This window comes from Nelusetta ayraudi, unplaced genomic scaffold (assembly GCF_046127955.1).
Source record: "Nelusetta ayraudi isolate G7.1 ecotype Tasmania unplaced genomic scaffold, CSIRO-AGI_Nayr_v1 ptg000068l, whole genome shotgun sequence".
NCBI lineage: Eukaryota > Metazoa > Chordata > Actinopteri > Tetraodontiformes > Monacanthidae > Nelusetta > Nelusetta ayraudi.
Genome location: NW_027466118.1, coordinates 458,597 through 602,775, shown reverse-complemented (window position 1 = coordinate 602,775; position 144,179 = coordinate 458,597). Strand labels below are relative to the sequence as shown.

At 44.4% G+C, this 144,179-nt stretch overlaps 3 protein-coding genes across 3 annotated transcripts; 2 read left to right on the top strand and 1 right to left on the bottom strand.

Annotated features, from left to right (window-relative positions):
- Window positions 1-43,157: 43,157 nt before the first annotated feature.
- ctnna1 (catenin (cadherin-associated protein), alpha 1) lies at window positions 43,158-95,298 on the bottom strand. The gene is made up of 18 exons (XM_076041495.1): window positions 95,016-95,298; window positions 93,502-93,619; window positions 92,838-93,033; window positions 89,617-89,783; window positions 88,432-88,551; window positions 86,757-87,026; window positions 83,049-83,252; window positions 72,699-72,779; window positions 72,430-72,582; window positions 68,808-68,900; window positions 67,748-67,904; window positions 66,814-67,014; window positions 65,443-65,594; window positions 62,476-62,586; window positions 61,509-61,690; window positions 57,013-57,118; window positions 45,992-46,126; window positions 43,158-44,958 (listed from the first exon to the last, which is right to left on the bottom strand). The coding sequence occupies exons 2-18, from the start codon at window positions 93,604-93,606 to the stop codon at window positions 44,668-44,670; spliced, it is 2,724 nt and encodes a 907-aa protein (XP_075897610.1). The 5' UTR covers window positions 93,607-93,619; window positions 95,016-95,298; the 3' UTR covers window positions 43,158-44,667.
- lrrtm2 (leucine rich repeat transmembrane neuronal 2) lies at window positions 75,825-78,134 on the top strand. The gene is made up of 2 exons (XM_076041571.1): window positions 75,825-75,949; window positions 76,495-78,134. The coding sequence occupies exons 1-2, from the start codon at window positions 75,946-75,948 to the stop codon at window positions 78,132-78,134; spliced, it is 1,644 nt and encodes a 547-aa protein (XP_075897686.1). The 5' UTR covers window positions 75,825-75,945.
- A 38,093-nt stretch (window positions 95,299-133,391) lies between the features above and the next one.
- Window positions 133,392-138,367, top strand: mchr2b (melanin concentrating hormone receptor 2b). The gene is made up of 2 exons (XM_076041577.1): window positions 133,392-134,106; window positions 136,788-138,367. The coding sequence occupies exons 1-2, from the start codon at window positions 133,700-133,702 to the stop codon at window positions 137,425-137,427; spliced, it is 1,047 nt and encodes a 348-aa protein (XP_075897692.1). The 5' UTR covers window positions 133,392-133,699; the 3' UTR covers window positions 137,428-138,367.
- The last annotated feature ends 5,812 nt before the right edge of the window (window positions 138,368-144,179 follow it).

Genomic DNA, 144,179 nt, shown 5'->3' with positions numbered 1-144,179 from the left:
CTCAGTTTCAGTTCCCATGCAGTGGTGGAAGGAGGCAGACAGTAATCTTCTTTCATAATGCAAGCCTCATAAGTCCCAAATTGAATTTGGGATGCATTTTGCACTTACACAGACTGTATTTATTGAATTACATACCTGCTTTAGATTCATTATTTGCACTAAGCACATGGATCCATCATGAGCTGTGTTTTTTTTCCCAAGTATCTTTAAGTACTGAGGACTTTTTATGCGCCAGCCATTAAGCCCGTATGGACTCCATAACATATTGTAAGTGTCAAGCGCCCAAGGAGAGAGTGAGAGATGTGCCAAGGCCTGTATAGGAGTGTTTCTTAGTAAGCGGTCTGTTCCAACTTCAGAGGGTTGGCATATTGGCAGCCCTTGACTGTGCAGGAGCCTTTTCAATGAGGCATGGGCCAATTGATTGTGATATAAACACATTCTAATGAGAAGGACGATCAGTGAGATTTCAAGCTAATGTGATTGAGTATCACAACAAAACGTAGCTACAGTCAATTTTAGAGACGCTCCACATCAGTCATCATGTCATCCAAACTTTTTGCACTTCTTCTGCTGTCCTCTTAAAATTAAAGTATTTGATTTCGTGACAACGTTACAAATCTTTGAACATCAAATATCAGCAAACCGATCTTACACTCCAGAATCCAGCCAGAAAGATAAGAGACAAACAATATAATCTTTACCATTAGAACTATTTGACAGAATCCAAGCCAAAGCAGGATCACTTTATCTATTTGTCCAAGTTTGTTTATCCAAATTAGCCAAACCATAGATAGTAGTTAGGTTATGGGTTGTGTCCCTTTGAAAATTAGACTGGCTGTGTGGAGACACTGGCACGAGTGCAAAACCCAGAAAGAACAGTGGGAGAGTACAAATTAGTTTTGAGGGATTAACATCAATAAAAAAGATTAAACGTGGTGTAAGCCAAGTTTTTTTATTATTATTATTATTATTATTAAGCATGAGTTTTGTTTTTGTGCCAGACTATAATCCTGAAGACTGAAAACTCACAGGGGACTTTGGATTCTGCAGCGGTGGTGACACACACAAGATAAAATGCAAACATATTGTCGAATCTTGATCCTCATCAGAGGCAGTATTGCTTAAGCAGCCCTGTGCACCGCACCAGCCACGATGGAATTATCTGAAGGCTGTCCATCATTTGGACATGAAACCAATGAGAGAAATAAAAAGGCATAAAAATATATATATTGTGTTTGAACATGTTTGGGGTGGGTGGCAATGGAAACGCTTTGTATTTAAATGCATTGAGACATTTATCAAACGTATCATAAGCATTGAGTTTCTGCATGTACTGTGATGCTCTCACACCCCTGACATTTTACACCATCTCCAATATTATCATGACATTTGTGGGGGATTTATTTTTGCACTTTTCAAAAGATGTGGCTGCAGACAGACACAAATACATTTTTATAATCATTTTTTTTTTTTTTTTATCATTAACAAGGAAATACATTTAACCTGGATGAAACAGTACGCATGCAGAAGCCTTAATGTGGGCGAGTGAACTAAAAGTAATTGCACTTGGAAACTTAAAGAGTGATTCTTAGAGACGTATATTACAATTGCATGGGACTTTTCCACCCTTGTATAGTGACCAACCATTTCCCGTACGTATCCTCTCTGTTCCTTGCAATTCTCACCATTTTAAACTATTTTAGTCCAAATGTTTTGCTATTTTGCTTTACTGTTCAATCCATATTTAAAAAGCCGGAGCAGGACATGGTCACATGCACCATAATCAGGTGGTCAAGGTCTCCAAGGTCAAATGTTTGAATCAGTGTTTCGGAAGGTAAAATGTCAGTCAACATGACCTAAAGCAGTGTTTTGTACACTAACAGAGCTGAAAGCAAATGAGATTTGGGAAATGTGATTCATGCCTTTTCATCTTTCAACATGCCACATTGTTGTGATAAATGTCTGGCAGACAAAAGTAATCCTGTCCCGTCCCATCACGGGCGACCTTGACACGACCCCACGTCTCACTACTCAGCTGCAGACAGCACACTGAGGAGCTACTAACAGGAATCCTTCCAGGACGTTATTGGTCAGGACATGTGGTTTCTGCCCTTGTCTCAGGTCTCAGCAACCTTCCATTTAAAGGGTTAGATCAACATTTTTGGCAAATTCCCTACTGCCACAACCCCTGAAAGAGGTACATGGGTACATCCCCTTTTAATCATCAGTGCCAGTTGTTTTGAGATCGGGTTGGGGGGATTTCGAAAACACAGGACATGATGTTAGACGATCCAAAGTGCCTGGGGACTCTGAATGGCAGGAGCGTCCTACTCCCTGAGCCAAGTTTGCGCTTGACAGCATACATACAAACTTGAAGACTTGAGCGCTGTGAAGTTTGAGACAGCTGGACAGACACTTCACAGGGGCTTTCAAGTGGGTCCCTACTTTTACCTACGTTTTGCTGATTTAACCCCACAACGTCTCCAGTAGGCTCAGCAGCTTATTCTGGCGTCCCAGAAACACCCCCCTCTGCATCTGCCCAACAGCATTATTTGGGAGACCAGCTGGGATCTTTCCTTTTCAGCCAAAGCCACTTGCTATTACAGCTCCTTGATAGCCTGGCGTAGGACTTGTATGCTGATTCCCAGGTCTTTCATCAGCCTCACAGTTGACGTTGCCACAAAGCCCCGACTTCCAACTTCTGCTGGACAGACCTTTGCTCTACCGGCCTCTCTGTTCTGCCTGTTTCTTCAGTTTGAAGGCTTCCTCTACCGCATTGTCCAAGGGGACCGTGAGCTCCACAAAGCACAGTCTGCGTTGTGAGTTGGACCACAGGACTAGGTCAGGCCTCAGGTTGGTGATGGCTATCTCTGGTGGAACTGTGAGCAGTTGGCCCACATCAGCAGGGTTGCTTTTCCCCGAGCTCTATGTCACCTCTTCCTTGATAGACTTGGCCAACAATGTCGCTGTGGGGAGAGCAGATTTTGCTTGATGTACTGCATCTTAGCCGTCCACTTCTTTCTTGTTGCCAAGGTTGGGGCAACAGCCTGGATTGCAGTGTCATTTGATTCCATCAGGGTCATCTCCAGCCTCACTTTCATGCATTTAAACTCCTCTGTGAGACTAGAGAGGGGCAGCTGGAGTAACCCCTGCCCATTCAGGGCTAAGCTACTTAGGCATCGGAGACCCCAACCACTTTCTCACATGAGATTTTATCATCCTCTCCATCTTCTCAACTCTTGTGAATGTGAGGTAATACATTTAGTGGCCACATAAAGCGAGGCAGCACCAGATTTTCAACTTGCCGGGCAACATGGATTTGTCATTGACCTCCAGGCCTTTGGTGAGGTCTGCCTGATCAGAGTCCTTCAGCTTTGAATCATACCATCTGACCCTTTTAATTCGCTTCTCTGTGGCTGCTGGGATAGGTCCTTGGTCGATGAAGAACCTTTGTTCCCCCAATTTGCCTTTAACTATTGAAATGCTTCTTGATTTGGATGGCTTGAATTTCATTCTGGCCCCAATGAAATCAGGGGGGTACTGATATTTAAAGGGAATGAACCTACTCCTACGACTATAAGAATTATTGCAATGGGCCAATTTGCCAACATGTTCATATTCAGTTGTTAATAACAGATCACATGATGAATTCATAACAGAGAAAATGCAATAATGGGATAATTAAAAGCAAAAATCAGCAACAATGTTATTGGAAATTAACACACAATGCCCTGATGCTAAAGTCATGGAAGATCCTCACTTTGGTTTGTTGAAATGTCCCCATTAAGAAAGAAGAGGAAGAAAAAGAAGAAGAAACAAGTGTGAGGTGGATGGGAAATGCGGCGCGCCGTACTGCTTTTTTTTTTTTTTTTTTTTAAAGCTGACTTAATATTTATAGAGGTTTTCATGGCAGCCCTCAACTATAGCAAGTTTACAGAAGCAGCGCAAAAAAAAACATGGCCGCTGCCTTTCGTTCCATCAAAGGAAACCAGCTGAAGGCAATCTCTGACCGGGCGCTTCCTCCCTCTGGAGGTCTTCTAGGCACAGCCAACTGGGAGGAGACCCCGCGGTAGAACCCACTGGAGGGATTATGCTGCGCATTCCATCTGTCCCCAGAAGGCCACGGGATAAGCGGATGGATGATTGGGTGGACTGATGAAGGGATGAACGGACGGACAGGCAGAAACTGTGGGTTTCATGTCGAAAAACAATATTCTCCAAGTGACTGTGTTGCTGTGGGCATCAGTTTGAAACCATTCTTCATGGTCACTGTGAGAACAAAAAAATTTAAATCATTAAGGTGTTTTACCCTGAATGGCACCATCCATTTCCATTTGTTTGGAGATTCAGCAGGGACCTGTAGTTTTGCCGCATCTTGGTTTAATTGAAATCGGCGTGGCTGAGAAGGCGGCGTCACAGGTGGACGGAAAGCCAGCTGGGAAACGCCCACTACAAGCTAACTGGAGCTAACTGGCTGCTTTCAGCACCATGCGGTTGACATGTAGACCTTCAGGTACTTATGACTGTCGATAAAATCTAATTCCATGGCGATAATGGGAATGCTAACGTCCACGCTGGGGCCTCCAAAAGCACCACAGGTCATTTCGAATGAAAATGGTAATATAGCTGTTTTTGAGTGAAGTGTCAGTGTCATTAAAATGGAGCAAAGCCATAATGTTTTTTTTTTCTTTCATTTTTTTTTTTTTTTTTTCACAGGGAAAGTGCACAGGAAGTTGACCCTAAACAGCTTGGCTGGAAGCGGGTCAAGAGCGCGAGGAGGCAACTTCGCCCAGATAATTGCAACGCTGATTGCATCTTCTGTCATCATATCGTGGGATGACACTTTAGGGGGAGGGAGGTTCACGGTCGCCGACGTTCCGCAGCCTATAGTTCACACGACTGGCTGGCACAAGAAGCGACCGGGACGCTCCCCCCCCAAAAAAAATGATTTTCATTTTGACATCCAACATGAACATCTTTTGTTGCTGCGTTTTTCCTCTTCAGCGGGCAAAATTGCTGCTTCCTTTAATTGCTTTGTTTACTCCGTGAAAAGCCCCGTTGTCGGGATTGTCAGCCGAGGTTGGAGTAGCAACCGCCGTGTGCGAAAATGGAGCCAGTGACAAAAGGGAGGAGTGTGTAGAAAAGACTAAGGCATTGTGTTTTTTGGGTTGTTTTTTTTTTTTAAAGGAGGAACAAATGGAACAGTTGAATAGGAACGAAGAAAGATCTCCCTCCTCTTTTATATTTGGTCTTGTATGAAAGTGAAATACACTCAAGTGACTGGGGGATATTCAAAGAGTCGCAGCGTCAACTTTGAGACTCGGTCGTGTCATGCAGGCAAATACAATCATTGCTAGGGCAAAAAAAAACTAAGTAAATAAATAAATAAATAAAATTGTCCAGTGCATTGGAGTTGTTTCACAGCAGCGGTAAAAGGCAGCCAGGGAAACAACAGTTTTCACACGTGGTTGAGCGTGTGTGCCGTCAGACTGGGAGCAGCCGAGTGCGCGGCGGCGAGAAGAGGATGTTCTGCAGCCGCCTGTGGAGCTGCATGAGGTGACAAAGACCTGGTAGAGGGCCAGTAACCCCCTACGCACCTCCCACCGCTCCCCCTGCGCACAACCGCGGGTCATGGTTGGGCGTCCTGCCGGAGCGCTCGCTGGGGTTTCGTGTTAACAGGCTCCATGCGATCCCTCCAACCCGCAGGAGCTTCGCAGCACATGAAGCCACTCATTCAGACTCCGTCAGGGGCCACGACGTGCGCCTGCCCAAAGAGCACTATCGTGTTCTCCGCTCTGCCATTCACAGTGATGCACACATACACACGAGACCGAGCGTGCACCAGACGGGCTAAGATCACACACAGTTAAAGGCCAAAAAGCTCTTCCTGCTTTAACGTCCCAACAAGTCTGCTAAAATGGTTCCGCTGTGAAATGTGGCTGTTACAGTACGACCGGACAAATCACATCAGCGGGGCCAGGCAGTTCAGTTCCAATGAAGTTGTACCGCAACCAGTCCCAGTCATGTGGACGTTAAGCTTTAAGGCGTGCAGAACCCAGAACCACAGAAATGTAAGCTCCTTTAAATAAATCGAGCTCCACAGACCGACCGACCGACCGACCGCAGCTACGTTATAGAATTTATGCGCTGCAGCCGGTACAGCCAGTCAGCTACGCATTGCTTTAATTAAATTAAGACTCGCGTTGCTTTTAATAAGTTGACTAAGAACCTTTTGATGCCGCTCGTTAATAAATTACGTCCACAGCAAAACCTGCATCCACATGGTGTAGGATCGCTGTCAAAAATACATATTTATTACTTAATTCATATTGGTAGTTATTAATTACTTGTTAATTTGACTACACGTTCTCAACTATGAATACAATTCAACGTTTGTGTCAAAAATCATATGGACAACATCACTGGAGTCACTGACAGGTTGATCGCTAACAGTATTTCCAAGTTTAACCATTCAAATTCGTAGCTTTTACTCCTTTGTGTAAATATTATTTTAGCCAGTAGTGCTATGATTTTTTTTTTTTCCCATCAAGAATCTGTACAAATCCAGGCGCGTAACTCCGTGACTCCGTCACACCCAGTGAGACCTTAAGTAAACATCTGGCCACTTTGCTTTAAAAAGCTGTGACTTGCGGTTACAGTACGTGTTCCTCACCAGAGGCGCAGGAGAGTCTCGACGTGGCCTGATTTCACAGCCCACCTTTAATGTACAGCGCGTTCCCCCGGATGCGCTTCCCTATGCATGAGCTGCTGATGCAAATCACATTTGGATTTCCAACACTCTTCAATAAATTAAGCGTGTGTTGAGAGGAAAATGTGTAAATGCGTGTTCTTAACGTAATAAGGCAGGCTGCGAAACACTCGGGGTAAACCGCTGGTTAATTAAACAGCGACACTTTTTCCAGCCACAGCGGTTTGATTTGTGGTTACCGCTTTCATTACCGGATAGTGACAACCTCCAGTTGGGCAGAACCTCTCAAGGCCCATTTGTAAAAACAAATTACATGGGTCAGTGTGCATGTAAACGCATCTCATCTTTTTTTTTCTTTTTTTTTTTCATCTCAGTTGTGCATCATGGCATGTTGCTACAGAAGACGGGAGCGACTGTGGGCGACTGCCCCTAAAACATTTTCCATGATGGAATCTCATGATTTTAAAATGAGTTGCTATTTGCATTATAAAGCTTATTGTCTCAACATATCATTATTGATGTGCCAGTGGGCTTTGTGTTTGATCAATAGTTCCTGCAAGGTGTCATTTCAAGCCACTTACATGGCACCGGACAGAGCCGTTCGTTAACCTCTCGTCATCCATCTTAAACCTCCAATAAAAACAGTTCCAGTCAGCCTTAAAGTTCCATTAGATGCGTTCTTAAACAAGCTTCCATCACAGATGAAGAGTCGGAAGGCACCCAAGGGGGTTAAGCTGCGATCAAAGCGAAAAGAAAGAGCTCCGAGCTGCCGTGGAAAGAACCAGGAAGTAGGATGCAATTACCAATATGGAAACAATGCCGGGGAAATTAGTGCGGATGCTGCACTTGTGGGCGGCTGTATATCCGCACGCGTGAAAAGGAGAACAAACTGTGCTGAGTGTTTTTCTCAGTGGACGGCGTGTTTCTGCTTTATTCCCCACTGGTTTTTGGAGGGAGTTTAGTTAAACACATGCTGCGCTCCGTGGCCGCCCAATACACCAGAAAGCCTTTGAGCTGCGGCGACCTTGGAAGAATCTGAACCAGAACGTGATAGACAGACAGAAACTCTGTCCAATCAGCATCTGGGACGCCTCCTCCTTCCCGTTATTCCCTCCTCACATGACTTCACATTGATTTCTCCAGCAGATAACGGGCCGCGCCTGAGACGATAAGATGATTATTTTGCGATGATTAGATAACGGTATGAAATAAGACGCTAGCATACGCAGCCCTCCTGGCTACATTAGAAGCCGCGTTATGGCAGTTGTGTAAGCCTTTTTTTTTCTCATTTGTCAGTGAAACAAAGTAAATACTAAAACGTCCCGCAGCAGTTTGTGACGCTAGATTTAGTTGTAAATAAGTAAGCAGACAACAAGACCATTAGAACTGATTATGAAGGGACTGGGTGCTCTTTCCGAATTGTGCACGACAGGGTTGATTCGACTGTTTTGAAGAGACAAGTTCAAACTTATAAAACCAGCCATGTTAGCAGGTAACACACCCATGTAAACCAGGGTGGAGGCCTCACAGAAATATCACATTTGTTTTGGTATTTATTTGTTTTTTGGGGTTTTTTTTTCTTACACCGATGGCGTGCTGGGATTTTGACATTTAAAATGCCTTTCATTTGAAAATAATCATTACTTTATGTTCACTCTGTGGAAAATATCGATGCCCGACTCTTAAATTAGCTTTTGGTTTTTTTCTTTTAATTTTTTTGGCACCTTTTGTCGTTTGCGCTTCTTTTCTGAATGAGTTTAATTTTCCAAAGCAATTTGACTTTAAAAGCACAGCTCCGATATTTCCGCTCCTTTAAGCAAACACAATGTCTCTCTCTCTCTCTATCTATCTCTCTCTCACTCTCTCTGTCTCTCTCTCTCTCCCCGCCGATTGTTAAGCACCACGAGGAAAACATGAAGATTGTAAAGGGTTCCGTACATACCGGACAGAGAGGGAAGCTTTTTCATGAAAGGTGGTGAGAGCGACAGGGAGCAAATTTGCACGGCACTCTGGGGACCCGGCGCAGCTCAATGTGCTGACATTAAAATCACTGTTGCCTCAGTGGGTTGTTTATAGATACATAACAGAGAGAGTGAGAGCCCTTTAATGCCTGAAACATGGCTGGCGAAATTTGAATTTCAAATGAGTATTCTTTGAAGATGAACAAAAGAAATCTCCCCTTACATCAGAGAGGAGCGAATGTGTCCCAGCAGGGACCGATTGGACAGCGGCGGCCCTCGGCTCAGGCAGGAGGAGGATCGTTACGGGGTCGGAGGGGAACATGGGAGGACGGCGGCCAATCAACAGCGAGGTGGATGCGTTTGATTGAAGAGTCGGGAAGGGGCTCGGATCAGCTGACAGGAAGGCAGCAGACTTCCTGAACTCCGCCCTGCCAGACTAAATATTTTCTTTGCAGAAATGTCTGAATATTTTTTTACCCGGTGGAACCGCAGCACTGAGGTCAATCTGTGTTCACCTGCCTGCCAATGTTTTTTGGCTGGCAGGTCTCTGACAAGTTCATGAAAACAGAAGATTTGGTTTAGTACAGCTGGAAGTTGTATTTATATGACTAGCTTTTGGAAAAGAAATCTTCCAGAACCCAAATCTGACTATATTCTTTTTATTTTTTTTCATGTATTTGTTTATTTATTCATTTATTGTATTAAATATGTTTTCTTTCTCTTTATTTAACGTTATTTTCGCAACTTTATTCATAGGTGTAAAATGTGTTTATTGGAAAACGCTAATTATATCAGAGAGGTGCAGTCAGATCAGGCGTAATTGTTCTTACAACTTTTTTTTTTTAAAATGACTGAAATATTAACTTTAACAATTCCCATCTGAGTTTCTAAATTGCAAGTCTGCCGATACAAAGCAACCACACAATTCAGGATGACTATGTCACAGAAGCCCCGCCCCCTTCGCCACCTTCAAGACACAGGGAACGTAATTGGCCGCTGAAGGGCAATGCTGAGGCAGAGCAGCAGCTGCCTTCATCCCGCCGAGCAGCACGACTTGTGTACAGGTGCACAAAGCTGCAAACAGTAGAAGGGTCAGAGACAAAACAGCGGAGGGGGGGGGGGGTGATCCCTTCCCGGCTCCTGGACGTCGCTCCTCCCCAGAGGATTGACAGCCTCCCTGGCTCCCAGGGGGCTTCAGTCGGCAGGAGGACAGACTGGGCCTCGTGTCCTCTGGGGACGCCGCCGCAGCAGCAGTTACAGCAGCAGCAGCAGCAGCAGCAGCAGCAGCAGCAGCAGCAGCAGCAGCAGCCGCTCCGTCAGCTCACCCAGTTACAGTCTGACCCTCACTGAGCAGCTGCTCTGAAAACCCACATGGCATCGCGTCTCTCCGCACATCTGCACCGCGTCGCCCGTTTGGGTGTCGTCACCCATTTGACCACATTGCCATCACTGAATTGGGGCGGCAGGTCCAGTTCCTGCTTGCCTCGCTGCTGTGTTCCACCAATAACGCAACCCGTGTGCGCAGCGTCGGAGTGGGTTGCCAGTCGTCCAGGTCGCCGACTGTGACACCATTTGTGACACCGTCGCACATTAACGAGAAGAGCGTGAACCTCTCAGAGGCGAAACCATAAACCTTTTCACAGCTTTTGGCCCATTTTCATCTTCGTCCCCGCCATATGTTCAGAATCACAGCCATTTATTCAGTTAACCCAACAACCTGGAGCCGCCCTCCCCTCCGATTCTGAGCTCAGCAACAGCACATGCACCGGAACAACGTGCGCTGTAGACGACATAATGAAGCTATATAAGTCGTTCCTCACAGACAATATTGTCTTAGTTCACAAGCAACATAAAATAGTTGTGTGTTGGTTTTATTAGCTTCTCGTTGGCAGCGCAAGTTGATGACATCATCGCGAGCCAACAGGGATAAGCTGCCGCTTCATTAGCATGCATTTATTGAATCTGTTAGCTGTAATTATCAGCGAGTCAATTTAGAAATTTAGAAGATGACAGACAAATGTGTGACCTTATCGACCATCTTTTCATTCTTTCGGTATTTTTGGCAACAGCATTGCACGAAATCACGGAATCATTGGTTTTCAGCAGCGGGCGTCGTTCATCAAAAATGGAAGACTGAATGTACTCATTCATGAACTTGGTTTTTCTTTTTTCTTTTTTCTCCAGTTTACACAAAACACTGTGACATGTCTGCCAAACTGCCTGAATGTAAATATTACGAAAATTGCGAATCCAATACCATTTTTAGCAGCACCTTCAATGATCTCACAACTATGACGTGTAATTTTTGTGAAAAGGTTTGTTTAGAAACATTGGTTTTAATTCTGCATGTTTCCAAAAGTCATTTTCTTCAAACAATGAGACGTCACTCTGGTCAAACAGTCGATAAAACATTTGTATTTGTTTTGGACCAGCTGTGAGAGTTTTCTGGAAAGAGAAGAAGAAGAAGAAGAAGAAGAAGAAGAAGAAGAAGAAGAAGATGTACAGCTTCAGGGCCTCGCTCAACTTTTCCTGAATTATGCGCTGCAGTCAGATCTCTTGTAGCAGCCTCTACATCAGAGAGTCCGATCCTGCTGAAAAACACGCTATCTCCAAGTGTCGCCACTGAAGTTTTGAAAAATATGTTTTTCAAATTGACTAAAAAAAAAAGAAAGAAAAAGATCTCCTGGCGCAAGGGATATTTTCATGAGGAATATTTCCCGTCCAGCGCTCAGTGGAAACGCATCTTTTCCAGGCTCGATGTCGCCCAGTCCTGAGCGATGCACAGCTCAGCAGAATAAATAGCGCGCAGACGGGTTTCCTCACGGAGCTCTTATGATTGGGACCCTCCAGGGGCTTATTCGGTTAAGACAGCACTTGTGAGGTTAAGCCTTGTGCATCGTGAGGGGAGCACAGGGCCCTGTTTGTGAACATTGTGCACGTTGGGAGGAAGGAAAGGAAAGAAAATCTGTTTCATTTCAGAGACGCAGTCGGCCAATCAGTGCAGAGGAAATCACTTTAGCTATTTGCTGCCACTTGTTGAGTGAGGCCGAACCAGCCTCCTCACTGTGCTGCAAATAAACCTGGAGGAAAATCTGCGTCGACGGTGAGTGACAGAAATATCCGTGTTTGCGTTGAACGTTTGTGTCAGTGTGTGTTTTCACAAGAGGAAGAAGATGTTGACGGTGGTGCCCTGGGAGGGTGGAGGGAGGGGAAGGGGGAGGCGAAGGTCGGTGGGCGGGGGTCGCACACCTCGCCTGGCGAACATGCAGCGGCGCCATCAAGGCCACACACACAAACACACGCACACACACATACAGAGAGAGAGTGCAGAGGGCAGCAACGAGATGAAGCCTGATATTGCTCGCCGCCGCCGCCGCCGCCGCTCCTACTGCGCGCCCCACCGCCACCGCCACTGCCCACCACCTTCGAAGAAACATGGCCGAGCGTGTTTATCTGCAAAATTCATCCCCAAAGGTTAAAATGTCACTGTCAATTTTAAATGAAACGGAGTGGGATGAATACTGCAGCGGCAGCCCGACCAGGGTTCCACCAGACGCCTTTATCACCGGCATCGGCTGTCGCCATCAGGAGGAGCTGCACTCCGTCTCCCTGCACACACCGAGCGGCTGCAGCGGCAGGCACTCAGCCATGTTTTTTCATGCCGTTGACTGCACCGCTTTAGCTCAGAATTGAAGTCAAACGTGGGCTCTTACTCTTCCACAGGGATGCAAAACAAAAGTGGTGCATTTAAAGCAAACGTTTGCTTGAAGGACGTAGCAAAGGCGACTTTTCTGCGGGGGTAATGAAATGACGTCATTACTGGAGGGAGTCGGCAGAACTGGCAGAGGAACGGAGAGGATTTGAGAATGAGGCTGAATGAGGCGTCCTTGTCCGTGCGCACAGATCTGTTGCCGCCTCCCACACTGGTCACGGAAACATCCAGGAAGTCGTCAGGTCACATGAGCCCACTGTTCACTAGGTCAGACTTAATCCAGCAAATCCGCATCCATTAAACATTTTTTTTTTGCAAATTTGCTTCCAGCCAGGCCAGTGCACAAGCAGCAGGAGGGTAAAACCCCGCACGCCGCAAAAGGCTGAATGTGATGTCACTTCCTACTGTAGACGGAACGAGTCCTTCTGGCAGCGAGCCTTGCCAGTCTGCAGCTATCTTGGGGGGAAGCCAACGAAATTCCCCCAGGAGACCAGAGCCCTGTTTTCAATGGATGGGGGCGTGGCCAAACCCTCCCTCTGACCTGACAATCCTGCACAAAAAAAACATCGACACGTGACGGAAAAACATCGACGTTGCAACAGAACCGTGCAGGACATTGCACGTATTTCACATCTCTAGTTGACCGGTATTTGTCTCTGGTTTGGCTCCAACACCACAGGTGATTGGCTGTTGGGAGAAGGGGGCGGGGCACGCATCACGTCTGCTGCTCCAGATCTCTCCATTCAAGATCTGTGTGCTCCGTCTCTTTGTAGAAGCTCTCTGATGATGCTTCTTTCCACTACAGAGCTGTTATTTTTTTTCCATGAATCTAATGATTGTGTCTCGCATTAACTGTTGCACACACCACCTCAGTCGTACTCTCAAGCTAACTCAACAGCTCATAGAGTCACGTAAAAGCATAAGCAGCTAAAAAAAATATAGAAGCATCAGAAGCTAAAAAAATATATAAAAAATGAATCTGCTGCGTATATTCAAGCGTTACGCACGTGCATAAGCAGCTGCTTTTTTAAAAGCACGTGCCGTCTTGCCCCAACTCTCACCCTCTCTCTCTCTCTCTCTCTCCCTCACCCCCCTCGCCCTCTCCATGCACTCCGTGTTCTGTTCCGCTCGCTCACTTCGGAGATGCTGATGGAAGAGGTAGATAGATGTAGTATTTTTCAAAGAGCACAATTTAATCCGCTTTAAATGGCATTGGTTGTCGAGAAGTTTCTTCTCTCTTTCTTTTCTTTTCCTCTCAGGACATATTGTATTATATCTTCACTGGAGAAAGTGGAAAAGTGCAGTTGTACTTTTTTTTTTGTAACGCAGTGATACTTTACACACAAAAAATAAAGTTTTCCGCAAAACAAATGTTCAGGTTAAAGGTCAGACGGCTTCTTCTCGAGTGTGTATTAAAACCAGAGACCCAAGAGACTCAAACTCTGTAGGCAACCAAAAGAAACAGATTCCAAGAGATCAGACCTTTTTTTTTAGCGTTGAGACATCAACAGACCATTCTTCACATCACAGCCAATGTTAAACTGCTCTGATACTGTGGTTAAACTGCACTTTTATGGCAATAAGCTCAAAGGGTGTGCGAGCCATTGTTGTGAACAGCCTGAGGGATGAAAAGCCTTGTGCTGCGTTTTCAACAAATGGATCAGGGTTGGGTTCCGCTGGTTTTGATTTTAAAAATTTGCCAGGGAAAAAAAAAGAGCAGCAGCAGCCTGAAGGGTGATAAAAAAAATAAATAAAAAAAAAAGAAACGCGCAGAACCTCGCTGTGATTCAGCCTCGGACGGAGCTGCGACGATCAAGGACTCGCGCTCCTCAATCACAGTCCCACTCGGCATTCACGTCCACTCGCCGGCTCCGTCCTCCCCTCCATCCCTGACCTTTCCTGACCTCCTGAACCAGAGCCGGAGAGGGACGTGCTCGTGGACCCGTGCACGGCTCAGCGGACTGTGGGGCTGGTCGAGACACGTGCACGTACGCACACGCCCGCGCGCACGGCACCTTCGCTGGCGTTTGCTCCAAATTGACAAAGCGAGTCGAAGTGACAGGACGAGTCACAAACTACATTTAGTGGGATCCGTGTCGGGATGTCGGGATGTCGGGCTCCTCTCCTCTCCTCTCCTCTCCTCTCCTCCTCCTCCTCCTCCTCTCTTTTCTCCTCGTCCCCTCTCGTCGTCCCTCAGCGCCGCGCAACAATGAGATCATTGCTCAATTTGAGCCAATATGATTTATATTCGGCCGAGAACCCGCTCGTTGAGTCAAGATGGAAGAGGAGGAGGAGGAGGAGGAGGAGGAGGAGGAGGCGGGTGGTGTCTGCCGGCGACGGTGTGGGGAGAGTGGGGCTGGGACGGGGGGGTGGGGCATGTAGATGCGGCGTTCGAGGCACAACGGCGCAATTTTCTGTCCTGTCATTGACGGATGCGGCGTCACCGGGGCGACTGCGGCTCTGAGCCGCTTCCCACCGCCGCTCATGTTTCCATCAGTGTCTTCGGAGGCCGTTTGTGGCTGTCAGGTACATCCTTTCACTTCTCTTTCTTTTTTTTCTTTTTTTGTTCTTCCCTTGTCTCCCAATATTGGAGTGCCGGGTGACGGCGGCACGTCGCGGGGAGACCGAAGGCATCGGAGGTGGAAACAGGTAGACGGTCATGTGACCAGTCGCGCCGCCTGATTCATTGTGCTGCGATAATTGTCACTCCCTCAGGGAGCTCGTAACAGGGCCAGGTATTGATCTAAATATTGACAGCATTGATACCATGGTGAGTTTTGGTATCGGATCGATACCTACGTGACGAGATTGCAGACTTTTGAGAGTGGTTGCAGTTTCTCGCGTTGTTGACAGTGTTAGGTTTATATTTTGTTCCATGGTTGCTTTTTCGGGAGTCTGCGCCAGTGACTTTTTTCTTAAACAATTGTGTGTCGTAAAATGGGAATTATTTTTATCATTTTTAGATTGTTACATTGTTTTGTAGTAAGTCCAAAAAAAGGTTTATTTGCGTAAAATCTTTGTTTCACCACCATCATAATCAACTAACTGAAGGCAAAAATCCCAGTCTTATTCAATGCTCGTTGACATTTCAAACATCAGTACTGGCTTGTATTTACTTGGTGTCACACAGATACCAAACAACCCCACTACCTCCCCCCTCCAGCTCATAAAACCCCCAACGGCGCGGCTTCAATTCACGGTTCTGTTCCTGCAGGACAGTCTGTCTCGCTGCGGCCTGGGCTCCAGTAACTGGCCTGGGCGAGCGACAGAGACAGAGAGAGAGAGAGGGAGAGAGAGTGAGAGAGAAAGAGAGTGAGAGAGAAAGAGAGACCTCTGTGCAAAGATGAAACGTATCAACGCCGCTGCCTCCCTCCCTCCCCTCCTCTAATTTCTCGGCCGCCACACTAGAGTAGATTGAAGAGAGGCGCCGTGAAGCATGAAGCCCCGGCTGAGCGCCGGGTCATCGAACAATCCCGCAGCCGCAGACACAATGTCCCGGGTTTGGAAAAGTGCCTTGGTGACTCGTCTCCAGCAAAACGGAGGTGAAATGTAATTAAAAACACTGAACTGAGTCTCTCTCGCGACGCCGGACTTTCTCCACCGACGGTTCCGGCCGCAGCGGCCGTCGTGCGGCTGGATCTCCTCAGCCAATCGCTCCCTCCCTTTCACAGAAGTACCAATCCGGCCGCCGCCCCGTTGGTGTGGATTACCTGCCCCGCAGGCAAATCCCAAATCTTTGGGTTAACAGCGGCTGATTGGCGCCGCCGTTGCAGCAGTTGGCGTCCATTCCATTTAGTGGCGACAAAAACCGGAGCGCCGCCGTCCACTGGCACTCACAAAAGCGGCGAGCGTTTGCGGCGTTAACGTCGCTCTGGCAGCTAAACAAATAACGGCGCGAAGCACGCGGACCAGCACATTAGCACGGCTCTGAGACAAAAGGAGCTGTTTCCATTTCGCAGGACTCGGACTCTGCCAGCAGCCACAGGGGTGAAGTAACATTTGGCTCCTCAATTAATTTTGCAGGTTTTCCCTTTACTTTTTTCTTTTCTTTCTTTCTTTCTTTTTTTTTTTTTTTTTACTATTAAGTGTAGAAGTACCCAGCAGCAATTACACCCTCAACCCTGCTCTTTCTTGTTGCTCTTTGATATTTTTCGATGCAACAGCAAAAAAAAAAAAAAAAAAAAAATGTATTTTAATCTCCGCCATTAATACGCTGGAGGAGACTGTCTGGCTATCACTTATGCAAAGCTGCATTTTTTTTTTTTTTTTTTTTACATTCCGGTGTTTAATATTTTGTTCCGAGCGCTGAGGCAGGTGGAGGAGAAGGTGAGGGGCATGAAAGCAGATGGCCACAGGTGCTTCCCTGATTACTGATTATTGTCAATAAAGTGAACTTTAACCACACACAGGTCAGACGGTCGAGGCGAGTCGGTTCGATTGGAGATGAAGGGACAAAAAACAGATCAGCCAAATCAATTTCTAACTTTGCTGAGCTCTTTTTTTTTTTTTTTGTTAGATTTCTTGGATTAATAACCCTGCAATTACGATAAGAGTCTGACCTAAACATTTTGACCTAAAGGAAATCAAAGGGAGGTGAGATGATGCATGACACCTCGCATGTGCGTGCTTATCACACGTGCATTTATTGCAAAAACATCATTTCATTTTATAACACAGTAAACATCAATACCAATTTCCCAACGTACAACACTTCCTGCTGTCTCAGCTGGTTTTCCCACACACAGATGCCACATTCATCATATTACAATATTGTTTTTGTTGACTTTTTGTTTTACTTATATATTTCATATTTACTTCATATCTGACACGCTAACAAAGCCGCTACTGCTAGTCAGTATCACAGACGGAAGGCGGCAGAATGAGATCTGGGACAAAAATGGAACTGATAAGAGTTTGTGTTGGTGACCTTGGTATCAAATATGTGGGGAGTCAGTCGCTCATGGAGTGGTGGAGAAAAAAAAACATTCTTGGCATTTCTTGCATTTCAGCTAAATCTCAAGTTCAATTTTATTCCACTCCAGTCACCCGCATGTGCTCTGTTCTGCACGTGCACTGCTCTGTCCAGTAGATAATCCAGCGCAACTATTTTCCTTGTCATCCAAACCAGTTACAAGGATTTAGTTATATTTTTGTTTTGTTGTGTTATTGTTAACCATTAAACCGGAAAAAAAAAAAAAAAAAAAAAGTTTGTCATCTCATGCAGCCAACGTGTGTGCCTCAAATGTTTTTCACCAATAGTGTAGTTGACTCGACTTCAACGGTGTTACTTTTTTCAGGCATTTCCTGTGTTCATTATTTGTGCAAATATCTTATTTACCTGTGTCGAGACCTTCCTGTTTCCTCTCAAGACTGTAAATATTTCAACAGTGTTAACGCGCAACTTCAAACAGGGCCGGCAGGCTCCGCCGCCTCTCGGCACAGCTGACACCGGGGCTAAATAATTTCAGACGCACGGCGCTGCAAATGAGCTTATGGGCGGCTTTAAGGTTCTGCGTACGTCAGCGCACATCAAAGTTTCATGCCTCTGACCTCACAGTGGAAAAAAAAAAAACACACTGTGTTTTATAAGTGCTGCTAGGAGACTGCGGTTCACTAACAGCACATGTGGGGATCTTAAAAAAAAATCTTATATTATTCAGGTTGCTATTGTTACGATGTGCAGGAGGGACCCTGCTGCAACCCGAAACCAGGAGCTTTTGGCGGCGGCACCTTTCATCACCCAACCTTGTTGTTAGACGACTCCAGTGCTTTTTTTTTTTTTTAACAGCAGACTCTGCGCGCGAGTTGTTTTCTCAGATTTTTGTCTCCTGTGTGGAAGCGAACACGATGCTGATTCATACCTGTCTCCAAGAAGTGTGACAGCTGCGTGACAGGATTGCAAGGCTGATTTGATTCCGCCGAGGCTTGTTTATTGGCAGCCGTTTAGCCCAGCGCGCCTCCAAAAACCCTTCCACAGAATAATTTAGCAGTTTTGCAGGACGGAGACTCGCCTTCTCGCGCTACAGCAGCGGCTGCGACGCCGGCAGGGGAGACACGAGGTGAGCCGACCGTGAATCCGCACTGGGAATTCTGGGAAATGCGAGAAAGTCCAAATTTATTTTCTGGCGTGGGCCTGCTATCAGTGGCGAGGTGAAGCTGCAATCAATTCACTAGCTAATTCAAAATATGTGACTACTCTTACAATTTATCTCTCCACCCCGGCCCCCACCCCACTACTTTCCCTCCTTAGTAAAGATATCACAGTTCATTAGATACAACCCGGCCTCTTAATCCAGACAACAAAGCCACATAATGGGAAATGGCCCGTGTCAAGTGCTCCGACATAAAGGGAAAGATTAAGGATAAATCCGGCTTTTTGATGTGATATTGGCACCATTTGTCGGCTTGTGAGTCTTCTTAGAACCAGATTAAGATGGAAAACCAGTCGTGGCTCTGCGGGGAGGAAATGCGTCCACGTTTCGCCCGCACAAAGTTCATCCCAGTGTGGATTTCAAAGTGACGCTCTACAATATGACAATGTCAGATCGTTTTCTATGAAGAAGTGATGACAATCAAGCTGTAAAGCACTCTGAGGGTTCCCTCTGCACACAAATCACTAAGCGGTCGGAGCCTTTGGAGCCACACTTAACACTTTGTTTGCTTTTAAATAGGACGCGTAGGGGCCATCTCCAATTGTAAATAAGTTTTATAAAAAAAGGGTGGTCTACTTCCATCACAAAAGAAGATTTGTTTTCCCCAAGTAACCATACACGCCTTTTTGCAAATCAAGCCTTTCTCCCATTCAGCTTCAACAGGCTGAAGCCTTTCTTTTATTTTTATTTGCTGTAAGTTGTTTATAATTGCAACATCAAAAAAACAACGGCAAAGTAAAAATTCAATTTCTCACTTCTATCAGTTTGTGTTGTCACACAGCGGCAAATCATTCGCGATGACTCATCCACCGAGCGACAAGGTGCCCAGCACCACCAATTGATCGCAGACCTTCGTTTCATCACTTGTTGTTCAAAAAAAGGACCGCCTGCAAAGTTTTCTTCAAACTCGCCGTCCCCTCATGAATCATGGATGGCGACGCTGGACTGGGAAAAAAAAAAAAAAAAAAAAGATGCGTGTTGTGCCGTGTGGTCCGTCCACCCCCGGCTGCTGCCTCACCTCTGAGCACTCACGTCAGCCCTGCCCACTCCCGCGTCATTTGCATACTTAATGCGCATCTTGTGCGCAGTGGGGGGATGGGAAGCAGTGCACTTCCCCATTATATAACGTGTCAGTTCTCCAGAAAACTTCACAACACATCACATGTGAGCACACATCACCAACGACAGCCCGTCTATTTGCAGACGTTCGCTCCGCCCGGCCGTAGCCCGTGGCGCACAAACAACAGCATGGATCTGATCGCGTTTGGAACAGGGGTAAGAAAAAAGCGAGAGAAAAATAATTAGAATAATAATTGCAAGTGAAGTGAACTACCGAGTTTTTCCATCTTGGGTTTTTCATGCCGCTGCCTGTGCCTGGGGCTTGGTGTCCGGCCTCAGGGGAGGCCCCGGCAATCCCTCCACTCTCTCCGGAGACCAGCAGAGAGGAATGTGCAGCGGAATGGAAATCACAACACTCTCAGGCCTCCCAGATTGCTATTGAAAGCATTTACAGTACACTGGTTAAGATACCCAACCAAGCATTGATAATGAGCTAGCGCCAAGAGAGAGAGAGAGAGAGAGAGAGAGGAAGACAGAGAGACAGAGAGTGTGACTGGAGCAACATTTGCAGGCACGGAAAAAAAAAAAGTGAGTCAACCGCTTTATTCAACCCCTCAAGTGGGCCTGGAGATCAGCACAGCGGCCCTTTGATGGCACATTGGCCACCTTAGCAATGGCCGTCACGGGGCCGGTGAGGGAACAGGTCATGTGACAGGTGTGGCTGGTGTGGTAGCGTGCAGGAGCTCCAGGGGACGGTACACCCGTATCAGCGCCTTCACCTGAAGAGTGCAAGAAGCCACAGCCTGGGATGTAGGTCAAGGAGTATCGATCTAAATATCGATAGCGTCGATACCAGGACGAGTATCATATCGGGTTGATTCCTGCGTGATGATTGGATCGATACAAAATCCCCAGAACCACCCCACCCCTACTGAGATGGAGAACCAAACTGTGGGACGCAGGAGGAGAGAAAGCCAGAGTCGACCACAGAATGATTATCATAGTCAGGCAGCGACGTGATACCTCGTAGGGCTGATGGTCTCTGCCCAGCGCCGCTAACAGAGGGGTTTCAGAGGGACGGCGCTGCAGATGACTCCATTATTTATAGATGAAAGCGGATCTAAAACAGCGCGATCAATGCACAGCTGAGACAAGAAGCGACTCCGACAGCCAGCAGCGGGCTGAGCTGCTGAGCGCCCGAGCTGCAGAGCAGGCAGGTGCAGGAGGGGGGGAAGGGATCCCCTCTACCCCCCCCCCCCCCCACCCAACCCCTTAAAAGTAACCTGCTGCTAAGCAGCACCAGCGGCTTCTGTCAGGGGCAGAAGCCCCGTCCCGGTGCTCATTAGAGCAGGTTTGGAGCAGCCAGGAACACTCGGATCGGCTCCATCCATCAGGCCAGTTTGGCATACATGTTTCCACGTCACAGGGAACAGCACCCCCTCCCCCACTCCTGCCTCTTTTGTTGTCTAACCCCCAAAGTCACCTGAAGCCCCCAGTGAGGCCACCACACCACCTGCACACACACATGCACACACTCTCACACACAGACAGGCCGAGCCAGAGAGACACAAGGGGGGATGAGAAGTGGCACCGCAGAGAGTACATTAACCTGCACCGATCTGCCAAATACAGCAGCAATTTCACGGCCGAGCAGCCAAAGACATGACCATTCATTTTTGCCGGTGACAGCGGAAACCTGCCGGCTTAAATTGTGTATGAGACATGTGTTCCCCATCATTTAAGGCAGCGGGAGCCGTTCATTCCGCCATAATCACCTATTATTTCCCCCTAAATTATTCCGCTCAGGAGCGTATTTCGCTTTTTCGACGCTTAAAGGAACAGTCTGCGTAATACGGAAATATCACCCGGTAATGACTCTCCCTGGTAATGTCGACAGAGGCTCTGGTGACATTTTCAAATAAACATAAATGTTGTGGAGTTGCGTAAAAGGGAGACAATACCTCCCTAATCTCCAGTCTGGACTAGTGATTCAGAAATGTCAGTGAGAACTAAAACAGGAAGGAGTGCAGTGTGCACTTGAGCAACACAGTAAAATGAATGGTGTGCTCATATGGGCTGCTAGCACCATCATTAGCTTGTACAGGCTGATAGCACTAGCACCGAGTGCTCATACAGGCCAGGAGCTCATAAGGGCGGCTAGTGTTAGCACTAGATGCTCAACCAGGCAGCTAACGCCAGAGCTAGTAGCCAAGTGCTACCAGCAAAATTGTCAAAACATCGTAATATTGGCTGTCTGTGTGACGATGACTTAAAGGTGTGTAAAATGGGTGTAATTACAAGAACCTCGTAATTTGGTGGAGAGCTTGATGTGCTTTTAATTTGCAAAGACCACCATAGCTTGCTAGCTAGCTTACTGGCTAGCTTGAGTTCACACAAACGCTCTCCCTTAAAATCACAACCGAAGAGGCCGTCTTGTGATGTTGTGGGTCATGTTTCAGAGTGTGGTAGAAGGCAGCAAGAGCTTTCATGCTATTGTACACGCAGCATACCTTACTTACTTAGCTGAAAGAGTAGGTGGAATATCAGCTACCACTCAGTGTGTATATAAACGTATACGTGTGTATTTTGTCCATTTGCATCTGTAAACAGGATGTTGATCTATTAATTGTGACCTCACTTGCCTGAGATGATTCAGTTACAGAAGAGCTTGTTGCCTTTTCTTGAGAGAACATTGTCTTTAATTGCGCAATGCAGCAGTCAGCGATCGTGAGGCAGAAAGATCTTAAGGGCACGTTTGAAATCTTACAGGAATAACAATAACTGACACGTTTGTTTTGTTGTTGTTGTTGTTGCTGGGGTTTTATTCCCCGCCAGTATGTTTAGAGAAAATCCCTAAATGTCTGTGAACGCATCAGATCGCTTTCAAATGCAAATTTCCCTCCTTCCATTAAAAAATTTACGGCGGACTGTTGTCTTCGCGGAGCCGCTACCGTTTGATTCTTAAACCGAGACGGCAAACGTTTTTCAGCATCATGCGTCTGAGGGGCCGGTCTCAGCGGGATGTATGAATAATGCCGTCTGCCGAGGATAACAAAGCCGGCTGCCTCCAATTTGGCACTTTTCTTTCGATTCTTTCCTTTCCTTCTCCTATTTTTTTTTTTTTTTTTTTAAGGCAGCGCCTACCAGGACCTCTGTGGTCTGAACTCCAAGTTGACACCGCAGGAAAGGAGATTTTTTTTCCGAGGCTTTGATGTGTGATTTCGAGTGAACAAGGGCGAATGTGATGTACATGCGAGAAAAGACACCAATTAAGGGAGGCGGCCCACTCCCAGGGAAGTCACACCATTATTTCTTTGAGACCTACTCAAACTCTGACAAAGGGCATGAATCAAACCGAAACCCTTAGGCGAGGGCAGGAGAGAGGAAGAGCGCGCACTTGTTTGTGTTAGCGGCTCTGTGTGTATGTGCGTGCGCGTGTGTGTGCGTGCGTATCTGGCACAGTGGACCTCAAAGACTCGGCAGTAGCAAACAAGATAAGACAGCCAGTGAGCGATAATAAAAAGAAGAGGGGACTGACTTTTTTCTGGGAAAGGAGAAGGAAGCCGGAGCATTGCGAGGAGTGAGGTCATCCTCCCAGCCAGAAGGAGTCGAGCCGTCTTCTCGTTCCACACTTTCATGCCCGTCTTTTCCTAAATCCTGGAGAGGTCGTCCGTCTTATTGAAGCCGGTGTCGAAGGTGTCAGCTGTTTTTTATACATGCGTACCAAGGAATTGTTGCTCGATTATATTATTGTTTTTTTTATGCCTGGAATTCTTATCTCTTGCGGTGCTTTCTGAGCGGCAGTGGGAGCGTGGACCAAAATAAACTGTCAGCACAAAAACATTTTAGTGTCAAGGTAGACACAGAAGTTGGTTTGAACCCTGGAGAGGCTAAAAATACAAGATCCACCATTGAAAAGAGCTCAGAGTGGAATTCAACTGAAGTTTTCTTTTGGGGGGGGAAGAAAAACAGTGATTTAACCACAATAGACCCCGACAGTGATGTTCTGACATCCCACCAGCTGGAACTTGGAGCTACTGTTTGACTGGTGCTGGTTCTAAAAAGGGCCGAAAAAGAAAAGCACATTGACTCATTGAGTTGTGCAAGATCCAGCTGCCAGTTAGAGGGCGATAGAGCACAGCTGTTATTGATGATTCATGATAGAGATTTTACAATGAAATTCATTAACTCAAATAAAACAATATTAATCCTACTGAAAAAAATTGTATATCCTAGTCTCCGTTTTTCACAGTGAACAAGATGATTATGTTGTGAATTGAGAAAAATACTTTTTCCCCTCCCCTTCAACATAAGTGAGGTCTCTCACACCTGTTTCATCCACTACTGGTCCACTGCCACCTCTTTAACTACAAGGTCTGTGTTTCGCTCTCGTTTTCACAAATAGTAGCGTGGCCAGTGATGTTGCCTTTGGTACATAGATGCATCACCAGACCCTGAACTGTAACGAGCTCATTCTTATGGGCTCATCAAAGACCGGTTGCCATTCTAGAATCACTTTGCCTGGCCAAGGTCAGGTTCTTTATCTGCCAGAAAAGAAAAAAAAAAAAAAAAAAAAAAGATTAAATTAGGCCTCGCTCCCAGACCTGCCCTAGAGAACTACCCCGACGGAAATGGCATATGACGGGTCTCCAAAAGAGGTTTCATTTCAAGCACAGGCAGAGATCCTCAAAGGAAAAAGTGCAGTGCCTTTACAGGCCTAAATACAAAACTGGCCTAATATCACTGGACATAGTATAGATGGTTTCAAAAAAAAAAAAAAAAGGTATGATCTCTCATGCAACAACTTTTCCCTTGAACTTTGTAATTGGACTGTTGACTGGTGACACGACGAGGCTCTCAAGTCAGAATAGAACAATGAAACACTGACGTAGATGGGAAAACAGTCAGTCAGTGATTAAAAAAGACAGCGTTATGGCACCACACACTGTATTTCAAGATAGATAGATAGATAGATAGATAGATAGATAGATATTTTCTCGACTGTCAGCTCATAATTGACATGGTTTCAGGTGTCTCTGCGGCAGTCACTGGTTGAATGTTGCATATCGTCGTCTGGTCAACTCAGTGAGGCCGAACCGCTTCATTGACACACTGCTGTGACTCCCAGGACCTTTATCTACCAACTTAAAGGCTAAAGTGACAGAATCACTGCCCTCACCCGCCTGTTTGTTTTCCCACCGGTCGGCCACCTTTCTGACTTAAAGATCAACGTCGTTGCGATTCACCCGTGTCCAGGTTTGCGATGAGCGCCTCACGCAGCGACTGCCCATCGATAACCAGCCTGCTGCAGCTGCCGGGTGCTGCTGTCTGTGCCAGTCAGTCCCACACTGGAGGGTGTGAGAAATAACACAGCCACCTGCGCAAAGTCTCATGGCGAGCGCAGGAGATGTGCAGCTGTGTAAAATGAGTCAATTCCACTTTTTTTCCGCACCACCACCTGAAATGAAGGTTGTTTAAATTTTTTATTTTTTACTTTTTCTGATGTACCCCTGCGACTGTCATTACAGGTCTGGGTGTGTTAAACATCTTCCTGATGGCAAACTTGAAAAACAGGTGGGGTGGGGTGTGGACTCGTAGTCATGCACACACACACACAAAAAACAAATTCTTGAAAGAACAGCGTCAAACTCTGTCTTTCTCTCTCCGGGTCGTCGTGACTCTTTCCAACCTTATTTTCACTCTTCCCGAGACTCCAACCACGACAATGCCGTCGTGACTGACACAGCTCTGCTGCTCTGAAATCTATTAACAACAGCTTGTTTTGAATGACTTGTTCCATCTTGCAATGAATATATTACCATATTTCTTTCCTCTATTTTTTTGGATTATTATGATTTCAAGTGGGATTAGCAGTTGTTTCCCGTCAACACCATCGAAAACGCAGGACCGAAAAGGGCCTCACCAGTTGTCAGAGAGCCCAGAATCCACCGCGGACATTAGCATAACTCCAGCATGCTACATCTTCACAGGCACCCACCAAATGAAGAGATGTGCATTTTAGATGAAATTGAATTAATTATTAGACACCACTTATCACCGCAAGACTGTTAATCAAGAAAGTTGTAGCTGAGGGCTTCACTGAGACGTGTAGAGCGAGGAGGAATGCATAGCAATGCCGAGGGCCACGCTTCATACTGTGGTGAGTTTTGGAGAATAAAGTCGGGGGGAAAGAAAGAATAATGACATTTTTCAAAAAGCTCTCAAATGGAAGAGGTTTACCAATTGCTAAGTTACGGTTGCTATGGTACAGGATGATTTGACTGCATGCACATGGGGTTGTGACTCAGCACAATCGGTGGAGAAATGCGAGCTTGTGAATAAACATTAAATAGTGGTGGTGTTGGTGGAGGTGGTAGAGTGGGGGTATCATCGTTTATGCAGCTGCTGCCTCCGTCGAGTGAGTCTCCCATGCCGACATCTCAATTCTTTCCCTCTTCCTCAAAACTGTCCAAGGAGGAGGGAGGTAAAAGAAAAAAAAAAGAAAGAAAAAAAGAAAAAAAATGAGCCGAAACCAGCTTTTATGAAGCCTTATATAAATGCAGATGAGGAGTTCAAAGTGCTTAAACGTGTGCGGGGGGGCGGGGAGAAAAAAGTGCGCGCTGCACCGCGATAAGATGCGGCGGTTTTGCGCTTTGAGCGCCGCCGCGTTGCCGTTCTGCACTCGCCTCGCCAATAAATTTAGCCGAGATTAAAGGGCCATGTGATGCAACAGCGGCACAAATGCTTGAAAGATGCAACTCTCTGTTTGGAGACGACGTGCCGTTTCGCCTCACGTGGGGGGTCGGTGGTGGTGGTGGTGGTGGTGGTGGCGGCGGTGGTGGTGGCGGCGGTGGTGGGGTTCTGAGGAGGAGGTGGGATGCGGCGTTAAAAAAAGACGACTTATCCGGCTCCTCATCGTCCGGTGCTCCGTCCGTCCTCGCCTCTCTATTCTGCACTTCAGAAGCACCGTCGGGCCTCCGCTTGCAGTGGGGAAAAGAACTATTTTCTGACACAAAACATAATCATCTCTGAGCCGAGTCGCGCTCTTCACCCCTGAGCAGCAGCTCCGCCCCCTGGGGCGGGCGGGCGGTGAAGATTCCCCACTGAGCAGATCCAAAATCCTCTGCTCACTGTGATATCGCTGCAGTGTCTGTGCGTCTGCAATCCTCCTGATGTTATTGTGACGGTACAGGAGCCTTTTCTGTGTGAAGTTTGCATGCCATGGCATCTCCAGCGTTGTCTGTAGTGCAAAAGTGCACGTGTTTGTGAGTGGAGATGCTTCTTTGTGTCTCTATGTGGCCCTGCGGTTAAACTCGCACTCACCCCTATACGACTGCAACAGGCTCCAGCACTGCAATTGTGAGTATATATAAGAGTAGATAAGCGGTGAATGCACTGTGTGGTCGGATGGATGATAACACAATGGCCATTTGCAATAGAATGGATGTAGGTGTCTGCTGTTTTAAAAGGTGTTTGGATGCATATACAGTTGGGGTTTATTTGTTTTTGTTGTTGTTGTTTTTTTTATGCCATTTTTATGATGCAGCGCTGCAAAGTCGAAAGCAAATTCCTCACCGGCACGATAAAAGCTCTGTCCCATAACAGCCACAGACTCCTCTTTCTCTTCTGAGATTGAGCACCGGCTGCACACACAGCGGGGAGTTTGCTCCTTGCTGTGCGTATGTGGGTTTCCCCCAGCGTTTTCTCCGATCAAAATCACAGACGATCACAAAGCATGTATGGCCGACTGAACGTCGACATCGTTTGACGTTCAGTGGGTCAAAGCTGACCAAATATGTGAATGAACGGTGAAACTGCAGCGAAGTAGCTTGATTGTGTCTCGTCTTTTGTACACAATGAACTATTTGCCTCTTCAGCAGCATCATAACCGCACTTTTAGAAAGCAGTTCCAGTGCTACTGGCCCTTTGTGGCAAACTTGCAACAAAAGCGACTTGACCATTGCCACGTGAGTCCCTGCATCACTGTTTTCTCTCAGCTCAATGAGGATAAACCTGTGTTAGCATTATAAAGATATAAATAACCTTTTTAGCATTTTATGTGATCCAAACGCAAACCCCCCTCCCACCCGCCCACTCTGAGGTTTGTTACCTGCAAATCCTCGGGGTCAGCCCAGAGAAAAAAGCATGATGTACTTTAGTCGAGGCAAATGGAGATCTACTGGTGCATGACCCGATCAATACCAGACACGGACTCGAGGTTGGGGTGTTTCGGATTTCTTTCTATTTATCTATCCAATTCTGCCGGCAGCAACCGATGCATCACTGCTCTGTCTGCAAAATGGGACGTCTGCAGAAGAGGGAGCCGCCAGTTCCAGGTCACACCAGAGGCCGGACTTCACACGGCTCTCCGAGCAGGCACAGACAGGACTGCCAGAGGCAGTGAAGGTGCAGAACCTTGGATTACACACTGGCGGAGGAGATAATTGGCCTGCAGTGTGTTTTAAGTCTCGTCTGCTCATGATTTAACTCCTTCATTAATTGGCGCTTGCCTGCTGCCTGCTCTCTGGAGTCACTGGAAACTGTCTATGAAAATAATGCACTTAGCCACAATGGGCCTCATTTGTGAAACACTCATTTAGCACGGTGCATGGCACAGCGGGGTGGTGGTGGTGGGGAAGGAGGTGAGGGCGACTTTGCTCTACAGTGTTTGTTGATTTGAACGGAAGTGTGTCAAGACCACCATATGCAAACAGGAAGAATAATAAGTGTGTCATTCCCTGGAAGCTTTGAGGATCAAATCTTGTGGGAAATTTGAATCCTTAAAATGTAGCCGGAGCGACGGAACAAGCGGCCTTCAGCTTGGTGAGACAATTTAACGAGGGTTTCAGGTCCAGTTATTGACTGAACAGATGTTCTGTTCCATCTCAGGGTGCCGTCGCCATGTCAACGGGGAAGAAAACTAAAGAAGACCAACATTTCCTGCGGAACGGAGGGATGCAGACACTTTTGGGACAGGGGTTTGAGGGAGGGTGGTCATCCTGGAAAAGGTCGTGAACAAGTTGGACGCAAACAAAAACAAAGTTGGGGTACAAAGCACTCAAGAGCCGGTCTGATTGTGTTTGACGAAGCAGGAAGGCAGAGATGGGCTGCCGCCCACAATCACTGCGGGTCAATTAACCCCGGCTTGGCATTCTTTCTTCCTTTTCTTTGGTTGTGTTTTTTTTTATCCCCCAGTCATGGCCACTGAGCTGGTCACCACATCAGCCGTGATGCGTGGTGACGTCTTCCCAGCGGTGGCGGAGGTGCAGTTCAGGGTGGTCAGCGGCGGGCGGAGCGACACCGTCGCATCACCGCCGTTCACTTTCAGGTTTAGAAGCCCAACAAAAACAAAACACACAACAGGGCACGAGACCAAGGCCGATCATCTCCAAAGATGGGAAGGAAAAAAGTGCACGCTTATGCAGATGATCACGTTGTGTAACGTTCAATTCCAACGGGTGCCTCTGCCCTCCCATCGCATATTCATAGAGCCATTCAGCGTCCCATGAAGTATTTAGATGTGGACCTTTTGTAAAGCATTTGACACGGCGGAGCACTTCAGAGTGAGCTGCATTGCTCGGGGGCGAGAGAGAAAGTGAGAGATGGAGAGAACGAGAGAGAGAGAGAGAGAGAGCGGAATCAGGAGACCCAGTGCAAGATGCCACAGATTGGCTGATTACCAAAGTCTGACAAGAGAGGGGGAAAAAAGGAAAGAAACACACAAAAAAAGAAAATCACCGCCATCGCCGGGAACTCGGCGCCGCCACATTTCGCACCCTTTCCGCCGACACTCTGTCTGCCCGGGCGCAAGATGTATAGGGCAACAAAAAATTACCTCCACGCACATGTTTCAGTGTTTCAGTGTTTCCGCCAAGCGTTTAAGGCTTGATGTATGCCGTTATAAAGGCGCAGCGACGTCGGCTGCACTGTCAGCACTCTGCGGGCCCGGCTGACTGATGCGGGGCGGCCTGGGAGGCCGTTTGCAGCGAGCGAGTGAGCGAGCGACCGCCCAGCTGCGGAAGTGACAAGATAAAGAATATTAAATTACACACTTTGCACAATAATTGCGTTTTAATTCATGCGTCTACGCATTGGAGGGGGTATTGATGAATCTTTAATGAGTTGTTGGGGACAAGTTAAAGTCCTTTTTTCACTCTCTCGACACAGTAATTACAGCAGCTACTTCTATTCTATTTTGTTTTTTGCAGCGGATGATCGACAAAATAAAAACAATCCATTATTTTTTTTTTTTCACTTAATGCACTCAGTGGCCGCAAAGCGCCGCGTGCGCCGACGGACCCGTTGCGTGTTTACCGCCGTCCCGTCGGCCGCCTGGAATTGACAATATGTCGGCTGGCCGGACGAGTCGTTTTTAATGAGGCTGAATCATCTCGTAATATACGAGCTCACCCACAGACTATTTCTGCAGCCTGGAATCAATCTCTGGGGAAACCAGGCTGCGACTTGGCACGCGCCTGACAACAGAACCCGCTCGACCTCTGGACAAAGTGACGTCGCCGCTCCGGTCTCACTGCGACTGTGTGTGACTGTTACTCCTCCATGTCTCCGTGGTGAGATTCCAAAAAGGAGCGGCCTCTTGTTCCCTGTTGCCCTCCGTGCGTTTAGCCTGAAATGCAGAAGGACGACGGTCATTATTTAAACAGCCGGTGCTGCTTTTACCTAGCGGGGAATAACTGCGGCTCCTCGAGCGTGCACGACGGCTGAAATCAGGCGTGGCGAGCGCAGCGGCGGGTCGCACTTGCAGGGCCGAGCCGAGTTCGCGGCACCGGTGCCACAGAGAAATTATTTAACATCACTTTTAATTAAGTCGGCACGCGCACAGCAAGCCATTACAACCGCGGGTTGATTTACTCTGTGTGTTTCAAGCTCAATTCACTCCAGCAGGTTTTTATGTCCTTGTCCATTAGGCAGGGGTGCAAAAAAACCACCAGGGGAGAGAGGAGGGAAAGCGGTGGGGGGGAAAGGGGTCGCGTGGATACAAACCAACTCCGCTGGACTGTGGGGGTGCCCTGACGCGAAGCTTTAAAAAGCGAATTAATTGGTGATTTGGACTCTGTGGGTAGAGGAGAGAGCTGCTGCTTGTGTTTTGTAATGGTAGATGTTAAATCAGGGCACTTAGATGGAACGCAATCAGCAGAGCTCCAGGAGGGTCCACACACTGTAAGGCAACACATAGCTGCAGTGTGACTGAAAAATTGTGTTTTGAGTTTGCACCAAAAAAATAAATTTTTTAAATCACAGCCTCGAGGGGGCGCTCTTTGGGTGTCCACCCCTAGCAGACGTCAGGAGGGTATTTGACATTAATAAACTGTTGCAAAACTGACAAACCGCTGAAGGGAACAGCTGAAGAGATTGGCTACGGCTATGTTTCTATGAACATCCAGTTTTCACAAAACACCAGTGTTGCTAGCCAGAACCCTGTAGCTTAAATACTGGCCTGCAGGCATAAATATCCTAGCTTCCGGTCTGTTTAGAAAGCAGAAGAATATGTATTTGGACATTAGAGCCTTTTTCTCTTTGTGTCCGCAATCTACACCAACAAAAACCAATTTGTCAAGAAATGTGTAAAATGTGTATGTTGATGTGTGTTGATATAAAGGGATCTATATAGATATTCATAAGTCATTGATATAATCAGTTGTCTGAGGATTTCTTTTTTTTTTAAATAGGAGAAACAAACTTCACAACCCGATCGCAGAAAACCACGGGAAGTAATTATCAGCATGAAAATGTTTGAGAGAAATGTAACAGTGCTGTGGATTCAATTCATGAATTAGCATTTCCTAATAATAAGATTACAAACAGCCATTCAGTCGGGCAAAGAGAGAGTGGAGTGGAGAGTTTCTGCCTCAAAATGATTTTAAAAAAAAAAACAAAAAACAAAATAAATAAAAGGTGGCAATAAAATACACAGGACGTGCTTAGAAGAGCTGACGTATTTGTGCTCTGGATGCAGTTGTTATTGAGCCGGTTTTTGGGGAGATGTCGATTACTTTATTTTGAAATATTTTGAATATAGCTGATGTGTCAAGCAGCTTCTACAGCCACCCAGAACATCACACTGCCTGTTAGACGACTGGGCCATCATTCAGCGGAGAACCTTATCCAGCCAACAGTTGGGTGCCTCATAAATGTCAAGTTGGAGCTGCATGCATATTTTAGAGTGCCCTTTAATTTTGATTGGTCCAGCACACCTGTGCAGTCACCATTGTGTTCAGTCAGCGTCCTAATATATCACACGTGTCGTGTGATGGATCATCTCGCAGAAGGGGTTTTCCATGAAACCTCATCACGTCTGCCAAAGGTGTCACATTTGAGATAAATTCTGTTCCGTCCTCGCTTCATGCTACGGTTGATGCTAACATTAGCACAAGCTCACTTAGGACCGCAGGCATTGTGCACTGAGCCAACCTCAGCTTGGTTGACTAGCCAGATGATATTATATTGATCGCACTAAAATGTCAAGATTCTAACAAGAATTATATTTAGCTCAGTTCTGTCACTGGCCTACATTTTCGGCGCTAAGAATGAGCCTATTCACAAACACCAAAAAAAAGCTTTAACAAATCTCAGAATGGCACAAATGTCAAAGTCCACACATCTTGAATCGCTCATTGAATACACTACACACGCAACCTGTCCCACTTAATCCAACTGCTTTTTAGGATCGCTGGTTTTAAAACTGCTGTTGTCAAACAAGACAAGAGGAGAGACACAGATAATTAGCTCGTCAGCTACCGTTGATGCTGTGGGAGAGGAACGTGCCGCCCTCAATGAACAGCCGCTGTGATTGGTTGACGCTGTAGTTCGCAGTGTGCGAGGAGCTTTGTTCTCTTCCTTGCAGTCTTATTTCCAGTGACACCTTACCTTCTGCACAGCTGCTGGAGATGTCCTGCATATTTTATCATTATTATTTATTTTATTATTTATTATTTACAGCAGCGAGCCCACAGGTGCCCGCCAGGAGCTGGAAGCCAGGTGGTTGGACTCCCAGCTCAGGGTGGAGATGAAGCACCTCCCACTGTCTGTGAGTGATTGATTGAGTTGGAGGCGTGAGGTGCCGCGGCGTGAACACCTTGTACTTGACAGAATTGCTGCTCTGCATGTTTCTGATGTGGCTCAGCTTCCGGACGGCTGGCTTTAACTGTGAGCCCTTCATCTAAAGCCAGCCTGTTGGAGCCGAGGCGCACCTCAAAGCACAGCGCAGTGGCAAAAACAACAAGCGTTTAACTTTATATCCCATTGTTCCCGAGTCGCATGCGCGATATCACACCAGGTAAAATTTCTCTTTTCGCACACCCTTTTCAAGCTGCCTTTTATTGTTATTGGTTATGTGATAACAGTTTTACCTCCACTGTGTTTCATCAAGCTCTACAGTGGAACAGTTGCCCGTGCGCCGCTCTCAAGCCCCATAATTTTAATTAATTCCGTTTGATCTTGCCTTTACTTCATGTATTATTTTGTTTTTTTTATTACTATTATTATTATTTGTGTAATTATGATCTCTGCTTCATTTTAATGGGGTTCTGTGAAGTATTTGTTTTTTTTAAAAGAGACTGCAAAAAAATAACATTCTATTCTTCATGACCATCACCTTCTAAAGACCATTTGTGCTTTAAAAAAGGTCTTTAATCTGAGAAAAGAAAAACAGAATAACCTACGCTCCCCTTCTCTGCCGTTTTTTCCTCTGTTCAGGTTTTCGCTCTGAACCTCAGTTTCCCACCTCCTCCCGGTTGCCAACAGCTCCCGCCGAAATAACACATGCATCCAATAAAATAAATTACCCATCCAATTTGTGTCGTTCTGACAAATCCAATTTACGGAGACATCCCCTACATGCAATTCTTCGTGTGCGGGAACTCATTTATATCTCAACCTGTTTCCGACGACGGTTATGACGAGTTCCTGGGAATCGTTGGCATTTGGCTCATTAAACGTTGAAATATGCATCGCGTGTTTAACTCCCCACCTGAGGGCTGGTTTGGCCGACGCAGCAAAATGGCCGTTTTGCGTCCCTGGCAGAGGACAGCGTCTTGGTGGAATGGGGGGGGGGGACAATGGCGGCGATGGGCGCAGAGGGAGCGCTCTGCGGCAGACGGATGATGACGAGGGATTATTAGCCCGGCCACCCGGCTCTCTGAGCCCATCGGCGCAGGTCTCGGGTTAATCCTCATTAGACACCTGCGTTCGCCGGCACCATTCAGAACCAAACAGACCAATGAGCAATAATAAACGACTCGCCCCATTATCCATGAATGGAATGATCGGTTGCTGCTGTTTCTGGGTGACTCTCGCAGGTTTTCTCCCCCCCCCTAGCGGCAATGGCAGCAAGAAACGTCTCCATCGGTGGAGAAACGTTTCACTGCCTGCAGTTTTATTTTTTTTCCTTTCCGTCTGCAGCCTCGGCTCGGTTAGATATTGCCTCGTAAAAAGTGCGGCGGCCCCTCGGTGCATTGTGGTCTTCTTTAACCGCCGGACAACACTCCACGCCAGAGCACACGCTCAACCACCCCGCCCCCCTCATAATTAGCCACAAATCACTGCGGTGTGTTTAAAATCATTGCTGACCTTGCCAATAAAAAAATTAATAAAATAAAAAAAGCGCCAATAAAAATGAGCGGGACTCTGATTGGAGCCTTTTAAAAGCGCATGCAGTCAAAGCAGTGGGAGAGTTCCTTAAGTGATTGTGCTGATGGCGCACAAACACTCACACTATACTTCTTTTCCTCCTCCTCTATAAATTACAACATGCATTACTGAGATCTTGAAAACAACTCTCAAGGAAAGGTGTTTTGTTTTGTTTTTAATTATATTCTCAGTACTAAATTTTTTGCAACCATTTTTGGTGATCCCTGCTGGCCGAATGACAAAATGTATTACTTTTTTGAAACCGGAAGCTCAGTCCATCTTAATATATTGTCATTGAGCAGAACACACAGATGTCAATAAAACTGGAATTTTTAAGCAACATTACCTGCAAACCCTGCATCCTCGTGCAGATCAACAATTTGCATGGATTTTTGTGGGGATTTTCCTTTTGTTTTAATTTCTATTAATTTCTATCAAGTATTGGTTTATTTTTTACACCACATGCCTGGACACTAAGTAGAAATCAAAACTAATTACGGCGGTATCAATGTAATTTTGTTCACTTAGCACCATCCTCTTAAATAATCTGAACGCTGGCTTCCTTGCGGTGTTCTCGAAAATCCCCTTGATGTGTCGAATCAGTGTACAGAAAATTGCCAACTAATGCATAGATAACGGTTCCGCTCCGCCGGCCCGCTGTGGCACATACGTTTGGCCCGATCTTCAAATACAATGTGTCTGCCTGTTTCATTAATCCTGCAGCTGGGAGCCAGCTCTAATTGTAAAACGCAGGATAAACAGCGACTTGGAGGAGGGAGGCGAGTGCAAATCAGAGCACTCCCCGGAGTGCCGCGGAAGGAAATTGCTTCAAAAAGATGAGACGCCGGCTTGCGTACCAATGTGGGGCCCTGTCAGACGTCCCTCGCCTGGATCGTCTCACCTTTCCCCACCCCGGCTGCGACACCTTTGATTTAAATTTTCACAAAAATTGAGAATGTGTCCCTGCTTCCCCCGCCAGCGCCGTATTAGCAATGCTTGTCCAGCCGGCACAAAGTCAGATCCTTGGGTGTGATTGTTACCGATGACTCGATATAAATCACACCTGAGATGTAGCCCCCGAGGTGTTGGCCATTAAAATACAGTTTCGCAGCACCTGGAATACTTATGAGATGACTGGAAGTCAGCGGTGCCGCGGTGACACAACTGGATTACTTATTACAAAAAGGCGTTGATCTGAATTTGTAATGCGTGGGCCTGTTTGAATAGCTGTCAGGATGTATCGCAGGCCGAGCGGCTCAGAGTCTATAGGTAGCGGGAATAGCAGGAAGTTGGGAACTTTGTGTTTTGTCAATCATATCGCTGTCATCTATTCATCATTGGCATTGAATCTGGTGTCATTGGGAGGCTGGTTCATTTCCAGCAACGTCCCATCTGCAAGAGTCCGACATCCGTCAGGATCCTGAACCCAGAGAAGTGGGTTTGGTCACGAGGAAGGAGTGCCAAACTTTGCAGTTTCTACCACTGCTGGTCTTGCAACTGAGGTTCTTGGGCGTACTGGAGCAAACTTATAGTCTGGACAAGTTGTCAGTTTGCTTGCAAATGAGCCTTGGTATGGTTCATGTCATTGTGACGGAAAACTGACTATCCAGCAGACCGAACAGGAAAGTGAAAGGAGAGTTGATGGAGCGTGAAAGATAACTACAGAATACACAGCCACAAAAACACAGTGATTTAAATTTTACCACAGTGAAACAGATCCCCAAGGGAACAACATGGATTAATGCCAAAAAAAACAGCACCAAAGGAGGACAACATCACGGTCGATTGTGAATCATAATTTGAGTTGTGAACAAGCTGACCGAGCAAATGATTACAAGAACTTTCTTCTTCTTCTTCTTCTTCTTTTTCTTCTTCTTCTTCTTCTTCATGCTTTTTTCTGTCTGTTCAGTGCTACTTCCAGTTCACACTGTCCCCAAATGAGCAGCTGTGTGACTCTGTGTGACTCAAGTCATCCCACACATGCACGGGACGTCATTAGACAGGGTGATGGACTATTCACCAACGCTATCAGATTCAGTCCCGACGACAAAATCTGTTTCACCCAACGGCGAGTTCCCAACCGTGTATGTCGCAGGCATTGCTTTTTTTTCTTTTTTACAGCGGTTCTTCCTCGGGGCCATAAAAAATCCCTTCAGCCGAAGAGCTGATCGAACGCGTCCGACTCAGGGAACTGGATTTAGGTGTTTGCAAATAATCCACCGGCCTTGACTGAACGCAGGAACCACGATGGGGGGAGGGGGCGGGGGGGCTGATCGCCGCAAATCAGCCTCGGCCAAAAGTCAATGAAAGAGCCAGCTAAAAAGCATTTTACATCTAATTACATCACGCAGGTAGTCCTGAACAGCGCACACGTGTTCAACACAGCCATTTATTTGCAACACAAAAGACAGCGGCCCTCGCTGCCAGGCTTACAGAATTAAGCCGTTTTTTTCCTCTCGAGCCCGTGTTGTGAAAAGAGTTTTTAACATAATTACTTATGGCCGTGCCACCACTCATTCTATTAGTTCTTCGCTGTCTTTTTTTGTGATTCCTTGAGAGCTGATTATAAGTGGCTCTAAATGAAAAGATCATTTTTTTTTTTTTTTTATTTATCTTTTTTTTTTGAAGGCTGGCACCATTCCTCAGGATTACGGAGCATTCGGCTCAACAATGTGCTCAAACCTGCTTCACCCTGGGATTGCACTCACATTAGAGAAAGGTGGGTGTTTTCTTTTCTCGGATATAGATTCAATCTCACTGGTGTTCGGGGGGGCAGGCCCTGGCAGCAGGGTAGGTATGAAATTGTGTTTAGTGAGACTTCTCAGTGTGGCGCCTTGTACTGTGGGAACAGTAATGGATTTAACGGCAAGATTAGAAGTCGCTCAGCTTCAATTTACAATTTACAATTATTTATTTATTTTGAAAAAAAAATATATATAATAATAATGATTCCAGCCTGGAACTGGTGATCACTGGCTGAGCTTCAATATAGCCTTCGCAATTCTTTGGTCAATTTAAGAGTTATGACTTTTTTTTCATCATCATTTAAATTGTTTCGTAAGCCCATGCAAGGGAAGTGAGTGAGTTTATTCATAGGGAAGTCTTGTTTATATGAAGTTGAATACAAATCCATGGAGGAAACAGCTATGATTTACAGAAGTAGTCGGTTATTAAATGCTTTTTGAGTTAAGTGGAATTTAAGTGATACAATTAATCCAGTAATGTCACATAAATTACCTTGGGGATTTAAAGCTTTTTAAATGTTGTCCCATTTCATTAAATATGCAGGTTTTTTTTTAATATATATATATATATATATATATATATATATATATATATATATATATATATATATATATATATATATATGTATATATATATATATATATATACATATATATATATATATATATTTTTTTTTTTTTCTTTAGAAAAAGTATATTGAAGGAATTCATGCAATCAGCAGACAAACCACACAATATAGCATAGTAGCATAGCACAATATATAGCATAACACAGCATAGCAGCATAGCACAACATAGAGTAGCATAACATAGCATAGCATTGCATAGCATGTGAATCAAATCTACAGTGTGTACACAGAGGCAAATAAATTATGAGGTTGTCCCACCAATTTCATTTCCCTCAGCAGTCAGTCGACCACAGAGCTGCAGCCGCACTGCTGACCTGAACCTCTTGTCACGCCGCTCATTGGCAGACTGGAGGCCCATAAAAAGACTGGACCTCGGACTCAGCAGTCCTAATAAAAACCCCTCCAGCCAACGTGCAGCCACTTTATGAGATGAACAGTGGTCAGACAGAAGGCCCCGTCAATGATTACACGTGCAGCGCAAAAAGGAGCTAAATGGCAACATTTTCTATTAAAACGGTACATTTGGGTCACCGTGTGACCATAAATCTGCAAGCAGAAAGGGAACCTATACAAGTCAGTGGCTTGCAGCTGATGCAATTCCTCCCGCAGGCCCTCGGGTTATTGCCATTCTGCAGAATTCCCAGCACTCGGCCCGGAGCTGCGTCTCCAGGGTGGTGTGGAACCTTTTGCCTCCAGACCGCCACTGGTGACAAAAGAGGAAATAATAATTTAAAGATGTGGGTATCAACAGACCACTGGAAAGGTTAACCTCATTCTCACACGTCCCCAACGTTTTAAAGTTTTCCAATCATTCCATTTCACTCTATGTGTGCAGATTGCATCGCCTCTACCTTTGGGTACATTTGTGTATGTGTGACAGTGGCGGTCCTGTCACTATGCCTCCAATTGATCATGCGCCCTGGCTACTTGGCCTAAGGGATATTCCTTTGGCCGAATGGTAAAGCGCGCATGGCTATTACCCGGGAGTCTGGGGTTCGAAGCCCACCCGGGCTCTCTGCGCCTTGCCACATATGGTTCAACTATTATATCAATACTCGTCAAACCCATCATTTTGTTTCACTTATGGCTTTTACATCTATTGATGTTTTTCACTTTCAGTGACGTTTTGCACAAACTGTGACCCTCGACTCTTTATGTGATTTTTTAAGTGCTCGATTTGCAGTTTATGTAATATGTTTATGTCTGCATGTTCATTAAAAATTGAGACCTAACTTCTATGTTTCTGCTCGACCTGCGCTTCAGTGGTCTTGGACTTTGCTGCCTCTGCTGCTGCCGAGGTCAACTGCCAAGTACCCCGCTGCAAAGACGACTCCAGGAAGCAGCTACCTTAAATACAGGAAGTGCTAATTAGGAACGTACCATATGGCCTCCGCTGCGGGGGCAGCTGGGATCGGTTCGTCTTGTGCCTTTTTCATGAAGACTTGGCCCGCGCCTCGCTTGAGGATTTTTTTTTAATGTTGGTTTCCAACTTCACGCTTGAATGTCAATGTTTTATTTATTTATTTTTTGCTTAGCTGTCTGTGGTTATTAGAGCTTTTCATGCCATCTCCCTGAGTGTTGTGACGCTGCCTCAGCAGCAAGTGTTTACGTTCTCTCGATGACTGTTTGAGAAGCAAATGAGGTATGGACTTCATTAGTGCCGCGCATGACCGTCCATAAAAAAAACCCAGAAGAGGAGGAGGAAGACGTTGCAGGAGCTCTTTCAGGTGTTTTTTTCCTGCTCATTTTGCTGTTTGCTCTCCTAACTTGTTAATTAGAAAACAGATTGAGCACAATTCGGTTTTACTGACCTTCTCCAAGGGCCAAGAGCTTAATTACTTTTATTCTAAATTGGGGTTTTGTGCCTGCGTGCGGGCATGAGGTTGGTTTTTGATTTGAGCAAAGTGACTAACACTGATTCTTGCTCGTCTACCTCCTCAGCCTGCCACGAAAAATAATAAAGACTGAAGAAAATACCTGGTATTTCCGTTCCCGACTGTCGTTTCAAAATATAACCAACCAACATAGCTCAGCACCTGCATCATTTTTCTGCATCTCCTCCTCTTCCTCCTCTCCCTCCGCGTCTGCTCCCCCCAACAGAGCGGTGTAATTTTTAAAATGACGGGAATCTCTGGGATAAGTTACTTTATTGATTAAACCGTCAAACTCGACCAGCGTGATTGATAAAACTTCATTCAAACATGTCATGCGATGACAGCCGTTGGACTGACATCCCAAACACAAGAAAGTGTGTGTGTGTGTGTGTGTGGAGGCAGGCTAGGCTGGAAGGCCGGGTGTGACACGAGGGGCTGTTCTGTGCTGTCACACTCACGTCATATCTCCATTCAGACGCCTCACACAGCCACACGGAATGATTTTACTTTCAAAGCTGTGGGAAATTTAGGTCTCTGTCACCTTCTTGTTTGTTTTTTTTCGTTTTTTTTTACTTTATTTATTTCCTTCGTCAGGGCTGAGCTTGTGCTTGTCTTTTTCTATCTTTTTTTCCCCTTTCAAAACTTGGCTATACTCTCTGAAGACCAAGCTGAGAGGGAACAAGAGTGGAGAGGAGGAGGAGGAGGAGGAGTTGGGAGTGGGGATGAGGGGTTCTGGCTCCGATTTGAGGACTGGCTGGAAATCTGTGGCATGAAACACTGACATGTCACACTTGGATGTTAGTGCTGTTTTACATGATGGCCATTTTGCTGTCATGGCTGGGATTCGTGCCTAATACAGCGTGGATCATCTGCCCTGAGAACGAGTGTCCCGATTTAACCAGCGACTGACTGTGGCACTGGAGGCTGCGCACATTTGTTCATTCCACCGGCTTGTATTGCAAAAATATTCCTTCAATGTACTAAAGTGCTGGTAGAAAGCTCCCACACTTCAGCAAAGCTTTCTCACAACAACAACGTGGCTGTAGCTTGTGAAAAGATTCTCCAGAATTGAGAGAAGTGCTTCTTTTACCCCCTTTTTTTTTTCTTCCCATTTATTGATCTGTGTTGGCTTGTTCCACTTTTCAGAGAGTATGTTGTGAAAACGCACCATCCTGGAAATGCCTTCTGATCCAGTTAGAGTGCTGGGTCAAAACTAACCGCTGCATAATGGTAGTTATCCATGATTCCAATCCAGAACACTAGAAAAACATTCAGGTTAACTATGACAGCAATCGATCAATCAATCAATCAATCAATCAATCAATCAACTTTCATTCAGAGAGCGCAAAGGCTCTTGAAAGCGCTTTGCACAATCAAAGAGAGAACCAGCTGATCTCCCCAGTGAGAAGACACCTCGAGAAGACCCCGACTCCAGGGGGCGGAGCCAACTGCTGCGACCTGCTGGGGTGAAAAGGAAACGCGCGAGCACAAAAAAGAAACAGCCCTAGAGAGGACATGATGTCTAACACCTGGAAACAATGTGAAAAATAATGTCATTAGCATTTCTGAGCTGAGGCCCGTCCTGCTTTTCACAACATGGGTTGCACTTAAAATAATTTCCCACGCAAATAAACAACGACCCTCTCTGGAGCTAATGGCTTCTCGGGGCCGGCGCCCCCTGCCTCTCCTGGCTTTAGTAACACTTGGCCTCATCAACCTCGCCTCCCTCAACCCCTCCCCCACTCGTTGTCTTAGGAGCTGGTCCTGCTGCTGCTGATGCAGCTGATGATGCCGATGATGACGCATTCGAATGATTGATTAATTAGTGCTCTTAACTCCTGACGAGGGGATAGTGGATCACTTCATTTCCCGCTGCGTGTCAGATTGTATCTGGCCAACTGGAGCGCACCGCGGCCCGGGTTAGCAGCAGAGGTTCGGCCCTTCCGGCCCCGCAGAGCCAGGCGCTGCAGAGACGACCGATCAGCTCCGCTCGGTGATGTGAGCGGCGCTGCAAGGAGTCAAAGAGAGGGAACAGCATGTAGAGCAGATCATGAGAGAGTATTTATGCTCCACAACTCCTCCTTCCCCCCCACCCCAACTGGAAAATAGTCACCAAGGAGACGAGCGGGGCGATTTTATATTCCAGAATTCTATTCGTGATCGTGAATTATAGCTAATGGCGAGTGGGTCATTATGCGGCTCAGTCTGAGCGTTTAGAGGACATGCCTAAATTCCACGGAGGATAAAAATTATAGCACCATGCTGAGCTGGCTTTTTATTTTATTTTATATCCTTTAGTCCCCCTTTTCAGCCTCGGCAGAGGACTTCACTGGGAACACCACTGCCTGGAGACTAGTGAAGTCATAAGGAAGAGCAACGTAGCATTTTGAAATCTGATGATATGAGTGAAGAAATGACCACATCATCATGGCACACATCACACCAATGCAAGGACAGCAGCAGTCAGTTGATATTTACCGAGCACAAATGCCTAGATGCATGCGCAGGAACCTATTATCAACATTATTATTATCATTATAAGTATTATACTGTAAGTGTAGTAGTCATCACTAGCCATCAAAGGCTCATATTGTGCTTCAAATCAACCTTCAGACTTGATCGAGGAGCAGTTTGATAGGGGAACCTTTTCCACACGCTATTACTGTCCAACAATACTGCAGGACATTGTGTGTACAAGTGAGTGGAGATTTTGTGAGTTTAGTTGTTCACTGTCTTCACCCAAAAATGAAAAAGAAATGTTCTCAAAAACTTTTTCTTCTTTAACTTTCTAAAAGTTGTTGTTGCGGTTGTGGTTTGTAAGTTGAAAATGCTTCACGTATAAATTCTTTATTTTGCAGATTGTCGCATAACATTTTACCACTTTTGATCACAGGAATGGTTCAGGCCCGGAAATTCTAAGCTGATTGTGCAACGCTTTCCCCGAGAGACCGTTATTGTGCTACATCAAACCATGTGGAAAATAATATCTCAAACTGCACTATAACTCACACTCTTTTAGTCAGAATTTTGGTTGCTTTCCACCTCCGGCTTTGTAAAAGTCTGCCTTTATAATTCATGGAGGGGTTTTCGTCTGATTGGGCTGAATCATCTCCAAGTCTTGTAAAAACAACGGGAGCATCAGACCGTGACATAAACATTACAAAAATAAATAATGGAGACGAGAGCTCTCCTTCTCTCATTACCGCTCTCTGCCCCTGATAAATCTTATCAGCCAATAGATATTTATGAGGTGGCACTGAACTACAATTGACCATCGCATTTAATCATTAAGACAAGGCCAAAACATGAATTCGAATTCTGTATCCGTGGAGATGTAAAAAGTGCACTTTCATCTTGGCTTCATCAAATCTTTGGCTCCACATTGACCAACTCCAGCTGAAGAGCATCTAAGCATCTGCAGGTCTGCAGAACGTGCAGTCATTTTAGAAAGCAAATAACCAAAATGTAGAGCAGCCAATTAACAAATGTTGTTATTGACCCTCAAGCTTAAAATACACACAGTACGTATACATGATAGTTAATTATGCACACAGGCTAATGTGCGTGAATCTTTTACATTTGTGATCAAAAACGACTCCTTCTGGCTTCTTGGAACGCCAACTTCAAAAGTAGTGTAAGGCACGACTGAGGGGGGGGAAAAAACAACACCAATTACAGTCTTATTGTTTATTAAGATATAAAGCAGGCACATGATCACAAGAAACATGTGCTTTTAATAAGTCGGCTCTCAAAAAAAGAAAAAAAAGAAAAAAAAAGAAAAAAAGAAAAACAGCAAAGTCGATTGATCTCAGCTAAGATTCAAATCCAAACTCAAATACAGCAAAAGTTGTAAGGAGACAAACAAAACCTGGGATTGAAGAAACGATACCTGCCTGCTGACCGTACACGGACACCCTGGTACAGTTTAGAAGACAGACAGGCGAGACAAAGATTCAGGTCCAACAGCAGGGTTTCAGTGCCCTGCTTGTATATCAATGCACCACCAGGCTGGAGTTAAAATGAAATAAGTAATAAAAAAAACAACAACTTCCTGTTTAATTTTAAAGCTCCAAGCACCTCAGAGCAGGGCCTGGCATCAAATCTTGATTAGTGTTCAAATTTAGGATTAAGGAATACATACATAAAGAAAGAATTAAAAAAAAAAGAGCAAACATTTATATATAAATTCCATCCCTGCACGGTCTGAAGCAAAGAGGAGAAAACATATTGATCCCTCTGTTTGGAAACATTCTTAAATCGTTGCGTTTGGTCTCGAGACAGTAAATGAAGGACCGTCAGGCGACCTGCTCCCAGTTCAGCCTCCAGTCCAAGGCCAATTCACACAATCTGTGTTGTAGAATCAAACATACTTCCAATACTTTTATGTTTTGTAGCAGCCCGACTGCTATTAGTCAGTTGTGATGACCTTTGGTTTGCTGCATCAAGTGAACACGGAAGGAACAGACATGATGAAAAATCTAATTGGAGTCATAAATAGGATGGCAGAGATCCACCACTGGTCCAAATTTTAAAACGGGGAACCAAGTCAGTACTGAGATTGATGTTTAATACTTCAAAGCATTTGATTGGCTTATAGTGGCATTTAAAAAATGTATAGTATAAGGATATAGAAATACAGGCACAAATGGAAAAAATATGTTCAAACCAGTTCTGCCATCGCATCCAAATCACCTACAGTTATTGCTGAAGTTACCAGGCAGGTTGCATAGGTGATGCTTGCAATACACATTTGAACTTCACTAGAAGTACACAATATAGTGGAAACAGCCAAAGACCAAACAGTATTAAAGTCAAACCGTTAGAACAAACGATGCTGGAATACACTCGTAAAATAACTGAAAACCACCTGATCAGATGGGGAGTGTACAAATCAAGAACAGTTTTAGTCCAGTTGATTCCCCCTTTCACTTATTTCACCACAGACTTAACAGTTAAACTCTACAAAAAAACAAAAAAAAAACAAACACAAACTGATGGAATACAGACCAAAGTGTTGGAATATGATTGATTAACAGAAGAGATGTCTATGCAACAGCTGGAACAAATATGATAAAACCTTTCCTCTCCCCAGAATAACAAGCTCTACCTATATATTAACTCATTGGTCGACGTTTTATGCTCTATGAAATGGAAGGGTGGCGGCGGTGGCGGCGCCCTCTAGATGCTATCCATGGCCTTGAACTCGCTGAGGGCCTGCACGGGGTTGACGTGCTTCTTGTGGGACGACCTCTTGACCCGGTTGGTCTGGCCGTCGTCCTGCTTCTCGCGCTTCACCAGCGGCTTCTTCTCGGGCGCCTTCATCTTCCAGGAGATGGCCGGCATGTTGAGCGCCTCCATGCCCTTGTTCTTCTGGTACCTGGTGGACGCCACGTACGAGGCCTTCACCGTGGACACCACGGCGTTCATCAGGTTCTTGGCCGCCTGGATGAGGGACATGGCGCTGTCCAGCTACACGGTGGCGCGGGGGGATGGGCGAGGGAAGAGGGGCGAGAAGGTCAGATTCAGTTTTTTTTTTTTTTCCTTTCCCGCGGCCAACGAGGCCGTTTCAGAGGGCGAGCCAAAATTTAAGTGATTTTAGGGAAGAATTAATGATCTTGTGGAATCTGCCTGGCATTCTAACAGATGTGTGAGATTGCGGCGCAGAGGAAAAAGGTCGCACTAATTTAATCTCCCCGCCACCGATGACACTTGGCAGCGGAACGTTGGAGGCTTTTTTTCGCGGCGCGAGGGGAAGGAGAAATTAATTTCTCCCTGCACACAGGCGCTGTTTGAATGAATTCCACTGGCAAACAAGTGGTTAATGAAAGCTGAGAACGGTTCTGTAAACATTTGCGTAGCACTGTTATCTATTGTCGAGGAATGATTAGAACACATTTGAATGACATTAGTCTTTTCAAGCACAGAGGAGGCGATTACGCCCGGGCCTCTATCTGATGGAAAAATGTAAGACGCAAATTACCCGACAGAAACGAATCGGAAACCAATCGCGACCAGCAGCCGCCGCCGCCAGTATGATTTTAATTTACTTGGGGCAACAGCGGATAATAAAAACATTACAAAGCAACAGATGCCGCCTATTGGTTTAATTATCCTTTCCCCCCTCGGAACCAGTAGCCGTACAACTGGTAACCAGCAGTGATTTTTATTGTGGAAGCCGGTTTAATAGCAGAGCAGACTGGATTAATTCTAAAGAGTTTGGGGGGGAAAATTAATTCCTCCATCAGTTACCACCTACCCACAAAATGAATTTGGCGCCGGTGGAAACTTTAGAACAAAAAAAGAGTGCAAATACCAGGTTAAAGTTCCACAATAGTGTGATTTTTTTCATAACGTTCTTGCTGCACTTGCTTCTTTCTTTCTTTCGTGTGAATGTCGCTGTTGCTGTTTGCACTGACTCTCGTAAGCATCGGCACGTCTGTCATTTCGCTGCAGGACGAGCATGAGCACGGGACAAATGAAGTTCTTGTCTCTTGAAACTTACCCCGGAGACGACCAGCTCTCCCCCGAGGTTCTGAACCTCAGCCTTGACTTTGCTGCAGATGTTGAGCTGGTGGCAGTAGAGGGCGATGCGCTGCAGGTAGGCCAGCAGGTCGGTCTTGCAGGAGGAGTCGGGGCACTGCGACGGGGAGAGAGAGAGAGAGAGAGAGAGAGAGAGAGAGAGAGACGGAGAGACGCCGTTACTCATTAATTATGGACATCGCTTGGTTTCATGAACATAAACGCGTCTGTTTTGAACACGAACCACTTGCGGGTAAGACAATAAATCTTTTCCCCCTCCTCTCCTTCGTCAGTTTGCCGACGCGTAATCTGAATATTTATGCGATTCCAGGAGAGACGCGATGATCTCACGGAGGGGCCGGATGAGTTAGTGGCGGCGTGACGGGCGAGGGAGACGCCCACGCGGGACTCCGCGAGAGTCAACGTGACAGACGCGCAACCCACGGCGTCCTGGTGGACCGATTGCTCATCTTCGCAAGGTCAAAGAAGGACTGAGTTTAGGGCAAACAAGGACGTGTCAATCGCTCGCTTTGGGTTTCCTGTTACAATCTCACCAGCAACGACAGCTTGTTGGCCAAAAACCCAGCAGAGAAAAAAAAAAAGATCTTGCTTGAGTTTTTTTCCCCTAGTTTTTTCAGTTTGAGAGATAAATATGAGTTGCTGTGTGACTTAAAGGTCCAGTGTGTAAAATTTGGCATGATTTAGGATTTTTACATTGGTAAAGGCGTAACATACTGCCCCGAAATACATTAAGAAATGTATGTACTCGCAGTACAATGAAAGTAATTTGGTTTTCCTACCCTCAGAACGATTCTCATGTATATAAGCATATACAGAGAGCAATGAGGGTCTTGCTCCTAGTTAGCTGCCATCTTGCGCCGCTATTTTTTTAAGAAGCCTGGCGCTTAAATCTGACAGTGACATAATTAAAAACACGCTGTCAGGCTGGCTACCTTAAAAACTGTTCACACTGGACCTTTAGCTACTCGAGAGAGACACTAGAATAACATATAACAAACTGTGACTATGAAATGATGGGGGTGGTGGTGGTGGTGGTGGGTGGGGTCAACACACTGTCACATTACACACACGTCTTGTTTGGCAGAGCGACTCTTTCCCAACGCCGTCTTCAATCATTCGCCTTGATTGCTAAACGAGCCCCACCCCCCCGCCAGCGCGGCAAGTGGAGCCAGCGCTCCCCGCTTAACGTGGCTGCTCGCTAAAGGGGAAACGCGTGACGACCCCGCGCAGACTGCCGACCTCAGCGGAAAAAACACTCCGGGCGGCGGCGGAGGCGGCGTGTCACCAACGCTCAAAGACGGCCGCTGTTTAGCGTCACCTAGGAAACTACATCTAACGGGGGTTGGGTGGAAGTGCTGAGGTGAGTGGGTGAACGACTGAGGCGGGGTGGAGGGGAGGAGCAGTGGCTGGCCGTGCCTGGGTGCTCCGAGTCAGAAGCAGCAGGAGGGCGAGCGGGAGGCAACGGCGGCCAATATTTTAATTGACGGGTTTCTCGGCAGGTCAGGCCGGCAGTTGAACTGTTGCCGTTCAGGCACGCAACAGCGTTCCCACTGCAGTCGGTGATTCTCCACTGGTGGAGTCTTTTTTTTTTTTAGTTTTTTTTTTTCCTCGAGTCGCGACCCAAATTTATTCCAGAGCGCTCAAATCTACTCCACAAAAATAGAAAAATAGTGCAACAAGACGGGATGCCTTCAGCCAGTCAACATCATCATATAAAATGAATTGAACTGTACAGCCTGCAAAATAAAATGTCCAACACTTTATCTATAAATATAGATATTTAAAAAAGAAAAAAAAAAAACTTTCTTCAAAATAAGGGCCATGAAGCCGTGAGCCAATCAAAACAGCTCCCAGACCCAAAAGTGGGTCGTGACCCGTCAGTTGAGAAATGCTGGACTAAATATTCAGGTAAAGCAAAGTCCCTGGACAACTGACATCGTAACTGTTGGGGGGAAAAAAAGACAATCACATTTTTATTAGATAAAAATAAAAGAATGCACGCTTGGCGCATCACATTTTCCCACTTTCCCTGCAGCTTTCCTGCTGCTGCAGAACGCTCAGTTGAGATTGTGAGGTGGGAAGCCAAAGACAACGAGAAAAAGGAACCTCCCGCCACGGCAAGCCCAAATTAACACACCTGAGCTCTCATTTCTATGTTGCCTATTCGATGACATTAAGCATTCTACATCGCTGAGATCCAGACGTGGGTGTGTGTGTGTGTGTGTGTGTGTGTGCCAGAGTTGACATTCAATTAATGAAAAGTACGGGAGAGGAGATGAGGAGGAGCGCGCCGCGAGAGGTGATCATCTTACAGGAGGAGTTTATATATGTCTCAGAGGCTGGAGGGGGGAAAAAGGGAGATAGAAAGAAAAATGGGGGGACTGGCAGAAATGAGTAGTAGAAGAAAAAGACGAGGCTGAAAGAAGAGCCGGAGGGAGGGAGGGAGGAAGGAGGTGGTGGTTGTGGGAGGGGGGGGGGGGGGGGGAATCCCAGTGGGGGGAGGGGGGGTGGAATCCAAGTGGGGGAAGCGGGACAGAGACGGAGGGAATCAACTGTAGCTGGGAGCGACTGAGCGAGGGATTCGGCCGGCCAGAGGGGGCAGCGTGCGCGTCTACAAACGCACACATGCTAAAGCAAAGAGAGCCTGGGCAGGCCGGGGCAGGGCCGGACGCCGCCGCCATGCTAATGAGGTGCGGGGGAAGCGCTCAGACGGGCGCCGGGCGCCGTGAAAGCATCGCTTGTGCTCAGCTCAGCTCAGCTGTCGCCTTCGCTCGGCGCTTCAGGAAACTCGGCGGCTCCTCCGACCGTCACACGTGAATGCATAAGTCGCGTGCGAGGAGAGGCACGAGCGCTGGATGATGCTTATGTTTTGTTTTTTTTTTTGGGGGGGGGGGGAAGTTTGGCATTAGCAAAGGGGTGCCTGGCTTGGGATCGACTTGGACGGCGGCGGTAAATTGCTCGCCAGCCGAAGCGGCCGTGTAACTGCCTTTGTGTCGTACCACGAATGTTTCCAGGCAGCCGAGGTCTCCGCTTCTGAGCAGCGCCATGAATAATTGAAACGGTGCAGGTATATCTGTTCAACTTCTAGTTGGAGTTTCTGCAGGTCATGCAAACACCACAAAGCCGCAGTCACGTGGAGAGTGAATTCTACACTCACCCGTTTCTGTCAAAAATATCAAAAAAACTAATTTTACTTGTGTGTGTGTGTGTGTGTGTGTGTGTGTGTGTGTGTGTGTGTGTGTGTGTGTGTGAGGAAAAAAGGGAACGACAATCACCTGAATTGCGGAGTCTGACATTACAGCCAATAATTTTCATTACTTTTCTTTCTGACGTTCATTTGGTGGTGAGAGCGGCTATAAAAGGTTCATTTTTGCTCGCCAACGACTGCTGAGAAATGCCAAAGTAGGATAAAGGCCACGGGGGTCTCCTCTGCACGGCACTTGATACGGTTTGAAGAGAGAATAATAAAATCACCTGCCATCACGAGGGGATCAGCGCAGGAATGTCAATGGTTCATGTCAAGTTGTTCTGGCCTCTTAACTGGCTTTTGAGGGACTACTCAATTTTGGTACTCCAAGTCAGTCCAGTCGGTGTGTTGGTCAGCGGGCAGCAAGGCTCCCAAAAACTGGTAGGATTTAACAGTGTGACTGCGTAGTCATTAAATCTATCTAAAAACTAAGTGAGAACAAGTTACAATAAGAAAAGGTTACCAGAAATAGAAATATTTAGTTTAGAACATTGGATTTTTATGTTTACTAAAGTCAATGTTATGGTTGAATCCAAACCATTGAACGACAGAAACAAACGGAATGGTTCAATTGGGAGCAAGTCTTATTTATTTATTTTCTCTCTCTGCAGCCCATAAACGCCTCATATGCAGATCAAATGGTCCTCCAAGTTGTCCTAGAAACACCTTTTTCTTTTGGCAATGTTTAAGTGGTTACCAGGTTGTCAGGTTTGCCTGTTGTGACAAACCATAGCGGTACAATAGCTTGGCTCACTGCATCAGAACTCACACTGCTTCTCCAGACCCCAGGTGACCTCTTCGCTGACGCACACTGAGCTTAGTTCCTCAATTCAAGATCGACTCAAATGTCACCGCTCTCGTCAGTGCTTCTCAAAAATGTAAAAGGTTGCTTGAAATCACTTTCTAAGTGACACTTTCCGCACACTGTGCTTGTTTAGTTGTGTAATTATGTACAAGGCTCTTGCTTTGTTTCACAAAAGGCCCTCATTTAGGTTTCTACAGAGGCTAAAAATAGTGTTGACTGTTTATAGTTGACAGCTGACTTGCTGATGAGACTGACGGAGCAGGGTGTTGCACAAAGGGACTTCACGTAGCTCTGTGTCGAGCTCCGGCCCGCGATACAAATGGTGATCAGGAAGGTCAGATCCCGTAATTTAAAATGCCACGCAGTTAAACAGAATTCTATTATACAGAGCAGATACGAGCCACCGTGCTACTCGCTGCAGACCGGCACTGACCTTTCAGGATGCATTACCCAGAGGAAAAGCCAATTTCCAATATTCACTGACACGGCAGCATTCTAATGCGAGGCAAGCGGGCAAACTTTTGGGGATTGCCAAAGGGAGGCGAGCGTGGGCTGTTTGTGATGTGTTGATACTTGGGTTGTGCTCAGACGCCAGAGTCGCTTTGCCACTTTCGATTCTTTCTTTGTTTAATCAAAGTATATTGATAAATAAAAACTTTGAGTTTATGAGAGCCAACTGAAAGCCCAACTTTCTCACCATTGCGCTTAAGAGAGTAACACCGATATCTCGATTAAGGTGAGCTGTATGTACCGCAGACCACAATGAGTGTGGTGTCAATCGACCGAAAAGTTCAGGTTTGTGTGGCGGGGTGGAAAAAACCATGGATAATTAACAGCTCCCACTCTAAGAAAGGACCTTAAGGACCAAAACCCGCAAGAAAGCCTGTCCACACGGGAATGTTACCGTTTTTTGTTTTTTTTTCCCCGGGGTCGAAAAAAGTCGCGTCCACGCGCTGGCAGATGAAAACGGAACGGTGGGTGAAAACGATGTGATGCGTGTGCCACACCGAAACGTGGCGCTGTTAACAGACTCTGACACAGCCACCGGACCCACGATTTAGAAAGAGGGCATTTCCGCGACACACTAAACACACAGAAAACAAAAATGGCGAGTAGCGGGGGAAAAGTGAGTCTGAGGTTCTGTGAAGTTTTGTAGTAATATTGCCAACAAATCTTGAAGCGCCTGCGATACAAAGACAACTCCGCTCACCGCCGTTGTTGTTGTTTTTTCCGGTCACATGACAAGTGACGGTGCGATGACGTCATTGTTTTACAAGGAAAAGCCGTTTTCACTGTCCAGACGGCAACGATGTGACAACGACAAAACGTTGTTGTCAGATTTTCCCACTCTGGGACCCGTTTTCAAAAAATACCGTTTCGGGGGACCCAAAACGCCATTGCCATATGGAGAAACGCCGTAACGGTTAAATACTTAAACCGTTTCCACCACAAAACGTTCCCGTGTGGACAGGACCTAATCCTTTCAAGTGCCCGAGGAAAGAGTGAGATGTATGTGTTGACTGCCACTGGGAAAAACAGTGTGACTGAGATCCATGGAGTGGTTTGGAGAGATGAACGAAACAAAGCACTGGATAGAGCATTCTGTTGCTTTGCAGCAGACATTGATAGAGGAGGTTGAGTTTCGCAGGGTGAGCAAGTGAGTGAGTTTGTCTGAGGAGGGTTTTTTCTTTTTTTTGTTTATGCGAACGGGAAAAAAATGTCTATGCAACAGACCTTTAAAGCCAAGATGCAGCAGTGGTTTCAGCAGTGTTTTACTACAGAACAAAATCATATTTTTAGAGAGCTGCAGGCCGCTGGGAAAACTTAAAGCGCTCATTTACGCTTCTCTGATAAACTTAAAAACATAAACATCTTCTCTGCATAGAAATGCTTGCGTTTATGTACTTTTAAATGGAAAATAAAGTTTTAGCCATTTAATGGCACGTACCATCAAGCAATCAGGATCTATAACTATGAATAAATGGCGAGATCTTCCCCTGCTTCCTCGCTAAAACTGCTAAAAAAGATGGTCCATATTAAGTAAGGCCAATCCAATCACCCTGGCACTTGGGAATGCTAATGTGACATCGAGGGAGACGTGGGGGGGCAGACAGGAGAAAATGAAACTGGGGGCGAGCCAAAAAGACGGACTTCAGACGAAAACCACAGGGACCAATTAAATGGCCCTCATCAAATTTTAATGTTGCAGGCTGCACCTGTCAGTCAGCCCATTCCATCTACGCACTTGCCAGCAAAACTGATAACACGGCTGCGACAGAATTTCTGAGTGAAAACAAGCATGTTAAATCATGGATACTTTCAACTTTCTGACATTTAGGGCTTTCTTGAGAGAGAGACAGAGAGAGACAGAGAGAATGAGAGAGAGCACTCTGTGGCTCACTCTCCTGCTCTGAGATCTATAGCTTAAGCTTTTAACACAAAACTACACAAGGGCCTGAAAAATGGAATCCCATTTTTCCCCTCTTCTCTATTAGGCAGCCGAAGCTCAACCATCTTTAATCACGTATGAAGCGTTTGTCCAGTGTAAAGAGGCAAATACCTGGTTCCTTGGAGTCATCGTTCCATTGATTAAAAACTGTGGCCAGCTATTTTAGAGAGCCCCCTTCCAGGAATCCCACGAGAGCAAGCCCCCCCACCCCCTTTTTTTGGGGAAACAATCACCCCTTAATGAATGCCATCGCCTTAGACGGCAGAAAGGTGGCCCTCACTCCGTCAGGCTTAACTATAGTTAGCTCAGGGCTGACTCCCAAATGCTGAGCAGAGAATTTGTGGGTTCTCTGGGTGATTCTGAATCTCCGCCGCAGCAGCGGGTAATTTACAACCCTGTCTGCTATAAAACGTCTCAGGCCGGAGCCAGGATTAGACGGTGACCAACAGCAGAGCTCATGGATCACCATATATCTCCGCTGATTGAATGCAAATTGGAAAAGTACACCTCGGATGTCAGTATACATCATGAGAAGAAAGCCTACCGCACACACACACACACGCACGTGTTTTGTGTGTTTGTTTGTTGTTGTTTCTTTTTTGTTTAAATATGTAAGCCTTATTTTCATGTGACGTGCTTGCATGTGTACGTCTAAGTGTTCGCATGGTAAGCGGACAGGCAGCACAAATTTACGAGGTGCGCCGTGGCGAGCGCATTTGCATTATAAATCTCAATTACACAGCATTATTTGTTTACCAGCCTGAGCAGATGGAAATCTCATATAAGTTGCCCTGCAGAGAGGGGTCATAAATTCTTAATAAACTGCAGTGCAGACCTTTGTACAGCACTGACCTAAATCCTCCGAGCTCATCTCTGCACTACACTCGTGTTTTTAAACTTTAATAAGGTTCTATTACAGACATTTAACGCTTTTCGGGAAGAAGAAAAAAAACCCTCAACCTAAGCTGCGTCCACCTGGTTCCAGCCCGCCTTTTTTTTTTTTTGTTGGTTAAAACACAATATGCACGTAGCGAAAACACGCCGCGGCGCAGGAGAGAGGGCGAGAGGAAAATGTAGCGTCAGATGCTGTGCTATCGCAGTATGGGACCATCTGCCAATGTGCTTTATGTGAGAAGTAAACCCTCGCAGGCCCTCCAGGCCACAGGCACAGAACACAGAACACAAGTGATTAATATGCCTAGGTTAATGAGCGCTGCCTTCGCTCCTCCTCACACTCGCAGCGTGTTTGTGCGCCGTGGCGGCGACGATTCACTTTGCGCGCCATCTCGGCACGCAATGCGTTTTCGTCTTGGAGTGGCCCTTTGGCGTGTCCTGCTCGGTTAAATACGCAACTGAATATGAACTGCCGGCATGACGAAGACGAAAAATAAATCAATAAATAAATAAATTTAAAAATTAACCGCCTGGCAATTGTCCTACTAATTAAAAAGGTAAAGGGCTTTTAATGGATTCGTCTCTCAGGAGGGATGTCCCCTTCTCCTCACCACTGTGCCCGCCCGCCCATCCATCCATCCATCCCTCCCTCCCTCCCTCCCTCCCTCCATCGCTCCCTCCTTCCCTCCATCGCTCCCTCCTTCCCTCGCTCCCTCCTCCACCCTGCTATGCGTGTCCATCCCTTGGAGTCCTTGGCTGATGTGCTGTGGCCGAGTGTTGCCGGGTTTGCTAGTGTTTTGGTCTCCTCGGAGTGGGAGGCTAAGAGGGACAGCTGGATGGGTTCGGTGGCTGGAGGGGTCCTCACTCCTGGCAAACACTTGTGTTCCAGCAGCCAGAGCTTTTCATTTATTCATATTTTGAGTGCTTCAAACCTCCAAATCCCCGAATAGTACACACACGCATAGACACAAACCTCACAACGCACACAAACACACACGTACGTACGTGCACAAAAGCAGATAAAGAAATGAGCACTTGCAAATAGTTGAGAATGGCAAAGTAAAATTAGTCACCCAAACCTAATGCACCCACACACGCTCGCAGTAGCAAAGCAGTCAACAGATGTGTATAGGTATATGCAAGCACACATACAGCACACACACACACACACACACACACACACACACACATACAGCACACACACACACACACACACACACACACACACACACACACACACACACACACACACACACACACACACACACACACACACACACACACACCTGCACAGATGCCCATCTGTTTTCTTTGGGGATAACGCTGCTTTCATTAAAGGGACTAGGCATCCTCAAACGCAGCAGTGAGGCATAAAAAAGCCACTTTCCAGAACACTTTATTCCCTATTCAGACGATTTGAATGCAATTAGGTCAGAGCGGATCACACTTTTACTTTGTGGGAGACAGAAGTGTTATTATATTAGTGATATGGCGGCACACTAAATAAAATATCAAATGCAAAATTTCGACGTGAGGCCAGCAGCTCATTATATCGGAGTGTGCAGGCGTGATGATCTCTGCTAAAAACAAAAAGTCCTGGACGGGAAAAAACGTATCCTTGCGTGTCCATTGGAATAAGGGATGCTTGATGCGTTGTACATTCCAGCAACCTCTTTAAATGCACAAAGAAGTTTTCTCTACAGTACTCCCGTTAACACCTCTCCGCATCACACCAGGAAGCAGCGCATGTCGGGAACCTGGGTAGTCCCGACATCAATTATTAACCGCAGAGTTGTGGGCCTACGACGAGGTTTGCGGAGACAAACATTCATAAATGCTGCAGAACAGAGTCAAAAAGATTGATGACGGAACGACTCACACGCAAGTGAAGCATGCTGAATTGTGGTGCAACAGAGGCAACCCCAAGACTCCCTTTTTCTCAATCGCGCTTTGAAGTGGCTTTTGTGCCGTTCCAGCATTTTGCGAGCATATACCGGTGCAGGTATTTGCAAACCTGTGGCGAGAGACCACCGAATCTCAAAACAAGCACCGTAAGCCGCCACAGCGCGTGTTCTTGGAAGCGGGAGAAACCCGCAGCCGTCGCAATCCCAACAAAACGAATCAAGCGGCGTCTTGGAAAAAGGAACAGGCCTCAATCTGTAGCACACGTCTGGTCGCAGCACATCACAGTTTGAAGTGTTTCATCATTTAACGACAAAATGTATAAACCCCGCAGTCGGAGCCAATAAGTCCGGGATGAAGAGACGGCCTATGAATAAGTTGTGTGGCGAATCGTGTACAGTGTCTCCTGAGGTGTGGGACAGTGTGAGTATTTAAAGTGAAATACGAGGCCATGGATAATTGAGTGTTTGCTGTTATGGGCCTATGGGGCTCTTCGGTGAGGGACAGATGTGGACAGCTCAACTTGGAGGAAGTGGAAGATGGTGGATAGGAAAGAAGTGCAACGGATGAGTAACGGCTGAGTAACGGCTGAAAGACATAAATCACAGCAGGATTCACCGCTGGGAGAAGGTGAAACGCATGTTTAAAATTAGGAAGACGTATTCTGCATTTGGACTGCAGTTTGAATTCAAGTTGCCCCAGACATGCAAAACATCATTAGCGGTTAATAAAGGGTGCTGCCCTATGGCACAACAACAAACAGCCACATTGAACAAAACAAGAGATGCAAAGAGTTTTTGGGAAGCTTAATTACAGCCAAATACAAAATACTGTGTTGCAAAGTAACTTCACATTCTATGACAATGAGGTTTTGGACCATCAGCAGCAGAAAAGATCCGTACATCACAACCTTTTGTCCTAGATTCTATCCAAAATATGTGCGTGTGTGTGTGTGTATATGTATATATAAAAACAGAACACTTCATCCTAATAGCCACATGTGAGCAAATGCATCATCATAAGTTCTTGACCGAGTCCAAATTTGAAACAATTCACCCCCGAGGCTTCTCTGAGATACAGTGTTTACAAGAATAGGACAGAAGGACAGACAGATGGAAACACGGATGGACAACTCTGAAAACATGACGACTCATCGGGAGGCATAAAAAAACATTACTGGGGTAAAAAAAAAAAACGATTCTAAGAAAAACAGACTGAACTCGAAAGAGAGAACAGAGAGAGCGCAGACTATCCCAAGAGAAGACAAAGCCGTTGTGTGTGCTTTCCATGCAGAGTGTTTTCAGAAAGAAAATGGATGGGTGTCAAGGTGGAATAACGAAGTTTTACTTTTTCAACCTCATTGTGAGGACAACAAAGAAGTGCGTCTTCCGCAGCATCGCAGGACAATGGACTGACTGCTGCAATGCTGATATGACGCGCACAGATGTACAAGTGACTTTTGATGGGACGAACAACACAACAGATTCACACACATAGGATCTTCAAACGACAGAAAAAGAGCAAAAATCCGAAGAATCCACAGTTTAACTGCATATTTCGAAGCGACAAACTGAAGTATGATGCTAAGATGTTGCCGTTTCTTAAAAGTAGGTGGATCACACCAGGCAAAACACGCGTTAAAGTTGCACTTCGCCTGCAAAAACCTCCATCAGCTACTTGACTTACATTGTCAGCGATGGTGCGACCCAGCTTGTCCATTCTTGATCCGGCCTCTGCAATCTTCTTGGCAGCGCTGATGACGTCAGATGTGTTCTTCAGTGGCCCTTTCCCCCTGCAGAGACAGCGGTGAACGAAAATCGGTTATTTCTGATCCACAAAATACATAGAATTTTGTAAAGGCCTGAGCAATTCTGTGCAAAATAGACTGCATGAGACAAGAAGAGCGGCCAATTTTACCGTTACTGAATTTCTACCCTGTCACGTCGAGAACAGTAATAGTCGAGTTTACTGAATAGCTCTTTCAAAATAGATTACAGAGTTAAGAAAAAAAAAAGAAAAAAAAAAAGAAAAGACACATTCTATTACCTCACTTTAGTATTTTGGTTTAGTTTATTTTAACTTTGCTGTCTTAAATCGCACAATCCTGTGTGAATTCTGCAACTGCTAAGGGACATCATTGGTCTCATCATTCTGGCAGTCCAACACCATGTTGCCCGCCAAATGTCACCTGTGAGTGTTGACGAACTGCAGCATATCGAGTGCAAACACAGCACAGCCGTTTCGAACGCACAAGCACTCAGCGGATGTTTGTTTATGGAGCGGACTGCCATTATCTCAACGTGCCTTCCTACCAGCAAATGCAAGTTTCACACAATTAGTCTTTCATTTGAAAAAAACAAACAAACAAACAAAAAACTATTGGAGTTAGATCCTGATTAAACTTACATTACCAAAGGCCTAAATTGGGTTTGGCATCATGAAAAAAATGGGGCCACCCCAACAAGGGTTAGCCATGTCCTGACCTCGCGCACTCTACGCTTGTCAGCCATTTGCAGTTTTTTTTTTTTTTCCCTGTCCCCACAAGGGACACTGGGCACAGTTGGCAAGAGGCACAAATTGGATTCAAAGCTGAACTCTCCAGGCTACAAAATGAGCCATCCAACCCAGAACAGATGGAATTTTTTGTTCTGTTCTTTAGCTTCCTCTCCACTCTGCTCCCCGTGTCCGACCCCTTTCCTCTTTTTGCCTCCCTCTGCTGCTCTGCTGTAAAGCAAGTCGGGGTCCTGCAGGAAGAGGGCATGCGCCACAGTGCAGGCTAGCAGCCCTCTGGGGGAAAAAAGTGATCTCTGGAGGCTTGCTGAGAGATTTTTTTGATTATTTTTTACCCCCTGAAAGATGAATTTTGATTTAGCCCACGAAAGGCCAGTTGCTGCTAAACTTCCTCTCGTTATGCCCGGTGATCAATAAGGAAAAGCAGCAGAATCAAATACAAACAAAGTTGCTGACAAGAGGACACCAATGGAAGATTTCCATAATGGATTTATATGTGGAGTGGGGATCAGGACATCAGGTCCGCTGACAGCTGGAGCCCTCCAGATGGGTGTAAGCCACATCGGGCCGAGCACTCCGGAGCACAGAATGCTCCAAGATAGGAGGCTCCAAAATATGTTGCATGTTTCCAAGCCGCACATGCTTTATTCATGAGAGCTGCCACACAGCCATAAGCGATGTGGGCGTCAACAAGAATCTCGCTCAGTCGCTGCAGTTTTTGTCGGGATAGGGCTCCACAACAATTACCTCAGACAGCATTAACCTTGGCAGGGCGTCGTGCCAGCTCAAGGTTGAGGGGGCAATAATTTTGGCGCAGGCTAAAGTAGCGAGCCGCTGACCTTCTGCACGCTACTGCTGCAAGATTCAAGGCGTTGCGTGAAGATATACCATACATTCAAGATGACAAATATCTATGTAGGGGCAGGCAATGCACCATCATCGGCATGCAGAGAACGCTCTGCCCAGAGAAGAGGGCAGATAAGTCACCGTGCTCGGCAAGAGCCTCGGCGCCTTAATTAATCGACTCTCAGACAGCAGCTGATCATTTGAACAACACTGAGGGAGAAGACTTGCAGGTTCTCATCAGCATTGTATTTTCAAGTGGACAACGCATATAAGGTTATACTGTCAAATTTGACTGTATAATAAAAACAATTTAAATATTTATGAGTGATACATTTAATCTCAGTATTTGATCGTAATTTTTTGGAATCAAGGTTAAACATTAGTGACCAGTAATGATAACACAACTAATTTGGAATTGCACAAAACTATCAATAAAGCTAGCCAGTATTCAAACAGACTGAACAGAATGTGGGTGAGAGACAAATCTCTGTTTGCTGTGCACCATTACTCACTGACTCGGCTGAATCTGGGTCATATTTTAAGGAAAAATATTTTCTTTTTATGATGTCCTTAGGCTGCTCTGTCTGAACTCTCTGTGATTAATGGAGTTCCGTGATAAATAAATGGCTTTTCTTGCTGCTAAGGAAATCATTATCTACTGTGCCAGACTCTGAACACGTAAGGGAAGAGACTGGACAAAGCCTCGAAGGCAGAGGTCAAACAGAAGCCACGGAGCCGATGACTCAGGTGGCGTATCAAACTTCCTGGCTGGATGCTCACTTGATGGCTGCGGCCGCTGCTTAACAGGAAGCATGTCCTTAGTGCAGTGTTAAGTTGGACCGTTTGTGATGTACATACATCACTGAAGGTCAAGACGGGCCGGCGTGGCCTGACGCATTGTAAAAAGAATATTCTGGTCTCTTCTTTCGTCACCGGCTACAGCAAAGACCAAAAGGCTTCGCTGAACACCAACGGGAAAACTACTGTTTGTTCCACAGTAGATCCAACAGAATCGTAGAAGCGATCACCTTGAACAAACGCTTCAGAGATCAGTCAATGTACTTAACGCAAGCTGAGGATTGAAGGAAAACAAGAAATGACAACAAGTGAGAAAATAGCAGTAGGGATGGGACCATTTCGACGCCATATAATATCAGGGCCGATATGGGCGTTTATTCTAGAAAAAAAGTGGATGGGAACAGTTGGAGACAATAACAGCATCTCTTGCATTCCTCTTCTATTTGTGTCCGCACACACACACTCACACTCACAACTGGAAAAAAAAAGAGCAATTGTTTTATATAAGCCTGGTCCGAACAGTGGCTATTTTAGTATTGAACTGTGAGTTTATTTTTCCATTATAACTCTTCTGGGGACGCGGAGGATTGGTCTTTGGCCTACTGAAAGCATGCAGGGGCAGCAGTATTTCATAGTCATTAGCGATATGACTCAGTTAGGCACAAAATGTCCAATTTACTTGAAAATGTAAAAAGGCAGAGTCACACAAACATAGTAAGGCACAAATAGACTCGGCCACCTCAAATGCCGGCTCTGGTCCTCCACCCTCCCAACGGCATGAAGGCAACGTGAGGTGCACTATCATGCAGAGGTACAACTACTGTCCGACACCAATAATTAGGTGTCAATATTATCGCATGTAGTGGAAAATTACAGTGTGACATGCACACGGCATGCGTGCACGCAAAAACCGTCACATGCAAAAATATGGCAATAATATTCAGGTCTGCCAATAATGCAACAGCAGAGTCTGTCACATTTAAATTATGTACCAGGTGCAGTAGCCATTGGTGCAATGTTAAAGAATAGATTTCCTTTACAGTCACATTTATTAATGCTATATTGCTTAGAGAAGGCTGCCAGAGGAAAGACTAATGACTTTCTGGTGGACAAATAGAAGCGTGACTTCTTGCAAAGTCTGCAAAATAAAAACAGGGTGGTTACCTTCTTGTAATAATCTTGCAACACATTGCTGTAAAGTACTATACAGTTTATTAATCAGATGCATTGAAATTCAGATTTATTTGAATTATGCACTCTGGTGCCTTTCGATATACAAATATTCACTATTAGTGAAAATGATCACGTAGAGGACCACATTAGTTTTGATAAATTTTAAGCGCTTTATGAGAAAACTAAATTAAAGGAATTAGGGCGGGGAGTCAATAAATCTCCTTTTCTCCCACACTGCTCTTTTTTAACAGTTCGGTTGGATGAGACGATTCCGTTTGAGACTGACAGGACACATCAAGCTGTGTTCTCGAGAATTGCCCCCACTACTTGTGGATGTGAATATTAAGAGTGGGAAAGGATGGAGAAAAAAATAATGATCTAAAGAAGAAGAAAAAAAGTGCTACCTACAGAGCAGCTCAACGAAAATGAAGAGCGTTCAAGCGTGAACAGCAGTGTGAAACTGGATGCAGCAGCGCTCTGCGTAGATATGGGAAAGCGTTGGGAAACAAATGAAGGCTTATTGGGCCATTGCGTTTGGCTTAACTGAAAACATGCATTTTGTCTTGAAGGCAATTTTGCCAACGGTTGGAATATAATGTTTTAGGGCACCAAGAAAATATATGCAGATCAGTCCAATAATAAAAAAAAAACAACGAAATTACCACAGAGACAAATGCAAATTAAAGTGTACAAACACAGTAGAATCCATCTGTGGAGGTATTTCTTTATGTTATTTGGTTTGAGGGCATGCAAATGTGCACACGTTTCAGGCACGGCCGAGTATTTTTAAAGAATGGAAGAAGAAATGAAAGAAGAAAATCAGCCATGTGGCTCTGCTGCTTGTCCAAACTCACCTGGTGAAATCTGTCATCTCCATCATGATCATGCACATCTGCTTCGCCAACACAATGATGTCATTGCCGCTGTCGTCCCATTTGGAGACTTCGGCATCCAGCTTGCTCTTCTCTTCCTGGAAGCTAGCCACCTGTTCTGCAATCTTTGCCTTCTGCTCCTGAGGCAACTGGGCCATGATAGCCTAAAGGAGGAATTATGGGAAGTGTAGATGGTTAGCGTACAACGTGTAGACAAACAATCCCTCCCCCTCACCCCCATCCCTCAACCCTCACCCCACTCCGGAGCAACTTGTGTTAGAACCGTCCCCTATGGTTTCCATGGATGCGAGAGCAAAAGTCTTTGTGCTTTGTGTGGTTTTGAAATCAAAGCCGAGGCCACAGAAGCACTTTGGTGCACCATCATCTGTCCTCCTCACAACTCCTGATGATCCGTCATGCAGCCCGACCTACACCCTCCGTTCATGTAATAATACACTTCAGACTAGTAGCACAAATCAAGAAACTGCTCCATGTTTGCTGCTATGGCTGTAGGAGGTTTTGCCATTTAGTGCATTACAGTGGTATTTTTCAAATGTACTGCATTAGTCTTTGCATTCGCGTTAGAAATGATCCCAAAGCCGCCTGTATCTTACAATCTTAGACGACTTAAAACAGATCTATATTAATAAATGCAATAAAAAAGGGGAAATGGTCATTTTACTGATTCGCCCAGTTTAAGCAGGGCTCCGAAATTTCCTGGACCTTTCGACCAATCGGACCTACATTCTTGTGCCAAGCATGGTGTCAACAACAGATTGAGCACCGTCACTGGGAGCACAATTTAAATGTAAATTTGTTATGTATGACACAAATGCGCACAACAAAGCCTTGACGAATCAAAGCGCTCCTCTGAATATGTACGACGCACGATGCCAGTATACCAGGCATAGGAATGTATGAATCCAACAGGGAGTGACAAACAACTCACCCGTGCGCTCTGGCCAGCAATGAGCTGGTCATCCTCTGTCTGCACACTGGTCCTGCTGCGAACATCAAAGTCTTCGGTCTCAAAGTCAGAGTCGTCCAGCTCCTCTGGAGTCTGTAATGGGACAAGAAGGGGCATGGGGAAGGGTGGTAGGGGGAGGGGAGGGGCATGGGCAGGAGAAAAGGGCAAAGGGAAAGTGATGAAAAGATCAGAGGAAGCAACAAGGAAGGAGAAAACACAGGAGAAAGATAAAAAGAAATAAAAAAACGCAATGGGTGACCAATTTCGAACATGCACAAAGGAAAATAAAATAACAACCTTGTGGTATATAGTCCAGCCTGTGTCTGTCTTATTACAAACTGAAGTTACAAGCTGGGTACCAAACGTATTGGGAGCAAGGAGCTTCTATCACATCTGTCACGTCTTTCTGTGGAAAGGCAGGGAGGAGGCTGCGCTCAACTCGAGCGCTGTTTTTTCCACCGGCAGTTTTGATCTTTGCGAGAGTTCACCTCCTCCCTGGCTCAGGATGCCAAACAAGTGACAAGTGTGCCATCTGAAATATTTAACATTCAGGCTGATTTCTATCGCAACAGGTCGCGCCCGGAGCCAGGCACAAAAATACCGAGAGACAGGAAAATGTATTTGAGCGCGATACGGGCGATGCAGACAGATAGATGTGCGCCGTCACGCCTGTGTCCCCACTCGTCCTTATCCAGCCGTCTCAATACCTTCCTTCCGTAATGGATTTGGAGCCTTTGTATCCAAAAATAGCCAAAGGTCTGTGAACAACCTCTGCGTTGCTCTGTGGGATGCAGAGACCCTTGTGTTCTCAGGGGAGGAAGGGGGGGGGGGGGGGCTGGGAGGGTACGGCGTTCAGATATGAACGCTGTACTGACTCACAGGCATCTTTCTCAAACCAGACAATCCTGTTCAGCAGAGCAGAGATATACCCTGCTGTGGTCTGTGCCGGCAGAATACTGGCAAATTATGGCCCATGATGAGCACAACAAAGAGCTGGACTTGAAAAATAGCTCCGGTCAATGTGTCTATTTACTCCAAAAACATAACTCAATAAATCTTCAATGTGTGGTGTGCTTTGGGGGGGATAAAAAGAGAGCTCATTCTCAAAGTTACGCAGCGCTCAAAACGGTGACTGGCGAAATGAAGTATAATAAAGTAGAGCTTGCAGCCAATTTTGTCATATTCTTCTCTTGGCCTGGGTGAGCGGAGCAGATTTTCTCAATGACGCAGCCAGAAAATTCACCTTTGGCCACGCCACGCGGCGCATATGATAAGATAACAACAGCTGGCCACTGTATTTCACTGTCAGCAGCTCGCTGACTTTGAGACAGTTTGATGTTTGGAGGCATATTCACTGATGTCGCTGTGGACAGGGAGCGGGTGCCGTCTGCCTGTCAACCATCCGAGGAATGTCCAATCCGGGCTGCCTGAGGGCCACTTACAAAAGGTTAAAGACTTGTCTCTCTCTCGAGCAGCCTCAACGACACACTTGTCTCTTCTGATCTGTGGGGCAGGCGCCACGCAGCATGCGAGGGTTTGTGGAAATATGGCTGAGGGGCGAGTACACAAGTGCAAGTGGACGAGACTTCCGAGAGAAGTGGCCCTCATAATGCTTCGTTCATTTGATGTCGAATGCTTTCCATCATTCTCATGCGTTCGCATGTACCATGGGGCATGTAGGCAGATACAGAAATTCTAGTTAGTGTTTTTTTTTTGAAAAAGGCATCTCATCTAGTTAGCAGTAACGACAGAAAAGCGCTGAGCGGAAGGTTAAATAAACCTTCCCTATCAACATGGGAAAGTTATGCAGCAGAGCAAATGAACCATTCACTGCTGAATAATTGCCACAAAAGCCGTGATTAACTGACACACCTGAACAAGAAAACCCCGCAAACCTACAGGGAGCCGCATAATTTCCTTTTAAGATAATAGATGCAGTTTGACTTGAGCTTTGCCACTATCTGCAGCTAACAGCTAAGAGTGGCAGAATGAAACTGACGGATTAATTATACACCATGCCTGATTTCGCATAAGCCCTTTGTTATTCTTTCAGCACACATGCACACCTACAGACGATATTCCATCAGGTAGCAGTCGGCCCACCTGACCGCCCCCAATGTTAACAGCTTAATCAATCTGGATAACAAGAGTGGAGCTGGGGCGGATGAAAATTGAATGTAGTTCCTCGGCTCATAGTCCAAATGAGGAACGCTAATTAAAACCCCCATCTTAAATCAATTGCTTATTATAATGCAAATACTTAATAACTGTCCGCCTTTCACTTGGGTTTGTCGGCATTATGCTTTTGAACTCAGGCAGACTTAAAAAACACAGCCGTGACACAAAATGTGCTGTCAGTGATTGTTATTCAAAAGACCGAAGAGGGTAACATGCACATAGGACAAGCTGTTAGCACATTGCAAGTTAACATTAAAAACACAACATCAGGTCATGTTGTTCGGAGCTCTTCAAACAGCTCTTTATAAAAAAAAAAATCACATTTGTCAGTGTGAGGTAATTAAAACGGTTTCACTAGTGAAGACATTGTGGGTTGACTGTGTGAACAGCTGGTGCAAGTTCTGTAGTCAGCGTGTAGTCAGTCAATTAGGTACCCAACTAACATCTGTCTCACTAACGGCGCTACTCAAGCAAAAGGCCATAATGCTTAAGACACTGCAGTAACCCTGGCGTGTGGTCACTTAAGTCTGATCTTGCATGACACAAGTTCATCACGGACTGACTGAATCTCCAGCTGCACGCGTAGTTTCACACGTACTGTCAACAACAGCATCTGGCGCATATTGCACACAGTGCAGTTGCTATGGGGGCAAACTAGCCTGAAGTGAAACAACCTACATTCTGACACCACGGTTTTAGCTCTGGAAAGAGAACGCAGCAAGACAGTGCACGCAAACCATGGATGGATTAAAAAAATACAACACAACTCACTCTGATCATGAGGACGGCCTTGCGGATGTCACGGATGCCGTCATATACCAGGCGGGACGCATCAATAAACTCGTTTTCGTCCACAGGTTGAGAAGGGTTGGCACTTAGAGCCTCGACGGCAGATTCCACTTGCTCAGTGAACCGTGGCATGACTGCAAGAGATAAAAGACACAAAGAAAGGAAAAAAAGAGAAACATCGATATTGATTAATACACACATGAAAAAGCCATGAGGAAAATTGGGACCAAGTGAAAGGAGGATTAACGGAAAAAGAAAAGTGTACACGAAAAAAAAATCATAAGGGGTGACGATGACCCCAACCAGTACATTTATACAAGTTAGATGAATGTGACAGATGAAAATGTCTTTTCTACAATGGCTCTGAATAACCACAGTCGCAAAAACACACAAGTATCCCTCAGAAGAATATCACCAGCCTCAGTCGCTTGTGTGCGAGGGAAGACGGCTGCCTGAATGTTTTCTTTTTTGAAACTGTCCTTCCATTCTATTTTGACGGATGGGTTTTTGTACTGCTGGCCTACTTACACTCTGCACTGTCTTTCAAAGTAGCATGAGAAACAGGGCACAAAATACTTAAGAGAATAAATCCCAGATCTGGCACAACAGTTTTCTCCAATCGAAGGCGTTACAAAGCTGCCCCACCAGGCATGCACCGCATCCCTCAGACGATATAATCACAGAACCAGAGGGCTCTCCAGCACATCTGCATTAATAATATTCCAGCAACTCATTTTCAGTTTTTGGGATTTAGACAGGACTTATTCGCCAAGGACTAATAGAAAAGTGATGCTAAGGCAGAGGGTGGTGGGAGAGAGAGAGTGAGGAAAAACACAACGAGGATTTGTGAACCGTGTCTCTATAAGCAAAGTCACCCTCGTGACTTTCAATCACAGAATTAAAGTTTACAGCAACATTTGCTTGCTGGCATTATTCTTTTATATTGTATTTATTTTATACAGTTCTTATGCACTGTGTGCAACCGTGATGCAGCTGAGGAACTGAATATCCTATGGGATTAATACATTACTAATCTAATCTAATGTAATGTAATCTAAACAAGAAAATGGCCTGAATAACAACTGCAGTCATATTAATAATTGGATTTACTTTATGTTTCCATATATATTTTAGTTATTTAGAGCATCTATAAATCATGTTTAATCTCTTTGCCTTAGCCGGTCCGGGAAATATTGTACATTAAAAATGCATCCTTTCTGGCAACATAATATACATTTGGAACATTTCATCCAAACTCTGACAACAACTATTGTTCAAGTACATACAAAGTAAGTAGTATTTTGGATGTAGAAATATGACTTTTGCTTATACTTTAAATATTTTTTGCAGTACCTGTATTGCTGAGTAATTTTGTAGCCTCCAAGACCTTCTCAGTGTACACTCCAGGTTCATAGTTGTCCATTTCAGATGTGACCACATGGACAACTCTGGCGGCGCGGCCCCTGATGGCACCAGCGGTGCGGTCCAAACCGTCCACATCTTTCTCTTGAAGAGCGATGACACACTTGTTCACATCCTCCAGGATGTGGTTCTCTGGAAACAAGAAAAATAATCAGATGCTTAACTCCTCTATTCCTTGTTCTATATACCAGACTGTCAAAATTGCGGGGGCTATATTTTCAACTTAATTCTATTTAGAAACATTCAATACATTTATGGCTTTTATACCCAGGTCTGCATTGATAAAAGATGGAATTTTATGACTAATAAAATGGAGAGAGACTGGATGTTTTCTTTTTTCATTCAATTAAAGCCTTTACTTGGCCGGATGTGAACAAAGCCATTCTGCTTGATGGCCCTGTTATAAAATATGGACTTTCTTCGTCAGAAGCCAACCCGATTATCATAGTTAGCAACAAAGTGACGCCTCTGCAAGGCTTGTTTTGGAAGGCCTGTACAGCTTTTTAGGTCAAACCAAACTTGTTTATTATTGGAAGTAGACCACCAAAATTACTTTTATCAAATCTGGACATCTCCGTAACAGGGCCCCATTAATGCATACTCTTTAAAGTCTTCTCTTTGCAGCTTTAGCCAATGTGACAGGGTGTCATGTTTTTGATTGGTTTTGCATCAGAATGGAGGAATTGCACTATGCCAACAGAGACATTTTACTTCATCTTAAAATCCAATTCAATAACGGCCAAATGTGCTGTTTACAAGAAGTTTTACTGTTAGTTACAACTCACTAGCCATTAGCACTTTTCCCACAAATGTTTACCAGTTATCTTCCTGCAACGTCTTGGGTAGTAAAAGAAGGAGCACTCACCAGACACACAAAGGAAGTCATCAATGGAAGTTATGTCATCCACGGCGTCGGTGAGGACACGGACCTGCTTCTCCCACTGCTCCTTGAACAAATCCATATTGTCCTGGGCCACCTTACTGTTGGGCTTGGCAGCGAGAGCTAATGCCGCATTAATCACCTGTAATGACCCAATTGCAGCCATTAAACCTCCATTACGGCATAGCCCTCCGTCACAACATTGGGCTAGGCTGATATTGTGGATCCCCCAACTTTCCCACCCACCCACCAAAACACTGCATTAAGCCATAGCGATAACAGGCACAGGGTGTGCTGAGGGATTGATGAGCTAAAACTAATGGATGTTTGTTTTTGAGGTGGAACATCTGTAGCTATAACAGATTAGGGTGACAGAGAGTCATTAGGCAAGGTGAAGAGGAGCAGTGGGAGCAGAACACAGAGACGCTGAGCTACTGACTTCAGTTTTAAAAATGACATTATCTCAACCTTTGAATCTGGCAATGAAGTCTACTGTAACGGATGGGAGGGTCGGGTTCTAGACGGGCTTTAGGAAATTGTCCCGGTGTCGTTCTCCCAACAAAGATTGGATTTACAGATAAATGGCTGAGCCACATAAATGGAGGTGTGTATTATTTATTAAGTGGCTCAAAACGATCAGGACAGATGAGAACTGCAAGACAGTATTAGAAAATGATGGCCTTATTAAACAGGAAATGTCAGAGCCCCCCCCAACAGCACGCAGGTTTCAGTAGACAGGAGGGGTAGACTGATGGGAGATGGTCCCTTAGTCCATTGTGCAAGGCGTCATTGTTTAGGGCAAAAAAAAATCATCTAAAATTGCAAAGAAAATGGGTCACCAAATACGCTCCAAAGGCTGTTAAAGGTGGCAGGGAATTGGAAACGCATTGAATTCACCAAATGTCACAGTGCGGGAAAAAAAAAACAACATTTAAGCCTGCCAAGTCATAGTTGTCCTATTTAAAGACAATATGGTATCCAGTCAAAATTAAGAGCAAAATCAATACACTGGGTAGAAGCGAGGCACAAAACAGCTTGGTGGTACCTGGGGGCAGAGACTTTCCAGTTGAGACGCTGCCATGCGAACCAGCTTCACTCCCTCTTCATTGTTGGAGATGGAGCATGCCAGGTTGGCAACCTAGATAGAAAAAACACAACACACACACACATCTATTATTTTAGCCATAGACAGGGACTCCGACACAGTCTCCATGAGGGGAAACAAAGAAAGAGCAACACATAGATGCATAATTAAACTCGGATAAGTTCATTATGGTATCAGAAATAGAGCGGCGCTACATTTCAAGTAATCCCTGCGGAATACAAACCCACTGCTGAGGATTAATTTATAATGCTGCTAAAATGATACAATATGATGGCGCAGAGGGGGGAAAAATGAGAAGTGTGCATCTGTGTGTGTGGGGTGAGTGGGGAGAGAAGGGGGGGGTAAGAGGAGAGCGAGAAAGACAAACGCCTGGCTGTGAAGAGGTAAAATGGTTTGCATCTGCAACCCAAAAATAGTTAATTGTCTCCAGATGCAAATGTAAGTGGCGGCTGCTAATTCAAGGGTATGATGAGTTGTTGTGAACCTACGGGGTTCAGAGTGGGGCTGTCAGATTAGCATTACCACACTGGGATTTGGAGACACGCATTTCTGACACTTTCCGATTTGAGCGAGTTGGAGGAGTGAGATGGGAGCACATTTCCCTGCAGTGACCCGAGGTATTTAGGATCTCCAACAGTATTTCCTAAATATTTTTTCCAGAGTTTAATTTTTTTTTTTGCGTTCACCAAAAATCGCAAAAATGTACTTGAGACTTGTAAAACTCCGACTGGTGGCTTTGATTGTGGTGGCAACAACGCTCTCAAACAGTATGCCGGGGACGTGGGAAACTGTGCCAAAGAAGGATTATCCAACCGAGGGAAAAGCTGCTGAAAGTTCATCAATTACAAAATCATAAAGCGGCGACGGACTGCGCCCAAGCCGAAACAAAGACCAGCGGAGTTGTTTTCGATGCAAAATGGGTCATGCATCCATGTTCAGGTATCATCACTCTAGCACACCGTCCGCATCGATTGAATTGCCGACATCGGGGCCGGCAATAATATCTGTTCGACTTTCATGGGGGATAATCCAATCCCTAGTTTTGCCTTTCAGTTTCATGGTAATCCCTGAAATTGAGTAGAACACAACAGAGGACATTTCCACATGTATACACGACACCAACAGCACTGGTTTAAAAAAAACAAGGGACTTGATTGGATGTAGACACAACATTTTGACCAAAAGCGTCCATACATTTTTTCATTCCTGATCCTGCCAATCCAAGGGAATCGCCCACGATGGTCCTTTGATATTTTGCCAATACAAATGGGATATAGGAAGAAAAAAAAAAAACACCTCAGGAAACAGAGGTCGACGCAAATACATAATGAGCGGGGAGAATAATGTCACAACAACCTTTTAAAATACTTGCAGATATAATTTGCAAGAGCTGAAACTTTCACCTTAAGGTGCTGTCAACCCTTTAGATTATTGATAGAAACACATTGTTGTGCCAACAGACAACACCACTCGGAGAATTCAGCAGCCTTAAAGCTGGGTTGAGAGAGCAGCCGCAAAAAGAAAACTGGGTGTTCGAGCAGAGACTTGTTTTTAACTTTCATGATCCTCCACATAGGCTTCCCTCGCGGACACTTGCGATTCCTTTGGGAAAGAGCGATTTCAGCATAAAGAAGCTAAACAAGGACACTGTAGCCTGAAGACAAACAGTATTTGCCCGCTACGAAATTCAACACGACTACAATGTTAAACACATCTTCCCCTTGTTGTTCACTTAAGAATAGAGGATGCAGAATTCGGTGGAAATATCCTAATTGCGCACAACTTAAATACATGAAAATTGAGTACTACAGTTTTAGTTTTATAGTTTAGATTATTTTTGAAACAAAAATAAATTTGTCTCAAATAGAAGAGAACACCTACATATAATTAATTTCTAAGTCAATAAAAATTAACAAATTTGTTAAAATTGAAAATTAAAAATATAACTATACTTAGAAAAAAAAAGTATCCACTGATGGTTAAAGGTAAAAGTAATGCTTAAAATAACCCACGAATGAATATGGGTCAGCCATAAACTTGCTTTCAAACCAATGTGTGTGAATTAATGCACCAGTGGCCCGGAGGCATCGCTTCAATTGCTCTGCCCATTGTAACTGTGTGGTGCTTTCCTGCTCTATGCCAAGGAAGAAGACATATTCCATGAACTCCTCACATTCCTTAGCCAAATGTTTTGACGGCACTGGCTTTAGCAATATCCCGATAACTTATCATCCACATAATGTGCATTTTTAAACAGAAACCAAACAGTCACGTTGTCAAAATGAAATAGCTTTTTCAGGGACACAATAAGGAGTAACAGAAGAGCTGACAGCATCTAGAGTACCTTCATTCACAACCATGCTGCTTCCTGAATGTAACGGATGTAAAAGGAAAAAATATATAAAAATATATATATGAATATATTTTCCTAAAATATATATACAAATATTTTTTTTTAAATATACATAAATTGAAATTCTGTCAATTTTGTCAAAATCTGAAATTCTGACCAAGTGTGTGTAGTCCTTCATTTTATGTTGAGAGGCATTCAATTATTCATTTTGCACAAGTATAAATAAAATTTGATGTAATTGATATATTTACTTTGACAAAGTCTGTGGTTTAAATACAAAATTGCAGTTGCCGTGGTGTTAGATGGATTAAGAAATGAATAAATAAATGGGGTCACAACACAAATAAACAAGTTAAATATTCACCTTAAGTCACGACACACACAAATTACAATGATTTAAAGATTTAATCAGCTTTATCGGGGAGGCTCTGCTGAATAGTAAACTGAAATTGTATTCTGAGTGGCTGGAAACTAAATCAAGGGTGCTGGCAAAAGCGTCCATGATACCTCAGATGGCTTTAAGAGCAAACTTACAAATGCCAGACTTTTCAAAAGCAAGGCGAATGGTTGCCGTCTTCCAGCAGGCGTAGTCAATTTCAGAAACGCCAGTAACAACAGTAACAAATTTGACTTTCACTGAACAGCCAGGATATTATCTAGTCCCGGCTAGGCTTCTTTAGTGATACCTCTTTTAACCTCCTCTTGTTTGACCAAGAGATGCAGCAACACGCATAGTCATGTGCCCATGGGGAGAAGTCACTCCAAAATGTCAGAATAAGAAACTGTGACAAGGGCACTGAAGCAGTAGAACGGAGTCCAGTAATAAGGACAGCCGAGGTTTCAGCTAGCTGGCTGCCCATTCATCCAAGTCCTCAGTCCACCCCTTCATCTCACTCTTGTAGCTGCTTTTGTGCAAGTTTACTTCTATCACTGCGAGATAGCTTTGTTTTTGCAGTGCATGTAGACAACTAGCGCAATAACAAGCACGGGCGAGTGACTGAACAAACGAGGACACCACAGACAATGACTTGACCCTATTGCAAGCGAGAGGATTTCCCTTTATGGATTTAATATGTTTTGCTCAGTTTAGACAAGATTTAGACAAGATTTAATGTCCTTAAAAGGAGTGTCTTAAATAAATATTTTAAAAATATCCTTCAGCAAAAGTTTTAATCATGTTCACTGCTGAAATTGGGAAATTTGCATTACCTCAATCAGCTTGTTGGCGTGCTCACGGAACACCTGTGCATACTCCTTGACTTCTTTCTCGTTGCCGTTTTTGGCAGCTTCAATCAGGACGAGCAGGGGAACGTTGGTCTCCAAGAAGGAGTCAGAGACATGGTCCATTACGGCTTTGCGCAGCTGGAGAAAAGAAAATTAAATTTTGTTGATATGGTTTCTTCCAGGCACGTATGCCAACCAGAGGCCAGCCTTAACACTGTGGATGTGTGCAAATCCATGACATGAATGAGACAGACCTGTCGGCGAAGGTCCCTGGTCTTCTTCGTCATTCTGTCAATGGCTGTGTTCAGAGCATCACTTCTATCTTTTCTTCCCGCCTGAAATGCAAACAGAGAAAGACAAGTAATTAATTAATGATACGCATGACATCAGTTTAACTCGGTCAGACGCAGGTTGGTATTCATATGAAGATTTGGATGGTGAAATTTGTCAGGCCCAAATTCTGAAAAAATAAGTGGATCAGCATGGCTCTCTACCCCAAAAATGTCACGCTTTAACATATTGAAAGCATTTCTGCATAAATGTAACAGACACTTTGGGGATGAAAGCAAGTCAATGTATAACTGTATCAGTGACATAATCCTCAGGAACTACAACCCTACTGTTGCTTTTGCAGCAAAAATATTTGCAATACTATGTTTAAGGAAACCTTTAAAGTACGTTAAGCGAGGCAAAGCTAGGACAAAAGAAAACTGGCACGTACTGAGGCAACATAAAAAAAATATTACACTTCAACTGGTTCACTACAACTGGGATCAAACAAGTTATTGTGAAGCTGAAACGACTGGTATTGTTGTGTACTTAAGGGGCTTGTGACTACTTGAACTGATCTAACTGGGTTCAATAGGTCAATAAATAGTCTCTTATCTTGGAAAGCCTGGGCAGTCTTTAACCGACAAATCAATGTGTGGGTTTATGTCACAGTTGATTTCCTTTAGCTTTTCCAAACCAAAATACCTCAGTAAGAATTGTAGCAGGCTTTTCAACTCATCTGGATCTCCTGAACCTTTTCTCCATTTTTAAAACTACACAGCTTTTTATATATTCTACATTCACCAACAACAACCCAAATTTGAAGACGATTCTATTTTGGACAATGATAAATTGGTTTAAGGCAGTGTGAGAAACAAAAGCTTTAGGAATTTTGGTTGTTCTCTCCTTTTATAGTGCTCAAATCAGCTGTGACATAACACAATGAATGCTGGTAGCAGTGACATACCCCTTGCTCATTGGGGGGGTTTTGTAAATAGACAGCAGTTGTGGAGCTCCAATGGCCCTAATCCCCTGTGATTTCCTGGTGGTTGGATGGAGTTCTGTGGTGGGGTTTTAGTTTGTTCTGCCCCTCCTGCCTCAATCCCATATCATCCATACCTTGCCTATATTTCATTTCCACAACAGAGGATTCCAAAGTACTTCTTCAGGTGGTTATCATTGGGGCAGGTTCCCTGCGGCATCTTTTATGATGCTGAAGTGAGTCTATCCATTTCCTCTGGGACAGATTTAGGGACATCCTTTTCCTATAAAGTCACTAATCCTCTGGATTATGGAAAACTCAATGGAAAAAGGGTACACCCACAGTGTCAAATACCATATTTCAAATCTGTAGCGATTACTACCATCAACACCAAAATATGAAATACAGAAAATAATTTTTACAGTGTGCACAGTATGCTTTATAAATGCAAGGCACAACATGTCGATATTGAATAAAGTGCAATGTTCCAATCTGAATTAAAATAAGTGCTAGAGTCAGAAACTAACGAATGGTCCTTGTTCAGACTGTGGATCAATACTCAAAACCTTTTAATTATACATCGAAATGACCCACCACTAAGTGGCATTGAAGCTTCCCCAAATCAGACTGAACTAGCATTTAATTAGTCATTTAGCATCAACACAACGTCTTGTACTTTCATTTTAGCATTGTGTCTGGTTTATTTTCACAACAATTTGGCATTCATTACCAGCCACGCTAAATATTTGAGAAGAAAACCTGCTTTCTTGAACCAAACATGAACCGTATCATAAATATCACATTCCTTTTCGCACTTCAAATGGAGCAGAAATCAAACATTTTCACAAGACTTCTCAATGCCTAAAAACATAATAGATGCATGTGACTTTCACGACACCTTTTAATTGACTTGAAAAAAAAAATCTAAAAGCAAAGTGAAGTCTAGAAATTTAGCCCCATCGACTGTTAAAGCAAGGAAAGCATGCATTCAGACCAGCTGCCCATACTCACATTCAAACGCTCAAAAATTAAAGCACTGCACTCAGCATATGTAAATTATGGATAGAGGACATACAGCCTATATTGCCATTACCAACATATAATTGCTCTTACATGGAGGCATGGCAGAGCAGCACACCTTGCTTTGCGACACCGCTATGCTGCGAATGCGTTACTAACTACAGCTCGCATTCACGCGCACCGCATGCGGCGCAAACGACCAGACACGCCAAAGATTTACAGCGGCGGGTAATTCCAACGGCAGCCCGCTGCAACACATTGAAGATATCAATATTCTGATGGTGACGAGCCAGCGAGGGGAAAGGGGAACGCAAAGAGGGGGGGAGGAGCGAGGCTGAGGTGCACAAACAGTGTCTATGAGGCAGAGAACAAGTGACTGAGCAAGAGAGAGAGCGAGGGGGCTGTTTGCGAGAGTGGGCGAGGGAAAGAGAGAGAGAAACAGTGGTGATGATCGACGCCAGGCTGCCACCACTCTGTAGCAGTGAGTGGCTGCAACAAAAAGCACAGAATAACATCCCTGACTCCCTGCTCTGCTTTTTCTCTCTCTCTCTCTCTCTCTCACTCGCTCGCTCCTCTGCCGCCTATCTCTCTCCCTCCCCCTCCCTATTTCTCTCTCTCTCTCTCTCTCTCTCTCTCCCTCCCGCTCACTCGCTCTCTCTCTCTGCGTCTCAGCTAGCAGACGACGTCTCCGCTCACAGCTTTGCAGAGGCTATGCTGTGACTGAGCCGGGGCTGGAAGCTGGATCTCCAGCGGCCATCAACAAGTTAGGACTGGACAACCGCAGCCGCGAAAGAGAGGAGGCTTTATCTTCAATTAAAACCGCCGAGCTGACATCACCGCAGTGGAAAGGAACGAAAGGGGTGAAAGGGAAAAAAAAGAAGAAAAGAGGACAGGGTGGTCCGCTCGCTGGAGTTGCTGTGGATGGCACTGATCAACTCGAAAATTTAAATGAACATCTAATTCGAGGATTTGCGGGATGAAGAAAAACAACATTTTCGACGTGGATTACGGACTCTGAGGAAAATCACAGGAATAAAGTCTTCTTGTGACATGGAATTTCTCATTTTGTTTCAGTTGGACGGACACAGATTTGCTTTATTCCTAAAGAGGCTGATTCCTTTCAAGCTTATTCAAAAGGGTTTTCTCCCTTTGGATTTTTCTTCCACCTGGTTGCTCCAAGAGTCTGCGGAAAAGGACAGTTGAATGCAGCCTCCGATGTGCACAAAAGAATGGGTAAGTTAGCCCCTTTATAGGGCAGGTCTGGACATATAAAAGGGATACAAGTAAGAGCCACAGAGCAGACTGACTAAAAGCTCTTCAGCTTTAGTGTCTTTCCTGCAATCGTCCTTCATTTTTCCTTCGTCATCGGGGAAATGCGTAAAAATCTACATCTTTGGTACCATTTGTGCTGGAGAGCAGTCCTTTAAGTAATTTAGACTAACAGAAGGACCTTGGAATTTAAAACATGATAACATTTTTGTGTTCATGACAGCAATGAGAATGTTTAAATGAATGGCACGATTCAGAGAAACGCTGAACCTTGATAATAAGAACATGTCGAGGGAGTGGAGACAAAGTCCAGGTTATGTATGTAATAAAAAAGAACAGAATAATCATCTCGGATTCCTAAGTTGTTCAATTTTCTGTACTGGCGTGCGTACACATCGGGGAATGAAAGAGCACGCAAAAAAAAAGCAGAATTCAAGCTCACAAATTATCTTCAAGCATTTTGCAGAGATGAGCACATAGTTCATATTCTTATGTTTCAACCCGTCCAGGTATCCATTCAAGGTGGCCATTGGTGGGACCTGCACCAGCGGCTTTGTGTGTGTGTTTGATCAGCATGGTCCTGGTGTGCCTGCTGCCTTCAGCAACGAGCACAACTTGCCCTCAGAAATGCCGCTGCGAGGACCTGCAGTTCTACTGTGACACACAGGGGCTTCAGGCACCCCCTGATGCCGTGGATAAGGGAGCACTAGGGCTGTCACTACGTCACAACAGCATCAGTGAGCTTAGCCCAAATCAATTCTATGGCTTTAGTCAGCTCACCTGGCTGCATCTCGACCACAACCAGATTACCACAGTGCAAGAGGATGCCTTTCAGGGACTGTTCAAGCTGAAGGACCTCAATCTAAGTTCCAATCGAATCACCAAGTTGCCCAACACAACCTTCATTCACCTCATTGATCTTCAAATACTGGACCTGTCCTTCAATCAGATGACGGCCTTGGAACCAGAGCTGTTTCACGGACTGAGAAAGCTCCAGATACTCCATCTTCGCTCCAACTTACTTCGCACCACACCTGTTCGGGCATTTTGGGATTGCCGCAGCCTGGAGTACCTGGGCCTGAGCAACAACCGTCTGCGGAGTCTCGCTCGGAATGGATTTGCTGGGCTCATTAAGCTAAAAGAGCTCCACTTGGAGCACAATCAGCTGACCAAGATCAACTTAGCTCATTTCCCTCGTCTAGTGGCCCTCCAGTTCCTGTATCTGCAATGGAATAAAATCAGCAACTTGACGTGTGGCATGGAGTGGACCTGGACCACTTTAGAGAAGCTGGACCTCACAGGAAATGAAATCCGCCTGCTGACACCTGACGTGTTCAAAACACTCCCGAATTTAAAGATTTTGCTGCTGGATAACAACAAACTGAGTAGCCTGGATTCACAAGTCATGGATATGTGGCAGTCCCTGGGAACCGTTGGGCTATCAAGCAACCTTTGGGAATGTACCAAAAGGATTTGCTCGCTAGCAACTTGGCTAAGCACCTTTAGGGGAAGGTGGGAACATTCCATCCTCTGCCATAGCCCCGAATACGCCCAAGGTGAGGAGATACTTGATGCAGTCTACGGATTCCAGCTTTGCCAGAATTTTTCGGCACCAGTGGTTCAGACCGTCAGTACAACCACAGACCCTACTATAACTGCAGAAACAAGCTCCTTGTTTGGAATTATGCAGCTGACCCCCACGCAGGACTATACAGAGGATTTTGGGACCTTCACCACGGTAACCACCACAACGACTACAACACAAACAGCGAGCACTGCTCTAGCTACCACTGCTACGATGGATGAGGCAGCTGTGACAGATGACTTCCTGGGAATAGACAACACCGTTATGACTCATAGGGTTATCATTGGAACAATGGCCCTTCTGTTTTCATTCTTTTTCATCATTTTTGTCGTGTATATATCCCGGAAGTGCTGCCCTCCCACCCTGCGCAGGATACGGCACTGTTCAGCTATTCAGAACCGCAGACAGATGAGGACCCAGCAGCGGCAGCCTATGACAGATTTGGCGACACAGGTACCCTATAATGAGTATGAGCCTAGCCATGAGGAAGGGGCACTTGTGATCATCAATGGCTACGGGCAGTGCAAGTGTCAGCAACTGCCTTACAAAGAGTGTGAAGTATGAACTCTTATTTATTCCTAGAGTATATGGTTTGCCATTCGACCATTTCAGAAGATACAGGGTTTGCGTTTTGGTTTTTCTTTTTCCAGTTTATGTAAAAAGCATAATTTTACAGGGGAGATATGATACAACACGAGAAATTCTGACTGCTACAACGACAGAGGTTAAACATGACTGTTTAGGGATGATGTAGAGATAGTCACAAATTTATTTTTCTATAAATGGAAGGTTGTTCATAGCAGAGAGGGGCAATCATTTTAAACAAGAAAATTGTAAACTGTGAGATTTGTCTTCACATTGTCTCTCTATCTTCTGCAGCACAGAGAAAATACTTAGCTAAGTGGCTTTCTGCCAACGAAACACATTAAGTGGAGAAATGTGATTTATGTCTCTTTTTTTCTTTTAAAATGTTAATATTTGAAATACGCTTTCTAATTGCACCACAGACAGTATAAGTCAATCATTTAACCACTGGATAAAATTAATTAATACAGTTGAGATTATTTTTTTTTACTCTTCAGTTTAAATACGTTGACAGTACTATGACATGTTCAAGGCCACTGAGACCAAAATATTACTGCATTGTATCTTAAAAAAAAACACATGATTATCATAATATCACAAATAAAAAGAAGTCCTCAAGAACCCTGACACTGTTTAATACACGGTAATGACTAACTCCAACCAAGACGCAAGAAAATTATCAAATTATATTAACTTCCATCAGATCCAAAGCAGTTACTGTTTCCTGTTTACATAATTATTTATAAAGGCCATCCCAAAAACTCAGCTCTCTTTAGCCAAAACAAATGTATTTTTAAAAAGGGGGATGTGGGTGTCCGTACTGCTTCCATAATTCTTTCTGTTCTGTATCAAAAAGGGGTGGGTTGAGGGAGAGTGATGATTTAATGACTTAGGCAGCTGTTCTGCAGCTTACGCTAAAATTGTTGAATGTTTGCACTCCAGCCCACAAGAGACAACCATGACAACTGCATTCTCAACATGTGGGCAAACTAGGCATTGTTCGTCAGCCGCTTATCTCCAATTTAATAAAAAGCTTAAAACACGTGCATCAATATTGAGAACGATACGGATTGAAAGGATTATCAAAAAAATGATACGCCATGTCCAACACATGGATTCTCCCTGCTTAGATGCAACAAAAATTGTGACAATAATATTCAAAATGTGTAAACGTCAAAGTACAGTTTGTCCACGTTCAGTGAGCATCAGGGCCAACATCCAGACACACAAGCGTGAAAATAAAAGACTAATGAATTGCACAGACAGAAGGGCATTTCAGTCTAAAAAAAAAATAAAATAAAGGCTTCCCTGTTGCTCTGGCCCTTTTTACTGCGTATGCACTAATCAGGGTTGACAGGCTCAAGATTGAACCAATTAAGGCAAAGCAAAAAAAAGGGTGAAAAAAAATCTGATGTTCCGTCACCCCCACCAGTGAGCCAACAACATTTATCCTGTTCAGCCACACAAAAAAGAACTGACAGAACTGTCTTTTGTGCAGCAGAATATATATTTTTACGTGACTATGTTCTCCCCTGGGCTTGCATAGGTGCCGTTTACATTCTCTGAAATTGGGTATAATCATAACCACTCCTTATTTAGCCAACGTTAAGTGTCACTTTAAACTGTGGGCAATACCCTGCAAACAAATTGAGATCCAGCCATAAGCAAACAGAAAGCCTGGGTCAGAGGACATTTGTATGCAGCAGGGAGAGGATGTGCATTAGCATCAGACTAAAGCTGCTGCCGCAGCCCCGCACCTCTTTGTGTTCAGTTTGGTCGAGGGGGCAGGGTAAAAGAGGGGATTGAGAGGAACAAGTAAGGCGATCAAGAGGGGCAATTACTAAAGTTAATCTTTCATTTCTCAAAGAGACAACCCACCTTGGAAAAAAAATATACATAATAATCAAATCTAATTACTGACAACACCTTAAGCTTGAAATGCACACTAACTGTACAAAAATGTCCAAACCTACACCCTTCCAAACACGACCTGAGGAATACTACAAGATATTTCCATGTTTCATAAGGAGCATTACAAAGTGTCCTTTAAAAAGGTGGCCATTTTTACTATTTGTGGAATTTTCTTTTGACCATCAAAAATTTGGCTTCAAAATGCATATGTCAATGTCTATTCTCACATGCTCATGCAATGCCTGCATCAACTTCTTAGCAAGTGTTAGTGTAAACCAAAAACTGTTCAATTGTTCATTGTCACAATCAAAAACGGACAAAACACACACTGATCATACAGATTTATGGAGCCAAACATCTCAACTTTGCTTAATTTCATTCTCCCTGTTTCACACTGATATTACTATTGCCTTTCTGATTTTTCTTGCATGTTCAAAAGTCTATTTTTTTTTAAAACTGTCATCCAGCCAACATTATGGAAGACCTCACAAAAATGGGGATGTATGTTTAAAAAAAAAAAAAAAAAAAAAAAAAAATCCTAGGTTTTGTCAATCACCTGACATTTCACTGTTCAAGACTTCAACTTGTAATAAGAGACTGAAAATCCACAAGATTTGTTAAAATATGCATCCCTTTGCACTCTGGCTCTTTGTAAACTATTTTGTTTTTTCTTGTCACCCTTTAGCCCTGGTTCCACATCCTGCCTAAAAAAAAATAAAAAAGAAAAAATAAGTGAACTAATTCCCTCTCTCTTATCCAACCTCATTGTCCAAAATGAATGCTTTTCCCTTTCCATTTCCTTTTGTATTGTAAAATGTGCAGTTTCATATCTGTATAGTGGATAAAGTGTGCCAAACTAAAAAAGAAAGAAAAAAAGCATTTCCGCCTCAAAACATATATTTTTTAAATAAAATGGTTATAATTTACAGTGTTTGCTAACTGAAGAATGCTCATAAACTGACTTGTTTTTTCCATCACATATTGGGTTTGTTGTTGTGTAAAAAGAAAGTCAAGATAGATCTGGATGGTATTGTCACGCAAACCTTATAATTTTGTATTTAAACACAGGTAATTTTGGCATTGTTTGCAGACTAAAACACTGCAGTTGAAGAGATGAAATTGTTTACATCTTTGTGCTTCATGGGAATTCTTTAAAATGGCCATCAAGCAATTCAGCTTCATGACACAATTCAGCAATTTAGCTGAAATTATGTAATGATAATAAGATCATTATGTGCAATGCGACTCAGATTTATGGAACTTATACTAGAATACTTCTTATAAACAGACTACAGTTATACTTAATGCTACAAAACATTAATAAGTTAGCCATACAACCTTTGTTGTGTCCTGTGACGACCGATCATTTATAGTTCTAAGTTTAACCTTGAACCTTTTGCTCGTCCTCAATTTTAATTTTCCGAATCTAAAAAGAAAAAATGTAGACTAAATAAAACAAATGACGACACGTTGACAAATGGATGTTAGCCTTAGCTTAGCTATTAGAATTTGGTTAATTTTGCATTGCAAAACAGAAACAACTTCCTTGAAATGGAAACTGTCCCAATAACTAAAAGGTAATAGAAAGAAGATAAAATGTCACATCAAAAGTAAAGTGAAAAGCAGCAACATGAAGCCAGTGAACTAACAGCAGACTTATGAACACTTAAACTATTATTATTGGCTGAGGTTTGGAGGAGGCAACTTGGAAAACAGGAAATCAACGTGGACATGATATTCATTCCTACCAACGAGACCTGTTGTCTGTGTAACACCAAACGGCAGAACAGGAACTGGAAAGAGCGGAAGTCGACGTCGACAAGTCAACACAGTTTTGGTGAGTCGTTAACCATTGTTGTATTAATTGTGGTTAATAACAATATGAAAAGAACGTTACAATTCTTTAGGGTTGTTAAAAACAAAATTGAATTCAAAAATGAAACTCCTTCCTGCATCACTAATGTGTTTTATGCATTTTGTTTTTCCTAAAATTCATGATGGTTAAAATGACTATTGTTCGAGGTTGAATGAAGTCTTAGGACAAAAAATGAGCTACTACATTGAAAAGAAGGCATTGAGGACAGAATCTATGTTGTGTTTCAATGCATAAAACCATTGCAGTGAATTAGAACATATTACCAAGCTCCTCCAGTATTTGTCTGATGACACAGGCAGTGAATATAATCTGCATGTGACCACCATGCGTTTGATGTCACTTGCTACATTGCCATCTTTGTGTCAAGTGCAAATGTTTCCATCTAGTTCGTTTAACTGAGTGGCTTCAGACAATTCTGACGGTAACAACGCTCGGGAAACAGAAACACAAATCTTGACAAGAAGCAAAAATTAAGAGGAAATAAAGGTGTGTGGCTTTTTACACCTGTAGGCTAAAATGTTATTAATTTCTTTTTAACATTTCATTGCTGGTGGCTGGCTTGCTGACTGGGACCACAGTCACCCGTAGTGATAGCAGCAGATCATTTATGCAACAGGCAGAAATTTCATGTCGGCAAGCCTCAGACACTGACATTCGCTTGTTGTCAAGATAAAGTTTTACATAAGATAAATTAACACTGGTTCAATATGTTGTTTGAAGAATAGGTGTTTATGACAATATACAGAAGATTTGCATAAAGCAATTTTAAGTTCATAATTTAAGCATTACTCTATTTTCTCACGGCGCTTTACAAAGATTAGTACAGATAATATTTAGTGAATTTTTTGGAATACTGTGATTGAGCATCTGATTTGGATAAAGGAATTTGTTATACCAAATGTGAAGGTTCAGTTGACTAAACTACATATTGTGTGTGATCACTCTCCTCACAACACTTTGTGAGATCTTTACAGCTCCCAAGAGTTTCAACTACATTACTTCGCAAAATGTAGCCCCAGTGATAAATCCTGAGCTGTGGTGTAGTGGGAGAAGCTGCAGAGGCTCTTGTGGCAGCAACAAAAGGCAGTGATAGGCGAGACACTTACATTGCCCATATACTCAGACAGAAGGTCCTGAAGAGCCTGGCGCACAGAATTGCACTCAGCCACGATGCGCTCTCTGCGATCATCGCGCGTGCACGAAGAGTCAGCCATGAGGGCAGCGCCACTGATGATGCTCTCCAGTCGCTCCTCCAAAGAGGGCCGGAAGCGCTCCTCGCTGAACGACAGGGGGTCCACAATGATTTGTTTCTGTGGGGGGAAAAAAAAGGTTTGAGGATGAATCAGAACTGGAGGGGGGGAAATGCTGCAGCTCGTAATATTTCTCTGATCTCTTGCTACTCCAAGAGCCAGATCCAGCAGGCCCAATTTGACACATTGACAAACTGGGTAGGAAAAAAAAAAATAGTTATACATACATGTACTATAACTATGCAAGCGCTACTGTCGGTATCAACTAAGTAGTTTGAATCTTTTACAAAAAAAAAACATGTTTTACCCCTTGTCTAATGTAAACTACACACGATTTATATTCAAATCGACAAATAGCAAGATGCATTTTGCTGCTGTGAGAAGTACGTTGGCTTTCAGCTTTCATTCCCACTACAAGCTTCTTTGTTTTTGTTTTAAAAGAACAAAGCATCCAATTCCTTTAAACACACAAACAACAGTGATTTACATCAATTCACAGACAACAAAGCGAGGACAGGTACCTCTCACATCTGCGAGTAAAGAAAATTTTTGATGTGTGATACCCACGGAGTAAACACACGGCAACAAAAAACTTGCTTGATGAAAAAAGCAGTTACCATGAATGACATTTGTTTGAATGGGGGAGGTGGGGGTCAACCTGCCCTCTGATCTGAGGCATTACAAGAACTAAATATGAAACAATTCAAGAATTGGTTTGATTATCGCTGCCTTCTATCACTGCTACCTCCAGCCCCCTCTTTTCGGTCTCATCTGACCTGCTCTGCTTGCGTGTCATATCACCATGGCAACAGGGACACGAGAGAGAAATGGAGAAGAAAAAAAGTGAGAGAGACAAAAACAGAGTGAATCATTTGCTATTTTTTTTTCCTTTTTTTTGCAGCCACTTGTAATTATCTGGCCTGCGCACCAGCGTTTAAAAGGAGCGACTTTCTGCATCGCTACCTGTGAACCGATCACTGATGCAACAGATCCGTAAGACTGCAATGCAAACACTTTTCTGTGCGCATTAATCATTGAGCGCGCCATCTGCCACAGCCAATACTTTATAATAATTTATCACAGAGTTCTATGACTGTTACCTAATCACTTTGAGTAGCTGGCTTTCATTCTATTTCTGAACACAAAGCCTACAGCATGGGCAAGTTAAAAGAAAATTCTCAGCGGCTATAATTCTTCCTCTGCTCTAAATTATGTTTGAAATTTACATCACAGCAGAAAAGACTGGATTTTAAGAATGAAAAAAATATTGCTGGATAGGTTAAGATTGTGAACTCCTTTCACATCAAGTAAAGCTGACAGACACATTTAAAATGTATCGGAAGGTCAAATTAGACTGAATGAACTGCTTGAAATGACGTGCCTCAACAACTGACAACTATAAATGGTGTAAAGTGAACTGGTTCAGTCATGAGAGGGAGCGTCGCCTCCTGACACTGTCAGCTGGGTTTTTTTCCAGATGCAAAAACATATTCTGTAATTTCCGGACTATAAACCGCTACTTTTTCCCCATGCTTTGAACCCTGCGGCTAATACAACGGTGCGGCTAATCTATGTTTTTTTTACAGCTAACGGCCACTAGGGGACCTTCTCAATTTATGGATTTTTGGGTGGGCTCGGGAAAGAGTGAGACAGGCATTTCGCTCGAACAACGAAAGCAAAAGTGGAACCAAATACAGAACGAGAGCAAGACAGTTTGCACAGAGGAAGTTTTCATGCACAAACCCTCATTATGGAAAACAAACAAAGAATTGCATATGATGCAGCTTTTAAGTTAAAGGCAATAGATCTGGCTAGATCGCTCGCGCTCTCGTCTGTATGTTCTCTTGTCTTGCTCCTGTTGTCGAGTTCTGGTCCGACTCCATACCAATTAACCGAGGTGACCAGCGGACCCCGCAAACAGGATCCACGGTGCGAGTCCGGAGTCACAGGCTCGCAGTCGCCGAACCGATCCGCTCCGCGTACCCATTTCCTGACGAAACACCTGCGGCTTATAGTCCAGTGCGGCTTGTATATGTACACATTTGTTTTTTCCCCTAAATTTAGCTGGTGCGGCTTATATTCAGGTGCGCTTTATAGTCCGGAAATTACGGAAAGGTACATCTCACAAGTAACTAAAACTAGCCAATGCCTTTAGCTTACATTTTAAATGAAAAGCTACATTTAATTATGATAACCAATAACTAGAACTCTGCCAGCTCATGAGTTCTAGTTACATATCAGAAAGAAATGCATATTTATATTAATCCTGCAGGTGGAACTACACACACACACACGTGTGTCTGATCATCCACACTCTGGCCCAACAACATTACAGAGCGAGAGAACGTCAACATCTTTTGCAGTCTTATCATCGAATCATGTAATTGGTATTAAAAGCACATATTTAGGGACCAGTAAAATAGCATTCCTTACTTTTCAACCACTTATTATTCTTTTCCTCCTCTTGAATAGAAATCTATAATTTAAAAACTAATTTTCATGTCTATTATCATAGCATTTGCAATTTAAAAAAAAAGGTTCAGCTTCCACTTATGTTCTCCCTCGCTTGGGGCAACCGTTGGTCATCAAATATGTGCTGTTAACGACTGTTTCTACCCTCATTGCTGATGTCTTTCATGTTGAGCTGAATGCTAATTCCATTTGACTTCAGAAGCCGTTTCGACTCGGGCACGAGCGAGGAGACTGCGAGAGCAACGGCTCGTGCTTACTCTGCGGATATTCTCCCGCGGCTTGTCGAGTGACCTTAAACAAGTGGCCAGTCATCACACATTTCTCATTTGTACCCCAGGTTGAACAGTCCGAGCCTGTCAATATGTCAATGGGATGGATGGAAAGTGAATCCAACACTTCACTAAATGATCAGAGAAAACCTGCAATTTTGCAAAACTTGAACGTGAACAATTCAATCATTGATTGTGTTTTACCTTTGAGGGGCTTAATTGAAACCCATCAGTAGTGACAGAAGCCAAGCGTTGTTTTAAAAAATAAAATAAACTGGATTAAAGATTAAAAACTCACCTTCCTAATCATACGTGTAAAAGTAATTTAGCAATGCAGCCTATAAACTGAATTTGCCAAACACATGTAGTTAGGAAATGTCCTACCATGCTTTTCCAATTAATAGTTTATAAAATTAAAAGCAGAGAAGGTTTATAGTGAGACCTGCAGCTACATTCTTCTGAAAAGAGATGGGAGCAAATAAAGGAGCACAAAGTGGTGACTCAAGAAAATATTCAAATGTAGCCTTCAGAAATGTCCCAGTTTGTTCACACATCTCATCCTAATTCCCACCTCGACTCCTTCAAGGGCTTTGGTCATTTTATGATTCACAAGACCTCCCGCCACAAGCACCACTCTACATTTAAATAAATAGCAGTAATAAGTAAACCATAGCATACCTGAAAAAGAGACGTCCACCTACTTCTATTTTTTGACGTATAAAATTAATTATTTTAAAAATCTGTGCTTAGCGGTCCACCCGTCTGACCGGACTGACACTAAATGAAAAGCGGCCGTGACTTGCAAACCACTCATTCGACTTACATCAAAGTTGTTGAGGGCATACGCCAGCTCTCCGCCTCCCGCTGGCTGACCGAGCACCGAGTCTTCGGATGCGGTAGCCTGGGCAGCGTTGGAGATGCCCGACACTGCTTGCTGCAGCTGCTTGTAGATCAGGTCACGGTTAACCTTATAGGCTGCCAGGTCGGGGTGTTGCAGGCAGGCACGGGAGGCCGTGTACAGCATGGGGATGTTCCTCTGCAGCACGCCCCGAGCCGCGGCCATTTGGTCTTTGTGGTGGACATCTTTGAGCTCCTGGCAAAGTTACGGTGAAAGGGGAAAAACACAGGATAGGGCTGCATAAGAAAACAGTTCCACTGGAGGGTGAAATACTGCAGGGGAGATGGGTAGTAATGTACTTTAAATTTAAAACGGGCTTGTCGTACCACTATGGAGACACTTAGTGAGACAGAGTTTGTTCTGGATGACCCAGATTTATTCTGTCCCCTGCGGTAACACAACACAGTCATAATCAGGCCATTATAATGTGCCTGTGCAATTTAATGCGTTGCTATTCAGACCCCAGCATTATATTGCAATTACATCTTCACAGGAGGGGGAGGAGATAGTGATCGTCGGCGGAAATTTATGGCGTTAAAAAAAAAATGGCTAGTGTACACAAAAGGAACGCTCCCCTCTTCGAGTGGAACCGTCTCAAAGCTTTCTCCGCACTTCCGCTCCGGCTTCAACAAGCTCAATTAAACCCCATTGCTTTATGCATTACTTTGGTGACACACGTTCTGCTCTGTATAAAAAAAAAGTGCAGTTACAAGCATTTTTCACAAAATCATCGGTGATCATTTTGGCAAGCTTTTCTCATTATAAAAAGTGCATTAAAAGAGCAGGTCGAGTCCAATCATCAGGGGGATTTAAAGACACGATAAAGTGCTCGGGAAACATCCGGCTGGTAACGTCACCGTGTCTATGCTGAAGAACACACACACACACACACACACACACACACACACACACACACACACACACACACACACACACACACACACACACACACACACACACACACACACACACACACACACACACACACACACACAGCAAATAGCTGCCACAAATATTTTCAAGGTGCTCTCAATAAAGTCAACTCGAGAGTCACATTATAAACTACATAACGACTTACACCTCAGCCAAGAATGAAATTTCACTAAAACTGATTGTTTTGTATTTTCACGAATAAGCAAGTCCCCCCCCCGTCCCCCCTGTCCCCCCTCGTCCCTGGGAGGGGCAACAGAAAATACTGAGTCGCCCATTGTTTCCATTTAGGAGTTTAATTAAGCTGCCAACTCCTTTGACTGCCACTGATACTCAAAAACAACGTTCCATTTCTTGTCGCAAACATGAGTGTTTGTCACATTCTGGGTCCAGTCCTCAAACCACTTTCAGTCCACTTGACAGAAAATAGCCATTGTTCTTTATGCTCACTGCATCAAATAAGGACACGAGTGGGTTAGTTTTTTTTTTCTGTCCCCTCACACTTCTTTACTCGCCATTTGGAATGAAAATGGGATAGCATATTTTAATAGCGACACGGCGGCTAACAGCCATTGAGGCACTTCAAAAGCTCCCAGCCCAATTAAATCTACAAGACTTCTTTGCCCTCGCAGCCTGACCTTATCTCTCTTCCATGCCAGCTGTACAGTACCTGCTGTCTCTTGGCAGCCATGATGTTCAGCTTCTCCACCTCTGGTTTCAAGGCTTTATATTGGATCCCGAGATCTTGCTCCGTCGCTGCATTACGCACTTTCACCATGTTGTCTTCGACCTGAAAACGGGAGAATTGTTTCATCGCGACGATTAGCAGATACAGAATCATACAATTAAAAATACATAAACATTCAAACACTCATAAAACATATTAAGAATAAATAAAAAGAACATAAAAAATATAGTCTTATTTAAAAGCATGTTTCAAAAAACCTATAACGAGAGGTTTTAACAGTTGGTGGAAAGGAAATTACAGGATCAGCCCATCTGATAAAACTTGGCGGGCTGAAGTCCCAGAAAAGGCTCCATCGACTCTCCACTTGTAGCAAGAACAGAGAGGGTTTTTTTCTTCCTGATTGGAGGAGTGCTTGGAGGGCACAGCATCTCCCCAAGAAGCACCCCTAACATGAAGGCCAAAATCTTCTACATCCAGAGAAAAACCCCACTTTGCAGATGTTGACACCAAGGGTGCCCTGAGAGGAACTGTGCGAGTTTACATCTAGATTTGATGTACACGTTGATCTGACATCAGAGACTGTGGTGGTACTGAGTTTAGCACAAGACAGCGAGAATAACATGACTGTTGCCATAATGGGAACGAGCGGTGAAGAAAAGTCTTGCTAGGCATCCAGTGAAGTTTCAGGAGAAAAAAGCATTCTAATATCTTTTCCCACTGAAGAGGCAAATAAAGAGAGAATCAAACATCCGACTCAAGCGTTGGAAATGTCATCCCGAGCAGCAGAGCACTTCACTTCCTCTTTTGTTCACAAAAGGAGAAGCCACTCTCCTTTTGAAAATGCCCCATTTCTGTTTTGCTTTGTTTTGTTTTTTTAATATGAGTGCACAAATGTCTGTAATTCATGATTTAAAATGGTGCATTTCCTCTTCAGAAAAATGACGATTATTTTAATGATTTTTATCGCGCATCATGAGGTTGAGTACTGTCTGCATGACTGCACAGCATTTAAAAAAAATGTCCAACACTGTTAACTATTAGCTTCAAACGTAAGCTTGTAGCGCACTGAGTAGAGAGCGAGATTTTTTTGTTTGTAAATAAAAGCCCATTACATTATGCAAAGCTAAAACGTTGAAATAAGAATGGAAAGAAGAACAGTTGTCTTACCAGTTTAAGCTGCACAAGAAGCTTGTAGACATCAGACATGTCTGCCAGCACCAACAGATGTGTGACTGCTGACAGGAGAGCTCGAGCAGCGCGAACCATATTGCCCCTTTTCACAGAGGAGCAGGGGTCCTCCGCAAACTCCCCGGAAGCCTGACGCATCGAATCACCTGAGAGCGTGGGACAAAACAAAGCATCTGTTGGAACTAGTTTAAAAAACAAACAAAAAAAAAAAACAGCAACTGTTTCAACATTTGAACCTAACAATTTCAGAATTTCAGTCCAGTCCATAAACCTGAAAACAAATGAAAATATGAAATGTTTTTGAGTGGTTTAAACCCTGATGCACCCATTATAAGCTGTGGTATAGTTGGAATGCCTCACATGTTGCATAGTGTATATACTTCCTGGTTTATATAGACGCTACCTCCCACAACCACACACACGCACACCATCAGCTACAGGTCAATTATGTCACGAGTATTGCATCACACAATAAAGACGCTCAGCTCATCTCTGAGTTAGAATCACATCTGGCTGCACGTTGATATGCATACACAGCCCTTTTTGGAAAAAGGTTGATGCAGTGATAACAACAAAGGTCAGAGTGTAGTTTGTCAAGCACTAAGTATTGTTCTGGGGGAATACAGTAGATTATGGAAAAATCAATTGGCATCACAGACTGCAGAAACATGCATGTTGAGACGGGCCACACCAGGTGCGGGAGGGGGGGGGGGGAGGGGGGGAGAGCAGGTCTGTGCTTACTGCGAGTTCAATGGAATTGAAAATGAGCTTCATAGTGTATTTTCTTGTACTCGAAGATTTAAATTTCGAAATTATTCAAAATATGTACCAATACCCAAATCTAGCAAGAGTTAACACTGCTGCATTCAAGCGAGTCTTTATCACAAAGACTATCAAAATTGCTCTGTCAATTAAAGATTTCCAGACGTGGTCTTTTGTAAGCATTTCAAATCGTTACGGTTCAAAGACCTTGAACCAATGAATTATCTTAAACTCAACAATCCAATCACCTTGTGCACTAGGACTTCAACAGTATTCTAAATCTCTTCTTCAGTCAAGAAAAAGTCTGTACAAACTATAATTCTAATTGTGTTGGGCCCTTTCATTGTGAGACACCTGAATGAATGTTGCCAACAACTTGCAGATTCATTCAAATTTTTAATTTATTTATTATTTTAAATTTCCACTTGAGCAAAGACATAATTTCTTCAAATGGGTTCTTTTGAAAACGATAAAGCCTAGGTTTGGCTTTTCGATTACTTTCCATGATTATCACAAGTCATTGTGTGCATCTTGTATACATCACAAGAAATTTCAAAGGAATGTCAGCCAGAGGTACACACTTGAGAATTCTGATCACCGAGAGTGTCATATTTCAGGCCAAGAGGCGTCCTAGATTCACATCCATGCAGGCCACGACAAATCGTCACGAATGAAAAAAATCTGTGGCTGTAATAAGCCTCAAGATAGCAAGTGAAGAAACTGCACAATGCAAATAACCAGACTTGAATAGTCAAATGCGCCTGAATGTCAGGCTACCGATTTTGTGAGCTCTGTCTGAGACCCTGCCGTTAATTCATGACTCTATTACCTTAAAAGGGAAAATAAGAGACAGAAAGTGTGGTCAATACAGAAGCATAAAACCTGTAGAGCAGAAATGTCATTGATTAATAACATTTCACGCCGGCAGAGAGCTAAAGCCGTTTGCAAATGATCGACAACAGATCTCCACCACTGTGTGCACCTTCAAGCTGTTATTACCCCCTGCGACCAAAATCAATAAGGCCATTTTCAGGGGGCAGATAGTGATCAGTGTTTCTTTAATAAACCCATATCCATCTAACGCTACCCTGCAGCCCACCAAGTACTAGATGAAATGATAAATGCGTATGCCGCACAGTGAGGCCCTGAAAAATAAAAAAAAAATCAGCAGGACAACAAAGACACTGGCAGGGTGAAGACAAGGACAGGGGCAGACAGCGACGAGGTGTGGAGATTACGCGACCCAAACAGTCAGAAAATGATCAATAACTTGAAAATCAAGGAGGACAAGTTTTAGGCACCCAAAACCTTTGTGATCACAACAGATTTTTTTTTTGTGTCGGGGGATGGGAGGGGGTAGCACTGGTAACAGCTACAGGCCACAGCTGGGCGGAAAATGCTTTTTGAGCGTGCGTCTGTGTGTGCGTGTGTGTGTTCAGCGAGGATGGGGGGGGGGGGTGTTACCCTTCTCAATAGCTGTATTATCAGTCTAGGCACGCCTTACTGAGCAGCGTGGCATGGTTGACAGCCAGGCCTAGCCACCAGCTAACAGCAGACATTGAATTCCGCCTCAGTGACAGGCCACCACTACCAAGGTAACATTCCTGGGCAGAGCACGGCCCGTCTTGCAACATGTCATTTACCCCCCCCAACCACAGTGCAGCACTCAGCGGGCTGGACATCTGGGGTCCCATTTATAAAACTCAAGAGGAGAAACCACTCTTAACCTCTGCACGTCCGTGAAAAGGGGGAAAGTTACATTCTATAGAAACAAAGTAAAACAAAACCTCCGTTCCAAAAATACAGATTGCTTGCATGCACACAGCAGTATACAATTTTCACTGATGCACATTAAAATAAATTGGAGATGTGCCCACATAGCTCAGCCTCATCGTGCCGGGAAGAAACATGAAAATCTTTATAAAATGTTGAATAAAAGTGGTAATTAAAAATGCAATTACGATCAAGACAGCAAATTCACAATACACTTATGACCCCTTCAAGGTCGCGGGAAAAATACTAAAATATACATTTAAAGCCTGAAATAACAAGGATATTTTTAATGGTTGGATGAAAACCTTAGCGTGACTCAAGTTTTGGTCACATTTAATTTGTGTAATTGTAAAGCCCAAATAATTCTCTGGCAAAAGGTCAAATATACTGAAAAGGGGAAATAAAGTTCACGTAATTCAAGGCAGATACATCTTAATATTAATGTGACGTGTCTGTAACCTAAATGAAAGGTCGTCATGAATGGGCTCCCTCACTAAAACACACAGCCAAAGGGAAACTATCAGGCTCAAAATACGCTTCTATATTTCACTGGGGCAGATGATATATACATAGCATATAACTTATTTATCATTTTCCCCCATCTTGAGAAGCACTCTGAACAAGCCGGGAACCACAGACTGTTGCAATATGCATTTTCAATATACCTTGCTTGCGGACATCCTCCACGGCAGCAGTGAGCTCGTCCTTCAGGAACTGACTTTCCTTGGCAATCTTTTCTCCCTTCTCCAGGAAGTTCTGTGTAGCAGTCTCCACTGACGCCGCCAAAACGTGTGCCTTCTTTGAGCGACCCTTCTTCTTATTGGATGGGCCTTTGTTGCTGGAGTTTACCAATGTGGTGACCTATGGCAGAGATTAAAAAAATACATATTTACAAGAGACTGGCTCCAGGGCCTCAAACGTGTTTTGGAGATCAAAGTTATGCAAATACGTGGATGCTATGTAACGTGGACCCAAGAAATAGGAGTTTTGAGATATGGGCTGTGTTGTTTATGGCTCTTTATTTTGCATTTTCCGTCGTCCTTGCACAGAAATGTTCAAGGGTATGTGGACTGTGGTTGAATCACAAACTATTTCCAGGTTTTATATTGTGCAAAATTCACTTCACCATTTCTCCATGATGCGTAAATACACTTAAGATGTGAAAAGTGAATTTTCTCTTATCCTGCTTCCATTTTCAGAAAATCTACACTGAAACATGCAGACCTGGAAATCAGCCCTTTGAGACGACATCAAGGGTAATGCAACATCTTCAGAGTAAGTGACAACATTCCCAGGAAGAAACTGAGTGAAGACGCAAACCAAAATTACCTGGGTGACCAGGGGCTCCAGCAGCCTCTCCACGGCCAAAGTGCGGATCTCCAAACTTTTTGGGTCCCATTTGAAGTTGATGTTGGGTGTATTAATGGTCGTCATGGTGTCCGGGCTTCTGGGACGAAAATGTTGAAACAGACAACACATTTTACAAAGGGCTGAGCCATGGCCAGGGTTTGTGTGTTCCGTTCTTCACAAGCAAAAATCAAGCATATTATGGTTAGCGTTGATTAAAAAAAATAATAAATACCCGTGTCACATATAGAATGGAATGTTGACAACAAGCCAATGTGAAAACACTGAAGTACAAGTCTCTGTGAAGCAAAACTGATGTCTTTACAGGCAATGCCAGAATTTCCATGGAATGGAGGACTAGAGATAATAAACAGAGCCCAAGGGCTCAACTGAATGGTTGGTCAGCTGTATTGAGAACAATGTCACAGACGGTCATTGGCCTACATTTTGAACAAAAAGGCTAAAATCCTTGAAACACCCACTGAACATTTTATTGATAGCTATATAGCGACATACTAATCTGAAGCTTGATTGGTCGCTTTACTTTCAGACATCTTTCCATTTCTCTATGTGCCACTGTGTACCAATACAATTCCTCGTCAATCACTGTAAACAGTTCTCATCCAAAGGTGTATCGCTGTTGTTTAAGAGTAAAGCATGCCACTTAATATAATTATTTTAGAGAAGTTACAGTTTATAACTAGGCCGACTGCTCGAAGCACCTGAGACAGCGGATATTTTAAATCTCGATTACCTAACCTACCTCGTATACATGGGTGTGGCAGAATTGCCTCTGAGGCAGACAGGAATCTGTTCAAATCAAAACAACCATAGCTCCACGGACAGACGCCGTAGCGGTGCATACAAGTGATCTAGAAGGATTAACGCCTTAAAAACTGGTTTTAGAGCGACAACTTTACTCTTTCACTCTTAACGGTTCTGTCAACACGATCTTTCACTTTTGTTTTTTGGTCATTGAAATATGATCAGTAATCTAAGAAAATACAATTGAGCGAGCAAATAAGCAAGGAAATTAGCAACGAATAAAGTAAAGACAGCTAGCAGGCCAGGACAGACAGGGTGGGTCTCGCACCTGGTCAACCGCTACCGTACGCCCGGTAACGTCAGTAAGTGGGTTAACGGGGAAGCTACTTAAACCTCGGAGTTATGGCTATTAAACATAGATTCAGTTTTTTCAGAAGAATTAGAACGTCACACAGAGCAACTGGACGAGCTGTTGGGCGACTACATCGCTTGTAACTTCAAAAAAAAATGCAGCCTGACGAACTGTGTCGGCCGTAACGTACCTGTTACAGTGTCCACGCACCATGGAACCATGCTAATGCTAATGCTAAACCGCACAACAACAGTCACGTAGCCGGCGGAAAAAACGGACGGTATTCTTCACAGTCAACCACAGTTTAAACACTTCTCGTGAAAACGTAATTGAGTTTCGTAGAGTACCGACAAAGTTAACAAAAACACAACAAACTTACCGCACAGAACAACGCAGCCGAAAAAGTGGAGTTTAAAAGTTCAAAATGGAGGAGTGAGAAGAGTGACGTTCCTTGATAAGTTTTCCTCCCTTCCCAGATTCCGTTCGCTGCTCCCTTTGAAATTCCTTCAATCGCACGTTCTACCAAAGAAAGCGACGAGAATCACGTCGGCTTTCGCGAAACTTTGTCAACTCGTTGCCTAACTTATGAGTATCGGCCGAGTGCTGTCTCGATGGCGCAGACTGTTGCCCAACAATGGACGAGGAGGAGGAGGTCGAAGCGGGGGGGCTGGGGCGGTGACCGACTTGCTGAACTTCCTGGCAGCTCAGCGGGGCGACCACACGACACAGCGGCCCAACGACTAGGTGTTTTTGGGGGGGCGTGACGCTCGTATTTTGTGCCCTTATATGGATTAATTACTCTTTGCGCAAACTGTGCGTTTAACGAACAAAAATACCGGTTGTACAACTTGGTTTGTAACACACAGATTGAAGAGGAAACTTTCAGACTCCCGTTAAACTTTAACCGGAAGAGGCAAATCCGAACAGTTGAGTGGGGAGCGATCGGTGCTCCCAGTGACAGCTGCCCTGAGGAATGTGTTGATGTCAGTCAGACAGGAATTAATTTCCCGAAATGTAGATTAGATCCTTGGTGTCAACCGTCCAACGCTGACAATTAAAATATGGGGACCGATAATGATTTTTTTTTTTTATTAAATAAATAAAATAAAAAATAAAAAAGTAATTGAGAACATGATAAAAAAAAAATTAAAAAAAATGTTTTACCCTTGTTTGTTTTCATTGTGTTTCTGTAGAACTCGGATCCTGACGACTTTTGTTATATTAATTATTCTAGAATGCTAGTTCTTTTTCACTTGTTTTGCATACATGTAGCAATGTTCTTTTAAGTATGTCCTTAACATTCTTTAATTCAAGGCGAATTGCCTCTGTAGAAGTCTGAATGAGTGTTGTATGTCATTGCATTGGTCTTTTATGTGTTATGAGACAAAATCCTGTTGATACCTTTATTTAAAAACATTACAGAGTTAGTCTGTATCCAAAGCATCATGTTCACATACATTTTAAAACTATAAAACGTTGTTTTAAAAGCCGATACAAAGAGATAAATCCTTATTTTTGAAGGTTAAAATTTGCAACAGATTGTGCTGTTTTAATTAAGTTCAATAAGTAGAAAAATCCAAAGAATCTTAAGGGTAGGTTTTTACACAAATTTTATCCGCAACTTCATGATTAATGTATTACAATTTAAACCTTTGGCATAGTCCTGAGTCTTTTTTTCAGTAATTGGTTATATTTCATTCATCAGTAAGTCCGTCATTTGGCTGCCAGGGAGGCCAACTTAGTTTGTGCGATCTGAAGGCTTGGATGCAAGATAAACGTTTTTCTATGTGAACCCATGCGTCAATGTCAGAGTGTCAGACATTTTTATTTTATTTTATTTTATTAAAATAAAATAAAAAATCGCAATTGTGACCAGTTCGTCACTCCTTGTTGCTTACATTTCATTTCCCCTGTAATTTCAGGACAGCCTGGTTTCATACTATCTGTATTTGTGAGCATTTTTTCTTTTTCTTTCATGTATATATTTGAGGTCTCACGGGTGCAAACATCAGACGAACACACTCAATAGCAAGCAGCAACACCCAATGAGAGGGGATAGAGGGTGCTGACTTTGCATCAGGCCCAGTCACACAATGGCCAGGCTTTATCTACGCTGTCTCTTTCTCCTGCATTATCATGTGCTACATGAGGAGATGGCTTGTAGATGTCCACAATGCCGCAATTTCAAGGTCAAGAGGAAGCGTAAGCTCCCACCAGCGTGCACCCGTCCCACTTTTATGGCTTGTTGCAGGTGTGACTGATAAGAATGAGACATTTGATAAACATATTCAAGAGCCGAGCATTTTAGTTTGGGCCTAATGAAGTGTGAAAGCCATAAATAGATTATCTCAAGAGGCCAGGTGCCTCGCCTCCCCTCTCACTTTTTCCACACAGACACACACAAACACACACTCACACACAAACCTGCGTCTGCAATGCACACACTGATGTCTGTAAACAGATCACGCTTACAGATTTAATCCAACGGCCCAATAAAGTTAATGGAAAAGGTTGTTTTTTTTAAACATTTAAGCTGCGTACCTGGATCTCTCCTATCTTCCCATTATACTCTGTGCTCAGTGAAACCTATTTACCAAAGGCAAAATATAATCACATATGATAAAGGAGTGCAAACAGATCATGATTTCAAATAAGTGTATGGAGAGAAATGCGAGAAAGACGACGGGAGAAGCAGGCTGCATTTCAAGTCGGCAGCCGCAGAGTTGACAGTTTGTCTCATACAACAATGGTGTTTTGTTCCGCAGGCAAGTACAGCTAACACACTTCTATTTGTTGGCTGGAGTAGGTGTTAATTAAGAAGCTCCACCAGTGCTGCATGAATTACAGTCCTGGGCAGGATGGGCTTACAAATGTATGTGTGAAACCTTTGATAGAGCCTGAAAATATAATTATCATCCTGGAATCCTCAATGGCTTTTGGGTTGGTTTTGTTGTTTTTTTTTTTTGTCAGGTTTTTTTCTTTTTTGTGAAATTAGCACATTGAACCTGAGTGGTTTTGCACTCAGGTTTTTGACCATGCTAAAATAAGGGGCTGATCGTTAAACAGGCTTATTAATTCCCCACAAAAAGGGGCGTGTTGGCGAGCTGCTTTTTCGTGCAATATTAATTCCGCTGAAGAAACAGGAGGACCTGCCACTTGCGGAGTGCAGCTGCAGAGATTAGTTTATCCGCTTAATACGCGCAAGGAGGGATTGTGTGAGGCGCTGGAATGATAAATGTTTGTCCCAAGTAACAGCTTGCGAGGAGGACAAGTTTGGGTGCCCTTGACCTTCAATCTTTTCTGTACCTGTTGGGCCTGACAAACGATAAGAGTACAGCACGGCATAAATAATTCCTGCTCATTATAAAGGGGTTGCACACGCTTGTGCGGGCTGAATGTATAATTGAGCGCGCATGCAAAAGTGCGTGGAAGCAGCGGATTGAGAAGGGCCAGCTTTTATGTTTCCATTGTTCCTGTGTTTTTCGGGGGGTTTTTTTGCATTCGCTATCTGGATTTTTGAATCAAATGTTTACGTTATTAAATGTGTCAGTCGTCTGCTATCTCTCCAAGCAGTCAAGACCATAGATCAGCATTAAATTCCTATTCAGGAAACACAATGCCTTATCAAATGGCAGACCTGGCACTGCTTGGCGCTGATAAGAAGCGACTTAGCCACAGGTGAGCCTCCTCCCTAGCTGTGTCGCTTGCTCTTTCGATTGTTTTTTTTGCAGATGGGGGGGAAGTTACTGTACATTAATGCTTGCCGTCAAGGCGCTTACTCATACTTTGATGTTGAGCGAACGGGAAGCTTCCACACTGCAGGAGGAATTTGTTCCCTGACATAAGGAACGCTGTGACTTTCAGTCTGCCCACATTCACCTGACTCATCCTGACAGCCGTCCATGGAGCCGCGTGATGTCATCCCCAGCCCCCCTCCTCTTCCACCCAGCCCCCGAGCAGGCCTCTGTACCTACTTGATTAGAATGAGCGCCGTTCAAACAGCGCGTCACTCCTCCAAGGTATTGCCAAGGGACTGAGGGAGAGTTGAGAGCAGACACACCAGGAAAAACAAACAATGATCCTCGAGAGCGTTTCCTTTTCTCGCCGAGCAACGAGGAAGCGTTCGTTATTTTAACAAAACAAAAAAAGTCCCTCGGGAGGACTCATCCGACGTGTTCCCAGTTAAATGTTGGGCAAGTGATGTCATGGCTTTACACACAGCCTTGCCATATGACTGGACCACACAGAGAAGGTCACAGCACTCATGACTCAAGTGCTGTTAAATGTGCCGTTGGTCTGCAGAGCTCCACCTGCTGGTCCAGACAATGGTGTCAGACTGGAGCCGTCTGTGTGTGGTGCGTGTTGCTCTCACAGGAGATGAGCAGCTTCCTTCTTGATGCTGAGCAAACCGGATCATTTCTTCTAGATGGCCTTTTAGTTTCTGCAGGACTTAGGCGAGCTTTACAGATCTGCCTTTGAATTCAGGTTATTTTACTGTATCAGCCCGAAAAGCAGTGGCGCCAGCATTCCAGGGAAAACTGTGCCATTGTGTAAACAAGAGCGCATATGATTTTCAATGCACTCCTGGAAATTATTTTTGTGCTCATAATACTGCTGCTCCTGGGTGTCTCACAGTGGGGCATGCATTAGCATGTTCAGAATGATTTTACACAGTCAGTGATTACTGACTGAAATGCAAATACCAGCAGTGGGTGACACACTTGTAACTCACGGCGCACTCGCTATTCCAGAAACCTTGTTTTATTCAGAAATTCTCCTGGGAGCTGCTGGCCTAATTTCCTGCTTTCCAAGTGGGATTCGGGATAAAGGGAGGTGAGGAACGTGGAGGAATCCGCACAAAGGAACACAATGCATTTCAAAGACGGAACGAGTCATAGATCTAGACAACCCCCCATTTTTTTTTAATGTTCTAAATATGGTTATCAGTTCCAAAAATATGTTAACCAAGGTTATGTTTACAGAGCTGAAGAGTTAAACAACATCTAATTATAATATGGCTTTAATTTTGATGAGGGAAAGAATTTGTTGAGCGGTTTTCATGCAAATGCACCGTTTTAATGATATTATTTTTCTAGCCACTAGCATCCGTATAATAAGACATAGCTATGATTTTTAATTTTCAACTGAATGAATATCATCAACATAACATCTTCTCTCCTCATACTTCATACTCTGTTTTTTAGTAGTTTTAATTCAGAAGTATATTTAATAGAGAAAAGGATCTATAGGGCTGATGGAAATTACAACGTCTATTCTATATAAAGTTTCAGAGCTAATTACACCTTTTAAAGAACCTCTTGTAGCCCAAGGTCCCTAATTACAGTATTAGGAAGCAGCTTAAACAGAGTGGCGGAAACTTAAATGTAGTTTACCTTTGCAAAAAAAAAGTTATGTATCTTTTAATATACTAAGATACACAAACCAATCAATCTTTGTTGATGATAATGATAATGAAAATGTCCAATTGACTGAACATTCTTTAAAGCCTATATCCCTTGGAGCCCATGTAAAGCCTATTAGACTTTCTCTTCAGTCACCGTGAACAAGCTCAAAGCGATTCATGCATATTTCAAAAGCACAACTTGTAAAATAACTGCCAAAAATGGAAGGTAGCTTTAAAATGTCAGAGTGCTGCATTTTACTGGGGTTAACACCAGTACTTTGAAAAAATAACAGCTCAGAAGGCTCAACATTGCAAACTCTAACTGTAGCCTGGAAGACAAACTGGACGAGGTATAAAGGTGACAGCAGTGTTGTGATAGCCCAAACAAATTCTGTGTAACGTCAGGTTGGAACGTGGCCTACATGTGAATGCGTTCAGGACTTCCATTGTGTTAACAGACCTCAACACTTCCACATGACTTGTTTGCATGCTAACTTCAGGTTCAGTTCTCTTGCTCAAACAGTTTAGCTTTGTTTCATATTTTGGTGAAATTATTGCTTTTAAACTGCATTTAGGGCTCAATCTGATAATTTGCAGTATGTTTGGTACGTTTCCACACTTCTTCATCATGTGTGATTTTCATATTTCATGTATCGACTAACAGTGAAAAGGCTTGCATCCGATGCGCCGCAGTTGTGTTTGTGATGGCTCCGTGTGACAATAGATTGAATGGAGACTCCATTCCCAAAAGAAATTTTGCAGTAGTGTCAAGATTTATTTTTTAAGTGGAGGGAATGATGCAGGCATATTGGAGAAGTGAAAACAACTAGAAGGGGAAATGACCTTTCAATATTAATGATGCAAAAAGCCATGACATCATCAGGACCCGCTCGAGTCCACGTGATCCATGGAAAATGAATCGCTGTGACTGCGGGAGCGCGCACACCCACAGCCCCATTTACACCATATTTACTTTAATAAGAATTTATCAAACCAACTACTGCGCTCCAAGCTTGAGTCACTCGTTATTGAATGCTGCGGCAGAGGTGTAGTAATTCAATGAGCGCTGCCTCCCAGTTGAGACGCAGCTGATGATAGCTTGTTGAAATCATGGGCACAATTTTCTTGGGGGAAGGGAGGCTTGCCCGTCACATGCTTTGCAAAAAAACAACAACACATAAACTACACCACCAATAAATGATTTAGAGGCAAATATCACACAGTATTTATTGGGTAGGAACTGAATTCAGATAAAAGCACAGGAAATTCTACCCAAAGTCAAATTTTTGTCCCTGGCTTCCTGGCTGTGAACCATTTCAGAGGAGCCATACATCACAAACTCACAAATGACCTGTTTATGATTGGGGTGGGAGAAAAGATAAATAAATGAAATAAACAAAGTAAAAACAGCTGAAATGGCATTTTCAAAACAGACGGTTAAAAGGTCAGTTTCCAATTTTGTGCGCTTTTTCAAAAAGCTGCAGACAGGCAAAGAGACTTTGGTGGCTTCGGGCCATCTGCAGAGAGGATGACAGGAGTTGGGCCAGTTCCGTCAATACGTGTTTGTCTGTGACAAGCACTTAATCACAGGTGGCTTAATCATGACGTGTGTGCCAACAGAGTCTGTAAATCACAGCAAATTAGAAAAGCATCACGCCGGGGCGGTACAGTAATACGACTGGCTAGGTTCAACCAGGGTTGAACATCAGTTATTCGCAACCAGGAAGAGTCAAGTGGACAACACTCTCTTCTGTAAACAGTATTGTGTGGAAGATGGAGTGGAACTAAAAACCAATCTGTTTACTTCTCTCAATCAACAGGAAAAGGTCAATGTCGCATGTCGCATTAGGGGGATGACCAAACCTAACCTGGCAAGCCGGGTGGAACATTTCCTGATTTCCATGAGCTCTGCTCCTGTGGAAAGTATATCTGAAGGTAAGGGGGAAACGCGCTGAGCGATTGTGCAGCTTGGACCACTCAGTTTTGTCACACCTTTTTCAACAAACCGGACGGTTCCGACTGAAGTGAGGAGCAATATTAGCCAGAGCTGGCTGTGAGTGTTGCTATTTCAAACACTGGCATTTGCTGTAGAGCTAGAACCTTTCCTGAAAACCAGGTGACATTAAAACTGGACTTGGAGTTGAAATCCAAATGTGAGCCTCAGAATTTTCATTTGTTGTATGTTATGTCAAGTGTATGTCTATATGTACCTTCATTTTTAATTTATTTTCTTTGCCCCAGATGGAGCATTCAATATGCAAGAGAAATTTCAAATTAATGATAGTGTAGTAACATCAATCATTCAATCAATGAATGCACCACTTAGAGAAAAGCTTTCTGTAATGTTATTTGTTCTTCTTTCATTAAGAAAAAACCTAGCTACGACACCACCCACGCTAATTTCCGTCAAAACATTAAATCTGATTGAGTTTGGCAAGATGGATGAGTGAGACTTCAGAGTTGAAATCCGAACCATCCCAGCAGCCTTACAGAGGGTCGCCTGAACCAGCTGCACCTGCTCCCACAGCCCCAGAGAATAACGCTGCGCTGGAGAGCGACTGTCCCAGGCACGATGCTGCTTGCGTGTTACACCGTGCTGTGCACTGATTCTGACCAGCAGCACACAGTGTGGCAAACAGACAGCAGAGAGAGATATTATTCTGCAACACATGTGGCCACCCGGTTTCCACAGAGGTAGAACATAGCCTAGCGATAGCAGCTACAAGCTAATGCCACTTATCATTCAGTCATTGCCTGGAAAAGCTGAATTGAACTTTATAGATTCTCACTGTTTTGAGAGATATGGACACCATCATTGTGTTTGTTTTGTGTCAACGTACTTTGAAATCTTAGCGGAGTGGACCAGTCGCCTTTTAATGAATGGCAGTCAATCTTATGCAGACCCAGTTAATTTGACAATATTGCTATGCATTATGCAGAAATGTGCAAGGTAGTGCATAGTTGATACAAATTGGTTGTCAGGGTATTGTGACGCACTATGGATTTTTCTGTAGTTGGCAAAGTGTGCATGACATCGAACAAACTAAGAGCTGAAGCACACGTTTCAGAACACAATGAGATTCTCCTTGGCCTAAGATGCTGATATTATTTTCTTATTTTTTTTATTTTTTCCGCCAGCAGAAGAAACACCAGAGCAAAGCATCATCACTCAAGAAATATAGCTGACAAAGGGGGGGGAGAGTGTTGTTTTTCCAGTCGTGTCACCGGCTCTGTCTAGCTTTTGCAGTGCAAAGTATGGGTCACTGATGGCAGAAAAATCTTCACGCACACAGAAGGGACAAAAAAAAAAAAAAGATCCTCTGTGTGCCTGACATTGATTCCTTCCGATATACGGACTCCCGTCAGGGTGGCTGTCACCTATATCATGGGTTATTTTTGGTTCCCGTCTGGAGGTGTTGTCAGTCTTTTTCACCTGAAGTGTCGCTGTGATGTGAATGGATAATGAGGTGTAGGAGTGAATGAGTGGCTCTTAAAAGAACCCGTTAGCAGTGAGAGGCACCTTGCCATCCTTCGGCGCCTTAAAATTCAGGAGGCAAAAAAAATATATATATATACATATATATATCTATATATGTATGTATATATTTCGAATGCCAAGTGGCAAGGTTTTCGGGAATGAAAAACATGATTGATCGATACGCAGAAATCTCGCACAAAAACAGAAATTGCTGAAGACTTTCCATTCGTGCTCAAGTGATCATCCATTTCCAAACGAGTTCTTCGTCTATTTTCGCCGCCTGCAGGATTTTGGCAAGAAATATTTATTTCAGCGGATAATGACCCCATAAACCAGAGCTGCGCAGCGTCGCTCACCGTCTACCTGCACGTGTGAGCGTCAACTCCACCGCAATCCGGGAAGAAAAGCGACGGCACTCTCCCACTGGAAAGTGAGAGGCGACAGTGAAGCCCCTCCCCCCTCCGAACCCAGCTGCCGCTTTCTCCGAGATGCAACTTTGAAATACAACTGCGGCAGACAGCGTTACACACAGGGTGGTTGCCAGGGTCCACAGTAGTAAACAATCGCAGAGTATCTGTCAGCTGGCTGCCTAATCAATCAGGCGGATGTGTCCACTTTAACACGCTGTCAGGCGAGCTTTATGGATTTTTATTTTGACACTTTGCTGTTGCCAATAACACGGGGGGGCGGGGAGGGGGGAATCCCCCAGCGTCAGAATTTTGTGATATTTCCAGAGTGGAGATAAATCTGGTGCAGCATCAGTGGATGGATCAATTTTTCAGACTGCGCCGTTTTTAATATACTTGTTTTGAACTCCTGAGTGCCCTGACCCATGTGGAAATATAACCACATAATAAAGAAAAATGTGCACATTGCAAGTTCTATAATGAACATATATTTTTCTTTGTTAATTAGCTCACCCGTTTTCTTTATTAAGCATAAGGTCAGTGCAGTTTCAAAGCAAGGAACTCATTAACGACTGAGATGGACTCTTTCTCTTTAATCCAGCCAAGGATTAAAACTCCAGAACAATTCATAACAACCACTTGATTTGTGCCAAAAAAAAGGAAAGAATTTTTTTTTTTATTTGTTACTGCTATTCTTATGTGTTTGGTTGTTTGTGTTTGTTAACACCTGCTGACATTTCCCAACAATATTTATATATTATTTTTCCGAACGTGTGAACTTGATAACAATGCCTCAATGTGAGGTTTAGGCTCAAAGGACAGGCGCTTCCCTGAATCTCTATTCACGCAGTCTCGGCTCATTGTGTTGCACCCATTACTATGTTGTTGTTGTTGTTGTTTTTTGTTCCCTCTCACTCCTCTGCTGGTGTCACTTTAAACCACAGCAGGCAGCCGGTCTTCAAAACAAATGGAGCCGAATCCATTTTACACCACATGCTCAGTATTGAGCAGAAGACGCTGGCACTGAAGAAAGCATGATGGAGCATATTTAGCAACTGCTAAGGAGCCAGATATTTCTTTTCAGGGTGCGGTAGGGGCTGAAAATTAAGTAAAACAACTGCGCGAACTCCTGCTGCAAAAATCATGCGGCGTCTGTCACACTGGTTTGTGCACGCCTGTTTGCAAGCGCAATCACAATTAAAGTGTCTGCCATATAGGTTAACTGTCAGAGTCGTAGCCGCGATGAAGTGCAATAATTTGGCCATTATTAGGGGGGTGTTCCAGAAAGACAAACCTTGACAGACAACTTTCCTAATTGCAGTCGCATCTGTGCAAAGGACCTCAACAGGAAGGGAAAACACATGCTGTCGGTTCACATTTTACATGACAGAGCTGTCACCCACTTTGCAGCCGGCACATCGGCGGGAGGATAAAGCGGTAGATAGAGAAAAACTGTAATCCCGAGGTTAAACCAAAGTTGACTGCAGCGCTGACATGTCTTTGGAGACAGGACAAAGACGAGACAAAGTGATAATGGAGGGCACTGTCACGATGCAATTGCGTGTTGGAGGAAACTTTTGGCACGCCACTGACAGACAGGTCTGGAAATTTAAAAAAAGAAAAATTGAAAAAGAAAAATTGAAAAAGAAAAGAAAAACAGCCGGTGACAACAAACCCTAATGCAGCTCATTCCCTCCCCAAAAAAGTGCCTTTTCTGAAGCACAATGAAGCCATTAGGCATGAAGCATGACAAGACGGGAATAACAAACAGAATGAGGTGACTGACCCAGCTGTGTTTCTACAGAATCAGAGAGAAGGGGATGGGTCTGCTGGGCCCGAGAAAGAAAAGGGGAAATATGGAGCTAGTTGAAAAGAAGAGTGATCAAAGTAGAGAAGCTCTGTATTGCCGCAGCAGGTCTCCCATAGCATGCATGTGAAAGAGCTGCAGTCTGCCTTTTCCACACACACACAGGCACGCTCACACACACACACACATACACGCGTGCTTACACACATATACTCCTCCTGCGACTCATTTCTTGCTTCTTGATTGCTCAGCTTTATTTCACCAGTCGCGGTAAATGTTTCATATGCTATTGGAGAGGTTTTTTTTTTCTCGCCCAAATGGATCCTCTCCCTTATGAAAAATGTAACCCGACAGATGACGAGCCCGCCCTCGCTTACACATGACGCTCGGGTGTGCCAACTGGAAGGGAAAAAAATGATTAGCAAGTCATTTGTACGCCACGGTGATGAGAAATTCCTAAAAGGCTGACGCCCCGCATCGTGTTGCATTTGAGAAATCAGCCGATGCCTGATATAATCATTAGTCACAAGTGTGAAAGTTCTGCAGCTTTTAACTCAAAGGCTGGAGTGAATTAATGCATACAGTCAGTTCAGGATTTCATCGAAGCAGCAGGTTATTAGTGGCTGTGCTTAAGGGGGCATAAAGCAATGGGAGGAGGTGTCAGATATTTGTGAAATACAATCAACTCAAAAGTTGAGACACAGCATCAAAGGCGGGGCCCCCATTCGCCTCTTTATAAAGGCTGCAGAAGCACATTAGGGCTAAAATACAGTGGTGGGAAAATATTTTCAGACCCTCTTAAAATGTGAAACCATCTCAAAGATAATAGTCAAATAATCTCAAAATCTGTGGCTGCAACAGACAGACGTGGACAGAAAATAATGATAATAAAGTAACAAACAACTAAATGACTGCTGCAAATATTATCTTGTTTAAATATCCACTTTTGATCCGGGCAGGAGCGTGCTCAGGTGCAGGAGGGCCTGACTGCACTAAAATAGATTGCACTTGGAAGAGTCATTCTTCACACAATATATCACAGATGCATGAGTGGTCAAAAAAACTCTTTTGCACCCTTGCATGAGACCCCCTAGTGAGCTTGGCCAACCTGAATAGGAATGAAACTATCTATCTGGCAGCTGTGCAGAAATTACGATGCTCAGAAAACCACCCACCGATTTGCATGTGTCTGAGGGCCAGAGTGCACATTGTGAGGCTGCAATCATGTTGTTATTTCCCAAAAAGAAAAAAAGAAAAAAAAGAGTCCACTGTCGGTTTCCTGCGGGGCTTAAAGTTCAATAACTTTGCAGACACGTCAGCTGGATGTGAAGATTAGCTTCAGCGGCAGCAGAGATGCTGCAACACGGGCTGCAACACAGGCAACCCTCTGTTTTGGTTTTATTCTGCAGAGCAGTGAAACACATCGCTGCGCAGGTAACTGAGGAAGTTGTCAAAACAATCGCAATGCGTAGATGGTCCTCACGAGTCAGAAGCAACTGTTTCTCTTCCCCTGACTCGATGCCACCTTCCGACTGTCAACCATCATCAACACCTCCATATCGCTAGTTTTCTTGCATTACTCCATGATAATTTACGGCAAACGTGTACACAATGCACATTTTCTCCAAACTGGAAACTTTGAAAGTAAATACATACATTAGGCACATTACTGTTACATGGACACAACCACGGCGCTAGAAGTGTGTGTGCATGCGTGCGTAGTAAATGCCCTTCACTTGTCAGCAGATGCCACTCTGCACGGAGCGATGAGCCTCCTTCTAATCTCTTTATGCGAAAAAGAAAGACAGTAAACACGCCTGACAGATTTCATTGTCGAATTATTTCATCATTTCACCCCTTTCTGCACGGTCCAAACATTTACAGCAGCACATGAACTGGATCCAGCAGTCTTTACTCTTCTTTCTTTAGTCTTCTTTTCTTCTTCTTCTTTTTTTTTTTTTTAACGCTAACGCGCCATAATGCCAGTCACATAGGTTTGAAGCTCAAATGTGTGCAGACTTAAGGACGAGCTGATGGCAGCCGTTTGAAAAAGATGTTGTTGATCTACTCCCTCTCCCTGCACTGCAGTATTTTTGAATCTTTGATGACTAAAAGTGCAAAAGGGACAAATGAATCATAGGGTCAACCCTGTCCAACAGAAACGGAGAGCATTACTATTTTAGACGAGTCCCACTGCAGCATTTAACTTGGCTTTAAAGAACATTTATTTAAATCAAATTAATTCAGTCTCTAAGAGAAGGGCAGATTTTGGAGGGAGGGGGTTCGAGGGGGTTCATGCTGTGTGCAGAATGTGTTTCTCCACACGTGCATTTCGGTAAGTAAGGAGGGGCCAGAAATGAAATTTTCCTCCCGTGATTTTCCAAATATTACATTCAATTAAGTTTGATTAGCTCAGGTTGGTGTGAGAGCACAGCAGTGTTGTGACAGTCCTGCGAGGGAACATGAAGTGTCAGCAGGCATGACAAGGCAAGCCATCATCATATTTGTGAGAGCTTTTAGAAATGCACAAACAAGACAGCTGCTGGCCTGGTTGTGTTTGAAAAAAATAAATAAATAAAAAGTCTGTGGCGCCAGATTGATGTTCAGAGATCGGGAAGGCAGTTTGCGCAGACCTCCTAAAGCCGAGCTGAGCGTGTTATTTATTTCCCTTACACCGCGGCGAGCAAGGTGAGGATCCTGCTGATTGGAATTGATTTTGCCTTTTCCTCTTCCCCCCGCTTCCATTGATTAATATGTATACATGTATTTCTGCACGAAACGAGGCTAAATGCGCCCTCTGCGTGTCTCTCTCCAGGCTCGGGACATATTAATTATGATTCAGCGCTGTTAACTTTGCCGGTTTTACTGGAGGTTGAGACACGATTAAAAAAAAACATGCCGTAACGATTGGGTAAACTGAGGTAATAAGCGTTCCAACCTGCAGGAAGCCTCAGAACCTTTTTATTTACATTACAAATGGGAAGGATTAGACTCCAGCCTGTCGTGCTGGAGTGGTGCGTGGTGTTTTGCACGTCGGCATTTCAGACGTGGATTTCTGCATTTTACACCTTTCAATTTGATGGAACTGGGCCAAATCGCTCACAGCTCACAGAGACAAAATTATGAAACATTATGAAAAGAAGATTTTTTTTTTTTCAAAGTTGTAGTTGATGTTTTTCTTTAGAATATGTTCTTTCTCTTGTTGCTGCTGCTGCTGCTGCACTGGGTTGCAGTGCAGGCAGTAACACAGTGGTCTGGAATGTTGAGAGTTCAGACGCAGTCACAACAGCCCGGGGTGTGAGTGGGAGACGGCACTAACGATGGTTAGATAGAGACGTCGGAAACAACAAGTGTCTCTGGATTAAAATGTGTTGGTTTTCATTTGTTTGCCGGAGAAACTCGCTAACACATGAGGTGTTAAATAATAAGAGATTGGCACAGTTTTGGGTTTTCGCAGTGACACGTCTCTCGCGCAGATGTGACAATATGTCACCGCTTCATCTCAGAGGATCCGTGATTGTGAAATGTCTCAGCAGGATTTGTATTAATGTGCTACAAATCAAATTGAGATTCCGGGCCGGCGTGCCTGTTTTAGTGTCAATGTGCTCACTTGTACACCTGATGACAATGAAGTTATGTAACACAACAAGTACAAACAGCATGTGCCTTGACGATGTGATTTTCGATAACAGTTGAAGGAAATTGTAAAACTTGGCCAATGCAATATTCTGGCCTTCAGAAGCTACAGCAAAAAAAATAAAAAATGTTGATCACTGGCTGAAAAAATGTTTTGACTTTAAAGGGTTCCTATCATACAGAATCAGCGCTTTATGACAACATGTGTCTGCAGACTCTCTTTCTAACTCCAAGCATTATTGTGGCTGACAGAATTTTCCTGTAGTCTGAGTTTTAAGATAATGGTCTGAAAATCAGTGTACCATGCGATATGTCAGTTTATTTAGCCATGCAACTGAACAGATCATAAACAATCTCATTCAAGAACATTTGTCAGTTGAATTTACCGTCATGCTGATGATTCAGAGCTTTTTCTAATGAGGTTGTTAAAACACAGGCACCAGACCGCGTGCTTCTTGTGAGTTTCCGCAGGGCGCCGTCTCTGGTCTCAGTCACGCCCTTTATATTCAATACGTCGAGTTATTGTGAGAAACCCGACATTTTAAACGTAATAACAGCCCTTCCCATAAAGCTTTTAGGACACACAGCCGCAAGTGAGAACCCACATGAGGAATGGCGCCGAGAACTATTACACGGAGGGTGTTTTCATCCGTTCTCCTCTCCCCTCTTTCCAAATGAACCCATCTGATTGCCATTTTAGAGCCTAACAAAGTTGGGATTTATTTTCTCTCCCTCCCATTATCTGCTTCTCGATAACGACAAGGTAAATTATTTGGTGATCATGGAGGAAGAAGGGTGGGAGGTGGGGGGGGGGGGTCACTGAGTCAATCAGCTTTCAAATGGAAACTGGATAGAACAAATATAAATTGACTGTGGAGAATCTGTCTCGGGGGGTGGGGTTGCAGAGAGATGGACGGTCAGTCCGAGCCTCAGAATGCTAAACAGCTCTCTGTTGATTTCCAGGGCTCACCGGCGGATGGACCAACTGAGCCGGCAGGGTCAACAGAAAAAGTTAAGTTCTACGGTGACCCTGTGAACTAGCAGCAGCTGTAACGAGAGCCTTCACTAAAATGCAAGAGGAAGAGGTCCGGCCACGTTTGAAATTCCTCCCCGAAGCTCTGCCTCGCTAGGCCCCCGCTGACTTTGACCACTTCCATTCTGCACGCTGTAGATGGCAGCACACTCTCACACACGCAAATGCACATGAGTGTGATCATGAAAACGCACACACAACCCCCCAAAAAAGAAGGAAAAACTGAAGAAAAACAGCAAGCGTGTTGCAAGTCTCTGAAGGCAGAGCTTCTTCTTCCCTGACTGCTTCAAGGCAACCGGACCGCTCATATTTCAACTCTAAACTCTCACTCATCCATCACGCCAACCTGGGCCTCAGCCGATCCAACTATTTGTTGATTTCATCACCAGTCCACTGTGACCGGACCACAAGGCAACAGCTTCCTGTTTCTGCTTGGGGAAAGTCCAGAAAAAGAGGAAAACTTAGCAGCAGCAGAGACGTAGCGTTGATGCTGTAACAGCGGGTGGCTGTTCTATCGAAACTGAGAAGCATTTCCTTGTTAAAATAAGAAAATAGAGCTCTAAAATAATTTCTCAGTCAACAGTTCTGTCTGGCTTTAGTCCTGACTGGTTGTCACGTTTGCAGCATGCTAACGTCTCCGCCAAACCCCCCAACGCCAAGATGGCGGCCCATTCATTTCAATGAAGTTGCTCACCCAGCGCATACACTGAAAAAGTTTTTGACTTACCCATTAATGGGCCCACAGAGCATGTGCATTATTGTCACTTCCCATCATGCCTCTGTAACTCACACGATCTATTTGACCAATGAGAACGATTCTGGAGCACATCACTTAAGCCCCAATTCCACTGGCCAAAAAACGTGGCGATGTCCCGCTACTAATCGGCATTTGGTGGCAGTGGAATCTGCTCATCACCACCTTTTTTACCTGCCGCACGGGGTGACGTTGAGCGTAACATGCGCTAAATCATAATATCCCGCCAGTCACAGCGTACATCAAGTACTGATGCAAAAGTTTTCGATCACATTCCATCAGCGCTCGATAATTGTTCATTGTCCTCGTGCACAAAATGGACCAGACGGCGAAACAATCGCTGCACGGCGGGACCCGCCAAAAGTGGCCAACAACTAAGAACACTGGCCACCGCCGGACTCTGGAATTCTGTAGCACTTCTCAGCGCGATGACGTCAGCAGACACGCAGCGGTGAAAGCGCAGGGGGTGCAGCTTGCCGGCGGGGGTGACACTCCGCTGGGTTTGGTGCGTGGAGACGGGACTCAATGCCGATCGCTTCCGCGACATCCCGCTAATTTTAGTGGAACAGAGGCTTTACAGACACGTCAGGGTCAGGACGCAGCCAATCAGAACGAGCTGAGACACAGCATGTACGACGTTGTGACGTCACGCTGGGAATAAACTATTTTCTGGTGATTTTCTGGCCTTTAACCAACTAAAAAATTATAACTGAAAAATCTACAACAGGAAGATTTGTTATGAATCGCGTTTCAGGTTTCAGTCGTCCTGTCAGCCATTTTAAAGACGTTTATTTTTGGATTGCGTCTATTGGTCTATTGGAAAAATGCTTTTTGGACCCATGGCGCGCTGCCATATTGCCAGTTCTTTTAATACATCCATGGTATCCACTCACAACGCTAGGAGGCCTTGAGCTGTAGCTAGCTCGCTAAACCCCTGTCATGAGGGGCAAAAAAATAAAAAATAAAAATAAAAATAAAACTATGATTTATCACGTCTTTCCTCCTGTTTACACGCTGCGGGTGGGGCTTTTTGATCAGGCGTGCATGAGATCAATTCAAAGGAATCCGGCGAGCCGGGTTACATTTGACTGCCGCTGAAAAACTCCGGAAAACGAGATCGCTTCCTCGCGCACAACACTGTCAGTTCCGTATTGTGGCTCCTTTCACGTGTGATGATAAGTGTTGGCGAGGAGGTGGCGCCGCGCACTGACGCGCTGTGCCACAACTATCAACGTGCCTCGGTTGGGATCCTTCTCTTTAAACAATCCTAAGAAAGCCTGGCGAGGAGCGCGCGAGTCATTACTCACGCGGCCAGCCAGGCTTTGCGGGGCAGCCAAGAACAGCAGCTTCCTTTACTGTGAGGAAATTGAAAAGGGGAAAAAAAAAAAGAAGCTTAACGCACGACTCACGCACGTGTGGGGGGGCATCTGGCGTATACGCGCGCAACTCAGCCCACGCGGCCACATGTAAACACGCACACTAGTGATGTGTCGGTTGCGAACGAAACGGCTCTAAGAGCCGGCTCTTTGACGTAAACGGCTCCCGTCGGACTTTTTTTTTTTTTTTTCGCTCTCTCTCTCTCTCTCTCTCTCTCTCTCTCTCTCTCTCTCTCTCTCTCTCTCCATGCCGCATTTGATTGCCGCGACTGGCGCGATATTATGATTTAGCGCACGCTCAACGTCATTCCGTACGGCAGGTAAAAAAAAAAAAAAAGGTGGCGTTGTCCCGGGTGTCCCAATTCTATCGCAAGCCGATCGATGCGGAGCTGATCGGAGCCGATTATCACCCGGGTCGCTTGCCGGGTTGTTTGACCCGTTTTGTTGCACAACAGCGCGGCTCGGTGAGCAGATTCCACCGCCACGAAACTGAAGGCTTCAATTTACCGACGCCTTACACAACATCAATCCCCTCAGAGAGAATCTTCTTCAGAAAGAAACATAAAAAGTTTAAGTTTAAAAGTTTAAAATTGTTAATAGTTACTTAAGTTCATTTGTAAATAATTTAACATTTGGTTTTTTGCACTTACTATCTTCGTTTTTATCACTCTAGAGTGTATAAATAAAGGTGTGTTTATATTATAAACATTGGATATAGTCCATGTTTCTTTTTTTACATTAGTAATTCATATTACGCATAATCTTTTATTACTGTTGGTAATAAATTATTTTAGGTACCAAAACATTTGAAGAGCCGTTTGGGAGCCGAAAGAGCCGGCTCTTTTTAGTGAGCCGAGCCAAAAGAGCCGGTTCTCTAAAAAGAGCCGGAATGCCCATCACTAACGCACACACGGTGGCGCGCGAAGGTAGAGGGGATTGGCTGCGCGCGCGCACGAACGCAAACAAAACACAAATATGCTCTCACGCTTCCCGCGAAAGCAACCACGGTAGCGGGGAAAGGGAGAGCTGGTTTTCCTAAGAAGAGCGATACATCAAAGCACGCGCTCTTAAAGGAAAAAAAAAAAAAAAAAAAAAAGCCCTCCATTACTAATTCATCTTCCCATCAAGTATCGGTGAGGATTCACAGGCTGGCTAAATTACATCCAGACTATTGAGAATAAAGCTTCGCGAGAGGCTGAGAATCAATCCATACTGGAGCTGCCTATTAAAGTGCGAGACTGTGGAGATCATTCAGAAACATACCACACTTCCACACATCTATCTATCTATCTATCTATCTATCTATCTATCTATCTATCTATCTATCTATCTATCCCCAGAACAAGAGGCATTTTTTTCCTTCTTATTATCATTATCATTATTATCTTCTTTTTTTTCTTCTTCTTCTTCTTCTCCCCCTTGGTGACCGCGCGCTTTCAACTTCTCCCACGTCATTTGTAGATTCCAGAGCTCAGTTTCAGCCTCACTGTGGACATCAAAGGCTCTAATGGCTGAACGCAGTTAGGGAGCCGTCGCGGCAGAATAATGTAATATTGCATCAAACCACAAGGGGGGAGAGAGACACCACCACCTGTTTTATTCCCTGTTGCTGAACACCAGAGGACGTCGGAAAGAAAGAAAGAAAGAAAGAAAGAAAGAAAGAAAGAAAGAAAGAAAGCGTGTAACAAAATAAAGCAGGGTTTGCATGTTGCATCGCTCTGCTTGGGAGAGAATTTGCAGCGTGGATCGTAAAATAAAGCAACGTGGCAGACAAATGAACTGCAGGGAGGGCCATGAAGAGAGGCACAAATCAACAGAGGAGGCCGTTTGATAACGGCCATAAACCCGGAGGCTTGCCAGTGATGCGCTTCACTGACTGCATTCTATCACGTAAATAAGCTCAAAATTGTACATGCCGGACCACTATCTGCCTAAATATCTATTTTGCGGCAGTAATTTAGATTTGTATCACGGGCAGGGAAATAAATAGGGGAGGACGTGCAGTGTTATGACTTGGCCAGTAGGTGGAAACGTGTGCATATTAAGTGGGTGAGTCAGCGGCAGGGAGGCTTTTTGCTGCAGTGGCCGCGCCACCACGGGTTGTTAAAGCAGCTTTCTGTCTGAAGTTGATTTCATTTGCAAATATAATACAACAATATCCAGATGAGTTTTTTTTATTCTATAGTTTTATAGTTTCATAATGTTTATAGATGGATTTGCTTCTTTTTGATGCCATTCAGATATTCCACACCAACTCATGGCCAACAGTCACATTGACTGTTAGCACTTGCAGATAATCAAAACGACAGACATCTCATGTCAAGGTCGGCCTATTCAGGTGCGATGCAACACGGCTTATGTCCCAACCAGTGAACGGCTTGGCACAGTTGCCATGGAAACACAGAAACTTCCTCGGATGCCAGCACAATTTAAAACTCGGGTTCATTTAGTCTCTGGACGCTACTCACTGTATGCCTCTCTTTTCTGCTCCCACTTTTGAGAAGCAGCCTGTGATCTCCATGCGAGGTAACTTCGAGAGCTCCGACTCGTAATCACGGAGGGCAACATGGGATTGTTGTGTGAGTCACATTGTGACAAACTAATTGAAACACCTCAGCTCCTCTCTAGCGCTGGACATTTACTGACCTCATCTCTCCAGGTCACACTTGATTCTTTTTAAAGGCACGCTGTGCAGGATTTTTCTGCAACCAAGACTGACTCATACAGTTAAAAAAAATAATAATAATAATAAAAAAAATCACATCTATCTCTTACTTTTCCTGTCTATCTGCACTGACAGTTTCTTTGGACAGTTTTGTTGCTGTTTTGCTAGAAAGTTTCTTAGTGTCATTGAACTGACTGTGAGGCAGCTGATAGCTGAGCCAGACTGTTAGAAAGACAAATAGAGACACAAAACAATGTTGACCCAACCTATTAAGTGCAGAAATCAAGCTTTTGCATGTAACCAAAACGCTCATCTGCTCTCAACAAGAATCAGGTGCGTTTGTGTGAATATTTAAACCCAAAATTAAAAATTATTTTGATTTTATCTGCCTGACCTGCAACTGCATCAGCACCTGCCCAAAATATTCATTAAGCATTATGGCTGATAGGGAGAGAATTTTGCACAACCCCCGCTGATTGGGATGGGTGCTTAGGAGCCTGTGTGTTAGTCATAAATATGGCAATAAAATACACATCAATAAATGGTTGGTGCGGGCGGGCTCGGGCCCGAGTTATTGGAGACCTGCGGGCGTGTGTGCAGTGCACTGATAATGCAGGGAAAGAAACACAACCGACAAACAGGATGCATGAATCCTAAGAGGTGAGAACCTCTGGCTGTAAAGTGCTAAGTGCTCATTTGTGAAGCCAGTTGTGCACCAGCAGTATTAAAACACGAATACTGATTTTTTTTTTTTTCCCGTCTTCAAGTCAAAAGTTGAAAAGTCTGCTTTATTCATTCCTAGAAATGGGGCGCGAGTCTTTACACTACGCACCGTGTGGCGACACTGTAAAATATTTTGAATCACTCAAGAGATTTTCTTTCTCACGTTGCTGCATTTGGAGACAAATTGAGATTTTGTACTTCTCTTGTGTTGGAAGAAAAGAAGTTTCAGCAGGGTTCCTTACCAAAAGCACTTTATTTTGAAATCCTCAATATATAAATAATAAAGTCAGCAGTTGCGGCATTCACATAAGCCCTAGTAGACACACTAAAAAAAATACCCCAAAATACTTTGAGAGTGAAATTTTTGAACCTCAAAATGTTGTTGAAGATCGCTCAGAGCAAACAAAGCATTGCACAGCTTGCACGTCCAAACAAGGTTTTCCACAGTGCTGGGAAAGAGGCTCTGTCTAATAACAAAACGTCAAATGAGGAAGATTTCCATCCCATCACTGGAGCGCTCGGCCCCTGCAGATTTTCTGTGGAAATGTTCTCATCTGCTCTGTGTGTGCTTTGAAAGCTTCTCTGTGGACGTGATGGAAGGCTGTTACTGTTGGCGTGTTGGCCTCTGAATAACCAAAATGAGAGTCCATTTTCTGGGGGTGGATAAATAAATAAATAGATAAATAAATGAATAAATGGAACAAAACCAGGCCTGCTGCTTTTCTCTGTGGTGTTTGCATGTGTGCATGTTCCATGTGTGTGTGTGTGTATGGAGGGCAATGACTGTAAATGGTTGTTTGTTGTCTTTCTGTGCGGCCCTGCTGAAACTGCAGACTTGTCCAGGGTGTAGCACCGCCTTCTCCCCAGGACAGCTGGGACAGGGTCAACACCCACCGCGACCCTGAGTGCAGGAGATGCGGGAGTAGAAAATAAATGAATAATGGAAAAAAAAAATCTGACAAACAAGATTTTGACCTTCCATTTTCCAGGACAATACTGGAAAATGGAAAAAAAAAAAAGTCGTAAGCCCTTATAGGGCGAGGAATAATAGCTACCCATATTAGGGATGTTAACAATTAATTAATTGATTATCGATTAATTGTTGATTAAGAATTTAATCGATTAAATTAAATTAGTCGCAGTTAATTGACTTAATTAATTATATATTTTTTTACACGGGAAGTTAATATCATTATAACAGTGTAGTGGCAGGAAAGAGCAATTCACCTGTAGACACTGTGATGCTCATAATATACCTAAAACAAGTTCATTTTAAACAACTTAAAAAAAAGAGTTGGAAATGTGTTAAACAAAAATGGATGGTTGGATGTTTTCTTGCTGCTGGCTACATGGGGAAGTTGAAGTCACTTTGTTTCTTGATTCCACAGAGACTTGCTGATGACTGTATGCACTGGTTGACTGAAAAGAAGGTCCAGATTTTTTTTTTATAAAAAAATAATAATTTTTTTCAAAATTATAGTTTTACATTTTTTTTTATTTTCTAGTAGTTGCGTTTTCAAATATCCACTCTTTCACATATTTCCCTGTAAAGGGTTAAACCCAATTTCATTGCAAAAGGGTAATTCTGAGATGATTACGGGAGAGGTAATAAGATGAAAACACAAAAGGAAAAAAAAAAGAAATGAACATCTATAAAATATATATTTTCTACTTAGTAATAACTCTGCCATCCTACATGACAGCTCCTATAACCACTACCCTGAATTCAAGCGAAGCCCTGGTAGATTGATGGATAGAATGAGATTTCTTTAGACAGCTGTACATCGCAGCTTATAAAAATAAATCTGCCACCAAGCAACACATTTCAAGTCAATTTATAGATTCTCAGTTTTTTTTTTCCTTCTTCTTTTTTTTTTGCTGACGGTTGGATCACAACAACTCTACATATGGGTTTGGTGGTTTAAGGGGTTTGCCCATACATAGCCTGTTAATTGCACATGTTTAATAACGGTATCTTGCTGAGCCCCCACCCCCTCGCTGTGCCCCACCTCCACCCCCCACTTGTTTTTTTTTCCTTCTACATTTGTCAAAAGCCTTCAGTGACAGGACTGTGAAAGTCCCTCCAGAGTTTAGCAGTGTTATTTTTTGCGTGGGTGAGCCGCCTCTGCTGGCTGTAGTTCTGACGAGCAGAGACACTTGGTCGGAAACTTCCAGCTTGTGTATAACTCACACTGCTCACCACCGCAGCCTCAGGGTCCGGCAGTGTTAGTTCATCCCTGTGTATCCCTGCACTTTGATCATGAAGTTTAATGACATGATTTCCTTTTCTACTCAACAAAAGAAAACTATTTGCATTTGCTACGTGAGTTTCCAAGAGCTCCATCTTATCAACAAGTGTACAGAGTAGGATTTTTTTTTTTTTTTTTTTTTTTAAGATAAAAGTTGTGAGGCGACACGGTGGCGCAGTGGTTAGCACTGCTGCCTCACAGCAAGAAGGTCGTGGGTTCGATTCCGGGGCCCGGGCCTGGGACCTTTCTTTGTGGAGTTTGCATGTTCTCCCTGTGTCTGCGTGGCTCCTCTCCGGGTTCTCCAGCTTCCTCCCACAGTCCAAAAACATGCATGTGAGGTCAATTGAACACTCTAAATTGTCCGTAGGTGTGCATGTGAGTGTGAATGGTTGTCTGTTTCTATGTGGCCCTGCGATGAACTGGCGACTTGTCCAGGGTGTCCCCTGCCTTCGCCCTAAGACAGCTGGGATAGGCTCCAGCAGACCCCCGTGACCCTGACCTCGGGACTAAGCGGGTATAGAAGATGAATGAATGATAAAAATTGTCAGAACCAATATTTACTCAGTAAAATCTGCACCAAATTAGACACTGTGGGTATGCATGGTACTTTATATTTTGTAAATTATGTGTACTACAATGAAAACACGCACTTTGTAAAGACATCATTCATGTAATTACCGACCAAACTTCCATGAATTCGATGTTACAGACATTTTTCGATCTAAAATGGAAATTGTTCCTTGCCAAAAACACCAAAATGTATCAAAAACCCTTTTGTGTCTTTTGTTGGAGTGGTTAATAAACATCTCATTTCCAAGAGATCTGAATTTTCCGGCTATTTTTGATGGGTCAGGCTTTAACTGGGTAAAGATGATACGGATTGTTGCTAGCTTTGGTTTTGAGTGTACGTGCGTCAGACTGGTTTGATATTAGCGTGAGAAACAGAAAAACCACAATCTTGTCTTGGGGTCTCATTGAGCTCACTGTGCGAAAAAGAGGGAGACAAGGCAAACAGGCGAACTGAACAATCTATAGTTGGATGCAGGAGCCAGACTGCTGAGGAGTACGAAGGGGATAATTATCTCTTACGCAAACTGCAGAGACTTGTGATTGTAAAACCTGTACTGGGGAATTCAATGATTGTTCTAGGAACATCGCTCGGCTGAACAGCGCAGCAGTTTGTCCAGGCCGAAATCACATTATATTGTCTCTAAGCAGACCGGTGTGAAGAGGGAATAACCCATTGACCACTGGGTTTGTGTGAATAGCCCCGTTTCATTGTCTTCCCTCCCTCACGCCCTGCGTAAATGTACTTTGAAGATGTGCACAGCGCGTTGCAGTGTTTTCTACAACACCACTGCTACTGAGGTCAAATTGAGGCTAAAACCGTCAAAGTGCCCAATATGTTCTCTTAAAAGGAAGCGTTGTGCTCTTAAGTACTTTCCAAACTTGCCGCTTTCATCCAGTCCCGCAGGCCTCCTGATGAGTCGCTAGCGCCGGTAAGCTGGTCTTACAAGTTAGCGTGCCAACCTGCGAGTGTGAGGCCTCAACATCAACATCAAACATCCAGGCGCAACCCCAACAAGATGTGATGAAATGGTGCTAGTGTCATCTGCCCCTCAGTAAGGTGTAGAGGTTGCATTTTTTTTTAAATAATTTCTTCAAAGAAACATCAAAGCGTTTGAGGTTTCCTCACTAAATAGAAGGACTAAAATCAATTAGACTGTTTGGATTGCTCCAGTCCTGTCTGTCTGGTCTAGCCCTTGCGCAGCTGCACAAATGCGGACTTCAATCGTAAATTCAGTTTGTATTTTTGTGTCTACAACGCATTTGATGTCAGATCAACTTAATTTACTTTATGCAATGAGCGTGCAAGAACGAGGTCAGGAACGTGAAAGATTTATTCAAGTGTTTCAACATGTCAGGAGTACATGGAGACGTGACATCACTCGGCAGTCATCATTTAACTAATTAGTCAGCAGATCAACAAGGATGCCACACGACTGTGGTCTAAAGGAAGCTTTGTGCTGCCAATGACGTGCGCCAGAAACCATCATCATCCATTATCATCAATATGGTCTGGCTGAACCAACAGCCCAGTGTTAGAAGTTTCCACATGGACCTTTTCTTGATTCTCTTTAACAAACTTCTTGCCCGGAGAGTCCTTTATGAACTTGGATGTCTTGAATGACTCTCCAAGGACACTGAAAATGCCCCCCATCATCCGTTAATGCTGCCACCGATACCACAATTCACCATGCCAGTGTATACATTGGACATGATGGGTCTGGTGTTGTTAAGCTAGGCAATCACAGCCATGATTATAAGCAATGACTCGCTCGCAATGACGCCTGAATGACGTGAAGCTGTTGCAAACAAGGTGCTTTCTGCTCAAACCAGTGCTGGATGAGGGAAGATGGCAAAACCCACAACAGTCAGTTCATTAGCAGCTACCACTGCTGGGTAGTTCATCACCTGCCTCATCCTATTATTGACTGTATGTCTGTTCATGGCAGGCCTGTTCATGTTGACGCCCAATGGCGATGAAAGGGCTAATTCTCAGTTTTGAGTCTTGAATGAGTCCAACTGGCAAAGAGAAAGTTACGAAAACGCATCAGTTCTGGAAGGAAAGGGGGAGAGAGGCTGTAAGCAGAGGTCTAAATGTCTTGTTTGTTTGACCTCTATACGAACAAAGTGGGTCCACTTCACCTACTTCACCAGCGGCTGCCTCCAAACCGCTCAACCGTCACCTTTGTTGTTGTATTTCCTCTGCCGACCAGCTCGTCTCTGCATTGCACAGTCCCGCACACCCGTGTGCAGTAGAATCTTTTTCTTTTTTGCCTCCCAATATCCATAGTGTCAGGAATGCATGCTATACATGTTTAATGCAGCATCATATATCGTATGCCTGAGAAAGGTCTTGCCTGCCATCTGATAAGCTCCGAGTGCAGTCATGGGAGCATGGAGGGGTTTGCGTTCTGATCTGAACGATGATTTGTGAAACATGATTACTTACGGAACATCTACTATAGCCCCCTCGATGTAATCTGCAGTGCAGCAAATGGCCATGTGGGTGTTTGCCACTTATCTACATATGATGCAGCCGCTTATCTCGGAGGATCCTGCGTGCCTTTTCCGGCAGACGCCGCCGGTATCGGAGTGGAAATAAAGAGGAGAATTCAGGCACAGCTTAAATGTAAAGGCTTTAACGGACCGCTGCGTCTCTCACTCTTTCCCCGGGTTGTATCCTCGAGCCCTTCCTGAGCCTCCGAGGCTGCATGCTGGTTTCTCCCAATGTGATCAAAGACTGCGAAAAAGGCTCTTCTCTGTAGCAAGGAAGGTGCACAAAAATATATCCGCTAGAGGACATCAAAGAGGCACACACACTGTGAATTCCACACATACCGTGTACCACAGCTCTTCACGCTCTCAAAAAATAACCAGCCCACTCAAAAGCCAGTCGGGCACAGCTGAGACGCCCGCCAGTACCGACCTACATCCTCCCGTTCAATGCAGACGCAACTGCACATGGCCCAGACTGGGACCGCCTACCGGTGACCGTTATCATAATTATATTATTGTATATTATTTTTAAAGAAACCACTGATGGTAAAAAAAAAAAAAAATCTCCACAAGGAACAGTCTGTGATCTGTTAAGTGAAACGTAAGTCACCATCACACCTGGGCTCATCATGCTCCCATGGACCCATTTTAAAACAGATGATGGCTTCCGAATTAATACGAACAATTCCCTTCAGAGTTCCTCTGTTCAGAGCACAGCAAATAGCAGCGTGTCAAGACAGCCATATTACACTCAGTCCCAGGCCGTTTCCCTGAATATGCTATTACAGGACAGCTTCACGTGTGCATCGTCGGGAGCTGCAGGGCAGCTCGGTGCAGCGAGGAGGTAATAGACCCTGATGACTTTGGGCAGAGGAACACGTTTCCCAGGTGTTGGACACCACATGCAAAGGCAGCGGAGCTTGTAAAATCGTTCAAAGAACAAATTAAAGAGAGAAAGAGAACACTTGGTCGAACAATGCCGTGTGACAGCGGTGGAGGACAAAGGTACCAGAACGCTTTCACTGCACATGACAAGTGATCTTCAGGAACCTGTTGCCAGGCAGCATCCATGGTCCCCTTGTAGCTCTGCAGAATACGTCACTTATCCTAATAGGGTAATTCAGTGTGTAGGTCGACTATTTGGTATATTGTTGAGTTTAAATCAAGAAATAGGTTGAATATTCAAATAATTCAAGTTTTATTCTGTGTCTGATGCTGCAATTTCTGAATTTATGGACCAGATTGAACTGAAACTCTAAATAGAATGCCGGTGTGAGAAGTGAGAATATATTTGCCAGAAGAAAAATAAGGTTTAATGATGATCTGCAAGTTTTGCAAGATTTCCCCTGACCACATACTCATTTTCACAGCCCAAATATTTTGTACAAACTTTTATGATTCATTGCTTCGCCCAACTGAACATTTTTAGGAGACTAAGATGGGTTCCCCCCCGCCAGTGACTCTGTGAAACATTGTTAACTGTGCTGAGATTGGTTTAGGCGACCCATGACCACTTAAAACTGCCTATATCCCAAAGTCGAATTACTCTGCAGAAGCTTTGGCATATTGCAATAACTAGAAACGGATACTGTGTTGGACAAGCGTTAAAAAAATTACACACTGTCACATGGTTAAATAGAAAGCAGTGTTATCAAATCGGTGAGACACAAGATTCATCCCCATCAGACTCCTCAACTCCTGCCCACTAGCTGTCACCAAGGGCTTTCCTACTTTAGCTCATCATTTGACCCAGCTGCTCCACTTTAGCACCAATCTCTGGAGCAACAGAGGAATCAGCATTTTGCGAAATACAAATGAGCACAATTCTCCCGTCGCTGCCATTTTCCCCCAGTCACACGTTCGCAGCTTTTTTAGCACTCTCCAGGGTTTCGCAGTGCTAGCGTTAATTAGCACGCACTGCTAGCGGTTGATTGCAGCCAAATTAAATCAAGGAATCTAACACATTTTCTGCATTTGATTCATTCTGACTCCGTGGCATGTCGGCCAAGCGAAATTAATGGCTGAGTCGCTCTGAGGCATGAACGTGAGTGATGGCGATTGCTCACCGACCGCCGCGGCTGATTGGCAGCCTGGTCGAGGTGAACTTGGCCTTCCACCTCGCGTCACTTTTGATTGGCTCCAGCAGCCCCGGAGCCAGCACTCATAACCATGCAGAGTTTAAGGATTTGCTAAATATCTAATATAAAAAGGCATATTAGTTTAATTACAATTGAAGTGCTGATAAAGAGTGAAAGAACTGCCTTGTCATTCACATTTTTGGAGGGCTGACATTATATTAAAGACACAATGTATTAAATACATCAGAAAAAGGATTGATTGATTGATTGATTGATTGATTGGTGGATTGATTGGTTTGGTTGGTCGGTTGGTTGGTTGGTTGATTGACCAATTGGTAAGAAAAATTAGCAGACAAGAGGACTTCAGGAAATACTGTCAATAATGGCTGTTCAACAATGTTTATTTTTCCTCTTTGAGGCCGAGGAACTCTCCTCGTCCGCACATCCAGATCTGTCTCTGTCAGTGCGAATAGCCGTGTTTCCTTGCAGGTTAGGTAAACATTCGGCAAGACTCAAGCAGCACGAATCACGTGAATTGAATGTCCGCAGCGTTAAATTTGGCAAAACTGCTTCTATTGCACATTTTGCCCGTCAGCTCTGGTTTGAAAAAAGACTAAAACCGCCTCAAGCGAGCGTAAAACATGCATTGGCAATTAGGTGAAGTTGCCTTTAACGCTGCTGTTTCCTCAAGTTTCTGATGGCAATTTCTTGTTAATGTGCATTAAAAGTTCTTATGGAAAATGTCTTTTCAGAATCTTCGTTCTATGCCACCATTCCGTTCTTTATGTCACTTTGACTTTAGCTTGACCTCTGTGGGGTTTTTTGTGTTTATATATATCACAAGTATTAATTATGTAGTCACTGATCGCTTTATTCTTTTGTCATTCCTCTTGCACGGATCCTAATTGGAAAAGGCACCGGTTGTTGGTCTGCAATAAACCTATAATTTGATTGAAACCAGACAGTTGGATTAATCTAATTAGACCAATTTTTTATTGAAGTTTTGCACAACAGCAATCCTGTGCTGACCCTTACAGACAAAAGGCTTCAACGTAATATCTTTGTGTCTAATCATACTGGGCACGAAAAGATGGTTGTGTTATTGTTACAAAAGCCCCTGTTCGTCTCTGTAGTCCTACTTATAGCATGAGTCAAAAAAGGGTACTCAGGGGACTGCTGCACCTCCTACTGGCCAGTGGCTGTAGCTCCAAAACGCTTTTTTCTTTTTTTTTTTTTTTCTTTTTTTACCTTGTGCGTCTACTTCTTACCATTAAAGACTTTTGGTTACGTACACTGCAGATTCAATACACGCTGTTGAAGCTTTTTTGTTAAATAAATAAATACACTTAATCTTTGCAGCATTTGTATTCAGTGTGAAAACGTAACGTGCAAGGTGCCAGCTTAATGAACTGTGAGATGTTTTTTTTTTGTTTGTTTTTTTAAATGCAGTAACACAAGTGCGCTGAAGTGGCAATGCATCAGGGTCTAAGCATATAACTATCATATAGCACAGCCGTAATAATGGATTAATTATATTTAATTCTTTATTGTGTGCTGCATTTCCAATGTCTTTTTGCTAGCTGCTTCCCTTAGGCTTAGCACATCTAATTCTAAATGGTTTCCAAGGTGTCCAGTATCGTTATAGTAGGTATGTCCCAGAACACACCTGCTGATATATGGAAGAATCCCTGTACGTTCGTTGACTGTGCTACCTGGGGAGAATTCTTTCCTGTCTGTGAAACTCCACAATGGTTACGTGGACTTGAAACCAACAAAGGAGCAACCGCTCAACCAGCAACATGGTGGGTGAAATGGACTGAATTGCCCATTTTAAATGTATAGAGACCAGCAGGAGCACTGAGGTTAAAAAATAAAGCAACCCCCAGCCGAATAGAATCAACGAGACGGAGTGCCTCCACTTGGGGCCGGTAAGCACCCTACATGTCAGAGGGGCTCAGTTGTTATGGGAACAGACACATGCGGGACACGTGTGAAGCCAGTGTGGGCGCACCTTCGTCCACATCCAAAGGTGAAAATGGATTTGGGAGCGCATTGGTGAATAGGAACCCCCCCCCCAAAAAAAAGAAAAGAAAAAAGAGCACAGTGCGATGATGGGCTGATGAGAGGCTGGGAGGAAGACGGGCGGGTGGGCGCGCTTGTATGTAAAAGCAGCGCAAGGCGGGAAGGAAGAGGAACCGGCTGTTGCAGAGATGTAATTAGTCTTAATAGTCACTCTTAATTTCTGAAAGCTTGATAGAGACGAGGCACTTTACAAGGAACAAAAACACACACAAAAGAAGGGGGCCATCTGCCAACCCGAAGACTCTCAGTTACACAAACAGTCGCACATCCATATCTGGAACATTCCAGACTTCCGTCTAGTTTCAGTGGGTGATTATGCATATGTGGTGCATCGAGGAGCGCTGTGCCGCATGCAAAGTCCAGGCTCCCCAAAAACAAGCAGCCCTCAGCCGCAGTCCGGGGGCTCCTCCACGCAACCCTGTCCACAGCACGGCGTCAGAATGTAATGAATCGCATCTCCTGCACTGACTTTGACAGGGGCTGATGTTGCTGCTGCTGCTGCCTCGACAGAGCAAACAAACTGTTAGAATAAGCAGGAGACCGACTGTCAGCTTGCGTGAAACTTCCGGATAATTTGAGAGGCGAAAAAGGCCAAGACATCGGAGCGGATTTGTGCGCCCCCCCCCCCCCCACACACACACACACACCATGTCAGTTGACGGAGCAGCAGCGGGGAGAATGTGATCCCCATGTGAGTGATCAAGCAGGTACATTGGGATGCAAAAAAAAAAAAAACACTGCTTCACGTGACTAGAGAGAACTTGGCAGGACTGATTTAATTCCGTGCGTCAGCTGAACAAAGTTGTTCGGAAATGAGCGTGACTGGCGCGACTCCGCAGCCTCATGTTTCCCAGGCTTCCAGGAGGTGTTTGTCTGACGAGCGCTCGGCCATTTGCATGTTCCTGTTGTATGTTGAGTCACAATCGGTTCAAGTCGGTTATCGTGTCGCCGCGAGAATGAACGCCTGTTTGCTTCTATGCGTTCCCGCGGCAGAAAACAACATATCATCTTTCTCAATCGGCTGCATGACGTCCACGTCCGTCGTCATCCTGGACAACAGGAACGCGTACGAGTCACATGCGCTGGTTTCACTCTGACCCGGCTATGAGGTCGTCCTCATGTTTGGGTGCAATTAAAACAGCGTGCGCCGTGCTTTGCGTTACATGTAATAAACACTGACCAAAGCATTCGTCATGCACCAGAGAAGATCGAGACTTTTGACATTTAAAAAAAAGAAAAAAAAAAATCACATGATGCGAGCCATGTGACGCTATTAACCGCGCAGCAGACAGGGTAGACCTCTGTTTCCGTTTTATTGCTTTATGTCTCACTGGATCTGCGGTTCGGCTTTAAAAACGCTGCTTTCAGGTGGATTTGCATCTGCAGCCCTCAAAAGACCTGCGGCGTCTGTCTGTCCTGGCATATCTGGGAGAACTCGGGAGTCATTGCTTTTATCCAACAATACATTTGGTGCAAAAACTTCTCATAACACAGAGCATGGATGCAACCCAGCAATTGAAAGATCATGTTTAAAAGTTATAAAGCTTGTATTTTCCTCATCTGCACTTCTGGCCACAGGCCAAGCAGCATCTTCCCATATCAATAAGGTGTCGAACCCTCGGTCAAACATTCGCACAAAGCCCACTCCCCCTCACTTAGCCTGTCGATCAGAGTGCACTTAATCGCGCAGTAGCCCAGACGCTCAAGCAGCACAGTGTTCCAAAAGCCAGGCAACCGAACTGACCCTTGGCTGAGCTCCGCCCCCTTAATTAATACAGGCCAAGCTTTGGCACCTGTGTCGAGTTTTCAACTTTGGGAATAGTATTTGTAGGCAGAGGTTGCTGGTGATGTTGGGCCCTATGGCTAAGAATCAGTTTGCCCCCCCTCCCCCATTCCATAATAACATATTAATAAGTGAATGAGAAGAACATTACAACAGAGAGAAAATGTCATTGGTCACAGTGCAGACATCATGCGCCGCTTGCCTGAACAGTTCACACGTAGGACAAAGATACTGGAACAATAATGTTCATTATATATTTTTTTGCTCTAGCTTTTATTATCTGCAGAACACCCAGATTCTTCTTTGCTTTTCAGTGCAAGCAACGTATATGTATATGTATATGTATATATTTAGGTTTTTCTGTTAGATTTTTCTGTTAAACCGAGAGTTGCTGTGCTATGTGACGCACTCAGACCTGCAGCCTGTCTGGCACCAACAGCTGTGTTCACCACCATCAAAGTCACTTCAATCCCCCCTTTCTTCCCCGTTCTGGTGCTCACTTTGAACTTCACACAGTCAACTTCACCACGTCCACATGCCTGAGTGTCTGCCATGTAACTGGCTGATTTGCTTTGCTTTGTGCTATCAGGCAACCGAATATTTTACCCCGCAAAAAAGAGGTTCTTTACTGTAGCTTGTCTTTGTCGGCATAATCTATATTAACGCGCATTGCTAGTTAACATTAGCCAGCTAGTCTAAATGTTGCCTTGGAACAAATGAAACAAGGGCTGAAGGAAAACTTTATTCTACCAGTCGCCGACGGCAAAGAGAAGCAAATGAAAGTGGACAAACAGAAACAATATAGAAGAAACTCGCATGTGATTTATGGACAAAAGCTCACATTCAGTCATTCAGGAAGCTGATAGTAGCAGGGCCATATGAATGTGCTCTTAGTAATATTAATGAATTGAACCGTTTGTATTGTCTCCCGCATTTGCTGTTTGTATCTGGCAGCTCTACTCTTGGGGTTTTAGAAGAAAAAAAAACATGGACATCACCCTCTAAACTCACAGTGTGTCGCAATGTTGGCACAATTGCAGGCCTGTGAGCTCTGAGGTTCAGCTGACAGATGGGACGTTCCCATGCACTACAGCCGCTGTAGAAATCGGCAATGGGCGATCTGGGGGCGGGGGCTTAAACTTCAGACTTTAGACTTTTATTTTGTCATTTATACATACAATACATTCACTTTGCAGTGCACATAAAAAAAACGAATGTGCATGTTAAACGAACGTGTCATGTTAAAGTGAAGGGTCGCTAACGAATTGGCACAAAAGCAGGTAAACATGGATGTTTACTGGCGAGACATTCTGAACGCGCGTGACAGAATGTCACTCGGGGTGAAACATGGTCTGGAAAGTCCATTGTTCTTCCACAAGGAATCAAAAGTTTTAATTTCCAAGAGCGAATCCGAGACATTTTTTCATGAGCGCGCGCAGACACTGAAGCGGAAAAATGTGGGAACGTTGCGAACAGAGCGAGTTCACGTTCAAAGGCTTCAAGTATAAAAGATGCATCAGTTAACATCACACAGGGAGGAAAAAGAAATGCATGGGATTATTTTATTGTAAGAAAAATAAGGGGGTGGGGGGGGGGGGGGGTAGTTTTTCTGATAATGAAAAAATAATGGAACCACTTGCACATCAGTGCACACCTTTAATGCCCCTGTCAGATTTCCAGGCGTCTCATTTAATGGGGCTTTTCACAACCTTCGGAGAAAGGGGGAGGGGGAGGAGTTAACGGGGAGGTGACATCACCGTGACATCAGGGGAGCGACAGTCTTTAGCCCGTAGCAGGCAGCGAGCGGGGAAATTAGCTCAGACTATAATCTATGACATTTATGCTTCATTGGATCGATGTGGGATTTCTTCCTGGGCGAAGCAGGCGCCACCTTTTTCCTGCCAAGTACAGTTACATTTTATGAAATGAAGCCATTCGCTCACTTGCTGAATATGAGCTTATCGATTCTCTCCCTGGGTCTGCGTGGGGAGCGCGTGGTCTCCGAGCTGAAGAGGCGAAGTGGGTCCTTCCTTTTCCAAAAGCCTTATTTTTTAATTATAATAAACATGGTGCAGCTTTCGTCATGATTATTATTTTGCCCTCCGAAAGGACACGGAGGGAGCGAGTGGGAGAAAGTGGTGATTAGATCCTGCCAACAGCCATGTGAATAAATTCAACCAAGGTTCCTGCAGTGAAGACACACAACAGGGGAGCTGAAACGTGTAAATTCTCCATTCATCACAAAAAATATTGCAGTATCTACAGCGAGAATCTCCGCGGGTTTTATCTCCTTGGTGGTGTTTGCTTGTTCCCTCCGTGTTCTCTCCACCAAAACATGCAATGGGTTGTCAAGGATTTTGCCGTCTGTAACTATCAAAGAGATCTGGTCCTGGAGATCAACGCGGAGGATGAGTGTAAATGCAGCACGCAAACTATTTTGGATGCCAGCGCTGAACAACTGACCCCTCCGACACTGCGGCGTTGAGACGTGGGAGCCGCCGATTTCCTTGTCGGACTTTATTTTTACGGTTGCATTGGGAGAAATTATAATCCAACACAGCAGATTTTGTTTAGGAGGGGGCGCATCGATCAAAACTACCGGACGCCCGACGCTACAACTGATGGCCGCAGCAAGGGGAAGAACGTCCGTCTTTGTCCCGTTCATCACGCTAAATGAGTTGAAACGGGTTTTAAACATAAAACCACCTGGACAGATTTAAATTAAAGTTCTTGCGCCGTTGTTTGACTCACCAGCCACTTAGAAAGAGCAGAAGCGGCTTCCTTTCTTTATTAGCTAACTGGACAAACAACAAACCATCGGGCAGCGCCGTCTTTGGCCAACGTAATTGCAGGTTTTCATGCAGATGTCACATTGTTTCGGTCGATGGTTCTGATCCATTTGGCAGAAATCTCTGAAACACACACACACACACACACACACACACACACACACACATACACAAGCCGAATGGCAGCAGCCGATAAATCCAAACAAGAAAAAGCATCTTTGTGCATCCTGCAAACAAAAAACAAACAAACATGCTCCTCACATGTAAAGTCGGGAAAGAGATAAGAGTCGCGGTGCCGCTCGACGGACGGCCACGTTCTAATTGCCGGAGGAGACCCGCTCTTTGGACCCGCGGCCCTGTTCCCGCACGGGTATAATGTGCGACGCACAGCAGCTGCTTACCCAAGGCGGCGGGGAAACAGAGGCGTTTTCTCAAAAGAATAAAGCGTACATTCCTTCTCCATGTGCTGCTCACACTGAGAGAGGGCTTTGTGCTTGTGACTGCGGTCGCGCTTTTCTCCCCTCCTGTCGCTTCCTCCACTGACGGCACCACGTTGCGGCTTCTCGGGGCCTCGCACGAGATGAATCCGCTCCAGCCAAACACGTCGTGGAAAATTCACTTGTTTTAATAAGGGACCATGCGGATCACAAAAACCTGAGGTATAGAACTGCGTCTTCGAAGCTCGTCCCTGTTTGTGTTTTTGAACCACTGGTCCAAAAACCCCATTGAATGTTTAATATTTGGAACAGCGTGGGCGGAAAAAAGAAAACAAAAGTAGCATTTAAGCAAATGAACATTTACGCTAAAGAGGAACTGTGCAACGATTTATAGTAATTACTCAGCTGCAGCTGTTGTGATGGTTAAAATCATGTGTTACTGGGAGAATGAGGCTCTGTTCATGCATCTGTCCTTCTGCTTATCTTCAAATGACCCCACCCATTTTCCAAGCTGCATCACAGTAATGCAGTTTTCAAAAGTCCATCCATCTTCAATGCCGGCTTCCTCCTGCACTCACGGTCTTCAAAAGTTACCGTTAAAATGTCATCTCAAAAAGGATATATAATATATACATTTTTTTTTCCTTTTCCTTTTGACTTTGACCTCTTCTGCATCAAAGGCCAACCACTTGCTTTCAGCCGTCCGGAGAGACCTGTGCAAAGGGATTATGCAAAGAACAAAGCCTGTTGATCAAACTGCTGGTGTCTGTCTCTGTCCGTTTCATCCATCGGAACAAGAGCGCTGCTTCACAGGCCAAGTCGCAGTCCTTTCCTTGAGCTCTGAATCGGCCTCTTTTGTCTCGCTTGTTGATTTAAGGCCCTGCACAAGGGAAAAAAACAACAAAACGGCTTCATGACCTCCTCAACCTGGACATTATTGCACGTGTCGACCAGTACCCAAGCCAAAAAAACACTGCGAGGCCTGAGTATCGTTGCAATCAATTGTCTAGACTCCATCTATTTCTGTGTCTCCGCATCTCGCCTCTCTGACAGTCCGAGGGTGTGAGTCGCTGCGTCTGCATTCGCTACAGAAAGATATTAACGGCGGAGGCCCCCGCTGTCGGAGAGGAAAATCAGCTCAAGTCCCTGAATAGCGAAGCCAAGGCAGGGAGGTGAGTCTCCTCTTGTAAACAAGTTGCAGGAGAACAACTGTGAATAAAGAAAATGGGCAGCGGTGACTTTGGGGGGTTTACGGAGACAGACTGGCCTCAATCAAGACTTAATTTTTCTAAGTAAAGGCTGAACATTTCGGATGCTGAGCTTCCATCAGAGCAACGGCAGAAACAGTGGTGCCTCTGTGACATATCACAGGAGACCACTCCTGAGTGAGGTCATGGTTGGTTAAACAAATTAAGGACTATTGGACTGAGGAATGCTGCTGACGTCTCCTGGGTTGTCATTGTTTTGCGGTTTTGTTTTTTTTTTGGTCTTGTCTTGTAGAAAAATCAGTCAGTGACAACAAGAAACGCTTAAAATTGACAAAAAGAGAATGGACAGCGGCAGGCGGCCCTCAGGATTGTGTCATACTAGGGGCCTGAAAGGGAGCAAGACCTGCTTCCAAGACCTGTGGGAAGGCTAAAAGGTGTTTTCACGTCGGCCATCGATTTGTGTGCGCTTGGAACCTTCATACCACGTGTAAGTTGCTATTAAAAAGCATATTCCCAACCGTCTCGTGTCTCATCAGGAATGACCACATCCTCACAGCAGCTACAAATTTCATCGGCTTGGGTGGTCGGGGCGGGGCGGCGAGATAGCTGGTTTGTTGGAATCATGAGGAACATCTAGTGGCAGGAGCACAGTCCACTGTCGCCACGACTCGGCGGCAGCGCAGGAGGAAGCCGTCGCATCTCGTCGGTGCGCGGCACCACCCGCTGTGTCAGCCTGCGAACCGAGAGGACAGTGAATCAGATCAAACGACGCGGAACAATCGTCCAGACTGTGAAAATACCGTAAGCTGATGCGCCAGATGTGGGGTGTCTCCTAAATCAGCGGGATTTATTTCTAGTGCCTGCCAAAGGGTTTAGCACCTGTGACACATCTGTCTTGCAGGGAGCGCAGTGGAAATGTCCCAAAAGTGAAGAAATAGAGCAAAAACGACCTGGATGTTCAGAGAGAAAAATCCAATACTTTGCTTGAAGCTCAGCCAGGAGCAGGAAGAGGGAATCCAAATGGTGCAATGGGGGGTTTCCCTACCACCTGTTGAGTCGCAGCGCGAAACTAAAGCCACAGGCCAGTTGGGAGGGAGTTGAAAAGATCTTCTCCGCCAAGGAAGGCCTTCAGCTTATGCCGTTCTTTTAATGTGAAAAGGTTGGCCAGTCCTGTTTTATTATCACCTTATTATTATAAAGTTTAAGGCGGTTGGGGGGAATCAGCTTGCCGCGGTCACTTCCTGCTTTTTCAATGACTTAACCAGCTCCTCAGAGAGAGACTTTTAATTGAAAGTGATTCAGAGTGGAGCTCTTCAACGTGCGCCGGGCATCAACCTGTTTGTTGTTTAACACCGGAATTTAAAAAAACAAAAAAACAAAAAACAGTCACACACATTAAAAATTAATCAAATGAATCTTAACTCCTAATCTATGCGTGTTAAAATCAAACAGTTTAGAGAACATGAAAGTATTTATAAACAAAAAAAGCAATAAATTGATCGCAATAAACCACGAATGGGCCCCCAGAATGCAAAGCAGATTAGATTTTATTTCCCAGTTTACTGTCGCATCAAAATGCAAAAACAGGCCACCAATCTTGCAACAAGGTTTATTGCCTCCTCCTCCTCGTTCTCCTCCTCCTCTTCCCCCTCCTTCCCCTCCACCTCTCCCACCATCCTTCCGCCCGCATGTACGGGCAAAAGAGGGGGTGATCTTTGAAGGGAGGGAACTAATGTCTCCCGGGGCGCGCGCTGCTGTCTTGCCACGGCGGATGAACAGTTGTTGCTCGCGCGCACCAGCAACTTTGCCAGAGAGCACCGGCGCTCGCGCTCTAGATCACAACCGCCCCGCGACGACGTGTCCCGGCTCTCCAAAAAAAACGAAAAGTCACACTCGCTCGAGCAGGAGGACGATCACGCGGAGCGCGCGCGGTGCCAAACTTTGGAGACGGCTGGCGCGCGGCTACAGAGGCGGGGTAGACAGAGCGAGAGTGCGTAGAGCGCCCGGCTGGCTCGCGCGCGCGGCGCGGGAGGGGGGGTGGACGAAAACCGATCACAACGAGAAGCGCGGAGCGGAGTGGGACCCGCAACCATGAACGACACGGTGATCTTCTGCAAGAACAACCGGAGCGACAACTCGAGCGGCCAGGCGTCCTGCCTGACGTCCAGCACGCCGACCTACAGCTTCGTGGACATCACCACCTTCATGCACATCTTCCCCACCATCTACGGCGTCCTGTGCTCCGTGGGCGTCATCGCCAACGGGCTGGTCATCTACGCCGTCAAGGTGTGCAAGAAGCGCATGGTGTCGGACATCTACGTGCTCAACCTGGCCATAGCCGACATGCTCTTCCTGCTGGTGATGCCCTTCAACATCCACCAGCTGGTCAGGGACCGCCAGTGGGTCTTCGGAAACTTTATGTGCAAGGCGGTGGTGGTGGTGGACGTCAGCAACCAGTTCACCACGGTGGGGATAGTGACGGTGCTGTGCATCGACCGGTAAGTTCACTTCGGACACGTGCGTGCGTGCGTTAAGTGTTTTTGATTCGTCTATGCAATGTGGAGTCAAGGGAGCAAACAAAAGGCCATGAACATAAGAGGATTTGTAGCAATTAGATGACTAATGAATTGTACCAGTGTAGTCATTGTTGTAATAATAGCTGGATACAGTGTTTGTGGGTTCAAACACACATTCATGCGCGCGCGCACACACACACACACACGCACACACCTGTTGCTCTAATGGCATTATATCAGAGCTGCAGCTGACAGAGCCCAAGGTGGAGCGACCAACCATGCAACCGGCCATAAAAATACACAATGTTCCCCCACATGAATGATGTCATATTTATGAGGCGACCAAAAAGGGGAAGTTTAAGGTGGTGCTGCGCCTCTAAGCATCGCCGTTAAGCAGTAATCAGCAGTGTCAGACTTGTTCTCGGAGGGGAAATGTTAACAAGTCCTGAGTGTTCAATAGGTGTTAAATAGATATCATCTCTCATTACCTTTTTTTCTGTCATTCTACTTGTCCTGCGCTCTTCATCCCCTGTCCTTGTGTTTCCCGAGGAGCTTGTTGCAGCAAATAGAAATGGATCGGCAGTCGCAAATAAATTGACTGACATAATCTGAGGGGCTTTAGGAAAATACAAACAAAAGATTTGAGTATTTTCATGTTTTGATGCTTTCCTATAGTTCCACGTGCCTCAGAGATTCTCGTCAAATATGCTTAGTCATTGTGAGTTTTGAGTCCAGGAGGCTCAAGATGTATCAAGAGTGCAAACATCAACATACAGCCCGACCGGCAAACGCACAATCTAGAAAGTAGAGTTTTTTTTTCATTTATTTTTGTTTGTTTTGCATTCATCACAGCGCTCACAAAGCCGGCGTTGTTTAAATAGAAGCATGGTGCTGTGAGCGGGGCACAAAGACAGTTTGGGCTGCTCCACCTTATCCGAAGGCATCGAACAAAATGCCAAAGCCATTAACGAGAAAAAGCTTGGATAATACGAGGTCACAAGAAATAGTTTAGTCTTGTAAAGCAGTCTGTTTGGACGATAAACGTCTATAAATAGTCGGTTTGACGTGTTGCAGTCACAGAGTGTAGCCTCTTCACACGAAAGGCCTTTTAAAGTGGGTATTATAAAATAATAAATGAGAGGAAACAAGTGCAGGAATAAGAAAAAACTAAATAAGGGTCATCATCAAACAAAGATCAAGACAAGTGTTCAGATCGACAGGACACTTGCAGAAATCCGTAGGACAAACGCATCAAATTGTGGCTCAGCGTCACTGAAAAATCCGTGCTTTTGTGGCAGAATTTGATGACCAACGAATCAGCTGACAATTTATTTACTGGCTCAACTACTTCTGCAGATAGAGATGATCACGAATAGAAGACTGGAGTGCCATAAAGAAAGACAATTGAGTTTCAGACTAGAAGGATTGACCCGAAAGAAACAAAAAAGACAAGCACAAAAAAATATTTGATCTCGCGAAAACATTTTGAAAAATATATCCATCGTTCATATTTTTTGTATTGAAATAGTGGTGTTTTGAAACCAGTGAAATGACTACAGAGCATCATCTGAGATAACGTTCCACTCATTCAAGTTTTTGCGACTGACCCAATTTCTGATGGCTTCTTTTCATCCTGGACTCTAGAGGAGCAGCTTCACGCGATACGCTACCCAATAAAAACAAAATATTTAAACCTCCCTTCCGGCTTTCAGCTCACTGCTCAGAGTTTGCTGTATCTTCCTCATGTCTGAAAGGGAAGAAAACCAGGGCAGTTGTGGGGTGGACCATCAGGATCTCACAAATGGCCTCCAGAAGTGTGATTTCTGCACTCAATGAAAAGCAAACCAAGTCCCAAAAAAGTAAAGGATGGAATTTTGGCATTTCACGCATCGCTAACACTAATTGACTTTCTCCTGTTGATGACAACATGGCACCAACTAAAGATATTTAAATTTAAGCAGTGAATCAGTCTACAGGATTATAGATTCATGTCCCCTCGGGGGGAGAAACGCTTTGATGTTGCCACCTTCAGACACTTTCCAGCGACAGCCCTTATTTCGGCGACTTGACTGACAGTAAAAGCCACTTGTGGCTTCTTGCGAGAAGCCTCCAGAAAATCAATTTTAGATTTCATCTGAAGAACAAAACACCAATTAGCTCTATCTTGGACCACTGCGTCTCGCTCATTGGTGTGGACAATTAGCCAATGGCTTAAAGGTCCGGTAGGTAAAAGATTAATTTACTGACCATAAAAACAATAATAAAAGTGTTACTCGCAATACAATAAAAGTCTTTTGGCTTGCTCCTAGTTAGCTGCCATCGTGCACCGTCAGCAGGCTTCTATGGAAGAACAATCCAGCCCGTATGACAGTGTTTCGTATTTAGGGTGAACGCTCGCGCCCTCAAACAAACCAACGAAGAAGAAGGTGAACGAGGTAACCAAGTACGTTTGCGCCGGCCACCGCAGTTTACTTGCAAGCTTGGGAGATGGAGGGGGATTGTAAGAGTTTAAATGTTACCACTTGATGTCGCTGTTTCTTCTCAAAATCTCCAAATATCGCACACTTAACCGATATTTTACCGATACTTAAGTGGCGGTCAGTGGCGGTCAGGGAAAAACAAAACAAGGTTTTCCTCTGAAGATATACCTCTTCCCCCAACAGGTACATCGCCATCGTCCACCCGACCTCGGAGAAGCGGACCCTCCAGTGGACCATCATCATCAACATGCTGGTGTGGCTGGGCAGCTTCCTGCTCACTGTGCCTGTCATGCTCTATGCCAAGGTGGTGCAACGTCAGCACATGCAGGTGTGCATGATGAACCTGGACGGGCCCGAGGACATGTACTGGTACACCCTCTACCAGTCCATCCTGGGCTTCATCATCCCCCTCATCATCATCAGCACCTTCTACTCGCTCACCCTCTACCACGTCTTCAGCTCCATCCGCCGCGTCAAACGCAAGCAGTCGGTGTGGGCCAAGAGGGCCACCAAGATGGTGCTGATGGTCATCGGCCTCTTCCTCTTCTGCTGGTCGCCGTACCACGTCATCCAGGTGCTCAACCTGACCAACAATACGCCCACCATCGCCTTCATCTACGCCTACAACATCAGCATCTGCCTGAGCTACTCGCACAGCTGCATCAACCCGCTCATGCTGCTCATCTTCGCCCAGAACTACCGCGAGCGCCTGTGCCACCGGAACGCGCGGCACAGCTCGCAGCACTCGTCCAAGGTCACCGTGGTCAAGACGGACGGCTCCAGCACCGCCAACGACCCCAACTTCCACTGCACCTCCATCTGAGGGCAAAAAGGGGGGGGCCGCCCCTACCCACGCCCGATCGGACGCCTTTTAAGTCTTTCGCCGCCGAGCTGGACAGAAACAGTGTCGTCTGTGTCGTGAACGCTGCCAAGGACTTTGCCACATGGACTCGGTGGATGTCGGTGGAACGCAAAAAAAAAAAAAGAAGTTGAATCAAATTCAAAAAGCAGAATTGAAGAAGCAGCAGCAGCTAGCACAAACTGAGACATATGTACATGCTTTCAGTGTGTTCAGTCCCTCGCTCGTTGTTGTCAGTAGTGTTATTTGTGCAACACACACAATGACAATGAGGCCGCCAGCCAGAGTGAGAACAATGTGTCGGTGTCGTCGGCTCCAAAAATCTCGTGGTGTGTTGTTGACAGTCGGCGTGCTGTTTGGTGTAACACTGGTGTTCTGGATGTTCTCACTCGGCACTCAGTCAGCGGCAGTTATATTTGATGTCTTGGACGGGCAGAGAAGCCTTTCGCTCTTCTTTGTTTTATGACTCCGGTGGAGGAAAAAAAAAATTACATAAAAACACCCTGACCTTAAATGAAAAGGAAAAAAAAAATAAAATCACATTTACGTAAGTTACAGTGATGCATTTAGTCCCAGAGGTCACGTCTCCTGAAAGTCTGGTTTCTTGTGAATGTCCGAACGTGTGTCGCACCTGTTGCCTCGACACAGTCCAGAAAACAAACCTCTCTTTTTTTGCAGTGCTGCTACCTGAGGAGTCAAACTTATCAAAGTTCAAGTGGATGTGCATTGGTGTCATGTACTGATTACACGTGTGCTAAAAGTGATGTCCTCCTGTCGTGTGTTTACTGAGCAAAGTCACTTTAGTGTGTGCTTTCAAATCCCCCCAGCCCCCCGCCCTGGTAATTTAAGTCTTGCCTCAAGCAAGCAAAAATCGTCTTATTCATCAGTGCTCAACTGCTTTTTTTTTGTTGTTGTTGTTTTTTAAACAAATAAATAAATAAAAACATGTTGCTAAGTGGTCTTTCATCACCGGATGGGAATCTAGAATAGTTATCTCCGAATGCATTTTTACACTTGAAAGACAAAAGAAAAGAAAGAATGAATGAAAACACTTGGCTCTGATCCATGCGTTGGTTTTCATGAGCTTTTGAGTTATTTATGACGGCAGCAGGCTGCTGCCGCGCTGCCAAGTGGAGCGCCGCTGGGAAGCCCATGTGTCGTGTGCACGTTGCGAGGTCCCGTTTCATGTGACGTTCGCCAGCACGCCGTGACTAATGTAATCGTTTGGGATGGAGAGCTCCATGAAAGACAAACATGTAGTGGAGTAACCAGTAACTTCAAGGAACCTTCACCTCCACTTCAACCCTGCTCTTCATTCCGCCGTCAGGCTGCTGAGGGAAGGGACCACTCCGCTGTTTAAACCATGATTGATTTCATGTTTTTTTCTGCTATGAGACCAAAATGTTTCAGTGCTTTGCATATTATTGACGGTCGGTAATTAGATTTGGCATGTCAGAGATGAAGACGGGGGAAGGGAGGAAATAATAATTACGGCCACACACATACCAGTACTATCTTTGAAAGTTATTTTTGTTTCCCTTTTCTCTATTTAATTCAATCGAACTGAAAGCTATGTCTGCAGAACGCTGGCACGTCATGTGATGATGATGACTGATGAGTGCAACTTTTCCCTTTAAGAGGACTTCGAGAAGAATAGAATATATTCAATTAAGATCCATATGTCCGTTAAAGTGGCTTGTTTTTAGTTGACTGCTGTGGCTCAGATGTATCATAAATATACTATGATATATATATTTTTTAACTGTGTTAAATCGTAAATGTGCCATCAGCTGTTCTGTGGTTGCAAGGTACATATACCGCGCCATAGCGAGCGGCAGACGATAGCTATAGCGGACACACATTCCTCCAGTGTTTTCACATGCGGGAGAGAAGAACTCTACCCAGCAAAAGGACTTCAGAAAATTTTCAAGGATTTTTTTTTTTCCACAAAAAATGCCGCCTTTTAACAGGAGCCGCTGTCAAAACCTGCCAAAACAGAACAACTCCTTTTCACAGTAGCATTTATCCCACATACGCAGTCTCCTCTAATGACAAACAGGTTCCGTTGCTTGTGACGCACAAAGTCTGCCCTTTAGCTCCTCTGCGCGGCTCACAAAGGGTCGCCCGCTCGGCTAAATTTAGGTGCACAACACCAGCGACACGTCGGTGAGAAAAACTCTGAACCTCAACCTCGCAACCCCCTGACTGGCATCAGGACCGCGACGAGGCTCTGGAGACAGCCGGCTGAGGAATAATGAGGACACGCGTACGCAAGCAGCCTTTGCGAGTAATCTATTACGAAGTAATCCACTACTGTAATTAAACTACCTTTTAGATAACGGAGTAATGTAATGGGAATACTGTAAATTATATCATAAACAAGTAACGATTCCATTACTTTTCCGAAATATCTTGCAAGCTAATAATGTCTTATTCACAAAATGTCCGAAAATTTAGAAAAGCAACCAAAAACAACAATGACGCAGACTGATGATGCAGCCGTGAATGCAACGTCACTGATATGCGACGCCGCACCAAAACAAGCATGGAGGCGGCAACAAAAAAAAAAGTGAATGCGTTTTTGTAGCTGGAAATACAAACATTCTTTTGAGTTCATCTCGTCTAAATCAAAGAATATTGTGGTGCGTTGTACGGTATGTGCAGGAAACAAGACATTCTTAACTTCGAAAATATCCACGTTGAACCTCGTAAGTTGTTGAAAGCCATGTTTACAAGTAAGTCAGCAGTACTGTAGAGATCTTTCTTCTAGTTATTTTAACACCAGCACCAGTGCTGTACATGAGTTCGTTGTGAGAAATGTGCAGTTTGTGTTCAGAGAGCAAACATTCACTCATGTAAAGAGGACAGAGGCAATATTTGGAATTGCAAAATTTGCACCTTGATAAAATTATTCCCAAAGCACTGAGCAACTGTTACTTTATCTTTTTTTTAACTGAAGTAATTAGCAATGATTACTTATGACACAAAGTAGTTAAAGAAGTAATTAGATTACTTTTTGAGGAGTACTCAGTAATCAGTAGTTGGATTACTTTTATGGAGTAATCCCGACAACACTGTGCGCAAGTGAGATCGTGTCGCCAAGAGATGAGGAGACACTTGGCAGTCGCTGCGAGCTCTGACGGGTTATAGAATCCAGTGTGCACGTTACCTTCGTTTTCATCTCAAGTGAAAACTTTTGCTCCAAAACAAAAGCTCCTCTTTTTTGTGTGTGTATGAGAGTTTGCCTCCACCGACCTTTGTAGACACATTCGCAGCTTCCTGTTCAAAGGGAAAATGGAACAGTTGCCCCAGTACATTACTTATCGAATGCAAATATTCCTCCAGTTAGTTATAGTACTATTGTGTGTGTATAGCGTTATATATATGTTATATATATATTTTTTTTTCTGCATTTGTTCATTGCATCTCAGCATCTCCAGTCACGGATTAAGAGTTCAGGGTATTTTTTTTTTTTTTTCCCCAGCACCACGATGGGAAATGTCATCATGATACTACACAATGTAACATGCTGTGCTGCTGGTGGCCAGATAAGATCACCAGGAGTGGGACCCACAGGGAGCAGCTTGGTCGCAAAGACGCGTGCATGTCTTCAAGGTTATCGCCGAGCGAAAAGAGACGAAACCCCCCCATCCATCCTCATCATGCACAGACACTATTAGCCGCGAGAAATCATTAGAGCCGCTCTCACTCACTTCAAGTTATATTTAACCAAGACAACCCTAAGACATTAAACATCCAATACTTTAACTGATAAAGAACGGCAATGAATGCTCTGGGCTTTTTTCTTCTTCTTTTTTTTATTTTTTTTAAGAAAATATAGAAAGCTGTGAAATCAGTAGGATGAGGTCAACTGTCAAGTGCGTGCAGGAAAATGGGGAAACCACTGAGCAGCAAGCGCACAGCAGCCGCGGCACTGATGTTGTGCATCCCGCAGGAAATGGCCATGGGAACATATCGTCGCTTGACGGGTAAAAGCTTAGCTAAGCTTTATGAAATATAATGAGCCGCGTAATACGTCGCGTCCGTGAGTTTAAAGGATGGCGGCTGCCGACCGATGTTGATCCTGGCCGCCTGATCCTCTCCAGAACAAAGTGCTGTGAGCTCAGGGACAAAGCCAAGGCGTCGCACGCCGTGGCGCAGACGTGAGGAGTCCACACTGCTGCTGCAGGAGGCTCATCCAGATGAAGAGGCAGACAGGTGCAATGCTCATTTGCAGGCTCCTGAGGAAAACCTCTGAAAAAGGACAATGCAGTGACTAAAACAAACGAAATCCCAGGATACTAACAGTTCAAACACGGCAATTAACGATTTCAAAGAAAAACGAACAAGAAAGACAGCCTTATCTTATCATTCACTTCCATCCACTATTAGGGTTGCCACCCGTCCCGTTTTCCCCAGAATTGTTCTCTTTTTTCACCACCTGTACTGGGAAAAATAAAATCTCTCCCGGGACAGAATTTGTCCCGTTTTTTCTTTTTAGGGAAAATGACAAAACCTCATTGGATTTCCGTCTGTGGTCTAGATAGGGTTGCCAACCCTCCCGTAAAATATGCGATTGTCCCATATTTGGCAACTAAAAAACCTGCCCCGTAATGAACTGATACGGGACGCACTTCGTCCACTTTGCCCCGACTGACTTGCCCCCCCCACTCCCCCGAGATGTCCCAGATTTGAAAGTCTAGGAGGTGGCAACCCTATCCCCTATAGAGGAGCCTCCACTCCTGAGGTGGTTTTTAAATGCCGCATTTCCCGAGATTGGTAATTGCTTTGAATTGAAAAAAAATTATCCACCCTGTCATTTGCCCCATTTGCCTGCGAACAACTTTGTTTTCCTCAGATACGACACAACGGAAGCCAGCATGTGGTCAGCGGGGCCCAATTTCTAGACTTGTTGCTCTCGCCGCTCGCTCTCGCTCCTGTCGCACATCCACTCAACGGCAGCAGGCTCCGCAGGGAGAAAAACAACAGCTTTGGTGCCGCTCTTAATCAACGATGTCTCAGCCGTCCACTGAGACATCCATTAGGCGACCAAGACAGGATTTATTTCTGTTTTTATCATTTTACTTTGCGTACAGCGAACACAAGCATTCCCTGCCCTCTTTCAGAGCATCTAAAAGCCGTCTTGTGATGCCGGATGCTTTTTCCCTTCTTCAACATTTCAACGGACTTAAGGTCTTGTGATTACTGACGAAAGGCGAGCGAGGATTTAATTTTTTTTTTTTTTCTTTCTTTCTGCTTCTTTTATTGCTCCTCCCCGCCAAGATGCGAGATGTGACCTTTGATTCGCTTCCTCCGGGCTGCATCCACACGGAGCTCCTGCAGCACCACAACCCGCTCCCTGTGCATCTGCGTGTGCCGTCACTGTGTTTGGCTTTGGGTTAATCACCGCCATAATTCTTGCTGTCTCACTGATTTTCACTTAGTGGTGTATTTTTTTTTTATTATTGTTGGCCACACCAGGAAACACACAGACTCCCAGTGTCATCCCTCTCAGGTGACTCTTCGTCTTCCTCGTCCTATTCTCACCCCTGTTCACCTCAGCCACCTCCTCAAGTCCCCCCCCATGTGCGTCTCCATTGGATTAGGCAAGCCAGTGGGTGTTTTGATTGGACATGTTTTTGAAAACATTTTCTGCTGGTGCAACACCTAGTTCCAATTTCATTCAGAGGGCGGGAAAAGCAGCCATCCTAAACCCTGACGGAACCAATTTTGCTGTGAAAATGCTTTGCGCGCACAGCCTCGTCGGCGGGTTCCTGGCAACCACGGGAAAGTTCGGAATGAGCGAAACCAACATCGCCAGCAGTAATGAGAGCGTTTTTCCTTTTTGGAGCGTTTTAATTGGCCATGCATATTTTTGCCATTAGCCGTCTTATCGTTCTGACTCGCTGGTTAGGATTTCTTTTAAGTCCCACAACACCTCCACTGTTAGATCTTTTTCTGTCTCCTGCATGGTCTCCAGCAAAGCGAACCTCTTTGTTAATGACCTAAATAAACAACTACAACATTCAAGAAAAAAGAATATTCAGCCCTCTGTTTACAACGTGCGGCACAACTGCTACAACTTTACCACTAAACGTGGTAAACGGAAGGAGACAAAGACGAGACCGACCCAAAGGATGGAACACATCGGTGAACCAGTTGTTGTTATTGACTCTGTCCTGCCTCCTCAGGCATAGTCTGACCTATTCAAGCCACCCTCAGGCTGCGTGGATGAGGTAGTTATTGGAAAGGCTATAAATACAAATAAACTTTCACTAGATACACACAAATATATAAATGCATAAATACTTAAGTACATTTTTTTACCCTTCGTGTGGCATTCTTCTATTTTTATGTTTGAAATAAAGATTTAAATATAGCAGGTGTGTGTGCATACATATATACACATAAAAACATATACATATGTATATACCATTGTTGTCAGTCTCTAACTGTAAAGAGGTGTCTTCATTCATTACCAAGACATCATTTCTTGCGCTATTTTTATACTCTTTTGCACATACTACTATAAAGAATATTATGGCGTACGCCTGATTAAGAAAGTGCCGCTGTGTGTGACAGAGTGCGATTGCACATGTACGAGGGTATAGTAGTGTTTGTGTGAGAGTAAATATGTATTTATACATATATAGGGAGAGGTGTAAATGTGAGATTATGATGCCTCTTGTAAGACCAAGTATGAACTATTTCTCAAA

Excerpts from the sequence above, each read along its gene's own strand:
- ctnna1 (XM_076041495.1), bottom strand. The coding sequence starts at position 93,606 with ATGACGACCATTAATACACCCAACATCAACTTCAAATGGGACCCAAAA. Across the intron at positions 93,034-93,501 it reads TGGAGCCCCTGGTCACCCAG|GTCACCACATTGGTAAACTC; the intron begins GTAATTTTGGTT and ends TCTCTGCCATAG. Across the intron at positions 89,784-92,837 it reads GGAGGATGTCCGCAAGCAAG|GTGATTCGATGCGTCAGGCT; the intron begins GTATATTGAAAA and ends CCACGCTCTCAG.
- mchr2b (XM_076041577.1), top strand. The coding sequence starts at position 133,700 with ATGAACGACACGGTGATCTTCTGCAAGAACAACCGGAGCGACAACTCG. Across the intron at positions 134,107-136,787 it reads ACGGTGCTGTGCATCGACCG|GTACATCGCCATCGTCCACC; the intron begins GTAAGTTCACTT and ends TTCCCCCAACAG.